Raw genomic sequence first — 117,334 nt, 5'->3', positions numbered from 1 at the left:
TTAGTTGAAAGCTTTAGCTAAGGTTCTCTAAATACCATCAAATTTTTATTCAAATGTTAGCTGAAACTTTTAGCTAAGATTCTCTAAATACCGTCAAATTGTTATTTTAATATTAGCTAAAACCTTAAGCTAATGTTCTCTTAATACCATCAAATTGTTATTTAAATGTTAGCTGAAACCTTTAGCTAATGTTCTCCAAATAATGCTGAAAGGTTAGCTATTCTACCTGTTACTTCTAACATCTGTTAAGCATTCTCTGAACACTATCCAAAGTTTACCTAAACATTAGTTGAAAACTTTAGCTAATGTTCTCTAAATACCGTCAAATTGTTATTTAAATTGTTAGCTAAAACTTTTAGCTAAGATTCTCTAAATACCGTCAAATTGTTAAAGTGTTAGCTAAAACCTTTAGCTAATATTCTCTAAATACGTCATATCGTTATTTAAATTGTTAGCTTAAACTTTTAGCTAAGGTTCTCTAAATACGTCAAATTGTTATTTAAATTGTTAGCTAAAACTTTTAGCTAAGATTCTCTAAATACCGTCAAATTGTTATTTAAATGTTAGCTAAAACATTTAGCTAATGTTCTCTAAATACGTCAAATTGTTATTTAAATTGTTAGCTAAAACCTTTAGCTAATGTTCTCCAAATACCATCAAATTGTTATTCAAATGTTAGCTGAAACTTTTAGCTAATATTCTCTAAATACCGTCAAATTGTTATTTTAATGTTAGCTAAAACCTTAAGCTAATGTTCTCTAAATACCGTCAAATTGTTATTTAAATGTTAGCTGAAACCTTTAGCTAATATTCTCTAAATATGTCGTATCGTTATTTAAATTGTTAGCTTAAACTTTTAGCTAAGGTTCTCTAAATACGTCAAATTGTTATTTAAATTGTTAGCTAAAACTTTTAGCTAAGATTCTCTAAATACCTTCAAATTGTTATTTAAATTGTTAGCTTGAACTTTAAGCTAAGGTTCTCTAAATACCATCAAATTGTTATTCAAATGTTAGCTGAAACTTTTAGCTAATGTTCTCTAAACACCATCATATTGTTATTTAAATTGTTAGCTTAAACTTTAAGCTAAGTTTCTCTAAATACCGTCAAATTGTTATTTTAATATTAGCTAAAACCTTAAGCTAATGTTCTCTTAATACCATCAAATTGTTATTTAAATGTTAGCTGAAACTTTTAGCTAATGTTCTCTAAATACCGTCACATTATTAATTAAATTGTTAGCTAAAACTTTTAGCTCAGGTTTTCTAAATACCGTCAAATTTTTATTTAAATATTAGCTGAAACCTTTAGCTAATCTTCTCCAAATAATGCTGAAAGGTTAGCTATTCTACCTGTTACTTCTAACATCTGTTAAGCATTCTCTGAACACTAGCCAAAGTTTACCTAAACATTAGTTGAAAGCTTTAGCTAAGGTTCTCTAAATACCGTCAAATTGTTATTTAAATTGTTAGCTAAAACTTTTAGCTAATGTTCTCTAAATACCGTCAAATTGTTATTGAAAGTGTTAGCTAAAAACTTTAGCTAATGTTCTCTAAATACCGTCAAATTGTTATTTAAATTGTTAGCTAAAACTTTTAGCTACGATTCTCTAAATACCGTCAAATTGTTAAAGTGTTAGCTAAAACCTTTAGCTAATATTTTCTAAATACGTCATATCGTTATTTAAATTGTTAGCTTAAACTTTTAGCTAAGGTTCTCTAAATACGTCAAATTGTTATTTAAATTGTTAGCTAAAACTTTTAGCTAAGATTCTCTAAATACCGTCAAATTGTTATTTAAATGTTAGCTAAAACATTTAGCTAATGTTCTCTAAATACGTCAAATTGTTATTTAAATTGTTAGCTAAAACCTTTAGCTAATGTTCTCCAAATACCATCAAATTGTTATTCAAATGTTAGCTGAAACTTTTAGCTAATATTCTCTAAATACCGTCAAATTGTTATTTTAATGTTAGCTAAAACCTTAAGCTAATGTTCTCTAAATACCGTCAAATTGTTATTTAAATTGTTAGCTTGAACTTTAAGCTAAGGTTCTCTAAATACCATCAAATTGTTATCCAAATGTTAGCTGAAACTTTTAGCTAATGTTCTCTAAACACCATCAAATTGTTATTTAAATTGTTAGCTTAAACTTTAAGCTAAGTTTCTCTAAATACCATCAAATTATTTAAATGTTAGCCAAAACATTTAGCTAATGTTCTCTAAATACGTCAAATTGTTATTTAAATTGTTAGCTAAAACCTTTAGCTAATGTCCTCCAAATACCATGAAATTGTTATTTAAATTGTTAGCTTAAACTTTAAGCTAAGTTTCTCTAAATACCATCAAATTATTTAAATGTTAGCCAAAACATTTAGCTAATGTTCTCTAAATACGTCAAATTGTTATTTAAATGTTAGCTAAAACATTTAGCTAATGTTCTCCAAATACCATCAAATTGTTATTTAAATTGTTAGCTTAAAGTTTAAGCTAAGATTCTCTAAATACCGTCAAATTGTTATTTAAATGTTAGCTAAAACATTTAGCTAATGTTCTCTAAATACGTCAAATTGTTATTTAAATTGTTAGCTAAAACCTTTAGCTAATGTTCTCCAAATACCATCAAATTGTTATTCAAATGTTAGCTGAAACTTTTAGCTAATATTCTCTAAATACCGTCAAATTGTTATTTTAATGTTAGCTAAAACCTTAAGCTAATGTTCTCTAAATACCGTCAAATTGTTATTTAAATGTTAGCTGAAACCTTTAGCTAATATTCTCTAAATACGTCGTATCGTTATTTAAATTGTTAGCTTAAACTTTTAGCTAAGGTTCTCTAAATACGTCAAATTGTTATTTAAATTGTTAGCTAAAACTTTTAGCTAAGATTCTCTAAATACCTTCAAATTGTTATTTAAATTGTTAGCTTGAACTTTAAGCTAAGGTTCTCTAAATACCATCAAATTGTTATCCAAATGTTAGCTGAAACTTTTAGCTAATGTTCTCTAAACACCATCAAATTGTTATTTAAATTGTTAGCTTAAACTTTAAGCTAAGTTTCTCTAAATACCATCAAATTATTTAAATGTTAGCCAAAACATTTAGCTAATGTTCTCTAAATACGTCAAATTGTTATTTAAATTGTTAGCTAAAACCTTTAGCTAATGTCCTCCAAATACCATGAAATTGTTATTTAAATTGTTAGCTTAAACTTTAAGCTAAGTTTCTCTAAATACCATCAAATTATTTAAATGTTAGCCAAAACATTTAGCTAATGTTCTCTAAATACGTCAAATTGTTATTTAAATGTTAGCTAAAACATTTAGCTAATGTTCTCCAAATACCATCAAATTGTTATTTAAATTGTTAGCTTAAAGTTTAAGCTAAGGTTCTCTAAATACCATCAAATTGTTATTCAAATGTTAGCTGAAACTTTTAGCTAAGATTCTCTAAATACCGTCAAATTGTTATTTTAATATTAGCTAAAACCTTAAGCTAATGTTCTCTAAATACCGTCAAATTGTTATTTAAATGTTAGCTGAAACCTTTAGCTAATGTTCTCTAAATACCATCAAATTGTTATTTAAATTGTTAGCTTAAACTTTAAGCTAAGTTTCTCTAAATACCATCAAATTATTTAAATGTTAGCTAAAACATTTAGCTAATGTTCTCTAAATACGTCAAATTGTTATTTAAATGTTAGCTAAAACATTTAGCTAATGTTCTCTAAATACGTCAAATTGTTATTTAAATTGTTAGCTAAAACCTTTAGCTAATGTTCTCGAAATACCATCAAATTGTTATTCAAATGTTAGCTGAAACTTTTAGCTAATATTCTCTAAATACCGTCAAATTGTTATTTTAATGTTAGCTAAAACCTTAAGCTAATGTTCTCTAAATACCGTCAAATTGTTATTTAAATGTTAGCTGAAACCTTTAGCTAATGTTCTCTAAATACCATCAAATTGTTATTTAAATTGTTAGCTTAAACTTTAAGCTAAGTTTCTCTAAATACCATCAAATTATTTAAATGTTAGCTAAAACATTTAGCTAATGTTCTCTAAATACGTCAAATTGTTATTTAAATGTTAGCTAAAACATTTAGCTAATGTTCTCTAAATACGTCAAATTGTTATTTAAATTGTTAGCTAAAACCTTTAGCTAATGTTCTCGAAATACCATCAAATTGTTATTCAAATGTTAGCTGAAACTTTTAGCTAATATTCTCTAAATACCGTCAAATTGTTATTTTAATGTTAGCTAAAACCTTAAGCTAATGTTCTCTAAATACCGTCAAATTGTTATTTAAATGTTAGCTGAAACCTTTAGCTAATATTCTCTAAATACGTCATATCGTTATTTAAATTGTTAGCTTAAACTTTTAGCTAAGGTTCTCTAAATACGTCAAATTGTTATTTAAATTGTTAGCTAAAACTTTTAGCTAAGATTCTCTAAATACCGTCAAATTGTTATTTAAAGTGTTAGCTAAAACCTTTAGCTAATATTCTCTAAATACGTCCTATCGTTATTTAAATTGTTAGCTTAAACTTTTAGCTAAGGTTCTCTAAATACGTCAAATTGTTATTTAAATTGTTAGCTAAAACTTTTAGCTAAGATTCTCTAAATACCTTCAAATTGTTATTTAAATTGTTAGCTTGAACTTTAAGCTAAGGTTCTCTAAATACCATCAAATCATTATTTAAATGTTAGCTAAAACATTTAGCTAATGTTCTCTAAATACGTCAAATTGTCATTTAAATTGTTAGCTAAACCTTTAGCTAATGTTATCTAAATACTGTCAAATTATTTAAATTGTTAGCTAAAACTTTTAGCTAAGTTTTTCTAAATACTGTCAAATTTTTTATTTAAATATTAGCTGAAACCTTTAGCTAATCTTCTCCAAATAATGCTGAAAGGTTAGCTATTCTACCTGTTACTTCTAACATCTGGTTAGCATTCCTTGAACACTAGCCAAAGTTTACCTAAACATTAGTTGAAAGCTTTAGCTAATGTTCTCTAAATACGTCAAATTGTTATTTAAATTGTTAGCTAAAACCTTTAGCTAAGATTCTCTAAATACCGTCAAATTGTTATTTAAATGTTAGCAAAAACATTTAGCTAAGGTTCTCTAAATACGTCAAATTGTTATTTAAATTGTTAGCTAAAACCTTTAGTTTAGATTCTCTAAATACCGTCAAATTGATATTTAAATGTTAGCTAAAACCTTTAGCTAAGGTTCTCTAAATACGTCAAATTGTTATTTAAATTGTTAGCTAAAACTTTTACCTAAGGTTTTATAAATAACGTCAAATTGTTATTTAAACGTTAGCTGAGACCTTTAGCTAACGTTCTCGAAATACCGTAAAATTGTTATTTAAATGTTAGCTAAAACCTTTAGCTAATGTTCTCTAAATACGTCAAATTGTTATTTAAATTGTTAGCTAAAACCTTTAGCTAAGGTTCTCGAAATACCGTCAAATTGTTATTTAAATGTTAGCTAAAACCTTTAGCTAATGTTATCTAAATACCGTCAAATTATTTAAATTGTTAGCTAAAACTTTTACCTAAGGTTTTATAAATAACGTCAAATTGTTATTTAAACAGCTGGAACCTTTAGCTAATGTTCTCCAAATACCATCAAATTGTTATTTAAATTGTTAGCTTAAAGTTTAAGCTAAGGTTCTCTAAATACCATCAAATTGTTATTCAAATGTTAGCTGAAACTTTTAGCTAAGATTCTCTAAATACCGTCAAATTGTTATTTTAATATTAGCTAAAACCTTAAGCTAATGTTCTCTAAATACCGTCAAATTGTTATTTAAATTGTTAGCTTAAACTTTAAGCTAAGTTTCTCTAAATACCATCAAATTATTTAAATGTTAGCTAAAACATTTAGCTAATGTTCTCTAAATACGTCAAATTGTTATTTAAATGTTAGCTAAAACATTTAGCTAATGTTCTCTAAATACGTCAAATTGTTATTTAAATTGTTAGCTAAAACCTTTAGCTAATGTTCTCGAAATACCATCAAATTGTTATTCAAATGTTAGCTGAAACTTTTAGCTAATATTCTCTAAATACCGTCAAATTGTTATTTTAATGTTAGCTAAAACCTTAAGCTAATGTTCTCTAAATACCGTCAAATTGTTATTTAAATGTTAGCTGAAACCTTTAGCTAATATTCTCTAAATACGTCATATCGTTATTTAAATTGTTAGCTTAAACTTTTAGCTAAGGTTCTCTAAATACGTCAAATTGTTATTTAAATTGTTAGCTAAAACTTTTAGCTAAGATTCTCTAAATACCGTCAAATTGTTATTTAAAGTGTTAGCTAAAACCTTTAGCTAATATTCTCTAAATACGTCGTATCGTTATTTAAATTGTTAGCTTAAACTTTTAGCTAAGGTTCTCTAAATACGTCAAATTGTTATTTAAATTGTTAGCTAAAACTTTTAGCTAAGATTCTCTAAATACCTTCAAATTGTTATTTAAATTGTTAGCTTGAACTTTAAGCTAAGGTTCTCTAAATACCATCAAATCATTATTTAAATGTTAGCTAAAACATTTAGCTAATGTTCTCTAAATACGTCAAATTGTCATTTAAATTGTTAGCTAAACCTTTAGCTAATGTTATCTAAATACTGTCAAATTATTTAAATTGTTAGCTAAAACTTTTAGCTAAGTTTTTCTAAATACTGTCAAATTTTTTATTTAAATATTAGCTGAAACCTTTAGCTAATCTTCTCCAAATAATGCTGAAAGGTTAGCTATTCTACCTGTTACTTCTAACATCTGGTTAGCATTCCTTGAACACTAGCCAAAGTTTACCTAAACATTAGTTGAAAGCTTTAGCTAATGTTCTCTAAATACGTCAAATTGTTATTTAAATTGTTAGCTAAAACCTTTAGCTAAGATTCTCTAAATACCGTCAAATTGTTATTTAAATGTTAGCAAAAACATTTAGCTAAGGTTCTCTAAATACGTCAAATTGTTATTTAAATTGTTAGCTAAAACTTTTACCTAAGGTTTTATAAATAACGTCAAATTGTTATTTAAACGTTAGCTGAGACCTTTAGCTAACGTTCTCGAAATACCGTAAAATTGTTATTTAAATGGTAGCTAAAACCTTTAGCTAATGTTCTCTAAATACGTCAAATTGTTATTTAAATTGTTAGCTAAAACCTTTAGCTAAGGTTCTCGAAATACCGTCAAATTGTTATTTAAATGTTAGCTAAAACCTTTAGCTAATGTTATCTAAATACCGTCAAATTATTTAAATTGTTAGCTAAAACTTTTACCTAAGGTTTTATAAATAACGTCAAATTGTTATTTAAACAGCTGGAACCTTTAGCTAATGTTCTCTAAATACCGTCACATTATTATTTAAATTGTTAGCTAAAACTTTTAGCTAAGGTTTTCTAAATACCGTCAAATTGTTATTTTAATGTTAGCTAAAACCTTTAGCTAAGATTCTCTAAATACCGTCAAATTGTTATTTAAATTTTTAGCTTAAAATTTAAGCTAAGGTTCTCTAAATACCATCAAATTATTTAAATGTTAGCTAAAACCTTTAGCTAATGTTCTCTAAATAACATCAAATTGTTATTTAAATTGTTAGCTTAAACTTTAAGCTAAGGTTCCCTAAATACCATCAAATTGTTATTTAAATGTTAGCTAAAACTTTTACCTAAGATTCTCTAAATACCGTCAAATTGTTATTTTAATATTAGCTAAAACCTTAAGCTAATGTTCTCTAAATACCGTCAAATTGTTATTTAAATGTTAGCTGAAACATTTAGCTAATGTTCTCCAAATACCATCAAATTGTTATTTAAATTGTTAGCTTAAACTTTAAGCTAAGGTTCTCTATATACCGTCAAATTGTTATTTAAATGTTAGCTAAAACATTTAGCTAATGTTCTCTAAATACGTCAAATTGTTATTTAAATTGTTAGCTAAAACATTTAGCTAAGGTTCTCGAAATACCATCAAATTGTTATTTAAATGTTAGCTAAAACCTTTAGCTAATGTTATCTAAATACCGTCAAATTATTTAAATTGTTAGCTAAAACTTTTAGCTAAGGTTTTATAAATAACGTCAAATTGTTATTTAAACAGCTGAAACCTTTAGCTAATGTTCTCTAAATACCGTCACATTATTATTTAAATTGTTAGCTAAAACTTTTAGCTAAGGTTTTCTAAATACCGTCAAATTGTTATTTTAATGTTAGCTAAAACCTTTAGCTAAGATTCTCTAAATACCATCAAATTGTTATTCAAATGTTAGCTGAAACTTTTAGCTAAGATTCTCTAAATACCGTCAAATTGTTATTTTAATATTAGCTAAAACCTTAAGCTAATGTTCTCTAAATACCGTCAAATTGTTATTTAACTGTTAGCTGAAACCTTTAGCTAATGTTCTCTAAACACCATCAAATTGTTATTTAAATTGTTAGCTTAAACTTTAAGCTAAGTTTCTCTAAATACCATCAAATTATTTAAATGTTAGCTAAAACATTTAGCTAATATTCTCTAAATACGTCAAATTGTTATTTAAATGTTAGCTAAAACATTTAGCTAATGTTCTCTAAATACGTCAAATTGTTATTTAAATTGTTAGCTAAAACCTTTAGCTAATGTCCTCCAAATACCATCAAATTGTTATTTAAATTGTTAGCTTAAACTTTTAGCTAAGATTCTCTAAATACCGTCAAATTGTTATTTTAATATTAGCTAAAACCTTAAGCTAATGTTCTCTAAATACCGTCAAATTGTTATTTAAATGTTAGCTGAAACCTTTAGCTAATGTTCTCTAAATACCATCAAATTGTTATTTAAATTGTTAGCTTAAACTTTAAGCTAAGTTTCTCTAAATACCATCAAATTATTTAAATGTTAGCTAAAACATTTAGCTAATGTTCTCTAAATACGTCAAATTGTTATTTAAATTGTTAGCTAAAACCTTTAGCTAATGTTCTCGAAATACCATCAAATTGTTATTCAAATGTTAGCTGAAACTTTTAGCTAATATTCTCTAAATACCGTCAAATTGTTATTTTAATGTTAGCTAAAACCTTAAGCTAATGTTCTCTAAATACCGTCAAATTGTTATTTAAATGTTAGCTGAAACCTTTAGCTAATATTCTCTAAATACGTCATATCGTTATTTAAATTGTTAGCTTAAACTTTTAGCTAAGGTTCTCTAAATACGTCAAATTGTTATTTAAATTGTTAGCTAAAACTTTTAGCTAAGATTCTCTAAATACCGTCAAATTGTTATTTAAAGTGTTAGCTAAAACCTTTAGCTAATATTCTCTAAATACGTCGTATCGTTATTTAAATTGTTAGCTTAAACTTTTAGCTAAGGTTCTCTAAATACGTCAAATTGTTATTTAAATTGTTAGCTAAAACTTTTAGCTAAGATTCTCTAAATACCTTCAAATTGTTATTTAAATTGTTAGCTTGAACTTTAAGCTAAGGTTCTCTAAATACCATCAAATCATTATTTAAATGTTAGCTAAAACATTTAGCTAATGTTCTCTAAATACGTCAAATTGTCATTTAAATTGTTAGCTAAAACCTTTAGCTAATATTATCTAAATACTGTCAAATTATTTAAATTGTTAGCTAAAACTTTTAGCTAAGTTTTTCTAAATACTGTCAAATTTTTTATTTAAATATTAGCTGAAACCTTTAGCTAATCTTCTCCAAATAATGCTGAAAGGTTAGCTATTCTACCTGTTACTTCTAATATCTGGTTAGCATTCCTTGAACACTAGCCAAAGTTTACCTAAACATTAGTTGAAAGCTTTAGCTAATGTTCTCTAAATACGTCAAATTGTTATTTAAATTGTTAGCTAAAACCTTTAGCTAAGACACTCTAAATACCGTCAAATTGTTATTTAAATGTTAGCAAAAACATTTAGCTAAGGTTCTCTAAATACGTCAAATTGTTATTTAAATTGTTAGCTAAAACCTTTAGTTTAGATTCTCTAAATACCGTCAAATTGATATTTAAATGTTAGCTAAAACCTTTAGCTAAGGTTCTCTAAATACGTCAAATTGTTATTTAAATTGTTAGCTAAAACTTTTACCTAAGGTTTTATAAATAACGTCAAATTGTTATTTAAACGTTAGCTGAGACCTTTAGCTAACGTTCTCGAAATACCGTAAAATTGTTATTTATTTAAATGTTAGCTAAAACCTTTAGCTAATGTTCTCTAAATACGTCAAATTGTTATTTAAATTGTTAGCTAAAACCTTTAGCTAAGGTTCTCGAAATACCGTCAAATTGTTATTTAAATGTTAGCTAAAACCTTTAGCTAATGTTATCTAAATACCGTCAAATTATTTAAATTGTTAGCTAAAACTTTTACCTAAGGTTTTATAAATAACGTCAAATTGTTATTTAAACAGCTGGAACCTTTAGCTAATGTTCTCTAAATACCGTCACATTATTATTTAAATTGTTAGCTAAAACTTTTAGCTAAGGTTTTCTAAATACCGTCAAATTGTTATTTTAATGTTAGCTAAAACCTTTAGCTAAGATTCTCTAAATACCGTCAAATTGTTATTTAAATTTTTAGCTTAAAATTTAAGCTAAGGTTCTCTAAATACCATCAAATTATTTAAATGTTAGCTAAAACCTTTAGCTAATGTTCTCTAAATAACATCAAATTGTTATTTAAATTGTTAGCTTAAACTTTAAGCTAAGGTTCCCTAAATACCATCAAATTGTTATTTAAATGTTAGCTAAAACTTTTACCTAAGATTCTCTAAATACCGTCAAATTGTTATTTTAATATTAGCTAAAACCTTAAGCTAATGTTCTCTAAATACCGTCAAATTGTTATTTAAATGTTAGCTGAAACATTTAGCTAATGTTCTCCAAATACCATCAAATTGTTATTTAAATTGTTAGCTTAAACTTTAAGCTAAGGTTCTCTATATACCGTCAAATTGTTATTTAAATGTTAGCTAAAACATTTAGCTAATGTTCTCTAAATACGTCAAATTGTTATTTAAATTGTTAGCTAAAACATTTAGCTAAGGTTCTCGAAATACCATCAAATTGTTATTTAAATGTTAGCTAAAACCTTTAGCTAATGTTATCTAAATACCGTCAAATTATTTAAATTGTTAGCTAAAACTTTTAGCTAAGATTTTATAAATAACGTCAAATTGTTATTTAAACAGCTGAAACCTTTAGCTAATGTTCTCTAAATACCGTCACATTATTATTTAAATTGTTAGCTAAAACTTTTAGCTAAGGTTTTCTAAATACCGTCAAATTGTTATTTTAATGTTAGCTTAAACTTTAAGCTAAGTTTCTCTAAATACCATCAAATTATTTAAATGTTAGCTAAAACATTTAGCTAATATTCTCTAAATACGTCAAATTGTTATTTAAATGTTAGCTAAAACATTTAGCTAATGTTCTCTAAATACGTCAAATTGTTATTTAAATTGTTAGCTAAAACCTTTAGCTAATGTCCTCCAAATACCATCAAATTGTTATTTAAATTGTTAGCTTAAACTTTAAGCTAAGGTTCTCTAAATACCATCAAATTGTTATTCAAATGTTAGCTGAAACTTTTAGCTAAGATTCTCTAAATACCGTCAAATTGTTATTTTAATATTAGCTAAAACCTTAAGCTAATGTTCTCTAAATACCGTCAAATTGTTATTTAAATGTTAGCTGAAACCTCTAGCTAATGTTCTCTAAACACCATCAAATTGTTAGTTAAATTGTTAGCTTAAACTTTAAGCTAAGTTTCTCTAAATACCATCAAATTATTTAAATGTTAGCCAAAACATTTAGCTAATGTTCTCTAAATACGTCAAATTGTTATTTAAATGTTAGCTAAAACATTTAGCTAATGTTCTCTATATACGTCAAATTGTTATTTAAATTGTTAGCTAAAACCTTTAGCTAATGTTCTCCAAATACCATCAAATTGTTATTTAAATTGTTAGCTTAAAGTTTAAGCTAAGATTCTCTAAATACCATCAAATTGTTATTCAAATGTTAGCTGAAACTTTTAGCTAAGATTCTCTAAATACCGTCAAATTGTTATTTTAATATTAGCTAAAACCTTAAGCTAATGTTCTCTAAATACCGTCAAATTGTTATTTAAATGTTAGCTGAAACCTTTAGCTAATGTTCTCTAAATACCATCAAATTGTTATTTAAATTGTTAGCTTAAACTTTAAGCTAAGTTTCTCTAAATACCATCAAATTATTTAAATGTTAGCTAAAACATTTAGCTAATGTTCTCTAAATACGTCAAATTGTTATTTAGATGTTAGCTAAAACATTTAGCTAATGTTCTCTAAATACGTCAAATTGTTATTTAAATTGTTAGCTAAAACCTTTAGCTAATGTTCTCCAAATACCATCAAATTGTTATTCAAATGTTAGCTGAAACTTTTAGCTAATATTCTCTAAATACCGTCAAATTGTTATTTTAATGTTAGCTAAAACCTTAAGCTAATGTTCTCTAAATACCGTCAAATTGTTATTTAAATGTTAGCTGAAACCTTTAGCTAATGTTCTCTAAATACCATCAAATTGTTATTTAAATTGTTAGCTTAAACTTTAAGCTAAGTTTCTCTAAATACCATCAAATTATTTAAATGTTAGCTAAAACATTTAGCTAATGTTCTCTAAATACGTCAAATTGTTATTTAGATGTTAGCTAAAACATTTAGCTAATGTTCTCTAAATACGTCAAATTGTTATTTAAATTGTTAGCTAAAACCTTTAGCTAATGTTCTCCAAATACCATCAAATTGTTATTCAAATGTTAGCTGAAACTTTTAGCTAATATTCTCTAAATACCGTCAAATTGTTATTTTAATGTTAGCTAAAACCTTAAGCTAATGTTCTCTAAATACCGTCAAATTGTTATTTAAATGTTAGCTGAAACCTTCAGCTAATGTTCTCTAAATACCATCAAATTGTTATTTAAATTGTTAGCTTAAACTTTAAGCTAAGTTTCTCTAAATACCATCAAATTATTTAAATGTTAGCTAAAACATTTAGCTAATGTTCTCTAAATACGTCAAATTGTTATTTAAATGTTAGCTAAAATATTTAGCTAATGTTCTCTAAATACGTCAAATTGTTATTTAAATGTTAGCTGAAACCTTTAGCTAATGTTCTCTAAATTCCATCATATCGTTATTTAAATTGTTAGCTTAAACCTTTAGCTAAGATTCTCTAAATACGTCAAGTTATTTAAATTGTTTGCTAAAACCTTTAGCTAAGATTCTCTAAATACGTCAAATTGTTATTTAAATTGTTAGCTAAAATTTTTACCTAAGGTTTTATAAATAATGTCAAATTGTTATTTAAACAGCTGAAACCTTTATCTAATGTTATCTAAATACCGTCACATTATTATTTAAATTGTTAGCTAAAACTTTTAGCTAAGGTTTTCTAAATACCGTCAAATTGTTATTTTAATGTTAGCTAAAACCTTTAGCTAAGATTCTCTAAATACCGTCAAATTGTTATTTAAATTGTTAGCTTAAACTTTAAGCTAAGGTTCTCTAAATACCATCAAATTATTTAAATGTTAGCTAAACCATTTAGCTAATGTTCTCTAAATACATCAAATTGTTATTTAAATTGTTAGCTTAAACTTTTAGCTAAAGTTCTCTAAATACGTCATATCGTTATTTAAATTGTTAGCTTAAGCTTTTAGCTAAGGTTCTCTAAATACGTCAAATTGTTATTTAAATGTTAGCTAAAACATTTAGCTAATGTTCTCTAAATATTATCAAACTGTTATTTAAATTGTTAGCTTAAACTTTAAGCTAAGGTTCTCTAAATACCATCAAATTGTTATTTAAATGTTAGCTAAAACATTTAGCTAATGTTCTCTAAATACGTCAAATTGTTATTTAAATTGTTAGCTAAAACCTTTGGCTAAGGTTCTGTTAATATGTCAAATTGTTATTTAAATTGTTAGCTTAAACTTTAAGCTAAGGTTCTCTAAATACCATCAAATTATTTAAATGTTAGCTAAACCATTTAGCTAATGTTCTCTAAATACATCAAATTGTTATTTAAATTGTTAGCTTAAACTTTTAGCTAAAGTTCTCTAAATACGTCATATCTTTATTTAAATTGTTAGCTTAAGCTTTTAGCTAAGATTCTCTAAATACGTCAAATTGTTATTTAAATGTTAGCTAAAACATTTAGCTAATGTTCTCTAAATATTATCAAACTGTTATTTAAATTGTTAGCTTAAACTTTAAGCTAAGGTTCTCTAAATACCATCAAATTGTTATTTAAATGTTAGCTAAAACATTTAGCTAATGTTCTCTAAATACGTCAAATTGTTATTTAAATTGTTAGCTAAAACCTTTGGCTAAGGTTCTGTTAATATGTCAAATTGTTATTTAAATTGTTAGCTTAAACTTTAAGCTAAGGTTCTCTAAATACCATCAATTTATTTAAATGTTAGCTAAACCATTTAGCTAATGTTTTCTAAATATGTCAAATTGTTATTTAAATTGTTAGCTTAAACTTTTAGCTAAGGTTCTCTAAATACGACATATCGTTATTTAAATTGTTAGCTTAAACTTTTAGCTAAGGTTCTCTAAATACGTCAAATTGTTATTTAAAGTGTTAGCTGAAACTTTTAGCTAAGATTCTCTAAATACCGTCAAGTTGTTATTTAAATGTTAGCTAAAACATTTAGCTAATGTTCTCTAAATACTATCAAATTATTATTTAAATTGTTAGCTTAAACTTTTAGCTAAGGTTCTCTAAATACCATCAAATTGTTATTTAAATGTTAGCTAAAACATTTAGCTAATGTTCTCTAAACACGTCAAATTGTTATTTAAATTGTTAGCTAAAACCTTTAGCTAATGTTATCTAAATACCGTCAAATTATTTAAATTGTTAGCTAAAACTTTTACCTAAGGTTTTCTAAATACCGTCAAATTTTTTATTTAAATATTAGCTGAAACCTTTAGCTAATCTTCTCCAAATAATGCTGAAAGGTTAGCTATTCTACCTGTTACTTCTAACATCTGGTTAGCATTCTCTGAACACTAGCCAAAGTTTACCTAAACATTAGTTGAAAGCTTTAGCTAATGTTCTCTAAATACCATCACATTATTGTTTAAATTGTTAGCTAAAACTTTTAGCTAAGGTTTTCTAAATACCGTCAAATTTTTTATTTAAATATTAGCTGAAACCTTTAGCTAATCTTCTCCAAATAATGCTGAAAGGTTAGCTATTCTACCTGTTACTTCTAACACCTGGTTAGCATTCTCTGAACACTAGCCAAAGTTTACCTAAACATTAGTTGAAAGCTTTAGCTAATGTTCTCTAAATACCGTCAAATTATTTAAATTGTTAGCTAAAACCTTTAGCTAATGTTCTCTAAATACGTCAAATTGTTATTTAAAATGTTAGCTAAAACATTTAGCTAATGTTCTCGAAATACGTCAAATTGTTATTTAAATTGTTAGCTAAAACCTTTGGCTAAGGTTCTGTAAATATGTCAAATTGTTATTTAAATTGTTAGCTTAAACTTTAAGCTAAGGTTCTCTAAATACCATCAAATTATTTAAATGTTAGCTAAACCATTTAGGTAATGTTGTCTAAATACGTCAAATTGTTATTTAAAGTGTTAGCTAAAACCTTTGGCTAAGGTTCTTGTTAAGGAAGAAATAATATCTAAAATAGTTAACTTTGGAAAAAAGTTTGGCTCTCTCTTCCTCTGGATCCCAGGTCCTCTCGGCGGGCCACGTGTAGGCACAAGGAAACAACAATGCGTGTTGACATCACAGAATTACAGAGTTTAATCCAATATAAGACAATGCATAAACTTAGAAGTAAGACCATGCACAAACTTACACCAGAAACTGCAGAACAACGGAGACATACATTCATTTACCTAACATAAATGGAAAGAAAGACGTCCAAAGACATCTTTGGAGAATTGCAAGAGCAAATCTAATGTGTTACTTCTGTGTAGAAAGTTTTATCCTCTTGTATTTAATTTATTCAAATAAGGCGTACCTTTGCTCCTCCAACCAGGAGCTATCTCTGACCCTCTATCTGAAGCCTAAACCCCTGCCGTGTTTACGGCCTTTCACAGATGAGTGTGAAAAGCTACAACTTCCACTGTATTGTTTTCCACAGACAAAAGGCAGTTCAAATGATCCTAGGAAACCATCTGCTGTAACTACAGGCAAAATAAAGGTCAATAGGCCAGAATAAGTCACTGATTTAAAACCACAATTTAGGCCATTTCAATCAAGACATGTTTAGTTTTAAAACTAGCATATTTTAAATTTATTTTCTCAACATTCTCTAAATACGACATATCGTTATTTAAATTGTTAGCTTAAGCTTTTAGCTAAGGTTCTCTAAATACGTCAAATTGTTATTTAAAGTGTTAGCTGAAACTTTTAGCTAAGATTCTCTAAATACCGTCAAATTGTTATTTAAATGTTAGCTAAAACATTTAGCTAATGTTCTCTAAATACTATCAAATTATTATTTAAATTGTTAGCTTAAACTTTAAGCTAAGGTTCTCTAAATACCATCAAATTATTTAAATGTTAGCTAAAACATTTAGCTAATGTTCTCTAAACACGTCAAATTGTTATTTAAATTGTTAGCTAAAACCTTTAGCTAAGGTTCTCTAAATACGACATATCGTTATTTAAATTGTTAGCTTAAACTTTTAGCTAAGGTTCTCTAAATACGTCAAATTGTTATTTAAAGTGTTAGCTGAAACTTTTAGCTAAGATTCTCTAAGTACGTCAAATTGTTATTTAAATGTTAGCTAAAACATTTAGCTAATGTTCTCTAAATACGTCATATTTTTATTTAAATTGTTAGCTAAAACCTTTAGCTAAGGTTCTCGAAATACCGTCAAATTGTTATTTAAATGTTAGCTAAAACCTTTAGCTAATGTTATCAAAATACCGTGAAATTATTTAAATTGTTAGCTAAAACTTTTACCTAAGGTTTTATAAATAACGTCAAATTGTTATTTAAACGTTAGCTGAAACTTTTAGCTAATGTTCTCTAAATACCGTCACATTATTATTTAAATTGTTAGCTAAAACTTTTAGCCAAGGTTTTCTAAATACCGTCAAATTGTTATTTTAATGTTAGCTAAAACCTTTAGCTAAGATTCTCTAAATACCGTCAAATTGTTATTTAAATTGTTAGCTTAAACTTTAAGCTAAGGTTTTCTAAATACCATCAAATTATTTAAATGTTAGCTAAACCATTTAGCTAATGTTCTCTAAATACTATCAAATTGTTATTTAAATTGTTAGCTAAAACTTTTAGCTAAGATTCTCTAAATACCGTGAAATTGTTATTAAATGTTAGCTAAAACATTTAGCTAATGTTCTCTAAATACTATCAAATTGTTATTTAAATTGTTAGCTTAAACTTTAAGCTAAGGTTCTCTAAATACCATCAAATTGTTATTTAAATGTTAGCTAAAACCTTTAGCTAATGTTCTCTAAATACCATCAAATTATTTAAATTGTTAGCTAAAACCTTTAGCTAATGTTCTCTAAATACCGTCAAATTGTTATTTTAATGTTAGCTAAAACCTTTAGCTAATGTTCTCTAAATACCGTCAAATTATTTAAATTGTTAGCTAAAACCTTTAGCTAATGTTCTCTAAATACCGTCAAATTGTTATTTTAATGTTAGCTAAAACCTTTAGCTAATGTTCTCTAAATACCGTCAAATTATTTAAATTGTTAGCTAAAACCTTTAGCTAATGTTCTCTAAATACGTCAAATTGTTATTTTAATGTTAGCTAAAACCTTTAGCTAAGATTCTCTAAATACCGTCAAATTGTTATTTAAATTGTTAGCTTAAACTTTAAGCTAAGGTTTTCTAAATACCATCAAATTATTTAAATGTTAGCTAAACCATTTAGCTAATGTTCTCTAAATACGTCAAATTGTTATTTAAATTGTTAGCTTAAACTTTTAACGAAGGTTCTCTAAATACATCATATCGTTATTTAAATTGTTAGCTTAAACTTTTAGCTAAGATTCTCTAAATACCGTGAAATTGTTATTAAATGTTAGCTAAAACATTTAGCTAATGTTCTCTAAATACTATCAAATTGTTATTTAAATTGTTAGCTTAAACTTTAAGCTAAGGTTCTCTAAATACCATCAAATTGTTATTTAAATGTTAGCTAAAACCTTTAGCTAATGTTCTCTAAATACCATCAAATTATTTAAATTGTTAGCTAAAACCTTTAGCTAATGTTCTCTAAATACCGTCAAATTGTTATTTTAATGTTAGCTAAAACCTTTAGCTAATGTTCTCTAAATACCGTCAAATTATTTAAATTGTTAGCTAAAACCTCTAGCTAATGTTCTCTAAATACCGTCAAATTATTTAAATTGTTAGCTAAAACCTTTAGCTAATGTTCTCTAAATACCGTCAAATTGTTATTTTAATGTTAGCTAAAACCTTTAGCTAATGTTCTCTAATGTTCTCTTTAACAGGACACGAGAAAAAACTTAGAGCATGGCAGACAGGTGTGACCTCTGACATCACAGCCTGTGATGTCCTCAACTATGGGAAGTCCTAGATAGAACTGATCTTTGGTCCTACAGCCTCTGATGTCGTAAAGTATGCGAAATCCCTAGAATATGTGAGACATTCCTTCTGACAATAGCTTACACTGCATTATTTGGTGTTTGACAACAGACTTATAGCTAGTTAAGAGGGGCTGACCTCTGACCCTGCAACCGTTGATGACTGTCTCAGGCAATTGTTCTGAAGGAAAACAACAGTTTAACTGTTTTACTGCAATATTTATGTGTAACACCTGCTAGTGTGATATATTTCAGTAAAAGTTCCTCATCTGTAACTATTTCTTAAGGATATGTGTCAGGTACTAACAGGCCTACATGAGGCTACTCAAATTTTACTTTTAGCTTTCTGCAGTTAAAGTGAAAGACAAACTAACATCGATCCCTTTCCAGAATTTGTCCTCACATCATTGTGAATGCTACTTTGCTTCAGTCTTTTTTTTCTGTTGTTGAATCAACACTGATCTTCTCAGTGCTTCATGGTTTCTCCAAAATAGTAAAGGTTGGTACATTTGAAACTCACAGATTTTTTTTATGCAACACTTGCTAGTGTGATACATTTCAGTAAAAGTTCCTCATCTGTAAATGTATTTCTTAAGAATATGTGACAGCGACTAAACAGGCCCAGGTGAGGCTGCTGCTCATATTTATCTTTCAGTTTTCCCCAAAGTTTAAAGTTTTTTTTACACTGTACAACCAAACTCCAAGAGTTGCTCCAACATGGTAAATTGTTTTGCTACCTTTAAAATTATCTACAGCTTTTGTCTCTGACTTATACGCTGTTTGCTTTTTTTGGCCCTAATGATTCTTTTACTCCATCCGTTATCTAACATGCTTAAGTGCTCTAACAAAATATAGTTCACCTGTAGTTGTTAAGGTTCCATTACTAAAAAATTATAAATGATCAATGTGAACCGTCAGTCTTAAAATATTTAGTAACATTTCTATTTATTTAGATTTGATGTTTTGATGTGAGCACTTGGATTTCTATCGATTTATTGAATGATGCTCTATGTAAATATTTATCAAACTGAATGATCATTCAGGATTTATATAGTTTTTTGCTTTTCATTCAATGTTTGTTGCAGAAATTCAAACATATGCTGGCTATCGACCAACAATTCAATCAGTGAATCTTTGCTTTTTTCTCCAGTAGCCCCTCTCACGGAGACTTACTTACATCTTCTGACACCTGGCCCAACTTATAATAACATTAACCAACTTAGCTGTTGGTACACTTACCTAAAGAGTAAAACCTGCTCGCTACACAACCAGGCTCCATGAGTTGGTCACAACGTGGTAAATTGTTTTGTTACCTTTAAAATGATCTACAGCTTTATTTTTCCCTTGGTCCTAATGATGCTACCTGTTCATTAATGTTCACTAACAGACAGGTCACCTCTTGTAACTGATAAGTATATAAATGTGAAGCATCAGTCTGCGTTCAAGAAGATCACATCAGTCAGATTTCGTAAAATATCATGAAACTCCAAGGAATCAAAATTATAGTTCACAGAAAGGTAATCTATCCCTTTTAGGGAGCTTTGACTGTGAAAAGAATGAATGAAATATACTATGAAAAATTTCAATTTGCAGAATCCTGATAATAAAACTTCAATTGTGAACTGAATGATCACATTGTATCTAGACACAAAAGAATCGACTGTTAATTAGTAACAATACTATGGAAATGACCACCAAGATCTGAACAAACAAGAAACTTGACTACCTCAAGAGATTTCACTCGTTGGAGAATGAACCGTCTGACTTTCTTTAGTCGACTAAATTTAATCTTACCACATTTTAGCTGTAGAGCAAACAGGTACTGAGTTTGAAGTGGATCAGATGCCTCCAGCCGTCTGCTAAAGCTAGACTCCGGCCTTCCTCACTGTAAAATAAAACATTCTGCTTAATAAAAGAGTTCAAGTGAACATCACTTCATTCTCAACAACTTGTTTGTACTCATCTTAAACAAGCGGCAGGAACTTTTGGATTTAGAAAAGAAAAAAAGATGCTTTATAAGTTAATCCATTTAAGTTGAGTCTGCAACAACTAGAATAAAATAAAAAGTGAACTATTTGAAAGTAGTGAGGATTTTGGGTGGTAAATGTTTAACATTTTAACATACACAGACATTACTCCATTTCTACTCAAGCAAACCAAAAGGTTTGGAACAGAACCGCTATGTCAAGTAACGACATGCAGTAAATACATTGCTGCAGCTGCTGCAGCTGCTGCTGCTGCCGCTGCCGCTGCCGCTGCCGCCGCCGCCGCCGCCGCCGCCGCCGCCGCCGCCGCTGCTGCCGCTGCTGCAGCTGCTGCTGCTGCTGGCAGAAAGTAAAATACATTTTGCATTGAATAATATTTTGGATGAGTTTAAGAATATTATTTGCCAAAATCACACAATGTACCTACACTTGTCTTTTACATGTTGCAGTAATTGAATCTTTTGAGACAATTGGTTTGCATAAATTTAAGTAACTACAACCCATTTTCCTGCTCCACATACTTGGCTAGCAATTTTCCAGTTAGCTTCCCAGTCTGAACTTCTGCACAACGTCTCGATTCAGTCAAATCTTCTACCCTGTGTCTCCTGTACTTTGATATTCTACTACATCCACTCTGTGAAAGCTTTGCTTGCTGGTCTTCTTCATGCTTTGAATGCAGTATCTGGTTTCTCTTACTTTAACCCGCCCAACATGCAGCTGATTGGCTTGTTAGCCTTTCCATTCCCTCCCAGTGAGGCGGTGCTTCACAAAGCAAACTGTTTGTCAAACTGTTGATGTCCCTCAGAAGACATGGTGACTGAGTTTTAGACACTAGCAGCCAGGTCATACGGCTTTTTTACTAAACGGCAGTCCTAAAAGTATATATCTTTAAATTATGAATAAATACGTACAATTTCATAATTATTCGATCCAGCGGTTATAGAAGTTTGGTAATATTGTTGTTTCTTAATGTCAGTGTTTCTGCTACTAGACAGTAAGAAGACAAGGAACAGGGTTAAACGAGGATTTAGAAATAAAACTACAAAGATGATAGTTGTATTTACTGGGAGAAAGGCTATGACTAGTTATCAGGACAGAATGAGACCCGTAAAACTGTTGGGTCCATATGATCCAACTGGTCATCTGCTCCAACAATTTATTACCCTTTAGGAACCATGTCTGGACACAAGGAGCAGGAACATCACAACATCCTTATATCAAACACTTTTCATCCTTATATCAGTGATTTAAAACTATTTCTAATTTCTGATACCATACGGCAGGCTGCAAAGTTGTGCATGAATGTAAAAGTCAATTATTTTCTTCACCAATAGAAAAGTGCAATGTGTTTATTACGAGTAGGATTAACCGAGCTGAAGGAAAACAAAGGAGAAATATTCAACGATACAGAACCGAATCAGCAAATATGAACTTATGAAACTATTGAAAACCTTCAAGAATCTTATGTTGTGTAAGAAAATAATTCTGAAACCGCACACATGAATTTCTTCATTTGACTGTTATCTCTAAAATATGTTACTTTTCATGTTGAACACCAGACATCTCACCTCTTTCCCACAGTTTTTCATTTAGTTCTGCGACTGCAGTGGATGTTATAGTCAATGTTTAAAGCAGCACAGAGTCTGAACCGATGGAGGAAATTTACGTCAACATGGAACCTGTTGGACAAACTGCATCTAATCACACAGGTAAGAATAAAGTTACAGATAAATCTAGTATGTATCTAATTACATTTTGGTAAAGTTCAGGTTTTCGTTAAGGTTCAAACGGCTCCAAAGAGAGGCTCTGCCTCTGTGTGGCTTTGGGATTCCTGAATGTTTTACTTTTGGCTGAACTCATCGCCATCAGTGAACGCAGTGAGTCTTCTTCTAGTCACCTGAAAGATGAGTACATTTTAATACAGTAAATTTCATGTTTCTGTAATAAAAAATGTCATCGGCTCTTCTGAAATCAAACTGACCAAATAACAAGGGTTTGAAAAGCATAAAGCTTGGTGACTCAAAGTGCTGCAGAGGTGAATCATTACACTGTGTTACGTGAGTTTGATTCATTTTGAGCATTGGATGCATTTGCAGCCATTTAGGTTAGCATGTCTTTAATATCTCCTCTTTTTCACACTATTTACCCAACAATTTATTGTTCAGTGTTGCCTCAGTTTAAGTTCTACAGCCATAACCAAAATCATAAAACAATTTTATAAGTCTTAAGTGAAAATTCGATGTGACTTCTATTTTTGCAAACATGCTTGTTGATTTTTTTTCCAGCTCATGACATGACAGCAGATTTTTCTGACATTAGTAACTTTCTGACTGAGCAGAGCAGCGACAGCAAGTTTCCCTCCACAAACGCTAACTTCACTGAAACGACTCCACGAGCTGAAGAGACTTCAAGGTTTGTCAAAACTTTAAAATAATGTGGATCTCATTAAAATGTCTAAAACCTTTTCCCCTCTGAATTGTAGAGCATAACTAATAACTTTCCTTTTGTGGCTAAATGAATATAATGTAAATGAACAACATTTATTTTAATTTATTAAGTACTGTATAATTTGTGTGCTCTAAAAACAACAATGTAAAAGAAGCAAAACTTTTTTTTTCTTACAGAACGAACAAACATCAATTGCTCCTTTTAATCCAGGGACTGCAGAAGAAGAAGAGAGGAGCAGATCCAGTAGAGATTTATGATTAGGATTTGTGTTCGGTGTGATATTATTTACCAACAATCATGTAGCTTATTAGTATGGTGATACATAAAACCTAGAGATAAAATGTACACTTGTTGTGACTTATAAAGCAACAATTTTACCGGTTGTACTCTTTCTTGTTAAAACTCTGACTTGATAAACAAACGTTGGAGGATGGCTGGTTGTGGGGAGAATCGGTTCAGCATGAGGCTTTCTGATTGTGTCTTAATGTGACTTTTACTACGAGACTTTATGGAACTCCATTGGTGCCCAGTAATAAAGAAACAAAGAAAGAAGGTAGCATACGTACATGTTGGTTCCCCTGAAGAAATGGATAAAATCAGTCATTACAGGGTAAAAGTAATTTGAAGAGGGGGAAGCATATAAACAAGTCAAGTCAATAACAAGTCAATGACATGATGCAATCCACATTTTTAACTCGGATAACTTAACTTTTTTTTTACTGTCTTAAATAATACATTTAAATTGCTGCACTGTTAAGTAGAATGGAAATGACTTTTTTGTAAATTGTCTTAAGATTACCTATTGTAAATTAGTGTTATGTAAATCAAATTAATTGTATTATGAAAGGTTTCAATTTGCCCAACGGACTGGACTGAAGAAAAATGATGAGCAATGTTTTATAGGATGATGAAAGCAAAAATTGGTATTTTTTTGGTAACATGAAAAGTTCATTTTTGAGGTCAAACTAAAAATATGTACATTTCTTTCCAATACATTTTTCCACATACCATGGCCTGGTGTCTGAGCAGATGAAGGTCATCCCTATTGTCAGAAACCGTGATGTTAAGTTTGACTTACGAACCAATTTTCAAACACACTAGTCATAATATCCTGTTCGGCATAATTCACAGTACTCAAAGTCTAAACAGTCTAAAAACAAGCATAAGAATCACCATAAAGTCATGACCTAAAAACGCTTGTGAAAACATTCTTGCTCCTGAATCTGGCTCAGGAAAATAAAGCTAGAGGAGCAAACTCTTCCTTAATTTAAATTTACATTTTAATAAATAAAACAATGTACACATAACCATTGTATTTCATTTGCCTGGTGTTCTTTGTTGGATCATTTTTGTAGCTTGATGTACTAGTACTAGTAATATCATGTAGTGCGATAGTGACAGAGAGCAACATCAAAGTTTGCAATAAGTTTTGCATTAAATCAATGGCAGGAAACTGAGTTGTCATTATGGTACTTTTATTTGAAGAACTTTTATTCCTTAGATAATAGTGCTGCAGGAGGAGGTTCTATATTTAGAACCTTGTAAATATATAATGTTGTATTTACCCCCATATTCCACCCTCATGTGTTTATTTTACATCAATGGGATGTTAAATGGGCAGGCTGTACACCGTGATGGAGATATTTGTGTCTTTAAAGACTTGTTCCAGGATCTTTGTAAAGTAAACATCTGATTTTCACTTTTGAGACGATGACATCAAGCTGTACGCCAAGAGCGAGCGAGACATCGACTCACTGATCCACACCACCAGGATCTACAGCACTGACATCGGGATGTCATTCGGACTAGAGAAGTGTGGCCGGATGGTTACAAAGAGAGGGAAGGTCGTCCACACAGAAGGGTCTCATTCCCAGAAGGAACAATAGCAGACATAGAGCCAGTGGTGGGAAGTAACGAAGTACAAGTACTTCGTTACTGTACTTAAGTACAATTTTCATGTATCTGTACTTTACTTAAGTAGATTTAATAATGGGTACTTTCTACTTTTACTCCACTACATTTTACAGTAAGTATCTGTACTTTCTACTTCACTACATTTCTACAAAACTGTCGCGTTACTCGTTACATCCAAGTCGCGTTGCGCTTTTTGTCCGTTAAAATGTGAAGTTCAGGGTCTTAAGGTGGCGCCGTAAAATCCAAGCAATAATGTGACTTAGTGTCTGTTGTCACCCATCGCCTCCACCTTTACTCGCACGCGGAGCTCCAGACATGCGCAGTGGTTTCCTCTGAGCGGGAGAAGATGTCTAACTAATCGATAATAACTGCATAAATCATAAGATATGGCGACATGTAAAACCAGCAGCAGCGCTTCGCTTTCACAGACGGTGGGGACTTTGTCCAACTTTTAGCGTCACTTCAAAGGATAGCTTAAAGAAAGGTAAGATCTGTGGACGTGATGCTAGCAAAACTAGCTGTACAGAGACACATATGTTGCATCTGCGATGAAAAAAAGTTGTCACTCATGCGCTGAATTATTGTGTGGAGGTGTTGACTGAGGTGTCGCAAATATGGGACAACGCTGTGACCAAAGTGCAATATAGTGATATGACATTCAGGAACGATCCGATTCTTCTGGACGGATCTTTACTAAGGTTGATGGGACTGAAGCCTCACTGAGAGCCGTTCTTTGTTCTTGTGTACACTGCAATAGCTCGCTATTGCACAATGTATGTATATACAGTATATGTATATATATATATATATATATATATATATATATATATATATATATATATATATATATATATATGCACACACACATTTATTTAATTGCCGAATAAGTAAAAGTTGAACGAACACAGAGCATGCTCATTGATTTCGTCTCCTGTCATGGTGGCAAACATGCAGTGGGAGGGAGGATGAGAACAGTCATGATGCTCCTTCTGCTTGTTGCACCATTGGACAGTGTTCATAGTGTTGTTTACCGTTAATTGCTATGTTTCATGGTTTAATGGTGCAGACAGTTGTGGTTTCTGACATGGGCAATATGGACAACCGCCCAGGGCGTTATTTTTATAGGGATGGCAGGAGACCTCTGCGGATTGTAGCACAGCGATGAAAGCAAAACAGAATGAAATGAGTTTTAATTGATACTGGTTAAATATATTTCATCTCTAAGTATTTAATATCTAGGTGTTTTTATGGAAATGTGGATCTTTCAGATCAATCTGAGAACCAATTTTGATAGGTGCACTTCATTTTATTGTGTCATGTAGCACAGGGCTCTGGTCTTGGTCTCGGGTTCGGTGGTCTTGACTACAACTCTGCTACGTGGCTCCTGGGTTGCATGTCTTCCCCCCACACCTTCGTTCCATCCCCTTTCAGTTGGATTTCTTTCTAAATAAATGTCACTAATGAAGTTCATGCTATGTTAGGACAGGAAACAAGATTTTTCCATCCCTGATATTATGATGCATAGAATCACATATCTAAGTCTAAACTCTTACAGAGAATAAACACAATAAGAACATGTTTAATCTGTGACATTGTTTATTAAAATGGCACATTTATGATGTATTCAAATTAAATACTATTGGCACACTTAATGATATTAGCGATTAGGTTATGTATTCAGCAAGTACTTTTACTTTTAATACTTAAGTATTTTTAAAAGTCAGTACTTTTTTACTTTCACTTAAGTAAAATGTTAATGTGGTACTTTGACTTTTACTTGAGTACATTTTTGCCTGTGTATTTGTACTTTTACTTAAGTACATTTTTTGAGTACTTTCTCCACCACTGCATAGAGCACAGCTACAAGTACCTGGGAATACCACAAGCAAATGGCAACCTGGATGAGGTCACAAGGAAAGGAGCCACAGCCAAATACCTCCAACGAATAAGGCAAGTCCTGAGAAGCCAGCTCAATGGCAAGAACAAGATCTCTGTGATAAACAGCTATGCCTTACCAGTAATCAGACACCCTGCAGGAATAACTAGCTGGCCAAAGGAGGAGACAAACACCACGGATGTTAAGACTCGGAAGCTACTAACCATGCATGGAGGGTTCCACCCCAAATCCAGCACCCTGAGACTGTACACGAGCCGTAAGGAAGGTCAATAAGGCAGGTGGTTCCTTGAGTTTTGGTTTTCTAAATTGAGGGAACCAAACCTTTAGACAATCCTAAAGACCTTTATTGGAAATAAAAGCCCCTCTTAGAGGATTAAGAGGCAGAGCGACCACAAAGCTGATTTGTTGGATTCTGTGAAGACGTTTGCAGTCTACAGAGGAAATCCCACCCAGTTCTAGAAGAACGAGTCTAAGTGGTTCCAGCACACAACCTCCTCCTCTGGGTGAATTGATTGGAATAAAATGCTGAACATAAATCTCTTGTTGATAAATTACAGGCCTTAATATGTTTAATTTTTCTTTTGTGTGTTTGAATAAATAAAAAAATATTTCTTAAAAGGATCAATCAATTAATGAATTTTATTTATAAGGGACCCTTTCATACTAAAAGCAGCTCTAAGAGCTGTTCCAACAATGAGCCCTCAGGTTTCTCTGACAAACTTTTCCAAAAACAGGAGCCATAATACTGGATGGATAATAAATGACTAAAACTATATGATCACGTAAAAGGTTAAAATAAGATTCATAAGTATAAATGTATATGTATGGAAAACAACAAGGAAAATGACAAGACAAACCGTCATCGATTTTCTATTTGCTTTTTCTCTTCCCTTCTGTCTGAGCCTCACACGGTGCATCTGACCTCTGACCTCAACGCCTCCCATCTGTCCCTCCTACAAAACCAGCCAATGAAAATGATGGAGAAGATCTGGAGGATCAAGAAGACAAAAAAGACCTCCATCACCTGCAGGGGACAACTGTCGGTCTCCTGTTGGGCATTTGGACTGAAAACCTCCGCTGGTCTGCTGTCCAGTATCAGCGAAGAGGAAGAAAAGCTCTTCTCTCACAGGAGCTGTGAGAGAAAAAGACTCTGAACTGTTGACTCTTGTTTCATCTGTGGACAACATGGACATTTCCTGAGGGACGATCTGGATAACCCAAAGAACCAACACCAGAACCAGTTGGACTGACAGGAAGCTGGAGGAGAGAGACGGGGCAGGATTTGGCTGCAGCAGCACCGAGACCGACTGGGGCAGAGGGGCGAGAAGGAAGGAACAACCTGGATCCACATCAACCACTGTGAAGGACGACCTGTCTGTAACGTCCATCTAGATCACGACTTTAAATCTGAAGCAGCAGCAAAACTTCCCTCTACCAAGTATCAAGAACTTCAACTGTTGACACCAAAGAGGACAACGTCCAGAGCAACAGCGACTTTAGATGTTTCTGAAAGGATCTCCACTCAAAGGACTATTGCTGGTCCACTGGCGAGTGACCGAAGCGGAGAGTGAAGATTTAGACTTTTCTGACAGGAGGGAACAAATCCTCCTGAGCAGACAGATGATCCGTGTTCCTGCTTCTACGCTTTACCTACAGATGGAAAATCTGCGCTTTCTTGTTGGGTTTTGAACAGAAACTTATCTGTACCTTCACTGCACTAATGTCATTTTTTTGTGGGGTTTCCTAGAAAACACATGAAATTTGGTAGCTTAATTATAATCTTTCTTAGTTGTTTGACTCCTCAGGATGTTTAAGAGTTTAGAAATTCATTCTTCTAGACATAAGAGAAGTCAACTTAAAATTAACTTTAATGTGTGTAAAATTAAAACTGATAAGTTTAAAACTTTGGACTTATTTAATTACGTATCAGGAATGCACAAATTTATGTTCTGTTACCACATTAAAATAAGACATTAAGGTTTAGATTAAACAAATGAACTAAATGACTTAATATGTACATTTAGGCTGTAACACCAAAATTAAACTGTGCATAGATCAAAAGTGAATGGGGTTAACATAAAAGCATGTAATGCATGTGTAGAAATGTAAAATTAAATTATTCACAGGGAGGTCTAAGGATTGAAATAGATGCACTTATTTTGCACGGAAGAATTTGGGATTAAAATAATGACTTATTTAAGCAATTGGACATATTACTTTGAAAACGGTTTGGTATTCTGCTGGTCCAAATGCATTACTTCAAATTTCTCCTTTTAAAGTTTTGTGAAAGATGACAAAAGATATAGATGACCGTCTCCCTGGCAAGGAGAAACAATAAAGGGATGAATGGATGAATGCCGGTAGGTTTTTTGTATCCTGCCTATATGTTTTTGTTTCATCTTACAGAATAATGTTTCAGTGACTGAATGAATATGTAATGTCTTCAAATGTATGGGATAATTTCTCACTTCTCACCATAAAAATTGTACAAATGTCCTTTTATATAATCAGTGGGGATGGAATAAAATTTGACGTGTGATTAATAGTAAATATTACATATTTACTAATAATCAAAAGGAGGGAAAAGTGGTGGAAAATTACTACAAGTTAACATCTGCTGATCATATTATATGAAATGCTTGTGAGCTCATTAAAAGAGCTATTTGGGTCACATGTAGAAGGCTGGGAGTCGTTTTCTACAGCTGCATCAGAACCAGACTGTGTGGCAGAGCTTTTCACCGAGATCTGCTTCATGATTGGTTGTCCTACCAGCTCTGAGTTGTGCACAATTCATAAATAAACCTGATTGAGTAATTTTACCCGAACAGTGCTTGTCCCCCCCCACCCCCCCACAACAATGGATACAGACAAATACAGATCACCGCAACTCTTTTTTTGCGCATTAATACGTTGCATGACAGACTTTATTCAATGCAGCGCAGCCGCAATGTGTCCACCGAACTGCGCAGGTCACTGTGCACCTGAAATGACAGGATATGATTCACGTACACTGATATTACACAGCTTCAGTGTCGCTGCCAACATCTATTTAGCAAAGTTTTGTAATAACGAGTACGGTGATATTTTAAAGTATAGGCACAAAAAAAGTCCACAAGACAACGTATTTTGTCCTGATTTGACCAAACAATAATTTGTATAACGACATTGCCAGGTGCGGAGCTATGGAGGGGGCTGGGGGTGCGGCTGCCCCCGGCCCGGGATGCGGTTTCAAGTCGTTTATAGACAGAGAAAGTGGGTCCACGCCTGTTGAGAAAGGTATATTTAATGTTAAAGTCCCTCAATGGAATATATATCAGTCCCATTGACCGTTTCACTCACGGTTTTGCCGAAGTGCTTCCTGGGTAAAAATCAAACGAAAAAACGCTTCTGTGATAATTTGGTCACTTTGTCTTTTTCTGTCAAGTCAGTGTTTGTAAAAACAAAAATGCAAATATTCTAACAGTTTATAAAATGTATATTTATATTACCAAAAAAAAAAATTACATACAATCTTAACTAAAGGGGCTATAAATAGAAATATATAAAATTATAAAGAATACATTAAAATACAGTAGGTAATAAGGCCTGTTCGTAATCTGTACCTGATTGGCTCAGCTGGTCATTGGTGACGTGATCCTCGGATACTCAAACCCCGAATCACACGTCACAGATTGACGTCAATGACCGCCTGAGGAGAGTCATTGAATGTAGGCCTTCATCGATCATTTGGTCACTAATCATTTTCTTTGTCTTGCAGGTAAATACTTGTAATAAAAAAAAGCCATTAAACATAGTTTATCCTTTCTTAATGGTCGAGCATCACAATGCAGGATAAAAAGAGAATCTTTAGTCCAGGTCTTTATTTAAAGGCCTGCATGAAAAGGAGGATGTGTGGACTGTCATTGGCTCAGAGTCCAATCAGAGGCTGGTTTTAAACGGGCTGGTCTCAAGTACAACAAACAGCTGGCTTCCCTAAAACTAACACACTGCGCTCCCCACAACAACCGGACACTTTTCTAGCTCTTCTTCCTCCCATCGCCTACATGTTGCTCTCTGCTGCCCCCTAGGGAAGAGAGGGGGCACCAGCTACACAACACTGCACACTTTAATTAATATTTTAAAATGTATTAATATGCACTGATGCGCTCGTGGATCCAACAGTAAAACTAAATAAGAAAGCGTAAAATATTCTCGCAAGACTAAGTTGCTGGGGTTTTAAAGAACCTTTATAATAATCGGGAGATTGAATAATTTTTAATATTATGTTAATGATAATTATTGGTAAGTTACTAAATAATATTTTTAAATGTGTAAATAACATTACAACATTATTAAGTAATATTTATATTATATACTGAGACAAATTTAAAGACAAATAAGACACTTCCGGTTTGTGTTTTTCAAAACAATCAGTATGATGTCTATGGTGATAAGAAACTACAGCTATGCCATTAAGCTAGAGAATTTACACATCACTTCCACTTCTTTTGAATACTTTCACATTAAGAGCTATGGAAATGAGTTCATATCCTCTGTTAGCTTTATATTAAATAATGCATTTTACTTTTCTTGTTTCCACCCTTAAACTTTTATTTAGAAGCATGAAATTAAATTCTGCCGAGGTTTTCCACCACCACCATATAACTTTCCTGTTCCTAGTCATTTAAAACAGATTAAAGTATTTAAATACTATTAGCAGTTGCACCTTGATGTTGTTGTACATGTAATACATTTATTCACAGATTAATTCAGTTATACAACATGTAGTGGCAATTGTTTGTCAAACCAAACATCCAACAAAAGTTCCAATAAGCCACTGAGACACTGGGGTCAAGTATTTCAACGCAGGCAAAGAAGGTTCAGGATCCAAACTTGTAACTTGTTCTTCATGATTTATTTTGATATCTTTGCAAAACAAACAATTACAGAGTTCAAACTTCCTTTGTTTTCTCTGCTACCTCCTTGCACTGGTAAAAACCATAGGCCCCTAACCCAAATGCCTGCTGGTCCTTTACCAGGCCCCTACATTTATAGAAAGTGGACCAACCCACCTCACTTCCTGTTTACTTAAAAAATATCAATAAGAAAAATAATAAAACAAAAAATATACATTTAAGAGCAAACTAACAAAATTCAAATGGATAAAGAATATAAACAATAAATAGCTCCAACACAACAGATTGCAGTTAAATAAGTAATATTAACTAGTCACATTTTAAACTTTAACTTTTATATTAAGTTTTTTTCCCATTAGGAAAAAAATGCATTGAGCAGCATTTTCATTAAATCAGCTTAAATTTCATTAATTTAAGCTGATTTTATTTGACCTGGTAAAGGTGAAAATGAGAACAAATGAAGTTAAACAAATTACCTGGTTAGCATGTAGCGGAATATCTGTAGTTACAATAGTTGACCACCAGAGGGCAGTGAGCGCTCATAATCCACAATCAAAAACCTGTTAAACTCGTTTGTTCTGCTGGTTTTCTGCAGAATGTTGAGAAAATAAATTTAAAATGAGCTAGTTTTAAAACTTAACATGTCTTGATTCAAATGGTCTAAATTGTGGTTTTAAATCAGTAACTTATTCTGGCTCTTTGACCTTTATTTTACCTGTAGTTACAGCAGATGGTTTGCTAGGATCGTTTGAACTGCCTTTTGTCTGTGGGAAAACAATACAGTGGAAGTTGTAGCTTTTCACACTCATCTGTGAAAGGCCGTAAACACGGCAGGGGTTTCTGGCTTCAGATAGAGGGTCAGAGATAGCTCCTGGTTGGATGAGCAAAGATACGCCTTATTTGAATAAATTAAATACAAGAGGATAAAACTTTCTACACAGAAGTAACAAATTAGATTTTGCCTTTGCAACTCTCCAAAGATGTCTTTGCACGTCTTTGCTTTCTTTTCCAAGTCTGTGAGGTAAATGAATGTATGTCTCCGTTGTTCTGCAGTTTCTGGTGTAAGTTTGTGCATTGTCTTACTTCTAAGTTTATGCATTGTCTTATATTGGATTAAACTCTGTAATTCTGTGACGTCAACACGCATTGTTGTTTTCCTTGTGGCTACACGTGGCCCGCCGAGAGGACCTGGGATCTAGAGTAAGAGAGAGAGCAAACTTTTTTCCAAAGTTAACTATTTTAGATTTTCTTCCTTAACAAGAACAAAAAACTGCTCAGCTCAAAATCTTCTTCAATAACAGCAAAACAGAAATACCGAAAGTTTTATATCTTTATTCTAGTTTTATTTCACTTTGTAAACTGAAACTGAAGAATCAAACTTTGATTCTGGACGCAGAAGGAAACACAAGTCACCTGACTTTCTGTGAAAAAGAAACTGAAACTAACTGATATTTTTCTTCAAGTCAGCCTCCATTTTGAGCGGAGGGTGGAAATAACATGTTGACTTGTTAACAGAGGTAAGTGTTGCCGCTCCGGGTCCCTCCGAGTCTCTCTCGGCTCTCTGGAGCCTTTCTGACCGATAAACCCTCCGAGGCTTCCCGGGGCCTCGACCACCTCGGTCTGGGTCCCTCGTCTCTCATAGGGTGTGGTCCCCCACAGCAGTGCTCTGATCTGGAAAGGAATTAGATTCAATGAAATGTTTTATTGTGAGACGTTGCTACTTATAAAGTGATTCTAAGTGAGGACACATTATGAGAGAAATAACACAAACCATAAACACACAGCTCAGTAACAGTGTTGTAGTACTCGAGATCGGTCTTGGTCTCTAGACCATTTTTTGATGGTATTTGGTCTCGGGCGCTGAGGACTCGGCATTTTATTGCAAGATCAGTCGAGACCGCAACTGTGAAAATATCACTAAGCGTACAGCATACTGTCCAGTTTCTTTGTTAACATCTTTGTTTTCCGTGGATGCCAAACGCACCGACTAAAATCCAGGCAATAACGTGTTTCTGTTACTCCCCCTCCCCACCCTCCAGTCCGGTTCTTCTGAACGGCTCTTTACTTAGAAAATAGGACTGGAGGGTCACTGAGAGCCGTTCTTTGTTCTTGTAATGCTTTGGGTACACTGCAGTAGCTATCATTATTTAATCATATGCATTGATATTTTTTAATTAACGAATAAATAAAACACAAGAATGAAAAAGCATGCACATTGCTCTATGATCGTTTTTGTTCACAGTGGCAGCTGTCATGTCTGCCATGGTGTCAGACTACCTGGCCTCATGTAGCAGGAGAGAGGGTGAAAACAGTCACAGTGAGCACCTTGTGCTTGGTTACTTCTTTGTTGCTCCCTGGTCAGTGTTCATAGTTGAGCGTTGTTTACCGTCAGAGCATTGCCTCAATTGCTATGTTTAAAGGTGCAGACAGTGATGGTTTCTGACATGACTAATATGGGCGTTATCTTTTTAGGGATGGCACGAGACCACAGCGGATTGTAGCACTTCACTTTAATATTGGTAAAATTTATTAAGTATTTAATATCTAGGTGTTTTTATGGGAATATGGATCTTTCAGATCAATTTGAGAAGCAATTTTGATAATATTTCAAATTTTATCGTGTCATTTAGCGCAGGCCGCTGGTCTTGGTCTTGACTCGGTCTCGACTTCCCTCGGTCTTGGTCTCGACTTGGTCTCGGACCCTAAAAGTCTTGGTCTTGTCTTGGTCTCGGGTTAGGTGGTCTTGACCACAACACAGCTCAGTAACTGTGGAGTTAACCTGGTGAATGATCAACTCTATGATACAACTTTTAAAAACTCACTTAAAACCCATTTATTTCTCTGGGTTTTAACCCTGAGTGAGCTATAGGGTTAAAACCCTTGTCTCCTCCCTTGTATGTCGAAATGGGGTCCAATCGACCCCACACACGTAAAACCTGCATCATTTTCCATAGACCTCTACGTTTGCCTCAGTCCTCGCACGCACAAGGGTTAATGCTGCACTGCTACTTGTATTTCTGATGTTTGATTTCTATTTTTCTTATATTTTATCATTTGTTTTCATTTTCCTGCAACCCTTTGGTCAGCTGCTGTTTTATTTTAAGTGCTTTAGAGATAAAGTGGTCCACCATGACAGCTGCATCTAAATCTGATCTGTTTGAGTGGAGTGTGCAGCAACGACCTTCTCAATCTAACCTAAATAAACTAAACTAAAAAAGTTAACCTCATGTAACTTTTTACATCAGTGTTCTTGTTGTAGGGACTCTCTGTGAATCTTTTTAACCTAAAAATCAGAACAAAAACAGTTTTAAACTAGTTTCTTTGCTTGTTGAAGTCAGCAGAAAGTGAAACACATCACTCCGTCCCTCATCAGTCTGGGTTCATCACAAACTGATGTTTCTCTTGTCTGGATCAGAACCGGCTTTAACCAGTCCACAGATTTCCTCTCTTCCTCTTCACTGACTTTGGTCTTTTTTAATTTTTACCTCTTGTTGCTTCTTGCAGCAGAAAGAATCGGGCCTCGCTGAGTGTTTGGGGGCTTCATCCCCTCATTGAAGCAGCTGATTACCCATGATTCCTTGCAGTGGGTCCAGCTGGTACCTCAGCTGGATGCTGTGGTCCCTGAAAGCAGCTTTAGCTGAGAGGAAATCCTGCTGAGCTGCTCACATGACCACAGAGGCTGACATGTTGCTGAGATCCCAGCTGGACCCGGTTCTGTCTGGAGGAGAGCTGTGGACCCGACCTGAGCTGCTGCTCCCTCAGAACCTTCTGCACACTGACTCCCTCCATACGGAGCTACAATAGAGTCACGATGCGTTCAGGTCCACTGTGGGAGCTAAACAAGTTCACTAGTTCATAGGAAATGTTCACTTGTTCATTCATCTGATTCACTCTGATCCTCTGAACTCCTGATGGGAACCAGCTTTCTGCATCACAGGACACTTACTGGACCTGGACCACTGGTCTGACTGGTTCTGGTTTCTTTCTCAGGCTGACTGAAGTCCAGAAGATGGAAGATCTGGATCTAAAGAAGGACAGAGCAAAACCTCCAGGACCCATCAGTCCGTCTGTGAGGAGTGACTGGTCCAGAGATAATCCTCCACTCTTCAGTACTGAACCTGGACCCTCAGGCAGAAAGTAAGAAACCAGTTTCTATCTGGTTCATGTGAATCTATAGAGATAAAATATAGATGATATTAACTGGTTGATCTTCAGTGTTTGATCAAAAGTAACTTAAATTTCTTACATATTAATTTAAAGTTAAACATGAAGGATGTTGGTCAGTAAATCAGTTTGAATGAAAAATGATGAAAATGAAAACAAAAACCAGCAACAATGTGAGGAGCAACGACTCAGATTGTCTCTGAACTGGATGTTGCAGCAACTAGTTGACTCTTTACTCTGTAGTAACTTTTCCATCACTAGTCTCTCGTCTCAATTAGGGCTGTTGTAAACGAATATTTTAGTAATCGAGTAATCTATCGATTATTCTTACGATTAATCGAGTAATCGGATAAAAAAAAATTATAAAATGAAATATTGGTAAGTCTGGCATAATACCGGTGTTACTATCAGATATCAATATCAGTCCAATTTTTCATATTTGAGCATCCCTAACAGTTGCTTTTTTGTAGTTTAGAAAACTAACCTGTAACAATAATAGCTCACTTTCTAAGTTAACCAGAAGAAAAGTTATAGAAAAATCTGAAATTATATTGAATTTAATAACAAAGAGGCAGGCTCACAAATATGCTTATAAAAAATGTCTACAATCCAGCTTTTAGTTTATATATTCATCTTCAGTGAGTTTAATAGATTAATTAAACTCACCTTGCCACCTAACCTGTCACGCTTTGGGTTTGAAAATACGGGAAATGCCGCCTGGAGTGGGAGGAGAGGGCGAATGAACGAACGTAAGATGGGGTGGAGGGGAGGAAATAGACCAGCGGACTGACGAACCGTTAGACCGGGGGACGAACACGGGGGAAGCAATACGGGATATTTACGACACCTTCACTGGTCACACTCAGAAACTCATCTACCAGCCATGTACGATGCGCTCCGCCACCCGTTTCTTCAGACCGGGATATGAAATGTATTGTGCGGTTCGTCGGTAAAGCTACATTTACACTGTAAGCATCAGCTACTCAGCCGCCCGCCCTGTTCAGGCTATCCGCTCACCTCAGCGCTCTTCCCGCCGTTCGCTTTCAACCAGCAGCCCCGGAGGAGAAATGCTGCCGTACTCCAGGCATTCCCCCAGTCATTTTAAGGATGCTTATTGGTTCCCCAAAAACGATAAAAAGTCGGGCATTATCATCAATCAATAAAATCCCCACGGGCCAATCTTGAAGATTGGACTTTATGCCGCTGAGACTTAGCTTTGTCAACAACTCAGAGGCGGAAGTGAGAGCTCCGCGCAACGCAAATGAAGTCCCGGCCGGAACACGGTGCGCTAACTAATAAAACATAAATTAACGAAGCTTCGAGGCAGGTAAATTTTCCTCGAGGAATTTTAGTAATCGAGGTACTCGAATCATTCGAGGAATCGTTTCAGCCCTAGTCTCAATCACGTCACTAAACTGATTTTTACAAGAAGATGAACCAGGTGAGTTTGTCAAAGTTTAAATTGTATAAACTTCCAGAAAACTGTACAAGAGTCGAAACACTGAATTTCTTTAACTCCAGACTAAAAAACATCTGATTTTAGTGGCTTTGATTATAAATGAAACAGTGACCAACATATTTGATGGTTATGATTTTGGTGATGCTCTCATCAAATATAATGTCTGTTCAGTTGTTGAATGCCTGGTGTTTTCTTTATAGCTTTCTGTCTTTATTATGCAAAGCGCCTTGAACTGCCTTGCTGCTGAAATGAACTGAACTAATAAAGTTGAATGAAGGTTCAGTTTGACCAACAGATCAGTCTGAATGTTTCACTCTGGAGCTTCAGACCTGCAGCAGTTTGTGTTCAGAGCTTCTTCTCTGGTTTTTATCTCAGTTTCTCACTGATTGATCTGAATAACAACATGTTTGTGTTTCAGAGGTCAGAACCACAGAGGGAGAGCAGAACCTCCAGGATCCAGCTGTCCCTCCATGAGGAGTGACTGGTCCAAAGATCAACCTCCATTCTTCAGAACTGAACCTGGACCCTCAGAACCAGAGTAAGAAACCAGTTTCTAACTGGTTCATGTGACTCTGCAGAGCAGGACTGGTTCTAGGCATGGATACATGAGGAGACAGGCAGAAAGTAAAGGAGGCTTTATTATGCGTCCATTTTCTGCTCCATGATATTTATTAACATTGATGACTAGTGATTGATTGATGGGATAAACTTTGTCCAACTCCACAACAAAACTCAACCCTAAAACCTTGAAATGAAAAAGTTTCTTCATAAACTTTTTATTTTCTTGTTAAATCCAAGATTTAACCAACAACATAACATTTATCTACTTGGATTGTGATCATGCAGTTTTGCATCTTAAGCTGATTTGAACCTAAATGAAGATAAAAAACACATTTCTTTCAAACAGTAATAACAGACAGACTAAAGCAGAAGGTTTTTAAACTCAAAGCTTCAAAAGTCTTTCTTCCTGCTCCTGTTTTCTACTGTCTCTTTGCTTCAGTGCTCAGTGAGACATCAGGCAGGATGAATGATCTTAAAGATTCACTGAATGTTGGCTGTGGTTGGTTACCCAGCATTGGCTCAGGTGATGCACAGCAGCTTTATTACAGGAGACACACCTGATGGAGAACCAACACAGAAAATGAGAAGGGAGAGGGCAGGTCAGACATTTTCTGTTTCATTTGGAAAAGGCAGCAATTTGACTCAAAATAGGGATTTTGTTTGAAGTTGCAAAAGAGGAAAAGGATAAAGAAGGAAGATATGTAATGATTGTAGGACGAATCGGAGAAATGACAATTTCAGTAATAAATGTTTATGAGGAGAAGGACAGTTTCCTGAAACAAACAGTCAGAATAATAACTGATGATGGAAAAGGAATGAAACTGATGGGGGGAGACTTTAATACGGTTTAAAATAATATATTAGTTAGATACTCTTCTGATTATGGGCCACAGACAACGACATCCAGAATGCTAAATAATATTATAAAGAGCTGGTCTGATTGATGCTTGGAGAAATATCAACCCCAAGAAGAGAGACGACACATTTTACTCAGATCCACACAAAAGCTACTCTGGAATAGATTATCTATACAAATCTGAGCCACATATACATAAGGTATTAAAATGTAACATAGAAAATCTAACTATAAGTGGCCATGCACCTATAATGTTGTCTCTGTGTGGACAGACAGATTCTGGTTCATTTGTCCTGGTTCCTCCACAGAGAGGATCTGCAGAGCTCAGAGGTTCCCACTGATCCCTCTGTCCAGCAGCACCAAACACAGCTGGACTCCATATTTATGGTCTGTACATCGGTTCTGTTCAGTCTGTAGACCAGAGGACTGTCAGTCTGTCCAACATGGACCTGATGTTCAGATCTAGTCTGATATCTTCTCATTCTGTTCCAGCTGCTGGAGGAAAACATTGTCACATTCGTGAAGAACGAGCTGAAGAAGATCCAAAAGGTTCTGAGTCCAGATGACCCAGAACGCTCAGAGGGTCAGAGTGAGGATGAGGAGCAGAGGAGCAGCAGAGAGGCGGTGATGAAGATCACCCTGAACTTCCTGAGGAAGATGAAGCAGGAGGAGCTGGCTGACCGTCTGCAGAGCAGTAAGAGGATTTCTACAACAATTCTGCTGTTATGTTGAATAATTAAAACATGATTACATGAGAAAATGAATTCAACTGAAATCAAACAAGAGAAACGAACAAATACAGAAAATCTTAATCAAACAGTCACATGAGCTCAATGACGTTCTGGATTCAGCAGCTTTTTTATTTAAACATCACCTGTGGTGACTGATGTGCTGCTCATGAAATATAAACTTTGGGAACTTTATATTTACCGTAAAATACTGTAAAAAACAAACATGGCAGCAATGCACAAGATAAAAACCCATTTTAGTTTTAATTCCTGCACCCAGTACATAAAAATGTTCCATTCAGCTGCAGATGAAGAACCTTCAGAAACACACAGACAGCTACCAAATTCACCCTGTGATGCAGCAGCGCCAACATTGAGGGCCAGTAAATGATAAACTGCTGCTGATCTGCATGACATGAACTCTCCGACTGTCTACCGTCCATCTACATGCATCCAGACAGAAGAGGTGGCTAGAAGGTCTCCTTGTTGAACTGAGCTGCAGGCATTTGATGCAGATCAAGTTCAAAAAGTTCTTGCCAAGGTTTTTATACAGTTTTTCCTGTTTATCCCTAAACAACCAACTATCAAAGTGTCTCTGAATCCTTCTGCTTAGGGCAGAACCTGGATTTCTACTGGAAGTCGGTTTGTAAAGAGTAAACAGGACAGTGGAGAGAACAGTTCCCTGGCTTGACCCAGTGCTGCGTAATATTGTGTCCCAGTTTGCTGTTTTCATTGGTCACTCTCCCCAGCTGCAGTGGCCTGTCCAGACCTTACAGTGTGTTGTCTCCATGCAGGGACTCGAGCTGGAAAATGTCAACGGAAACTCAAGTTAAACTTGAAGAAGAAGTTCCAGAGTCTCTCTGAAGGCGTCGCTGAACCTGGAAATCAAACCTTTCTGGACCAGATCTACACAGAGCTCCACATCACAGAGGGGTTAACTAGAGAGGTCAACCAGGAACATGAGGTCAGACGGATTGAAACAGCATCCAGGAGACAAGAAACAATCAGGAGAGAAGACATCTTTAAACCTGGAAGTGATCAACCAATCAGAACAATGATGACCATGGGAGTGGCTGGCATTGGGAAAACACTGTTAACACAGAAGTTCACTCTGGACTGGGCTGAGGGCAGAACCAACCAGAACATCCAGTTCATATTTCCATTGACTTTCAGAGAGCTGAATGTACTGAAAGAAGAAAAGTTCAGCTTGGTGGAACTGATTCATCACTTCTTTGAAGATATTAAAGACGCAGGAATCCGCAGCTTTAAAAAGTTCCAGGTTCTGTTCATCTTTGACGGTCTGGATGAGAGTCGACTTCCTCTGGACTTTGATGATAATCTGATCCTGTCTGATGCTACAGAGTCCAGCTCAGTGGATGTTCTGCTGACAAACCTCATCAGGGGGAAACTGCTTCCCTCTGCTCTCCTCTGGATAACCACACGACCTGCAGCAGCCAATCAGATCCCTGCTGAGTGCGTTGGCATGGTAATAGAGGTCAGAGGGTTCACTGACCCCCAGAAGGAGGAGTACTTCAGGAAGAGATTCAGAGGTGATGAAGAGAAGGCCAGCAGGATCATCTCCCACATCCAGAAATCCAAAAGTCTCCACATCATGTGTCACATCCCAGTTTTCTGCTGGATCACTGCTAAAGTTCTGGAGGATGTGATGAAGACCAGAGAGGGAGGAGAGCTGCCCAAGACCCTGACTGAGATGTACATAGAGTTCCTGCTGGTTCAGCTCAAAATCAAGGAGGAAAAGTTTGATGGACGACGAAAGACAAGAAATATCTGGAGTCCAGAGAACAGGAAGCTGATTGAGTCTCTAGGAAGACTGGCTCTAGATCAGCTGCTGGAGGGAAACCTGGTCTTCTATGACAAAGATCTTGATAAATGTGGCATCAACATCGAAGATGCTGCGTTGTTCTCAGGAGTTTTCACTGAGATGTTTAAAACGGAGAGAGGAACGCGCAACATCTCCGTCTACTCCTTTGTTCATCTGAGCATCCAGGAGTTTCTGGCTGCCGTCTACATGCTCCACTGCTTCACCAGCAGGAGGTCAGAGGTCATCAAGACGTTCCTGGTAGAAGAATACAATGAAACATCTCTGGATGAGTTCATGAAGAAAGTCATGTATAAATCCCTCAGCAGTGAAAATGGCCACCTGGACCTGTTTGTCCGCTTCCTTCATGGTCTCACTGTGGAGTCCAATCAGAGACTCTTAGAGGATCTGCTGGGTCAGACAGAGAACCGTCCAGAAACCATCCAGAGAATCATCACCAACCTGAAGAAGAAGAACACTGATTACATCTCTCCTGACAGAAGCATCAACATCTTCTACTGTCTGGTGGAGATGAACGACGTCTCATTTTATCAGGAGATCCAACGGCTGCTGGATTCAGGGAAGTATCTCTCAGTGACTGACTGTTCAGCTCTGGCCTTCATGCTGCAGATGTCAGAGGTTCTGGATGAGTTGGACCTGAAGAAGTACAATACATCACCAGATGGACGACTGAGACTGGTTCCAGCTGTGAGGAACTGCAGAAAGGCTCGGTGAGTCCAGATGTTTTCATTGTGTGAATGCTGATTCAGCACTATTGTCCTCCTGTTTCTTCTTCTTTCTTCAAGTTGATTCTGGATGTTTTTGGCCTTTAACTACTTCCTTCATCCTCTGGATGATTTCAGCCATTCAAACATCTAAACATTCAGTTCATCCAGGACAGCTGCAGCTTCTAGTTTTTACACATTTTGATCTTTAAAAATATTTAACTTTTTATCAGTTTTCAGGTTGAAATGAATAGAAAACCCTGAACTCTAGAAAATGTCTATTTCCTCTCAGATCCAATCAGCCAGAGAGACTTTTTAAACTTTAAACTCTCTTCACTCATTGAGCTGCTGCTCCATAATTCACCTTTTAGGATCTTTGACTGTTTTTATAAAATAATTGTTTAGGTTTGATGGAAAGTTGAACCATTAAAATAAACCGTTGCATTAATTATAAACTTTGTGAACGGTGTTGATCTTCTTCATCCCGTCATCATCCTCTCCTCTTCCTCCTCCACTAGTTTCCTCTGAGTTTGTAACTGAGACCAAAATGTGGTGATTGTTGTCTGGTTCCAGAAAAAGTCCTAGTTTCTGTCAGATCCTCCCAAAGCTCTGAGAACTCTGCTTCCAGAGCTGGAACCATTTTCCTCATCAACTCTTCATCTGCAGCCTTTGTTGAAGCTGTTAGCTGTCCTCCATGAAGACCTGCAGAGACATGAGCTTCAGCTCTTTAGACATCCCAGCCTCTTTAGTTCTGGAGAACTTTCACTGCTTCACCATGAAGATGCTGCTGGACCCAAACGCTCCGTCTCCTCCAGGGGTTTTGCTCTTCAGCTCTTTAGGAGTTTAGCAACAATTTCTTCTGACATCCAAACCTTTGTTCCTCTGAGACGATGGACAGACCACTGCAGAGACACGTGTCCCTCGTCCAGCCAGTTTGTCCCAGTTCCTCTCAGACCAACAGAGGACGGTCCAGACCTGAAGGAGCAGCAGGACCGGTTCTGCTGCTGCTCTGCAGGACGACCAGAACAATCTGCAGCTTTTAGCTGAAGGAGGTTGACGACTGTCCACTTTCTACTTTGTTACAGCATCAAATCCAGCAGATGAACGGAGACACAACTGGGAGCATCATGTGTCTGGTCTGCTCCCAGTTTCCTCTGTGGCAGCATTTAATAATCTGCTGCTGGGAGCCACGTTTCTATAGAATATACTACTATTATTAATGATGAGGAGGATTCTAGATGCTGCAGCAGCAGATATGGGCTAAACAAACCCAGAGATGCCAGAGGTCCACAGCAGGCTGGACTTCCTGCTCTGCTCACTTCATTTATAACTCACTTCCTGCTTGGTGGAAGATCTCAAGGAGCCAAACGGTCTAGTCCAAGTCAGTGTGACTTGTCAGAGCTGTGAGCAGTTCCTCCTCCTCTCCATCATCTCCAGTAGTTTCCTTCATTCAGCTCAGTCAGCCTCTTCATCAGCTGCTGCAGCTCCTTTGAGGCTCTGATGCTGCAGAGAAACTGAACTTTCCTTCACAGATGATAGAAGGTCTTCAACATCTGACTGAGCTGAAGGTCTGAGGACATGAAGCCTGGACCAGAACCAGAACCAGAACCTGGACTTTAGTCAGGAGCTGCACAGACTCTCTGTCGGCTCAAACTCAGTAAACTGAAGATCAGATGTTGATCAGATGATGACATCATGATGACATCACTGTTATCATATTTTATCTGTTTATGATCCATATTGATTTCATTAGAACTGAATTCATTTCTTCTCTCATCACAGACTTGGTGGCTGTTTGCTCCAAAAGGCTGAATGTGAAGTTTTGGCTTCAGCTCTGAAGTCCAACCCAGATCTGACTGAACTGGAAATAAGTCGGATCAACATAGATGGAGGTGGAGACTCTGATATGAAGAATGTGTCTGAGATCCTGCAGAGTTCAGTCAGTAAAGTGAAGAAACTGGGGTTTGTTTTCTCTATTTATACAATAAAATCATTCATTGATACTTTAATCCTTAGTTTAATTAATAATTTAGTTGTAATATTTAAAAACAATATTTTTAAATGTCAGATTCAAATTTCAAACAATTTTACCTTATAAATAAATGATTTTCTTATTTCAGACTTTGAGATCATTGAACTTTGTTTTTCAGTTTTTAAAATGTTTCTGACTGATGAACAAAATGAGTAAAATAATTCAAATGAAGTTAATTAACGATGGAGATGTTTCAGTTTGGTTGGTAAAGATTCAGATTGTTTTATTTCTGATTCTCATCTTTACATCCAGAATGAAATGTTTTCCTCCAGTCGAGCCACAAACACTGACCAGTTCAAATCATCATTAATGAAACATCTAAGAAGTGACTGATTGTAGAAAAGCAAATCTAGATGAGCTGAATGACAGTGAGGTTTGCAGCAGCAGCAGGTTCCTCACTTTGTCCTGAAGCTGTGGTTCTGTTGGGCCGGGTCAGAGAGGAACCGTCCTCTTCAGTCTGACAGCTGTCAGTCGGTTGGAGCCTCGTCTCTGTGATGAAGCTTCATCAGGTCACGTCTCCTTAGGAAATAATGGCCTCCATTGGCTTTCAGCAGCTTTAAGAAGAACCCAAGGCCATTCATGAATAAACTGAGTGGTTCTGATCCGGTTACCAAGTCGGGTCTCCAGCTGATGATCAGAACCAGCAGAAATAGCTCACCTCATCCAGGCTGCTGCTCATAGAAAACTTTGAGTTTCTTTGTTGATCAAATGTTCTGGTTCTGCTGGTTTGGACTCTTTAAACCAGTTTGACTGGATCAGATGTTAGAATCAGTTCATCATGTTTCTTTTACATTCAGGGAAATTAATTTTCTACATTTTATTATTTATTTGTTCATATTTCAGTTTTAACTGCATCCTGTTGGCTTCAGCTCATCTTTTATTCTTTATTCAGATTGTGGGACTGCAGGTTGTCAGAGACCAGCTGGACGTCTCTGTTCTCAGCTCTGAAGTCCAACCCGACCCATCTGACAGAACTGGACCTGAACGGATCCAACCTGAAAGGTTCTGGACTGAAGGAGCTCTGTGGCTTTCTACAGACTGAAGGCTGCAGACTGGAAACATTGGGGTTTGTAATTATATAATTATCAATATTTCAGTGAATAATTATCTATAATTGATCATAAATCAAAGTTCATATCTTCTGTTCTAATAAATATTTTCTGAGTTTGTTCCTGGATCCAGAGTTTAATTTAGTCCCTCTGTGTAACTGAGTTGGACCTGCTGACCTGAGGTCAGAACAGGACAGCATTCGGACCCCCAGTGTGTAGAAATCCCCCTCATGTCAAGCAGGTCAAAGGTCATTCAACCCAGTCTAGAAAAGAGAATTCCTGGAATCTGACAGGAACAAATCAATAATCAATGATTGATGCTTCAACACTTTGATCAGAACCTGGAATGATTTTACTGACTAAAATCCTCCAACACAACATGACCCAGTACCAGGTTCTGGTTCTGGTTCTGAAGTCAGCAGGTCTTTATTGAAGCAGCAGCTTGTTGGCTTTAATATTCATGAGAATCTTTAACTGGTTCTGTTGGACTGGTTCACCTGCATCCTGTTGGCTTCAGCTCATCTTTAATTCTTTATTCAGGTTGATGGACTGCATGTGGTCAAAGTTCAGCTGTGATTTTCTGGCCTCAGCTCTGATGTCCAACAGCCTCCATCTGACAGAACTGGACCTGGAAGAAAACAACCTGGGGGATTCAGATGTTCAGCAGCTGAAGTGTTTTGTAGAGACTTTACAGTAAGTAAATGTTTGTAGTGAGTCCAGCTGCTGTCAGCATATTGAACTAAACCCAGTTAGCATCAAAGCAAAGCTCCAGTGTTCCCAGTAAAGCTGCAGCTTCTCAGTGGGAGGAGAATGGTTCAGGCTTCCTGATTGGACACAGAGACAGCAATCAGCCAATCAGAGGAGCAGCAGCTTGCTGTGTTCCTGTGTTTGTGTTGGTGTGAAGATGAGTGTTGTTGCTGTGTCCATGTCTCCAGGACGTCCAGCTGGACTCCAGAGTCCAGCCGTCCAACATGTCTAGAGACAGTGGTCCTCATTCATCAAACTGTGGCAGCAGCAGATCTGATCTCAGATCTGCTTGTTCTCTCAGTTCAACAGGAAACAACTGATCAGGTTCATCTTGGTCACAGCTCTGAGATCAGTCTGACTGCAGCCTGGAAACCATCTACTGGATGTGCTGCGTCACTGACTGCTGCTGGAGAGGCTGGAAACACTCACTGATCTGATCTCTCCTTCCTTCTTCTCTCTGCAGGCGATGATCTCTGTAAAGTAGAGAACGGTCTCTGTGTCCTGCTGATCCTCAGAGGTTGAAGCTGCAGCAGTTTGAGTCTAAAGAGACTGACTGGATCATGATGATGACCTCTGACCTCCAAGATTTTCCTCCCGTTTATTTTCTCATGTCTGTCATTTAGTGTCTGATATTGTTTGTCTCTTTGGATCAATAAAGATCCGATTCAAACTGGGCTCCATTTAGAGGCTTCATGGAGTTTTGATCTGAACTGGATTAACTGGAAAGTTGATCTTTTTTCTCTCTGATTCATTTTCATCCTGGAACCAGAAATGGTCTGAGATGGAAACATGGGAATCATTTCAGTTCAGCTTTGAATCATAAAGACACTTCAAACCTCTTTTCTCTGCTGCTTCTTCTTCTGTTGACAGGAAAATGTTCCTCAAAGCTCCACAGATAAAAAGATGCTTTACTGGAAACTGCAGAGAAACTTCAGCTTCCATCACAGAAACCAGTTGAACCAGTTTAGAACTGGATGTCCCACAGGAACTCTGATCTTAGAGCAGTTTTCAGGAACATCCAGCATTTATCTGGACATTATTTTAATATACTGTATATATTGTTATTTTGTTATAGTCATTCTAAAAATCTTTAAATAATGAAGTTTTGCATCACATTCATTGATCCTCAGCTTTAATATTCCTCAGCCTGTTTTGGTTTTTACTTTTTTAACTCCATGTTTCATGTTTTGAGTTTTCTAGAGAACTTTAGGACTCGATGTGTCACATCAGGCTCTTTACTGAGATTCACTGATTTATTCAGACCTCAGAGAATCACTGGGATAATGTGCTGATTGGTTCATGTTTTTATATTTCTCCTAACCTAATATGGGTTATTTGGTTAATAAATATTTTAATAATGCTCTTTGTACAAATATAATAACTGCACCTTTTATTTTAATCCTTCATGCTGTCTAGCTTTTTGTATTAGGATCAACAAAGAATTGAAAATATATTTAAGTTTTCATTTTGACTTTATTTGGGTTTACTAAATAATTTAGGTTTATTTAGTAACAACAGAAACATCCTGTTCAGTTGATCTGAGCTTTTGAACTGATTTTGTGGTGAACCTTTTCCATGAACTGCTGAGATTCATGATTGGAAGACATTAATGCAATAAAGTCATTAAGTCTCAGTTAATAAATATTGAGGCAATTTATTTTTACAGAACGTGTTGCATCAACCATTTTATTTAATCGTTTGGATAATGTGCTGATTGGTTCATGTTTGATTTTACATTTTTTCTAATGTAATGTGGGTTGCTGTCTGTTTAATGAGCAATAAAGTTTTTAATAACATTCTTTGTGTTTTCTGTTCAGCAAATTGTTTACAAAACTACAGGTCAAAAAATTAGAACATCACAAAAAGTTCATTGAAGTCATTGTTTCCATTCAAAGAGTGAAATTTGTATATTTTATTCATTCGATAAATTCAGACTGATATATTCTCCCGCAGGAGCTTCTGGTTCTGGTTCTGTTCTGGTTCCACCCAGCAGAACCAGTCACAGTTTGACCTCTGACCTCTGGAACCAAAGCAGATGCCCAGATGATTGTTGAATTTCTGGAAGGTTCTGGTTCTGACAGAGAGGAAAACTCCCAGCATGCATCAGGATTCTTGGTCTTCTTTAGAGTCAAAGTTCTGGTTCTGGTCCAGATGGATCTGAAGTCTGTTTCTGAGCAGTTAGATTTACTCAGTTACTTTTACTCCAGTAATCTTTTGTAAAAATGAGCCTTTAGGAGTATTTTTACTACGCTGTACTTTTCCTGATTTCTTTTATTTTGAAGTATTTTTACTCTGACTTCAGTAAATTTTCTGGCTCCTCGACTCGCTGAGAGGAACTTCACTGAACGAAGAACAAACTAGTTTTAGACTAAAATTCACCAGACACACATCTACAGTTTCTGTTACAATTTATACGTTTTATTTAGAGATAAACTGATTTATAAATACATTTACCTTATTTCATTATTCTGACAGTATTATTTATATTAATTAATTTCATTTACTCTTTATAATACCAACATTTCCTCCAAACTTTTATATTTAAAGTTACAAATTTTGGAAATATTTGTTGCCAGGTTTGATAGATTTGTTCATAAACACCAACAACTCACTGAGAGTCGGTTTGGATTTAGGTCACAAAGATCCACAGCAATGGAAGTTCTTCAATAACAGAAGGAGCTACCTGTTCACTAGATACAAAGAAACCTGCTGTTAGGGTATTTATTGACTTAAAAAAGCATTTATACAATTTATCATGAAATACTCATCAAGAAACTCGAGAGCTATGGTTTAAGAGGAGGAGTTTTGCAATGGATGAAAAGTTTTCTCAGCAACAGGCAACAATTTGTCCAAATGGGTGATTTCCATTCCTCATGCTTTGGTAATGGTTGTGGTGTTCCTCAGGGCCCAGTACTGGAACTGAAGATGTACAAAGCTAGAAACAAACTATTAAAATATTCCAAAATTGTTACGGATAGAGTGGGTGGATATGACTATAGAGAAAACCTCAACTTCAGAACTTCACCTGTTGGAACAACGATGAAAATAATGTGCGTCTCAGTAATTGGTGTGAAGATTTGGATCAAACTCAGTGTTGAAGCAAAGTCCAAGCATGACGCATTTTAAGAAAAGCCTCAAAATGGTTATTATTCAAAGGTTCAGGGACAAACAGGGGTGACGAATTTGTCTGGGAGGTGAAATGTTTGTGAAATAAAAATTACTATCATCATCTTGTAATTTATAAATATGAATTGATGTTTTGATCAGTGACTCAGAACATGAGAAGCTTTTTCACCAAATCCTTTTTTCCTCTAGTAATTTTTCAGACGCTCCTTTTTCCTTGTCCTTCAGTGAACCAGGCTGAGGTTCTGCTGCTCTGGACCACATTTGGTCTCAGTTTTATCCTCCGTTGTCTCTGCAGCTGGAAGGACTCAGTAGTTTTTCCTTCCAGAAGAGTTGAACCCTGAATCGTCTCCTGCTATGAAGTCGCTGCACAGCCAGTTAAAATGCTGCTTCTGATGGCGTCCAGGATGAGTCGAACCCGTTTGATTGGGCCCAGAGGAGGAGCAGAGCGGCCGATGCTGCAGCACCTGGTGTCTGATCGGCTGTGGGAGATCGCTCCATCGTTTGCTCTCACTTTCTCTGCCGTTGGTTGGATTCAGCAGATGGTTGAAGAGAGTTTCCAGCATCAGTTCTGCTCTCATTGCTGCTGGATGGATTTATTTCCTGAACCCTGTGATGGTACCAGGTGAGGCTGAAGGCGTTTGGTCCCATTGGACCCTCTGGTTCCCAGCAGGTTCCTTCTTCTGGTTTTCCGACTCCACAGTGACGACGGTAAACTCGGTCCTGTGGCGACTCAGTTGCTCAGCAGCTGAACATCATCATTTTGAATCATCCATGTTTAAAAGTCAAAGAGCTGAGCTCTGATTGGATCAGAACCGCTCTTCATTCAGAACCAGGCTGTGGAAAGATGGCGGCAGCAGAAATACTTTGTTGCTGTCGTTGACAGCATCTGCTGATCTGAACTCCAGACTGACTTTGTGTTTAAAAGCTCAGCAGCTTTTATCCACATGTTTTATTCTGCTTTTAGAGAATCTTTCCTTTTTCTCTCTCCTGCTGGTTCGGGTCACTAATGCCTCGTTTCCACTGAGCGCTGCAGCGCATCTCGACCCGGTTCACTCTTTAGTCTGGTTCCATCCTGAAAACGTCCTAATCAAAGGTTAGTAGCTTTCCTTGTCATTTTTACTGAGTATTTTAGTTGAATGTTAACAGCTTTGTTAAAAAGTTTGAAGTATTTTTCTCTCCATGTGGATCAATAATACCAAGCCTCACAGCTGATATTCATAAACAGTAAGAGAGGCTGAGAGCTGATTGGATATTGATTCCTGATAATCAGGTGGAGCCCAGACTTGATGATCAAAATGATCAACTTTTATCATAATTGCCCTTCAGGCTCTTATTGATAGTTATTGATTACCAAACTAAACCTGTTGCTGTCAACAGTTTGAACCAGAAGAGCCTTTAGAGAGTCGTAAAGATTTATGGTTCAGTATCTTTTCTGACCGTAGTGAACTGTTCTGATGGATCCGAGTCGTCCAATCAGGACGGACCTTGTTTCCCTCCTTCAGCTGCAGATTCACCATCAGAACCAGCTGCTTCAGTCTCTCACACCATCAGCTGCACTTTGTAACCTGTGGAGCTGTTTGGATGTTGAGAGTTTGGTTTGTTCCTGTTTTTACTGCCTGCTGTAAAATGAATTGCCACCAGGATAATGAAGAGGAATCGACCTTTGACCCTTGCAGTAGGGTTGGCGGCATGAAGGTTAATGTTCAAGGAAGTGGAAGCAGTCAGAAAACGATCCGTCTAGAAATGGAGCCGAATGTTTTCCAGACTAGAAACAAAGACAGAAATATTAAAGCTGAACTAAAGCGATCAGATCTCCTCCCAGGATTTCTGCTGATCACTTCCTGTTTTACTGAACTACTTCCTGTATTGATAAGTTGACAGGAAATGAACTAAATATTAGGGAAAAAAACCCTGAAAAAGTTTAAGTTTAGAGTTTTCCAGCTCAGCTCAGTGTTGGTTCAAAGGCAAGAAGACAGTAAAGGTGTTTAAAGTCACCTGGGCAGGGGGCGGAGCCTCAGGTGGAGTCAGGGATCAGATCAGGAGACATGGGGTCAAAGTTCATGTAGCAGCAGAGCAGAGTCTGGATCAGGGTGAGTGTTCACTTCTTCTTGTTTTCCTCCCTCTGGGTTTTCTCTCTGTGGAGGAACCAGAACCAGAACTCGGCCCGGTTCTCCTTCAGCTCTTCATATCTTCACAGGAAACAGACGAAGCTTTGATTTTCTGACATTTGGACTCAAACTAACAGAGAAGCAGGAAGTTCAAACCTTCGTTCTCTCAGTGGGAATCTTGGACCGACCCGTTTATCCTGGTTCTTTAGAGTCAAAGTCTCTTTAATCGTCTCTCTGGGAGAAATTGGACTTTAGTTTGGTTCTGCTGCTTGTGTTGTTCTCTTCCATATCATCACCAAAATAATCAATACTTTCATAGACTGATATGTAAATAGATTAAAACCAAACAGCTGCTCCGACCTCTAAATCAGGTCACTTATTTTTCCCATGGAGCCGCATAAGAAACAGTAAACATAGTGGAGGGCCGGGCCGATTTATGTTTTCGCATCCACCTGAATAATGTGTAGTTGCGCCACTGGTGACTCCTTACAAGGTTCGGATCCGTCCCGTCCTTCCAACCAGCGCTTGGTGCCCAGAGGAGAAAACCTCCTGCTGCTCCTTCCCTCCTGCCTCACCTGGAGATCCAGGCCGCCGCTGCTGGGACCTCCGTCCGTGGAGCGTCGGCTCCTTCGTCCATGGAGGGTCAGGCGATTCTTCTTAGTGGCTGTGTCCTTGGCGCCACCTGCAGCTCTGATCATTTCCCTTCTTGCTGCCGCCATTCGGATCACAGCCACGGGGGGCATCTGCCTGCTCCTGCTTACCAGCAAGTTTCTGGAGGTCCATATGGAGTCTTTGATGGTGGCTAGGGATGAGCCACATCTCTGCGAAGTCCTTCTTCACCATTTTCCGGTGGCTCACCCCGTACAGCACTAGCTGTGTGTCGAGGACCTCCCTTGCTGGCAAGTATGGGAATTGCAATAAGCCCTGTGGCCTTTGCCCACAGGTCCCTGGCAGCGCTGCTCTCCCACAGCAGGTGTCTCACCGACTCCGGCGCCACAACCGGGTCGGGGGCAGATGGACGTCGCTGACATGCCGCGGGAGTCCATAACGGCTCTGACCAGGAGGATCTCATGAGCCACCATCCATGACAGGTCCTGGAGTCTGTTCGGAAGGACGGGACGGCTCACGTTGCGCCAAACCGTGGCGGCGTCTCCGAACAGGAGGCCGCGCACTGGAGTCACTGGTTCCCGGTCCTGCACAACAGAAATAATAAAACGATTTTTTTGAAATTTGAAATTTATTCGAACATGATACAAATAAAAAAATAAAATAGTGCACAATAACAAGAAGTGAATAAAAAAAAGAAAATACAGATATCTGTTTCCCTTAACATATGCTCAAAAAGGGGTAGGAAGAAGAATAAAACTTATTAACTCCTACCCCCTAAACACTTGAAAACTTACAGTACTACTGTTATTTAAAAGAAAATCAAAGTCAAGTGAAAATCAAAGTGGCAGTCAGCAATTACTGACATTTACCTATACATTATCCCTTTTTATACTGGTTTATACTAGTTATACTGGTTACTATTGCTTTGTTTTAAATCTTCATCTAATTTGCTCCATAACTTTACACCTTTAATTGAGATACAGAAACTTTTTCTTGTTGTTCTAAAATTGCGGATCTGTAAGTTTGAGTGACCCCTTAAATTATACCCCCCTTCTCTTTCAGAAAACATACTCTGTATGTGCTCAGGTAGCAACTTTTTAGATACTTTGAACATAAATTGAGCCATTTTAAATTCTACAAGCTCGTCAAATTTGAGAATTCTGGATTTTATGAAGAGCGGGTTTGTATGCTCATAATAACCAACATTATGGATGACTCTAATGGCTCGTTTCTGTAGGACGGTTACCGGATGTAAAGAGCTCTTGTAATTGACTCCCCACACTTCACAGCAATATGATAGATATGGTAAAATCAGAGAGTTATATAGAATATGAAGTGATTTATTGTATCAAAAGCTTTCTTTAGATCTATAAATATCCCTACTGCCAGTTTCTTACTATCTGTTGCGTTGGTTATTTCTTCTATTAAGTCAGTTACAGCCAGCGATGTTGACCGATTTGCTCTGAATCCATATTGACTGCTGCTAAGTAACGAATGTTTTTCTATGAATTGTTCCAGTCTTTTCTTAAAGAGTTTTTCCAGGATTTTAGAAAATTGTGGGAGAAGAGAGACAGGCCTGTAATTAGTGAAGAGGTGATTATTGCCAGTTTTATACATTGGTTTGACCTTAGCTATTTTCATTTTGTTGGGAAATGATCCTGTTTGAAATGATAAATTGCAGATATAAGTTAATGGTTTAGAGATTCCTTTAATTACTATTTTAATAGTTTTCATGTCCAGATCATCACAGTCAGTGGATGTTTTATTTTTACATTTATTCACAATGTTTATGATTTCTTCTTCTAAAACTGGGTTGAGATAGAAGGAGCTGGGATTATTCTCAATTTGATATTGCTGAGTTGCAGTATTTATAGTCGTTATTTTTTCTGCTAATTGAGGTCCTATATTAATAAAAAACTATTGAATTTATTGACTACACTTTTCAAATCAGTAATATTCTGTTCATTATCTATAAAATAGTGTGGATAGTTATTATTGTTAGAAAATTTTCTAATAACTCTATTTAAAATCTTCCATGTTTCCTTAATGTTGTTTTTATTACTATCCAGTAATTTGTGATAATAGTCCTTTTTACATGTTTTTATAATATTAGTTAACTTATTTTTATATTTCTTATATTTATTTTCTAATTCAAACGTTCTATATTTTAGAAATTCTCTATAAAGTTTGTTTTTCTTTTTACATGCCTTTTGTATTCCTTTTGTGATCCACTGTTCATTTTTTTTGATTGCTTTTCCTCTTATATTGTTTGATTGGACAATGCTTGTTATACAGTGTTTTAAATGTTTTTAAAAATTCTTCATATGCTGAATTCACATCATTCATTTTATATATTAATCTCCAATCGTAGGCCAACAACTCAGCTTCTAGAGCTTTTAATGTCTCTTCAGACGTAACCCGTCTGTAATGCGTCTCTATTTTTTGATCGTCTGTTTTGCACTTACAGTCGTAGACTATGAACACTGGTAAGTGATCAGTTATATCATTAATTAATATTCCACTAATTAAATTATTTTCCAGCACATTTGTGAAAATATTATCAATTAAGGTAGCGCAGTGCGATGTAATGCGACTGGGTCTGGTAATTTTAGGATACAGACTTAGACTGAACATGGTGTTAATAAATTCTTCAGTCATTCTATGTTTATTTGGATTAAGAAGGTCAATGTTGAAATCCCCACAAAAAAATGTTATTTTTTGATTAATTGTTATAAATTTTTCTTCTATCCAGTTGTTGAGTACTTCAATGTTTGATCCAGGGGCTCTATAAATGCAACTCACTAAAACATTTTTCTTTTGTTCCACGAATATTTCTATAGTCACACATTCAAACATGTTGTCCATGACAGTTGACATTGTTTCGATCAACTTATAATTAATCTTCTTGTCAACATATAAAGCTACCCCCCCCTCCATTTTTTCTCTGTTCTTACAAACCATTTCATAACCATTGATTTTCAAAGTCTATGCCCTTATCACTATTGAGCCAAGTTTCTGATAAGGCAATAACATTGAAGGTCTGTGAAAGTTGTTGGATGTATTGTTTGATGCTGTCAAAGTTTGCATAAAGGCTTCTACTATTAAAGTGAATTATTGACAGCTTTTGTTCCGTTTTAATCCTATTGTTGAACTGATCATCGCTGTAATAGTGACAACTATCATTGATGACATTATAGAAATTGTTATCAGGATCAATGTCAGTTTCAATATCTTGCTGATGATAGTTTCTTTGTTGGAATACAGTTAGCTCTATATCCTCATAGGCCGCGATCTGTTGCATGTTTCTCTTTCAGTAGTGACCGTCATCTATATCTGGCTGTCTATCATACATTATTGGATAATTTAGGGGTACTAGTACGTGGATGGGTGATCAACTTATCATAACGTAGGTAAGCAATGTCTCCTCTTTGACGTGCTGCTTTTAAGTCCGGCATTAGTTCCGCCCTCCTTTTCCTTACCGCATCCGTGAAGTCTTCGTTGATGAAAATCTTAGATCCTTTAAGTGCCTTGGTGCGCTGCAGAATAGTTGATCTGTCCTTGTATCGTAGAAATTTCACAACAATGGGCCTGGGTCTGTCTCCTCTAGGTTTACCGGTGCGGTGAGCTCTCTCCATCTCAATCTTATGTTGAAAGTTTAGCTTTTCATTTAAAATAATTTTCATTTTCTCCTCAGTCTCAGTCCAAGTCTCATTTGGTGATTCAGTAATTCCATCAAAAACCAGATTGTTTCTCCTTGATTGCCCCTCGAGGTACTCCATTTTATCAGTGATAGTCATCATGCCCTCACATACTTTAAATATGTCTGACTGCAACGTGTCACTTCGGTCCTTGTTAAAATCCTGCTCTCCTCTCCTTCCAGTTTAAAATGCTCTAATTATTTCTGTATAAAAGCGTATGCTGGTGGGGGGTGAAAAGCTCCAGGGGTTCAGTTTCAGTTTCCTCAGGTATGATCCAAACCAGAATCTATTCATTGCGTTTGTTTTTGGGTCGTTAAAAATGTTCATGGCTTGTTTGAGGTGAGTGCTGGTGTAGTGGCTGCCTAAAAACAGGTACAGGTCTGGGACTCCTTTCCCTCCTTTCTCTTTGGGTTTGGTCATAATGTCTCGTTTCAATCTCTCCCATTTGGAGTCCCAGATGAAATAAAAAATGTCCCGTTGCAGCTCTAAAATCTCTCTAGGGGAATGAAAACAGAACTGGTTAGTAAAGACGCTGGTAAAATCACTGCTTTGATTATTAAAATCTTTCCCTCTATTGTTTGGTTTCTCATTGTCCTAAATCCTAGTCTTTGTTGAACTCTTCATGTTATTTCTGTCCAGTTTGTTTTTCCTTCTCCATTTTTATCAAATTTAACCCCCAATATGTTTTGCTCTTCTTGAGTTACCTGAAACTGAAGTCCTATTTTTTTCACTATTTTTCCACGGTCCGTAAAATTGTGGTTTTGTTTTTTCTTTATTTATTTTTGAGCCTGATGCTTCACCGAACCAGTCTGTTAATTATGAAAATCTCTGTCTACTGATAAAAGATGTGTACATAAAATGCTAAAATCATCCATATATAGAAGACATGTCGCCGCCTGCCCTCCACTCCCCGGTATAGTTACACCTGAGATCTGTGGGTCTTTTCTCCAGATCTGCGCCAGCGGCTCGATGCAGGTCAAGTAGAGAAGGCAGATAACGGACAACCCTGATGGACACCGCAGGTCACTTTCACTGCTTTTGTCAGAAACCCGTTAACCATGAATCTGCTGGAGATGTCTCGGTACAGCAGTCCCACCCAGGCTATGAACCTCCCAGGAAAACCCTTTTTTATTTATTTTTTATTTTATTTTTTGCAGTACCTGGAGGAGGTACTGGTGCGAGACCCGATCGAAAGCTTTCTGAAAGTCTAGATTTAGGACCATCAGCCGATTGTTTCTGTCTCTCGTAGAACAGATGGAGTCTCGGATCAGTGAGGCTGTCCGTGATCCTCCTGCCCGGCACCGCGCAGGCCTGATCCGGGTGGATTAGATCCCAACACTCGGCGCATCCTGGCTGCTAAAAGTTTACTAAAAAGTTTACAACGTTTAAAAGGGTCGCCAGTTTTTTAGATCTCTTTTGTCTTTGTCCTTATATAAAAGTGTAACTATTCCTGTTCTAAAACTATCTGGAAGTGTGTCGAGTTTATTAAAATCAGTAAAAACAACAATTAAATCAGGCGCTAAAATGTCCCAAAATGTTAAATAAAATTCTAAAGGGAGTCCGTCTGAGCCAGGAGATTTTCCTCTTTTAAAACTCTTCAGTGATTTAAAAAGCTCTAAAAGAGTAAAATCCTGCTCTAGAAAACTAGTTTCTTTTAAACTTTTTTCAAGAAAATCCAAAGTTTGGTTTATATTTTCTTCGTTGACTGGATTTCCTGTATATAGTTCGTCATAGAACTTTTCAATCACTTTTTTTCTTTTCTATGTTTGACACTGTTTTCATTTTCTGACTTTAGTTCAGACATAAAACTCGGATTATTATTTTCTTCAAAAAGTATCTCGTACATTTTCCTCCTTTCTATTTCTCTCTCTCTACTTCTTAAAATAACTTGCTTGCTTTTTATTTCTGCCAAAATTCTCATTTCTTTCTTTACTTCTCTTATTTCTTTATTAAATTCATTCCCTGTTGGTTTAAAATCTCTGTAAACGTTTCTGCAGCCCCATCATGTGTCTCTGTTCCTTCTTCTTTTTATTTCTCCTGCTTGTCTGAAGAAAGTCTGGGTCCTACCTTTCACCATCTCCCACCTCTGTGCTCGTGTTTCGTGCAGGTCTTGGAGGGTCTGCCACTCCCGGTACCGGCTGACCAGAGCCTGGTCCTCCAGCAGGGAGTGGTTGAGCTTCCACAGACCTCTCCCAGTAGTCGCACCTGAAGGTGCCTCCTTCTGTCCTGCACACTTTCACTTACACTTTCATTTGGTCTCATGTAGACAGAATCAGTGGTTGTCACTCAGATATGAGGCAGAAACACAATAGCAGGTTTAGACCTGAGGATCAACAGACTCTGAATCTCTGGATGGAGCAACATGGATAGCTCAGAAGTTCTCCAGATGTTTGTGAGGAGAAGAGCCAGCAGAGATCAAAGGTCATGAAGGAGTGAAGGAGTCGATTCAAACCAGATGTTACTGCTGGAAACATCTGGACTCATGAGGGGAACCAGCTTTCTGCTTCACAGGACACTTACTGGACCTGGACCACTGGACTGACTGGTTCTGGTTTCTCTCTGCAGAAGTCCAGAAGATGGAAGATCTGGATCTGAAGAAGAACAGAGCAGAACCTCCAGACTTCAGTAATGAACCTGGACCATCAGACAGAAAGTAAGAAACCAGTTTCTAACTGGTTCATGTGATTCTATAGAGATAAAATATAAATGATATCAACTGGTTGGTCTCAATGCTTAAATAAAAAGTAAGAATTTAGATTTTAAATTAACTTAAAGCTAAATAAATATGAAGGATGTTGGTCAGTGAATCAGAGTTTGAATGAATCGATGATAAAAATGTTGCATGAAAACAAAACAACTAAGAATGTGAGGAGCAACGACTCAGATTATATACTGGGAACACTGAGTCCAGTTTATTAACTGGGAACACTGGGTCCAGTTTATTAACTGGGAACACTGAGTCCAGTTTATTAACTGGGAACACTGGGTCCAGTTTATTTACTGGGAACACTGGGTCCAGTTTATTTACTGGGAACACTGGGTCCAGTTGACCCAGGTAGGCTTATGACCTGGCCACGCCCACTGAACCAAGCAGCTCCAAACAGAAAGGTCAAAGGTCAGAGCAGCTGTAGAGGACTGGGCTGGTCTCCTGGTTCTGAGGTTCTGCTTCCTGCTCGGTTCTTGGGTTCTGGTCTTTAATGACCCACATCGGCTCTTCAGACCAGATGAACAGCTTTAGTTCTGATATCAGGGACCAGATCTTCTGTTCTCCACCTTCTACCACTAGATGGCAGCAGTGAGACGTTGTGCAGTGCATTCTGGGCTTTGGAGTTCTAATAGTGGACACTATAGAAATACTTTGTGGACTAATCCCTAGAAATACGATCTGATCATCTCCATCAAACTGGGACATGAGCCTGTTGTCCTGCAGGTTCTGCTTTGACCCATGTGACCCAGACCAGTAGAACCAGTTCTGGAGAAAACGTTGAGTTTGACCAACAGATCAGTCTGAATGTTTCACTCTGGAGCTTCAGACCTGCAGCAGTTTGTGTTCAGAGCTTCTTCTCTGGTTTTTATCTCAGTTTCTCACTGATTGATCTGAATAACAACATGTTTGTGTTTCAGAGGTCAGAACCACAGAGGGAGAGCAGAACCTCCAGGATCCAGCTGTCCCTCCATGAGGAGTGACCGGTCCAAAGGAATCAATCCAGACTTCAGGACTGAACCTGGACCATCAGAACCAGAGTAAGAAACCAGTTTCTAACTGGTTCATGTGACTCTGCAGAGCAGGACTGGTTCTAGGCATGGATACACGAGGAGACAGGCAGAAAGTAAAGGAGGCTTTATTATGCGTCCATTTTCTGCTCCATGATATTTATTAACATTGATGACTAGTGATTGATTGATGGGATAAACTTTGTCCAACTCCACAACAAAACTCAACCCTAAAACCTTGAAATGAAAAAGTTTCTTCATAAACTTTTTATTTTCTTGTTAAATCCAAGATTTAACCAACAACATAACATTTATCTACTTGGATTGTGATCATGCAGTTTTGCATCTTAAGCTGATTTGAACCTAAATGAAGATAAAAACACATTTCTTTCAAACAGTAATAACAGACAGACTAAAGCAGAAGGTTTTTAAACTCAAAGCTTCAAAAGTCTTTCTTCCTGCTCCTGTTTTCTACTGTCTCTTTGCTTCAGTGCTCAGTGAGACATCAGGCAGGATGAATGATCTTAAAGATTCACTGAATGTTGGCTGTGGTTGGTTACCCAGCATTGGCTCAGGTGATGCACAGCAGCTTTATTACAGGAGACACACCTGATGGAGAACCAACACAGAAAATGAGAAGGGAGAGGACAGGTCAGACATTTTCTGCTTCATTTGGAAAAGGCAGCAATTTGACTCAAAATAGGGATTTTGTTTGAAGTTGAAAAAGAGGAAAAGGATAAAGAAGGAAGATATGTAATGATTGTAGGACGAATCGGAGAAATGACAACTTGAGTAATAAATGTTTATGAGGAGAAGGACAGTTTCCTGAAACAACCAGTCAGAATAATAACTGATGATGGAAAAGGAATGAAACTGATGGGGGGAGACTTTAATACGGTTTAAAATAATATATTAGTTAGATACTCTTCTGATTGTGGGCCACAGACAACGACATCCAGAATGCTAAATAATATTATAAAGAGCTGGTCTGATTGATGCTTGGAGAAATATCAACCCCAAGAAGAGAGACGACACATTTTACTCAGATCCACACAAAAGCTACTCTGGAATAGATTATCTATACAAATCTGAGCCACATATACATAAGGTATTAAAATGTAACATAGAAAATCTAACTAGAAGTGGCCATGCAGCTATAATGTTGTCTCTGTGTGGACAGACAGATTCTGGTTCATTTGTCCTGGTTCCTCCACAGAGAGGATCTGCAGAGCTCAGAGGTTCCCACTGATCCGTCTGTCCAGCAGCACCAAACACAGCTGGACTCCATATTTATGGTCTGTACATCAGTTCTGTTCAGTCTGTAGACCAGAGGACTGTCAGTCTGTCCAACATGGACCTGATGTTCAGATCTAGTCTGATATCTTCTCATTCTGTTCCAGCTGCTGGAGGAAAACATTGTCACATTCGTGAAGAACGAGCTGAAGAAGATCCAAAAGGTTCTGAGTCCAGATGACCCAGAATGCTCAGAGGGTCAGAGTGAGGATGAGGAGGTGATGAGGAGGAGCAGAGAGGCGGTGATGAAGATCACCCTGAACTTCCTGAGGAAGATGAAGCAGGAGGAGCTGGCTGACCGTCTGCAGAGCAGTAAGAGGATTTCTACAACAATTCTGCTGTTATGTTGAATAATTAAAACATGATTACATGAGAAAATGAATTCAACTGAAATCAAACAAGAGAAACGAACAAATACAGAAAATCTTAATCAAACAGTCACATGAGCTCAATGACGTTCTGGATTCAGCAGCTTTTTTATTTAAACATCACCTGTGGTGACTGATGTGCTGCTCATGAAATATAAACTTTGGGAACTTTATATTTACCGTAAAATACTGTAAAAAACAAACATGGCAGCAATGCACAAGATAAAAACCCATTTTAGTTTTAATTCCTGCACCCAGTGCATAAAAATGTTCCATTCAGCTGCAGATGAAGAACCTTCAGAAACACACAGACAGCTACCAAATTCACCCTGTGATGCAGCAGCGCCAACATTGAGGCCAGTAAATGATAAACTGCTGCTGATCTGCATGACATGAACTCTCCGACTGTCTACCGTCCATCTACATGCATCCAGACAGAAGAGGTGGCTAGAAGGTCTCCTTGTTGAACTGAGCTGCAGGCATTTGATGCAGATCAAGTTCAAAAAGTTCTTGCCAAGGTTTTTATACAGTTTTTCCTGTTTATCCCTAAACAACCAACTATCAAAGTGTCTCTGAATCCTTCTGCTTAGGGCAGAACCTGGATTTCTACTGGAAGTGGGTTTGTAAAGAGTAAACAGGACAGTGGAGAGAACAGTTCCCTGGCTTGACCCAGTGCTGCGTAATATTGTGTCCCAGTTTGCTGTTTTCATTGGTCACTCTCCCCAGCTACAGTGGCCTGTCCAGACCTTACAGTGTGTTGTCTCCATGCAGGGACTGGAGCTGGAAAATGTCAACGGAAACTCAAGTTAAACTTGAAGAAGAAGTTCCAGAGTCTCTCTGAAGGCGTCGCTGAACCTGGAAATCAAACCTTTCTGGACCAGATCTACACAGAGCTCCACATCACAGAGGGGTTAACTAGAGAGGTCAACCAGGAACATGAGGTCAGACGGATTGAAACAGCATCCAGGAGACAAGAAACAATCAGGAGAGAAGACATCTTTAAACCTGGAAGTGATCAACCAATCAGAACAGTGATGACCATGGGAGTGGCTGGCATTGGGAAAACACTGTTAACACAGAAGTTCACTCTGGACTGGGCTGAGGGCAGAACCAACCAGAACATCCAGTTCATATTTCCATTGACTTTCAGAGAGCTGAATGTACTGAAAGAAGAAAAGTTCAGCTTGGTGGAACTGATTCATCACTTCTTTGAAGATATTAAAGACGCAGGAATCCGCAGCTTTAAAAACTTCCAGGTTCTGTTCATCTTTGACGGTCTGGATGAGAGTCGACTTCTTCTGGACTTTGATGATAATCTGATCCTGACTGATGCTACAGAGTCCAGCTCAGTGGATGTTCTGCTGACAAACCTCATCAGGGGGAAACTGCTTCCCTCTGCTCTCCTCTGGATAACCACACGACCTGCAGCAGCCAATCAGATCCCTGCTGAGTGCGTTGGCATGGTAACAGAGGTCAGAGGGTTCACTGACCCCCAGAAGGAGGAGTACTTCAGGAAGAGATTCAGAGGTGATGAAGAGAAGGCCAGCAGGATCATCTCCCACATCCAGAAATCAAAAAGTCTCCACATCATGTGTCACATCCCAGTTTTCTGCTGGATCACTGCTAAAGTTCTGGAGGATGTGATGAAGACCAGAGAGGAAGAAGAGCTGCCCAAGACCCTGACTGAGATGTACATAGAGTTCCTGCTGGTTCAGCTCAAAATCAAGGAGGAAAAGTTTGATGGACGACGAAAGACAAAAAATATCTGGAGTCCAGAGAACAGGAAGCTGATTGAGTCTCTAGGAAGACTGGCTCTAGATCAGCTGCTGGAGGGAAACCTGGTCTTCTATGACAAAGATCTTGATAAATGTGGCATCAACATCAAAGATGCTGCGTTGTTCTCAGGAGTTTTCACTGAGATGTTTAAAACGGAGAGAGGAACGCGCAACATCTCCGTCTACTCCTTTGTTCATCTGAGCATCCAGGAGTTTCTGGCTGCCGTCTACATGCTCCACTGCTTCACCAGCAGGAGGTCAGAGGTCATCAAGACGTTCCTGGGACAAAAATACAATGAAACATCTCTAGATGACTTCATGAAGAAAGTCATGGAGAAATCCCTCAGCAGTAAAAATGGCCACCTGGACCTGTTTGTCCGCTTCCTTCATGGTCTCACTGTGGAGTCCAACCAGAGACTCTTAGAGGATCTGCTGGGTCAGACAGAGAACCGTCCAGAAACCATCCAGAGAATCATCACCAACCTGAAGGAGATGAACACTGATAGATTCTCTCCTGCCAGAAGCATCAACATCTTCTACTGTCTGGTGGAGATGAACGACGTCTCATTTTATCAGGAGATCCAACGGCTGCTGGATTCAGGGAAGCAGCTCTCAGTGACTGACTGTTCAGCTCTGGCCTTCATGCTGCAGATGTCAGAGGTTCTGGATGAGTTGGACCTGGAGAAGTACAACACATCAGAATATGGACGACTGAGACTGGTTCCAGCTGTGAGGAACTGCAGAAAGGCTCGGTGAGTCCAGATGTTTTCATTGTGTGATGCTGATTCAGCACTATTGTCCTCCTGTTTCTTCTTCTTTCTTCAAGTTGATTCTGGATGTTTTTGGCCTTTAACTACTTCCTTCATCCTCTGGATGATTTCAGCCATTCAAACATCTAAACATTCAGTTCATCCAGGACAGCTGCAGCTTCTGGTTTTTACACATTTTGATCATTTAAAAATATTTAACTTTTTATCAGTTTTCAGGTTGAAATGAATAGAAAACCCTGAACTCTAGAAAATGTCTATTTCCTCTCAGATCCAATCAGCCAGAGAGACTTTTTAACCTTTAAACTCTCTTCACTCGTTGAGCTGCTGCTCCATAATTCACCTTTTAGGATCTTTGACTGTTTTTATAAAATAATTGTTTAGGTTTGATGGAAAGTTGAACCATTAAAATAAACCGTTGCATTAATTATAAACTTTGTGAACAGTGTTGATCTTCTTCATCCCGTCATCATCCTCACCTCTTCCTCCACCACTAGTTTCCTCTGAGTTTGTAACTGAGACCAAAATGTGGTGATTGTTGTCTGGTTCCAGAAAAAGTCCTAGTTTCTGTCAGATCCTCCCAAAGCTCTGAGAACTCTGCTTCCAGAGCTGGAACCATTTTCCTCATCAACTCTTCATCTGCAGCCTTTGTTGAAGCTGTTAGCTGTCCTCCATGAAGACCTGCAGAGACATGAGCTTCAGCTCTTTAGACATCCCAGCCTCTTTAGTTCTGGAGAACTTTCACTGCTTCACCATGAAGATGCTGCTGGACCCAAACGCTCCGTCTCCTCCAGGGGTTTTGCTCTTCAGCTCTTTAGGAGTTTAGCAACAATTTCTTCTGACATCCAAACCTTTGTTCCTCTGAGACGATGGACAGACCACTGCAGAGACACGTGTCCCTCTTCCAACCAGTTTGTCCAGCTCCTCTCAGGTCAACAGAGGACGGTCCAGACCTGAAGGAGCAGCAGGACCGGTTCTGCTGCTGCTCTGCAGGACGACCAGAACAATCTGCAGCTTTTAGCTGAAGCAGGTTGACGACTGTCCACTTTCTACTTTGTTACAGCATCAAATCCAGCAGATGAACGGAGACACAACTGGGAGCATCATGTGTCTGGTCTGCTCCCAGTTTCCTCTGTGGCAGCATTTAATAATCTGCTGCTGGGAGCCACGTTTCTATAGAATATACTACTATTATTAATGATGAGGAGGATTCTAGATGCTGCAGCAGCAGATATGGGCTAAACAAACCCAGAGATGCCAGAGGTCCACAGCAGGCTGGACTTCCTGCTCTGCTCACTTCATTTATAACTCACTTCCTGCTTGGTGGAAGATCTCAAGGAGCCAAACGGTCTAGTCCAAGTCAGTGTGACTTGTCAGAGCTGTGAGCAGTTCCTCCTCCTCTCCATCATCTCCAGTAGTTTCCTTCATTCAGCTCAGTCAGCCTCTTCATCAGCTGCTGCAGCTCCTTTGAGGCTCTGATGCTGCAGAGAAACTGAACTTTCCTTCACAGATGATAGAAGATCTTCAACATCTGACTGAGCTGAAGGTCTGAGGACATGAAGCCTGGACCAGAACCAGAACCAGAACCTGGACTTTAGTCAGGAACTGCACAGACTCTCTGTCGGGTCAAACTCAGTAAACTGAAGATCAGATGTTGATCAGATGATGACATCATGATGACATCACTGTTATCATATTTTATCTGTTTATGATCCAGATTGATTTCATTACAACTGAATTTATTTCTTCTCTCATCACAGACTTGGAGGCTGTTCGATCCTAAAGGCTGAATGTGAAGTTTTGGCTTCAGCTCTGAAGTCCAACCCAGATCTGACTGAACTGGAAATAAGTGAGATCAACATATATGGAGCTGGAGACTCTGATATGAAGAATGTGTCTGAGATCCTGCAGAGTTCAGTCAGTAAAGTGAAGATTCTGAGGTTTGTTTTCTCTATTTATACAATAAAATCATTCATTGATACTTTAATCCTTAGTTTAATTAATAATTTAGTTGTAATATTTAAAAACAATATTTTTAAATGTCAGATTCAATTTCAAACAATTTTACCTTATAAATAAATGATTTTCTTATTTCAGACTTTGAGATCATTGAACTTTGTTTTTCAGTTTTTAAAATGTTTTTGTCTGATGAACAAAATGAGTAAAATAATTCAAATGAAGTTAATTAACGATGGAGATGTTTCAGTTTGGTTGGTAAAGATTCAGATTGTTTTATTTCTGATTCTCATCTTTACATCCAGAATGAAATGTTTTCCTCCAGTCGTGCCACAAACACTGACCAGTTCAAATCATCATTAATGAAACATCTAAGAAGTGACTGATTGTAGAAAAGCAAATCTAGATGAACTGAATGACAGTGAGGTTTGCAGCAGCAGCAGGTTCCTCACTTTGTCCTGAAGCTGTGGTTCTGTTGGGCCGGGTCAGAGAGGAACCGTCCTCTTCAGTCTGACAGCCGTCAGTCGGTTGGAGCCTCGTCTCTGTGATGAAGCTTCATCACGTCTCCTTAGGAAATAATGGCCTCCATTGGCTTTCAGCAGCTTTTAAACCAGTTTGACTGGATCAGATGTTAGAATCAGTTCATCATGTTTCTTTTACATTCAGGGAAATTAATTTTCTACATTTTATTATTTATTTGTTCATATTTCAGTTTTAACTGCATCCTGTTGGCTTCAGCTCATCTTTTATTCTTTATTCAGATTGTGGATCTGCAGTTTGTCAGAGACCAGCTGGACGTCTCTGTTCTCAGCTCTGAAGTCCAACCCGACCCATCTGACAGAACTGATCCTGTACAGAACCAACCTGGGAGATTCTGGCCTGAAGGAGCTCTGTGGTTTTCTACAGACTAAAGGCTGCCGACTGGAATCTTTGAGGTTTGTAATTATATAATTATCAATATTTCAGTGAATGATTATCTATAATTGATCATAAATCAAAGTTCATATCTTCTGTTCTAATAAATATTTTCTGAGTTTGTTCCTGGATCCAGAGTTTAATTTAGTCCCTCTGTGTAACTGAGTTGGACCTGCTGACCTGAGGTCAGAACAGGACAGCATTCGGACCCCCAGTGTGTAGAAATCCCCCTCATGTCAAGCAGGTCAAAGGTCATTCAACCCAGTCTAGAAAAGTGAATTCCTTAAATCTGACAGGAACAAATCAATAATCAATGATTGATGCTTCAACACTTTGATCAGAACCTGGAATGATTTTACTGACTAAAATCCTCCAACACAACATGACCCAGTACCAGGTTCTGGTTCTGGTTCTGAAGTCAGCAGGTCTTTATTGAAGCAGCAGCTTGTTGGCTTTAATATTCATGAGAATCTTTAACTGGTTCTGTTGGACTGGTTCACCTGCATCCTGTTGGCTTCAGCTCATCTTTTATTCTTTATTCAGGTTGATGAGCTGCAGGTTGTCAAAGATCAGCTGTGATTTTCTGGCCTCAGCTCTGAAGTCCAACAGCCTCCATCTGACAGATCTGGACCTGAGAGGAAACAACCTGAAGGATTCAGATGTTCAGCAGCTGAGGGATCTTGTAGATGATCTGAAGTAAGTAAATGTTTGTAGTGAGTCCAGCTGCTGTCAGCATGTTGAACTAAACCCAGTTAGCATCAAAGCAAAGCTCCAGTGTTCCCAGTAAAGCTGCAGCTTCTCAGTGGGAGGAGAATGGTTCAGGCTTCCTGATTGGACACAGAGACAGCAATCAGCCAATCAGAGGAGCAGCAGCTTGCTGTGTTCCTGTGTTTGTGTTGGTGTGAAGATGAGTGTTGTTGCTGTGTCCATGTCTCCAGGACGTCCAGCTGGACTCCAGCGTCCAGCCGTCCAACATGTCTAGAGACAGTGGTCCTCATTCATCAAACTGTGGCAGCAGCAGATCTGATCTCAGATCTGCTTGTTCTCTCAGTTCAACAGGAAACAACTGATCAGGTTAATCTTGGTCACAGCTCTGAGATCAGTCTGACTGCAGCCTGGAAACCATCTACTGGATGTGCTGCGTCACTGACTGCTGCTGGAGAGGCTGGAAACACTCACTGATCTGATCTCTCCTTCCTTCTTCTCTCTGCAGGCTCTGATCTCTGTAAAGTAGAGAACGGTCTCTGTGTCCTGCTGATCCTCAGAGGTTGAAGCTGCAGCAGTTTGAGTCTAAAGAGACTCTGACTGGATCATGATGATGACCTCTGACCTCCAAGACTTTCCTCCCGTTTATTTTCTCATGTCTGTCATTTAGTGTCTGATATTGTTTGTCTCTTTGGATCAATAAAGATCCGATTCAAACTGGGCTCCATTTAGAGGCTTCATGGAGTTTTGATCTGAACTGGATTAACTGGAAAGTTGATCTTTTTTCTCTCTGATTCATTTTCATCCTGGAACCAGAAATGGTCTGAGATGGAAACATGGGAATCATTTTCAGTTCAGCTTTGAATCATAAAGACACTTCAAACCTCTTTTCTCTGCTGCTTCTTCTTCTGTTGACAGGAAAATGTTCCTCAAAGCTCCACAGATAAAAAGATGCTTTACCGGAAACTGCAGAGAAACTTCAGCTTCCATCACAGAAACCAGTTGAACCAGTTTAGAACTGGATGTCCCACAGGAACTCTGATCTTTTTTATTTTGTTATCGTCATTCTAAAAATCTTTAAATAATGAAGTTTTGCATCATATTCATTGATCCTCAGCTTTAATATTCCTCAACCTGTTTTGGTTTTTACTTTTTTAACTCCATGTTTCATGTTTTGAGTTTTCTAGAGAACTTTAGGACTCGATGTGTCACATCAGGCTCTTTACTGAGATTCACTGATTTATTCAGACCTCAGAGAATCACTGGGATAATGTGCTGATTGGTTCATGTTTTTATATTTCTTCTAACCTAATATGGGTTATTTGGTTAATAAATATTTTAATAATGTTCTTTGTACAAATATAATAACTGCACCTTTTATTTTAATCCTTCATGCTGTCTAGCTTTTTGTATTAGGATCAACAAAGAAATTAAAATATATTTAAGTTTTCATTTTGACTTTGTTTATTTAGGTTTACTAAATAATTTAGGTTTATTTAGTAACAACAGAAACATCCTGTTCAGTTGATCTGAGCTTTTGAACTGATTTTGTGGTGAACCTTTTCCATGAACTGCTGAGATTCATGATTGGAAGACATTAATGCAATAAAGTCATTAAGTCTCAGTTAATAAATATTGAGGCAATTTATTTTTACAGAACGTGTTGCATCAACCATTTTAAAACCTTTAGCTAATGTTCTCTAAATACCGTCTAATTGTTAGACGCAGCATTATGCTGTCGCTACCATGTTTCACAGAGTGGATAATGTTCAGAGTCGTGTGCAGTGTTAGTTGATCCTTGCCGGCTGTGATTCTCTGCATGGCTTATAGCAACTTCAAACTGGATTTCTTCCTTTCCTGCCCTTCACAGCTCAGTGCTGCGTTGTTTTTACCTGTAACTTAAATTTCCAGTACAAATATACATTTTTGTTGTAATGTGACAAAACATGTAAAAGTTCAGAGCACTGTATCTCTTCAGTGTGCAAACACACAATGACACATCTGGTTTGGAAAAAATGATAATAAATAAACACAAACGTAAAGCAGTTAGCCTCTTAGGTTTGCTGTGTGCAGTTTATTGCTTTTTTTTGGCCTGCAAAAAGACCATGACATTTTTAAATTTTCCTTTCCCACATCCTGAACATCTTCCAAAGCAAATATGTAAATATGGAGAGAAATTCGAGAAGAGAAGAAGTTCAGCTTAACTTTTTGGTGGAGCATGTCAGCATAAAAACCCAAATATGTGTTTATTTTCCACTCTGCTTGTCATCATAATGCTCATCTGATAAGATGAGTGGGCACTTATGAAGCTAGTGTGGATTAAATTGATTTAGCTTTGCTCTAGATTAGCACTCTTTAAATATAAATAAAAATAAGCCCATCTTTAAACGTCACATCTCCATAAGTAGCTTTGCAGATGCTGGGTTGTTATTGTGTGTAAATGGTTTTCAGTGAGTTAAGTCAGTTTCTGATTTCTGCATTATTATAATCTCATCACTCTTTAAAATAGTTCAATTATACAAAAGAAGGAACCATAAATAGCCTAATTTACATAAACTTTTTGTTGTGGTTATTTTACTTGTGTGTTTCATAACAAATGGCTCTCAGAGACGATCAGTCAGTGAGATAAATTATTAGTTTAAGGGTCAATCCAAGTAAAGGTTAAAAAAAAATTAACTCAGACTGTGGTGATTTTCAGAAGCTGTTTATATTTACTCTATGAATAAAATTAATTGTGTGTGTATAGAAAAGGCTGGGTGTTCTGAAATAATAGGTCTATATTTTGTTTCACCTATTGGTTACGTATTATAGTTTAATCACTGCAGCCTGATATTTTATTGGAGAATCAAAATAATCTTATCATTTTACTTTTTTTTTTTTAATTGAAAAATCTGGGGTGCATTTGAGTACAGTCTTTATGACTCAGATACCCCAAAATAAAATCGAGTGAAATCAAGCACTTTAAGAAGTAACCTGTAATAAACAAAGTCCATCTTTGTCATAGCATAAACACCAATGTTTACACTGTTTTTCAATGCTTCCATGCAATGCATGTAAGGCACATGTTACTCTACACCTAAAAAAACACAGAATAATTAATTTGCTGTTAAGAGATGAGCGTTTTCTACTGGTAACAAACTGCCACGAAGTATAAATCGGATTTTTACTTTTGTGTTGAAAGTCTGTTTTACAATATATTTACCACTAATGACAATCGAAAAAAAAAAAAAAAAACTTTTCTGCAAAACTCACCAACTGCACAATTCTTGTTAAAGAGTGTAAGATATGTAGTATTTCAAAAGAGCAGAAGAAATCTTATGTTTTTTGAACAATAATAATTTTTGTTGCTAATCTGTTGCTAAGAGATGAGCGTGTTTACTGGTAACCACAAAGTAAACATCTGATTTTCACTTTTGAGACGATGGCATCAAGCTGTACGCCAAGAGCGAGCGAGACATCGACTCACTGATCCACACCACCAGGATCTACAGCACTGACATCGGGATGTCATTCGGACTAGAGAAGTGTGGCCGGATGGTCACAAAGAGAGGGAAGGTCGTCCGCACAGAGGGGTCTCATTCCCAGAAGGAACAATAGCAGACATAGAGCACAGCTACAAGTACCTGGGAATACCACAAGCAAATGGCAACCTGGATGAGGTCACAAGGAAAGGAGCCACAGCCAAATACCTCCAACGAATAAGGCAAGTCCTGAGAAGCCAGCTCAATGGCAAGAACAAGATCTGTGTGATAAACAGCTATGCCTTACCAGTAATCAGACACCCTGCAGGAATAACTAGCTGGCCAAAGGAGGAGACAAACACCACGGATGTTAAGACTCGGAAGCTACTAACCATGCATGGAGGGTTCCACCCCAAATCCAGCACCCTGAGACTGAACACGAGCCGTAAGGAAGGTCAATAAGGCAGGTGGTTCCTTGAGTTTTGGTTTTCTAAATTGAGGGAACCAAACCTTTAGAGAATCCTAAAGACCTTTATTGGAAATAAAGGCCCCTCTTAGAGGATTAAGAGGCAGAGCGACCACAAAGCTGATTTGTTGGATTCTGTGAAGACGTTTGCAGTCTACAGAGGAAATCCCACCCAGTTCTAGAAGAACGGGTCTAAGTGGTTCCAGCACACAACCTCCTCCTCTGGGTGAATTGATTGGAATAAAATGCTGAACATAAATCTGTTGTTGATAAATTACAGGCCTTAATATGTTTAATTTTTCTTTTGTGTGTTTGAATAAATAAAAAAATATTTCTTAAAAGGATCAATCAATTAATGAATTTTATTTATAAGGGACCCTTTCATACTAAAAGCAGCTCTAAGAGCTGTTCCAACAATGAGCCCTCAGGTTTCTCTGACAAACTTTTCCAAAAACAGGAGCCATAATACTGGATGGATAATAAATGACTAAAACTATATGATCACGTAAAAGGTTAAAATAAGATTCATAAGTATAAATGTATATGTATGGAAAACAACAAGGAAAATGACAAGACAAACCCTCATCGATTTTCTATTTGCTTTTTCTCTTCCCTTCTGTCTGAGCCTCACACGGTGCATCTGACCTCTGACCTCAACGCCTCCCATCTGTCCCTCCTACAAAACCAGCCAATGAAAATGATGGAGAAGATCTGGAGGATCAAGAAGACAAAAAAGACCTCCATCACCTGCAGGGGACAACTGTCGGTCTCCTGTTGGGCATTTGGACTGAAAACCTCCGCTGGTCTGCTGTCCAGTATCAGCGAAGAGGAAGAAAAGCTCTTCTCTCACAGGAGCTGTGAGAGAAAAAGACTCTGAACTGTTGACTCTTGTTTCATCTGTGGACAACATGGACATTTCCTGAGGGACGATCTGGATAACCCAAAGAACCAACACCAGAACCAGTTGGACTGACAGGAAGCTGGAGGAGAGAGACGGGGCAGGATTTGGCTGCAGCAGCACCGAGACCGACTGGGGCAGAGGGGCGAGAAGGAAGGAACAACCTGGATCCACATCAACCACTGTGAAGGACGACCTGTCTGTAACGTCCATCTAGATCACGACTTTAAATCTGAAGCAGCAGCAAAACTTCCCTCTACCAAGTATCAAGAACTTCAACTGTTGACACCAAAGAGGACAACGTCCAGAGCAACAGCGACTTTAGATGTTTCTGAAAGGATCTCCACTCAAAGGACTATTGCTGGTCCACTGGCGAGTGACCGAAGCGGAGAGTGAAGATTTAGACTTTTCTGACAGGAGGGAACAAATCCTCCTGAGCAGACAGATGATCCGTGTTCCTGCTTCTACGCTTTACCTACAGATGGAAAATCTGTGCTTTCTTGTTGGGTTTTGAACAGAAACTTATCTGTACCTTCACTGCACTAATGTCATTTTTTTGTGGGGTTTCCTAGAAAACACATGAAATTTGGTAGCTTAATTATAATCTTTCTTAGTTGTTTGACTCCTCAGGATGTTTAAGAGTTTAGAAATTCATTCTTCTAGACATAAGAGAAGTCAACTTAAAATTAACTTTAATGTGTGTAAAATTAAAACTGATAAGTTTAAAACTTTGGACTTATTTAATTACGCATCAGGAATGCACAAATTTATGTTCTGTTACCACATTAAAATAAGACATTAAGGTTTAGATTAAACAAATGAACTAAATGACTTAATATGTACATTTAGGCTGTAACACCAAAATTAAACTGTGCATAGATCAAAAGTGAATGGGGTTAACATAAAAGCATGTAATGCATGTGTAGAAATGTAAAATTAAATTATTCACAGGGAGGTCTAAGGATTGAAATAGATGCACTTATTTTGCACGGAAGAATTTGGGATTAAAATAATGACTTATTTAAGCAATTGGACATATTACTTTGAAAACGGTTTGGTATTCTGCTGGTCCAAATACATTACTTCAAATTTCTCCTTTTAAAGTTTTGTGAAAGATGACAAAAGATATAGATGACAAAAGATATAGATGACCGTCTCCCTGGCAAGGAGAAACAATAAAGGGATAAATGGATGAATGCCGGTAGGTTTTTTGTATCCTGCCTATATGTTTTTGTTTCATCTTACAGAATAATGTTTCAGTGACTGAATGAATATGTAATGTCTTCAAATGTATGGGATAATTTCTCACTTCTCACCATAAAAATTGTACAAATGTCCTTTTATATAATCAGTGGGGATGGAATAAAATTTGACGTGTGATTAATAGTAAATATTACATATTTACTAATAATCAAAAGGAGGGAAAAGTGGTGGAAAATTACTACAAGTTAACATCTGCTGATCATGTTATATGAAATGCTTGTGAGCTCTCATTAAAAGAGCTATTTGGGTCACATGTAGAAGGCTGGGAGTCGTTTGCTACAGCTGCATCAGAACCAGACTGTGTGGCAGAGCTTTTCACCGAGATCTGCTTCATGATTGGTTGTCCTACCAGCTCTGAGTTGTGCACAATTCATAAATAAACCTGACTGAGTAATTTTACCCGAACAGTGCTTGTCCCCCCGCCACACAACAATGGATACAGACAAATACAGATCACCGCAACTCTTTTTTTTTGCGCATTAATATGTTGCATGACAGACTTTATTCAATGCAGCGCAGCCGCAATGTGTCCACCGAACTGCGCAGGTCACTGTGCACCTGAAATGACAGGATATGATTCACGTACACTGATATTACACAGCTTCAGTGTCGCTGCCAACATCTATTTAGCAAAGTTTTGTAATAACGAGTACGGTGATATTTTAAAGTATAGGCACAAAAAAAGTCCACAAGACAACGTATTTTGTCCTGATTAACGACCAAACAATAATTTGTATAACGACATTGCCAGGTGCGGAGCTATGGGGGGGCCTGGGGGTGCGGCTGCCCCCCGGCCCGGGATGCGGTTTCAAATCGCTTATAGACAGAGAAAGTGGGTCCACGCCTGTTGAGAAAGGTATATTTAATATTAAAGTCCCTCAATGGAATATATATCAGTCCCATTGACCGTTTCACTCACGGTTTTGCCGAAGTGCTTCCTGGGTAAAAATCAAACGAAAAACGCTTCTGTGATAATTTGGTCACTTTGTCTTTTTTTGTCAAGTCAGTGTTTGTAAAAACAAAAACGCAAATATTCTAACAGTTTATAAAATGTATATTTATATTACCAAAAAAAAAAATTACATAAAATCTTAACTAAAGGGGCTATAAATAGAAATATATAAAATTATAAAGAATACGTTGAAATACTGTAGGTAATAAGGCCTGTTCGTAATCTGCACCTGATTGGCTCAGCTGGTCATTGGTGACGTGATCCTCGGATACTCAAACCCCGAATCACACGTCACAGATTGACGTCAATGACCGCCTGAGGAGAGTCATTCAATGTAGGCCTTCATCGATCATTTGGTCACTAATCATTTTCTTTGTCTTGCAGGTAAAAACTTGTAAAAAAAAAAAAAAAAAAAAGCCATTAAACATAGGTTATCCTTTCTTAATGGTCGAGCATCACAATGCAGGATAAAAAGAGAATCTTTAGTCCAGGTCTTTATTTAAAGGCCTGCATGAAAAGGAGGATGTGTGGACTGTCATTGGCTCAGAGTCCAATCAGAGGCTGGTTTTAAACGGGCTGGTCTCAAGTACAACAAACAGCTGACTTCCCTAAAACTAACACACTGCGCTCCCCACAACAACCGGACACTTTTCTAGCTCTTCTTCCTCCCATCGCCTACATGTTGCTCTCTGCTGCCCCCTAGGGAAGAGAGGGGGCACCAGCGACACAACACTGCACACTTTAATTAATATTTTAAAATGTATTAATATGCACTGATGCGCTCGTGGATCAAACAGTAAAACAAAATAAGAAAGCGTAAAATATTCTCGCAAGACTAAGTTGCTGGGGTTTTAAAGAACCTTTATAATAATCGGGAGATTGAATAATTTTTAATATTATGTTGATAATTATTGGTAAGTTACTAAATAATATTTTTAAATGTGTAAATAACATTACAACATTATTAAGTAATATTTATATTATATACTGAGACAAATTTAAAGACAAATAAGACACTTCCGGTTTGTGTTTTTCAAAACAATCAGTATGATGTCTATGGTGATAAGAAACTACAGCTATGCCATTAAGCTAGAGAATTTACACATCACTTCCACTTCTTTTGAATACTTTCACATTAAGAGCTATGGAAATGAGTTCATATCCTCTGTTAGCTTTAAATTAAATAATGCATTTTACTTTTCTTGTTTCCACCCTTAAACTTTTATTTAGAAGCATGAAATTAAATTCTGCCGAGGTTTTCCACCACCACCATATAACTTTCCTGTTCCTAGTCATTTAAAACAGATTAAAGTATTTAAATAATATTAGCAGTTGCACCTTGATGTTGTTGTACATGTAATACATTTATTCACAGATGAATTCAGTTATGCAACAGATTGCAGTTAAATAAGTAATATTAACTAGTCACATTTTAAACTTTAACTTTTATATCAAGTTTTTTTCCCATTAGGAAAAAAAATGCATTGAGCAGCATTTTCATCCTGCTCAATGTTCTGATCTCAGCAGGTTGGATTTAATTACGCATTTTTATAGTTTATATATTTTTTCAGGCTTGATTCTTAAAGTTACAGACATCCTCTTTTTGTGAGGATTTTTAACTAAGTAAGTTTAATTTTCTTTTCCATTTATTAACCCTGCAGTGGCTCTTTAAAAACATTAATTTAAGCTGATTTTATTTGACCTGGTAAAGGTGAAAATGAGAACAAATGAAGTTAAACAAATTACCTGGTTAGTATGTAGCGGAATATCTGTAGTTACAATAGTTGACCACCAGAGGGCAGTGAGCGCTCATAATCCACAATCAAAAACCTGTTAAACTCGTTTGTTCTGCTGGTTTTCTGCAGAACAAAAAGCTGCTCAGCTCCAAATCTTCTTCAATAACAGCAAAACAGAAATACCGAAAGTTTTCTATCTTTATACTAGTTTTATTTCACTTTGTAAACTGAAACTGAAGAATCAAACTTTGATTCTGGACGCAGAAGGAAACACAAGTCACCTGACTTTCTGTGAAAAAGAAACTGAAACTAACTTTGTTATTTTTCTTCAAGTCAGCCTCCATTTTGAGCGGAGGGTGGAAATAACATGTTGACTTGTTAACAGAGGTAAGTGTTGCCGCTCCGGGTCCCTCCGAGTCTCTCTCGGCTCTCTGGAGCCTTTCTGACCGATAAACCCTCCGAGGCTTCCCGGGGCCTCGGCCACCTCGGTCTGGGGGGCCTCGTCTCTCATAGGGTGTGGTCCCCCACAGCAGTGCTCTGATCTGGAAAGGAATTAGATTCAATGAAATGTTTTATTGTGAGACGTTGCTGCTTATAAAGTGATTCTAAGTGAGGATACATTATGAGAGAAATAACACAAACCATAAACACACAGCTCAGCAACAGTGTTGTAGTACTCGAGATCGGTCTTGGTCTCTAGACCATTTTTTGATGGCATTTGGTCTCGGGCGCTGAGGACTCGGCATTTTATTGCAAGATCAGTCGAGACCGCAACTGTGAAAATATCACTAAGCGTACAGCATACTGTCCAGTTTCTTTGTTAACATCTTTGTTTTCCGTGGATGCCAAACGCACCGACTAAAATCCAGGCAATAACGTGTTTCTGTTACTCCCCCTCCCCACCCTTCACTCGCAACGCGGCGCTCCAGGACATGCGCAGTGGTTTCCTCTGAGTGACAGAAGATGTCTGTCTAATCGTCAGTAATATAATAGCGCTGCATAAATCATAAGAAATCCGATGGGCACTGCTAACTCAGCAGCGCTTCATTTTCACAGCCAGTGGGGAAAACGTCTAACTTTGTTCGTCACTTAGAAAAGTAGCTCAAAGAAAGGTAAGCTCCGTTGACGTGATGTTAGCGAAGCTAGCTGTATAGAGACACTAAGCATTTGTGATGGAAAAAAAGTCACTCACTGCACTTAATTATTGTGCGGAGGTGTTGACTGACTTGTCCCAGATATGGGACAACGCTGTGTCCAAAAGTCTGCAATATAATGATGTGATATTCAGGAACAGTCCGGTTCTTCTGAACGGCTCTTTACTTAGAAAATAGGACTGGAGGGTCACTGAGAGCCGTTCTTTGTTCTTGTAATGCTTTGGGTACACTGCAGTAGCTATCATTATTTAATCATATGCATTGATATTTTTTTAATTAACGAATAAATAAAACACAAGAATGAAAAAGCATGCACATTGCTCTATGATCGTTTTCGTTCAAAGTGGCAGCTGTCATGTCTGCCATGGTGTCAGACTACCTGGCCTCATGTAGCGGGAGAGAGGGTGAAAACAGTCACAGTGAGCACCTTGTGCTTGGTTACTTCTTTGTTGCTCCCTGGTCAGTGTTCATAGTTGAGCGTTATTTACCGTCAGAGCATTGCCTCAATTGCTATGTTTAAAGGTGCAGACAGTGATGGTTTCTGACATGACTAATATGGGCGTTATCTTTTTAGGGATGGCACGAGACCACAGCGGATTGTAGCACTTCACTTTAATATTGGTAAAATTTATTAAGTATTTAATATCTAGGTGTTTTTATGGGAATATGGATCTTTCAGATCAATTTGAGAAGCAATTTTGATAATATTTCAAATTTTATCGTGTCATTTAACGCAGGCCGCTGGTCTTGGTCTTGACTCGGTCTCGACTTCCCTCGGTCTTGGTCTCGACTTGGTCTCGGCCCCTAAAAGTCTTGGTCTTGTCTTGGTCTCGGGTTAGGTGGTCTTGACCACAACACAGCTCAGTAACTGCAGAGTTAACCTGGTGAATGATCAACTCTATGATACAACTTTTAAGAACTCACTTAAAACCCATTTATTTCTCTGGGTTTTAACCCTGAGTGAGCTATAGGGTTAAAACCCTTGTCTTCACCTTGTATGTTGAAATGGGGTCCAATCGACCCCACACACGTAAAACCTGGATCATTTTCCATAGACCTCTACGTTTACCTCAGTCCTCGCACACACAAGGGTTAATGCTGCACTGCTACTTGTATTTCTGATGTTTGATTTCTATTTTTCTTATATTTTATCATTTGTTTTCATTTTCCTGCAACCCTTTGGTCAGCTGCTGTTTTATTTTAAGTGCTTTAGAGATAAAGTGGTCCACCATGACAGCTGCATCTAAATCTGATCTGTTTGAGTGGAGTGTGCAGCAACGACCTTCTCAAATCTAACCTAAATAAATTAAACTAAAAAAGTTAACCTCATGTAACTTTTTTACATCAGTGTTCTTGTTGTAGGGACTCTCTGTGAATCTTTTTAACCAAAAAATCAGAACAAAAACAGTTTTAAACTAGTTTCTTTGCTTGTTGAAGTCAGCAGAAAGTGAAACACATCACTCCGTCCCTCATCAGTCTGGGTTCATCACAAACTGATGTTTCTCTTGTCTGGATCAGAACCGGCTTTAACCAGTCCACAGATTTCCTCTCTTCCTCTTCACTGACTTTGGTCTTTTTTTATTTTTACCTCTTGTTGCTCCTTGCAGCAGAAAGAATCGGGCCTCGCTGAGTGTTTGGGGGCTTCATCCCCTCATTGAAGCAGCTGATTACCCATGATTCCTTGCAGTGGGTCCAGCTGGTACCTCAGCTGGATGCTGTGGTCCCTGAAAGCAGCTTTAGCTGAGAGGAAATCCTGCTGAGCTGCTCACATGACCACAGAGGCTGACATGTTGCTGAGATCCCAGCTGGACCCGGTTCTGTCTGGAGGAGAGCTGTGGACCCGACCTGAGCTGCTGCTCCCTCAGAACCTTCTGCACACTGACTCCCTCCATACGGAGCTACAATAGAGTCATGATGCGTTCAGGTCCACTGTGGGAGCTAAACAAGTTCACTAGTTCATAGGAAATGTTCACTTGTTCATTCATCTGATTCACTCTGATCCTCTGAACTCCTGATGGGAACCAGCTTTCTGCTTCACAGGACACTTACTGGACCTGGACCACTGGTCTGACTGGTTCTGGTTTCTTTCTCAGGCTGACTGAAGTCCAGAAGATGGAAGATCTGGATCTAAAGAAGGACAGAGCAAAACCTCCAGGACCCATCAGTCCGTCTGTGAGGAGTGACTGGTCCAAACATGAAGATCCATTCTTCAGTACTGAACCTGGACCCTCAGACAGAAAGTAAGAAACCAGTTTCTATCTGGTTCATGTGAATCTATAGAGATAAAATATAGATGATATTAACTGGTTGATCTTCAGTGTTTGATCAAAAGTAACTTAAATTTCTTCCATATTAATTTAAAGTTAAACATGAAGGATGTTGGTCAGTAAATCAGTTTGAATGAAAAATGATGAAAATGAAAACAAAAACCAGCAACAATGTGAGGAGCAACGACTCAGATTGTCTCTGAACTGGATGTTGCAGCAACTAGTTGACTCTTTACTCTGTAGTAACTTTTCCATCACTAGTCTCTCGTCTCAATCACGTCACTAAACTGATTTTTACAAGAAGATGAACCAGGTGAGTTTGTCAAAGTTTAAATTGTATAAACTTCCAGAAAACTGTACAAGAGTCGAAACACTGAATTTCTTTAACTCCAGACTAAAAACCATCTGATTTTAGTGGCTTTGATTATAAATGAAACAGTGACCAACATATTTGATGGTTATGATTTTGGTGATGCTCTCATCAAATATAATGTCTGTTCAGTTGTTGAATGCCTGGTGTTTTCTTTATAGCTTTCTGTCTTTATTATGCAAAGCGCCTTGAACTGCCTTGCTGCTGAAATGAACTGAACTAATAAAGTTGAATGAAGGTTCAGTTTGACCAACAGATCAGTCTGAATGTTTCACTCTGGAGCTTCAGACCTGCAGCAGTTTGTGTTCAGAGCTTCTTCTCTGGTTTTTATCTCAGTTTCTCACTGATTGATCTGAATAACAACATGTTTATGTTTCAGACGTCAGAAGCTTAAACGGAAAGCAGAACCTCCAGGATCCAGCTGTCCCTCCATGAGGAGTGACCGGTCCAAACGACACAATCCATTCTTCAGAACTGAACCTGGACCATCAGAACCAGAGTAAGAAACCAGTTTCTAACTGGTTCATGTGACTCTGCAGAGCAGGACTGGTTCTAGGCTTGGATACACGAGGAGACAGGCAGAAAGTAAAGGAGGCTTTATTATGCGTCCATTTTCTGCTCCATGATATTTATTAACATTGATGACTAGTGATTGATTGATGGGATAAACTTTGTCCAACTCCACAACAAAACTCAACCCTAAAACCTTGAAATTAAAGTTTCTTCATCAACTTTTTATTTTCTTGTTAAATCCAAGATTTAACCAACAACATAACATTTATCTACTTGGATTGTGATCATGCAGTTTTGCATCTTAAGCTGATTTGAACCTAAATGAAGATAAAAACACATTTCTTTCAAACAGTAATAACAGACAGACTAAAGCAGAAGGTTTTTAAACTCAAAGCTTCAAAAGTCTTTCTTCCTGCTCCTGTTTTCTACTGTCTCTCTGCTTCAGTGCTCAGTGAGACATCAGGCAGGATGAATGATCTTAAAGATTCACTGAATGTTGGCTGTGGTTGGTTACCCAGCATTGGCTCAGGTGATGCACAGCAGCTTTATTACAGGAGACACACCTGATGGAGAACCAACACAGAAAATGAGAAGGGAGAGGGCAGGTCAGACATTTTCTGTTTCATTTGGAAAAGGCAGCAATTTGACTCAAAATAGGGATTTTGTTTGAAGTTGAAAAAGAGGAAAAGGATAAAGAAGGAAGATATGTAATGATTGTAGGACGAATCGGAGAAATGACAATTTGAGTAATAAATGTATATGAGGAGAAGGACAGTTTCCTGAAACAAACAGTCAGAATAATAACTGATGATGGAAAAGGAATGAAACTGATGGGGGGAGACTTTAATACGGTTTAAAATAATATATTAGTTAGATACTCTTCTGATTATGGGCCACAGACAACGACATCCAGAATGCTAAATAATATTATAAAGAGCTGGTCTGATTGATGCTTGGAGAAATATCAACCCCAAGAAGAGAGACGACACATTTTACTCAGATCCACACAAAAGCTACTCTGGAATAGATTATCTATAAAAATCTGAGCCACATATACATCAGGTATTAAAATGTAACATAGAAAATAGAACTATAAGTGGCCATGCAGCTATAATGTTGTCTCTGTGTGGACAGACAGATCCTTTTTCATTTGTCCTGGTTCCTCCACAGAGAGGATCTGCAGAGCTCAGAGGTTCCCACTGATCCGTCTGTCCAGCAGCACCAAACACAGCTGGACTCCATATTTATGGTCTGTACATCGGTTCTGTTCAGTCTGTAGACCAGAGGACTGTCAGTCTGTCCAACATGGACCTGATGTTCAGATCTAGTCTGATATCTTCTCATTCTGTTCCAGCTGCTGGAGGAAAACATTGTCACATTCGTGAAGAACGAGCTGAAGAAGATCCAAAAGGTTCTGAGTCCAGATGACCCAGAATGCTCAGAGGGTCAGAGTGAGGATGAGGAGCAGAGGAGGAGCAGAAAGGCGGTGATGAAGATCACCCTGAACTTCCTGAGGAAGATGAAGCAGGAGGAGCTGGCTGACCGTCTGCAGAGCAGTAAGAGGATTTCTACAACAATTCTGCTGTTATGTTGAATAATTAAAACATGATTACATGAGAAAATGAATTCAACTGAAATCAAACAAGAGAAACGAACAAACACAGAAAATCTTAATCAAACAGTCACATGAGCTCAATGACGTTCTGGATTCAGCAGCTTTTTTATTTAAACATCACCTGTGGTGACTGATGTGCTGCTCATGAAATATAAACTTTGGGAACTTTATATTTACCGTAAAATACTGTAAAAAACCAACATGGCAGCAATGCACAAGATAAAAACCCATTTTAGTATTAATTCCTGCACCCAGTACATAAAAATGTTCCATTCAGCTGCAGATGAAGAACCTTCAGAAACACACAGACAGCTACCAAATTCACCCTGTGATGCAGCAGCGCCAACATTGAGGGCCAGTAAATGATAAACTGCTGCTGATCTGCATGACATGAACTCTCCGACTGTCTACCGTCCATCTACATGCATCCAGACAGAAGAGGTGGCTAGAAGGTCTCCTTGTTGAACTGAGCTGCAGGCATTTGTTAATACTCAGCCACGCCCCTAACTCCTCCTAACCTCCAGCGGACTGAATACTGACCAGCTCTCCATCTCACGGGTCCGAAAAGCCTCTAATTCCTGGGTATTACCGCAAATAAGAATGTAGAGAACTTTTGTTTAAGCTGGACATGGGAAAGACTCATCTAAGTTCTAACTACCTTCATCCAAGACGTTATGACCTGCTTCAGTCTGTGATTCAGACATCGGAGTAGCCCCGCCGGTGTCCGAGCTCATAAACCACATCTGTTCACGGTAGCTCTTTCTCTATTCATTAACGTGCACTTGTTACAACTTAGATAATTTTAGAGAAGAGGAATAAGTCCCAGGGTCATTATTTATCTGAACTAAAGAACGTACGAAGCCACCCTAATTTACTAGGACCATTACATTGATTTCACATTAATCAGAAGAATTAAATCTAGTTGACTCAATTAATTTAACTGTCCACAATATCAAATTAGACTTTAGTATTTTTATTAGCAAGCTTTAGCAGGGGAGAAAGACTTACAGCATTTCAACAAAAGGTTAAGTAATCAATAGGTTTAAGAAAATTTAGAAACCTCACCTAATTCTAAACCCTACACTGTGTCTAAATCTAAATAGAGGCTTTGAGGGAGGCAGTTTTACTCAAACCCAGATCCAGAGACGTTCCTTGGCAGCAGAAAACTTTAACGTCCATGGATGGAGTCCTGTCTTTGTCTTGGCAGAATCCTTTTAGAATAAATCCAAAGTTGAACTGGTGAGAATCCTCATAAACCCAGTCCTTAATCCATATGAGATCTTTGTCTATTCCCCATGTCCACTGCAGCATCGTTGGAATCCTTTGGGTTGAGTGTAGGGCCGCAGTCGAATCAGAATCCCGGGTTGTGGGTAAACGGATCTTGTTCCTTCCTTGTGCAGCGAGCAGTCGTCCCGGGGTATCAGCAAGCAGCCCTCCGTTGATTCTGCATCTCCATGTGTGCTCGACTCTAACGCTGCGGAACGAAGAACCTCGATCCTCCTGTCTGGTGTCTTTTTATTCTTATCAGCAGCCACACACTTTCTTTCCTCACGTGCGTTTTTACTTGACGTCAACTGTTCTTTAGTTAGCCTCAGACTGCAGATGAACTTTATTTCTCCTGAGCTGCACTTTCAGTTCCCTGTCTGAATTCTGCACCTGTTTCCTCCGTACTGACTGCTTGGACAGATGATCTCATATCCATCACCATCTTGGAGACATGATGTCTATTCTAATGACCTAATGTCTTGGTCACCTCTGCTCTCCTTGACCCTTCACCTACCATCTACCTCCAAAACAACATCAGTGACCTTTGGTTACAGTTACACATTTTACACCATTTCAAGTTCAATGTCAAAATCACATTTATAACATTTAGTTTCTCTGATTTAGCATTCACTTATAATTTTATAATAACCATAACTTATTGGTTACTCTTATTATAATCATGATGTGAGTTATTACAGACATTTCTGAAAAGAAACCAAGAATAATCCATTATTCTAATTATTTGATACCAAAGTTGGTTACTTGTTTCACCTGTAAGTTCTTCCATAAGTTTAAGAGTAAGTGTAAATATTCTTATAATCAAACCAACATCAACCACTGGTTAAACCAATATTGATTATTGGTTTAATCATAAGTTATCATTATTAATTTAAGTATTTTACTCTAGATTTTATCCAATTACTCAAATGTTTAGATTTTATTCCTTAAACCTTTAATGCCCCGAAATTTGCACTCTGAACAATTTTTATTCACTGCAGGCTGGAAACTTCCTCTTTCTTCAGGAAACCTGCTCTTCCTGTTCCATGACTCTCTTTCTGCTAACTATGATTTTTTTATGATTAAATAGAAAAAAGTAGAATTAAAGCAATGTTTGCAGGACACAATAACAACCTGATTAATTTTATTACCGTCTGACTCTACTGTTGGGTCTTGATGTCACCTGTGTGATTAGTTTTAAAGATAACTTTATTTATTGTTATTATTAAACTAAAATCTCCAGCATGGGGAAATGGGATGAGCTCGACAGTGTGTTGTCTCCATGCAGGGACTCGAGCTGGAAAATGTCAACGGAAACTCAAGTTAAACTTGAAGAAGAAGTTCCAGAGTCTCTCTGAAGGCGTCGCTGAACCTGGAAATCAAACCTTTCTGAACCAGATCTACACAGAGCTCCACATCACAGAGGGGTTAACTAGAGAGGTCAACCAGGAACATGAGGTCAGACGGATTGAAACAGCATCCAGGAAACAAGAAACAATCAGGAGAGAAGACATCTTTAAACCTGGAAGTGATCAACCAATCAGAACAGTGATGACCATGGGAGTGGCTGGCATTGGGAAAACACTGTTAACACAGAAGTTCACTCTGGACTGGGCTGAGGGCAGAACCAACCAGAACATCCAGTTCATATTTCCATTGACTTTCAGAGAGCTGAATGTACTGAAAGAAGAAAAGTTCAGCTTGGTGGAACTGATTCATCACTTCTTTGAAGATATTAAAGACGCAGGAATCCGCAGCTTTAAAAAGTTCCAGGTTCTGTTCATCTTTGACGGTCTGGATGAGAGTCGACTTCCTCTGGACTTTGGTGATAATCTGATCCTGACTGATGCTACAGAGTCCAGCTCAGTGGATGTTCTGCTGACAAACCTCATCAGGGGGAAACTGCTTCCCTCTGCTCTCCTCTGGATAACCACACGACCTGCAGCAGCCAATCAGATCCCTGCTGAGTGCGTTGGCATGGTAACAGAGGTCAGAGGGTTCACTGACCCCCAGAAGGAGGAGTACTTCAGGAAGAGATTCAGAGATGATGAAGAGAAGGCCAGCAGGATCATCTCCCACATCCAGAAATCCAAAAGTCTCCACATCATGTGTCACATCCCAGTTTTCTGCTGGATCACTGCTAAAGTTCTGGAGGATGTGATGAAGACCAGAGAGGGAGGAGAGCTGCCCAAGACCCTGACTGAGATGTACATAGAGTTCCTGCTGGTTCAGCTCAAAATCAAGAAGCAAAAGTTTGATGGACGACGAAAGACAAAAAATATCTGGAGTCCAGAGAACAGGAAGCTGATTGAGTCTCTAGGAAGACTGGCTCTAGATCAGCTGCTGGAGGGAAACCTGGTCTTCTATGACAAAGATCTTGATAAATGTGGCATCAACATCAAAGATGCTGCGTTGTTCTCAGGAGTTTTCACTGAGATGTTTAAAACGGAGAGAGGAACGCGCAACATCTCCGTCTACTCCTTTGTTCATCTGAGCGTCCAGGAGTTTCTGGCTGCCGTCTACATGCTCCACTGCTTCACCAGCAGGAGGTCAGAGGTCATCAAGACGTTCCTGGGAGAAAAATACAATGAAACATCTCTAGATGGGTTCATGAAGAAAGTCATGAAGAAATCCCTCAGCAGTAAAAATGGCCACCTGGACCTGTTTGTCCGCTTCCTTCATGGTCTCACTGTGGAGTCCAACCAGAGACTCTTAGAGGATCTGCTGGGTCAGACAGAGAACCGTCCAGAAACCATCCAGAGAATCATCACCAACCTGAAGAAGATGAACACTAATAGAATCTCTCCTGACAGAAGCATCAACATCTTCTACTGTCTGGTGGAGATGAACGACGTCTCATTTTATCAGGAGATCCAACGGCTGCTGGATTCAGGGAAGCAGCTCTCAGTGACTGACTGTTCAGCTCTGGCCTTCATGCTGCAGATGTCAGAGGTTCTGGATGAGTTGGACCTGGAGAAGTACAACACATCAGATGATGGACGACAGAGACTGTTTCCAGCTGTGAGGAACTGCAGAAAGGCTCGGTGAGTCCAGATGTTTTCATTGTGTGAATGCTGATTCAGCACTATTGTCCTCCTGTTTCTTCTTCTTTCTTCAAGTTGATTCTGGATGTTTTTGGCCTTTAACTACTTCCTTCATCCTCTGGATGATTTCAGCCATTCAAACATCTAAACATTCAGTTCATCCAGGACAGCTGCAGCTTCTGGTTTTTACACATTTTGATCTTTTAAAAATATTTAACTTTTTATCAGTTTTCAGGTTGAAATGAATAGAAAACCCTGAACTCTAGAAAATGTCTATTTCCTCTCAGATCCAATCAGCCAGAGAGACTTTTTAAACTTTAAACTCTCTTCACTCGTTGAGCTGCTGCTCCATAATTCACCTTTTAGGATCTTTGACTGTTTTTATAAAATAATTGTTTAGGTTTGATGGAAAGTTGAACCATTAAAATAAAGCGTTGCATTAATTATAAACTTTGTGAACAGTGTTGATCTTCTTCATCCCGTCATCATCCTCTCCTCTTCCTCCTCCACTAGTTTCCTCTGAGTTTGTAACTGAGACCAAAATGTGGTGATTGTTGTCTGGTTCCAGAAAAAGTCCTAGTTTCTGTCAGATCCTCCCAAAGCTCTGAGAACTCTGCTTCCAGAGCTGGAACCATTTTCCTCATCAACTCTTCATCTGCAGCCTTTGTTGAAGCTGTTAGCTGTCCTCCAGGAAGACTTGCAGAGACATGAGCTTCAGCTCTTTAGACATCCAGCCTCTTTAGTTCTGGAGAACTTTCACTGCTTCACCATGAAGATGCTGCTGGACCCAAACGCTCCGTCTCCTCCAGGGGTTTTGCTCTTCAGCTCTTTAGGAGTTTAGCAACAATTTCTTCTGACATCCAAACCTTTGTTCCTCTGAGACGATGGACAGACCACTGCAGAGACACGTGTCCCTCTTCCAGCCAGTTTGTCCCAGTTCCTCTCAGGTCAACAGAGGACGGTCCAGACCTGAAGGAGCAGCAGGACCGGTTCTGCTGCTGCTCTGCAGGACGACCAGAACAATCTGCAGCTTTTAGCTGAAGCAGGTTGACGACTGTCCACTTTCTACTTTGTTACAGCATCAAATCCAGCAGATGAACGGAGACACAACTGGGAGCATCATGTGTCTGGTCTGCTCCCAGTTTCCTCTGTGGCAGCATTTAATAATCTGCTGCTGGGAGCCACGTTTCTATAGAATATACTACTATTATTAATGATGAGGAGGATTCTAGATGCTGCAGCAGCAGATATGGGCTAAACAAACCCAGAGATGCCAGAGGTCCACAGCAGGCTGGACTTCCTGCTCTGCTCACTTCATTTATAACTCACTTCCTGCTTGGTGGAAGATCTCAAGGAGCCAAACGGTCTAGTCCAAGTCAGTGTGACTTGTCAGAGCTGTGAGCAGTTCCTCCTCCTCTCCATCATCTCCAGTAGTTTCCTTCATTCAGCTCAGTCAGCCTCTTCATCAGCTGCTGCAGCTCCTTTGAGGCTCTGATGCTGCAGAGAAACTGAACTTTCCTTCACAGATGATAGAAGATCTTCAACATCTGACTGAGCTGAAGGTCTGAGGACATGAAGCCTGGACCAGAACCAGAACCAGAACCTGGACTTTAGTCAGGAGCTGCACAGACTCTCTGTCGGGTCAAACTCAGTAAACTGAAGATCAGATGTTGATCAGATGATGACATCATGATGACATCACTGTTATCATATTTTATCTGTTTATGATCCAGATTGATTTCATTAGAACTGAATTTATTTCTTCTCTCATCACAGACTTGGTGGCTGTTTGATCCAACAGGCTGAATGTGAAGTTTTGGCTTCAGCTCTGAAGTCCAACCCAGATCTGACTGAACTGGAAATAAGTCAGATCTACATAGATGGAGCTGGAGACTCTGATATGAAGAATGTGTCTGAGATCCTGCAGAGTTCAGTCAGTAAAGTGAAGGAACTGAGGTTTGTTTTCTCTATTTATACAATAAAATCATTCATTGATACTTTAATCCTTAGTTTAATTAATAATTTAGTTGTAATATTTAAAAACAATATTTTTAAATGTCAGATTCAAATTTCAAACAATTTTTACCTTATAAATAAATGATTTTCTTATTTCAGGCTTTGAGATCATTGAACTTTGTTTTTCAGTTTTTAAAATGTTTCTGACTGATGAACAAAATGAGTAAAATAATTCAAATGAAGTTAATTAACGATGGAGATGTTTCAGTTTGGTTGGTAAAGATTCAGATTGTTTTATTTCTGATTCTCATCTTTACATCCAGAATGAAATGTTTTCCTCCAGTCGAGCCACAAACACTGACCAGTTCAAATCATCATTAATGAAACATCTAAGAAGTGACTGATTGTAGAAAAGCAAATCTAGATGAACTGAATGACAGTGAGGTTTGCAGCAGCAGCAGGTTCCTCACTTTGTCCTGAAGCTGTGGTTCTGTTGGGCCGGGTCAGAGAGGAACCGTCCTCTTCAGTCTGACAGCTGTCAGTCGGTTGGAGCCTCGTCTCTGTGATGAAGCTTCATCAGGTCACGTCTCCTTAGGAAATAATGGCCTCCATTGGCTTTCAGCAGCTTTAAGAAGAACCTAAGGCCATTGATGAAGAAACTGAGTGGTTCTGATCCGGTTACCAAGTCGGGTCTCCAGCTGATGATCAGGAACCAGCAGAAATAGCTCACCTCATCCAGGCTGCTGCTCATAGAAAACTTTGAGTTTCTTTGTTGATCAAATGTTCTGGTTCTGCTGGTTTGGACTCTTTAAACCAGTTTGACTGGATCAGATGTTAGAATCAGTTCATCATGTTTCTTTTACATTCAGGGAAATTAATTTTCTACATTTTATTATTTATTTGTTCATATTTCAGTTTTAACTGCATCCTGTTGGCTTCAGCTCATCTTTTATGCTTTATTCAGATTGTTGAGCTGCAGGTTGTCAGAGACCAGCTGGACGTCTCTGATCTCAGCTCTGAAGTCCAACCCGACCCATCTGACAGGACTGGACCTGTACAGAACCAACCTGGAAGTTTCTGGACTGAAGGATCTCTGTGGTTTTCTACAGACTGAAGGCTGCAGACTGAAAACATTGGGGTTTGTAATTATATAATAATCAATAATTCAGTGAATAATTATATATAATTGATCATAAATCAAAGTTCATATCTTCTGTTCTAATAAATATTTTCTGAGTTTGTTCCTGGATCCAGAGTTTAATTTAGTCCCTCTGTGTAACTGAGTTGGACCTGCTGACCTGAGGTCAGAACAGGACAGCATTCGGACCCCCAGTGTGTAGAAATCCCCCTCATGTCAAGCAGGTCAAAGGTCATTCAACCCAGTCTAGAAAAGTGAATTCCTGGAATCTGACAGGAACAAATCAATAATCAATGATTGATGCTTCAACACTTTGATCAGATCCTGGAATGATTTTACTGACTAAAATCCTCCAACACAACATGACCCAGTACCAGGTTCTGGTTCTGGTTCTGAAGTCAGCAGGTCTTTATTGAAGCAGCAGCTTGTTGGCTTTAATATTCATGAGAATCTTTAACTGGTTCTGTTGGACTGGTTCACCTGCATCCTGTTGGCTTCAGCTCATCTTTTATTCTTTATTCAGGTTGTTCAGCTGCAGTTTGTCAAAGATCAGCTGTGATTTTCTGGCCTCAGCTCTGAAGTCCAACAGCCTCCATCTGACAGATCTGGACCTGAGAGAAAACAACCTGAAGGATTCAGATGTTCAGCAGCTGAAGCGTTTTGTAAAGACTTTATGGTAAGTAAATGTTTGTAGTGAGTCCAGCTGCTGTCAGCATATTGAACTAAACCCAGTTAGCATCAAAGCAAAGCTCCAGTGTTCCCAGTAAAGCTGCAGCTTCTCAGTGGGAGGAGAATGGTTCAGGCTTCCTGATTGGACACAGAGACAGCAATCAGCCAATCAGAGGAGCAGCAGCTTGCTGTGTTCCTGTGTTTGTGTTGGTGTGAAGATGAGTGTTGTTGCTGTGTCCATGTCTCCAGGACGTCCAGCTGGACTCCAGCGTCCAGCCGTCCAACATGTCTAGAGACAGTGGTCCTCATTCATCAAACTGTGGCAGCAGCAGATCTGATCTCAGATCTGCTTGTTCTCTCAGTTCAACAGGAAACAAGTGATCAGGTTCATCTTGGTCACAGCTCTGAGATCAGTCTGACTGCAGCCTGGAAACCATCTACTGGATGTGCTGCGTCACTGACTGCTGCTGGAGAGGCTGGAAACACTCACTGATCTGATCTCTCCTTCCTTCTTCTCTCTGCAGGTTCTGGTCTCTGTAAAGTAGAGAACGATCTCTGTGTCCTGCTGATCCTCAGAGGTTGAAGCTGCAGCAGTTTGAGTCTAAAGAGACTCTGACTGGATCATGATGATGACCTCTGACCCCCAAGATTTTCCTCCCGTTTATTTTCTCATGTCTGTCATTTAGTGTCTGATATTGTTTGTCTCTTTGGATCAATAAAGATCCGATTCAAACTGGGCTCCATTTAGAGGCTTCATGGAGTTTTGATCTGAACTGGATAAACTGGAAAGTTGATCTTTTTTCTCTCTGATTCATTTTCATCCTGGAACCAGAAATGGTCTGAGATGGAAACATGGGAATCATTTTCAGTTCAGCTTTGAATCATAAAGACACTTCAAACCTCTTTTCTCTGCTGCTTCTTCTTCTGTTGACAGGAAAATGTTCCTCAAAGCTCCACAGATAAAAAGATGCTTTACTGGAAACTGCAGAGAAACTTCAGCTTCCATCACAGAAACCAGTTGAACCAGTTTAGAACTGGATGTCCCACAGGAACTCTGATCTTAGAGCAGTTTTCAGGAACATCCAGCATTTATCTGGACATTATTTTAATATACTGTATATATTGTTATTTTGTTATAGTCATTCTAAAAATCTTTAAATAATGAAGTTTTGCATCATATTCATTGATCCTCAGCTTTAATATTCCTCAGCCTGTTTTGGTTTTTACTTTTTTAACTCCATGTTTCATGTTTTGAGTTTTCTAGAGAACTTTAGGACTCGATGCGTCACATCAGGCTCTTTACTGAGATTCACTGATTTATTCAGACCTCAGAGAATCACTGAGATAATGTGCTGATTGGTTCATGTTTTTATATTTCTTCTAACCTAATATGGGTTATTTGGTTAATAAATATTTTAATAATGCTCTTTGTACAAATATAATAACTGCACCTTTTATTTTAATCCTTCATGCTGTCTAGCTTTTTGTATTAGGATCAACAAAGAATTGAAAATATATTTAAGTTTTCATTTTGACTTTGTTTATTTAGGTTTACTAAATAATTTCGGTTTATTTAGTAACAACAGAAACTTCCTGTTCAGTTGATCTGAGCTTTTGAACTGATTTTGTGGTGAACCTTTTCCATGAACTGCTGAGATTCATGATTGAAGACATTAATGCAATAAAGTCATTAAGTCTCAGTTAATAAATATTGAGGCAGTTTATTTTTACAGAACGTGTTGCATCAACCATTTTAAAACCTTTAGCTAATGTCAAATTATTTCTCAGTTACTTTTACTCCAGTAATCTTTTGTAAAAATGAGCCTTTAGGAGTATTTTTACTACGCTGTACTTTTCCTGATTTCTTTTATTTTGAAGTATTTTTACTCTGACTTCAGTCAATTTTCTGGCTCCTCGACTCGCTGAGAGGAACTTCACTGAACGAAGAACAAACTTGTTTTAGACTAAAATTCACCAGACACACATCTACAGTTTCTGTTACAATTTATACATTTTATTTAGAGAGAAACTGATTTATAAATACATTTACCTTATTTTATTATTCTGACAGTAGGTTATTTATATTAATTAATTTCATTTACTCTTTATAATACCAACATTTCCTCCAAACTTTTATATTTAAAGTTACAAATTTTGGAAATAATATTTGTTGCCAGGTTTGATAGATTTGTTCATAAACACCAACAACTCACTGAGAGTCGGTTTGGATTTAGGTCACAAAGATCCACAGCAATGGAAGTTCTTCAATAATAGAAGGAGCTACCTTTTCACTAGATACAAAGAAACCTGCTGTTAGGGTATTTATTGACTTAAAAAAGCATTTATACAATTTATCATGAAATACTCATCAAGAAACTCGAGAGCTATGGTTTAAGAGGAGGAGTTTTGCAATGGATGAAAAGTTTTCTCAGCAACAGGCAACAATTTGTGCAAATGGGTGATTTCCATTCCTCATGCTTTGGTAATGGTTGTGGTGTTCCTCAGGGCCCAGTACTGAAACTGGAGATGTACAAGCTAGAAACAAACTATTAAAATATTCCAAAATTGTTACGGATAGAGTGGATGGATATGACTATAGAGAAAGAATCAACTTCAGAACTTCACCTGTTGGAACAACGATGAAAATAATGTGCGTCTCAGTAATTGGTGTGAAGATTTGGATCAAACTCAGAGTTGAAGCAAAGTCCAAGCATGACGTATTTTAAGAAAAGCCTCAAAATGGTTATTATTCAAAGGTTCAGGGACAAACAGGGTGACGAATTTGTCTGGGAGGTGAAATGTTTGTGAAATAAAAATTACTATCATCATCATGTAATTTATAAATATGAATTGATGTTTTGATCAGTGACTCAGAACATGAGAAGCTTTTTCACCAAATCCTTTTTTCCTCTAGTAATTTTTCAGACGCTCCTTTTTCCTTGTCCTTCAGTGAACCAGGCTGAGGTTCTGCTGCTCTGGACCACATTTGGTCTCAGTTTTATCCTCCGTTGTCTCTGCAGCTGGAAGGACTCAGTAGTTTTTCCTTCCACAAGAGTTGAACCCTGAATCGTCTCCTGCTATGAAGTCGCTGCACAGCCAGTTAAAATGCTGCTTCTGATGGCGTCCAGGATGAGTCGGACCCGTTTGATTGGGCCCAGAGGAGGAGCAGAGCGGCCGATGCTGCAGGACCTGGTGTCTGATCGGCTGTGGGAGATCGCTCCATCGTTTGCTCTCACTTTCTCTGCCGTTGGTTGGATTCAGCAGATGGTTGAAGAGAGTTTCCAGCATCAGTTCTGCTCTCATTCCTGCTGGATGGATTTATTTCCTGAACCCTGTGATGGTACCAGGTGAGGCTGAAGGCGTTTGGTCCCATTGGACCTTCTGGTTCCCAGCAGGTTCCTTCTTCTGGTTTTCTGACTCCACAGTGACGACGGTAAACTCGGTCCTGTGGCGACTCAGTTGCTCAGCAGCTGAACATCATCATTTTGAATCATTCATGTTTAAAAGTCAAAGAGCTGAGCTCCGATTGGATCAGAACCGCTCTTCATTCAGAACCAGGCTGTGGAAAGATGGCGGCAGCAGAAATACTTTGTTGCTGTCATTGACAGCATCTGCTGATCTGAACTCCAGACTGACTTTGTGTTTAAAAGCTCAGCAGCTTTTATCCACGTTTTATTCTGCTTTTAGAGAATCTTTCCTTTTTCTCTCTCCTGCTGGTTCGGGTCACTAATGCCTCGTTTCCACTGAGCGCTGCGGCGCATCTCGACCCGGTTCACTCTTTAGTCCGGTTCCATCCTGAAAACGTCCTAATCAAAGGTTAGTAGCTTTCCTTGTCATTTTTACTGAGTATTTTAGTTGAATGTTAACAGCTTTGTTAAAAAGTTTGAAGTATTTTTCTCTCCATGTGGATCAATAATACCAAGCCTCACAGCTGATATTCATAAACAATAACAGAGGCTGAGAGCTGATTGGATATTGATTCCTGATAATCAGCTGGAGCCCAGACTTGATGATCAAAATGATAAACTTTTATCATAATTGCCCTTCAGGCTCTTATTGATAGTTATTGATTACCAAACTAAACCTGTTGCTGCCAACAGTTTGAACCAGAAGAGCCTTTAGAGAGTCGTAAAGATTTATGGTTCAATATCTTTTCTGACTGTAGTGAACTGTTCTGATGGATCCGAGTCGTCCAATCAGGACGGACCTTGTTTCCCTCCTTCAGCTGCAGATTCACCATCAGAACCAGCTGCTTCAGTCTCTCACACCATCAGCTGCACTTTGTAACCTGTGGAGCTGTTTGGATGTTGAGAGTTTGGTTTGTTCCTGTTTTTACTGCCTGCTGTAAAATGAATTGCCACCAGGATAAGAAAGAGGAATCGACCTTTGACCCTTGCAGTAGGGTTGGCGGCATGAAGGTTAATGTTCAAAGAAGTGGAAGCAGTCAGAAAACGATCCGTCTAGAAATGGAGTCGAATGTTTTCCAGACTAGAAACAAAGACAGAAATATTAAAGCTGAACTAAAGCGATCAGATCTCCTCCCAGGATTTCTGCTGATCACTTCCTGTTTTACTGAACTACTTCCTGTATTGATAAGTTGACAGGAAATGAACTAAATATTAGGAAAAAACCCTGAAAAAGTTTAAGCTTAGAGTTTTCCAGCTCAGCTCAGTGTTGATTCAAAGGCAAGAAGACAGTAAAGGTGTTTAAAGTCACCTGGGCAGGGGGCGGAGCCTCAGGTGGAGTCAGGGATCAGATCAGGAGACATGGGGTCAAAGTTCATGTAGCAGCAGAGCAGAGTCTGGATCAGGGTGAGTGTTCACTTCTTCTTGTTTTCCTCTCTCTGGGTTTTCTCTCTGTGGAGGAACCAGAACCAGAACTCGGCCCGGTTCTCCTTCAGCTCTTCATATCTTCACAGGAAACAGACGAAGCTTTGATTTTCTGACATTTGGACTCAAACTAACAGAGAAGCAGGAAGTTCAAACCTTTGTTCTCTCAGTGGGAATCTTGGACCGACCCGTTTATCCTGGTTCTTTAGAGTCAAAGTCTCTTTAATCGTCTCTCTGGGAGAAATTGGACTTTAGTTTGGTTTTGCTGCTTGTGTTGTTCTCTTCCATATCATCACCAAAATAATCAATACTTTCATACATATTTTGCAGTTTTGAACTCCAAGCTTTTGAACTAAAATTAACTGAACCAATTTTGTGTGTGGTGATCTATCGTCCGCCAAAATTCAACAAGGACTTTATTCATGAATTCTCTGAACTTTTGGCAGGGATTGCCCTAGAGCATGATCGTATTTTAATTATAGGTGATTTTAATATACACATATGTTGCCCAGATAAACCTCTGGTGAAGGACTTTTTGGACTTGATTGACTCATTTGATTTTACACAACCTGTGGTTGGACCAACACATTCAAAGGGCCATACTCTGGATTTGGTGTTATCACTCGGGCTTTGTTTGGATGTCATTGCAATCTTTCAGACTTGTATTTCAGATCATTTCCCTGTATTATTCTCTATTAAGATTTCACCTCCTGTGGTTACAAGCAATGCTAAACCTTTACTTTGTTGTACCATTAACTCTGATACTGCTCTTCAACTGAATGCAATCTTAGCTCCTACTACATTCCCTACTGATAACCTTGATATTGAAGCTCTTGTTACAAATTTTAACAACGTCTGCTCTAATGCTCTAAATACTGTAGCTCCTTTGAAAATTAAATCAACTACAAGAAAGAAAGTTTTGGAGCCGTGGCTTAATGAAACCACTCGTGCGCTTAGACGAGAATGTAGGCGCGCTGAGAGGAGGTGGAAAAAAGATAAACTGCAGGTTTCCTTTCAAATTTTGAGAGACAGTTTAATTAATTATCAGAATGCTGTCAAATTAGCAAAATCGAAATATTTTATTACTTTTGTAGCTTCAAATAGGCATAGGCCGCAAGTCCTTTTTCATGTCCTGGATAGGATTGTCAATCCCTCGATTATATCAAGTCCTTTAGACTCTGTTGAACGTTGTGAGGCTTTCTCTATGTTCTTTATAGGAAAGATTGAAGCTCTTAGAGGCTTGAATAAGCTGGTAGACTTAGATTCCCTTGGAATGCCACAATGCCCAGCAACTCTAGAGCACTTTCAGCCAGTTTCTATGGATGAACTGACGTTGGTTATAAACCATCTGCGGCCTTCAAATTATCCACTGGACTGTCTTCCTACTCGTCTGATAAAAGACATTTTTCTGATTTTTGGCAGCTACATTCTTACGGTGATAAATACCTCATTGCAGTCAGGTTGTGTCCCATCTACTCTTAAACATGCTGTGGTCAAACCTCTTCTTAAAAAATCCAATCTAGACCCCAGTGACCTAGCAAACTTCAGGCCCATTTCTAAATTGCCTTTCTTATCTAAAATTCTTGAGAAATTAGTTTTTATTCAGCTTGAAATGTTTTTAAAAGACAATAATATAACTGAGAAGTTTCAGTCTGGGTTTAAAGTTGCTCATAGCACTGAATCTGCCTTGCTCCGAGTGTATAATGATCTCCTCTTAACAGTTGATTCAGGCAACATTGCAGTTTTATTACTTCTAGATTTGAGCTCTGCATTTGATACTGTAGATCATCAAATTCTCTTACATAGATTATGTAAGGCCTCGCAGGCCAACACTGTGTTGGCCTGCGAGGCTCAGTATTCGAATGGTTCAAATCTTACTTAGAAAACAGAACCTTTTCTGTTCATCTTGACCAATCCTGTTCTGGGGCCAGACCATTAAAGTATGGTGTTCCCCAAGGGTCAATTTTAGGGCCCATTTTGTTTATCTTGTATTTACTGCCTCTTGGTAAAATTTTCCAAAAATTTAATATTTCCTTTCATTGTTTTGCAGATGACATCCAGATTTATTTGCCCCTTAAATTGCAAAATGGTACAAATGATTCTCTTCAGCTGTTGCTAAACTGTTTAGCTGAAGTTAAATTATGGATGGAGAAAAACTTTCTTCACCTCAATGAAAGCAAAACTCAAGTTCTATTATTTGGTCAGAAACTTCAGACTACAAATCCAGATCAGATTCTTGGTTCTTTAGCTCGCTCTTATCAGACCTCTGCTAGGAATCTTGGTTTCATATTTGACAGCTCTTTAAAGCTAGAGAAACAAGTTAGTTCTGTTGTTAAATCGAGTTTTTACCACCTTCGGCTTTTAGCAAAAGTTAAATCTTACTTCGGTTTTAAGGACTTTGAAAGACTTATCCATGCCTTCATAACAACTCGACTGGATTACTGCAACTCTTTATATAGAGGGATGGAAAAATCAGATTCAGCGACTTCAAATGATCCATAACGCAGCAGCACGGCTTCTCACAGGAACCAGGAAGCATGACCACAAAAGGCCAACTCTGGCATCTTTACACTGGCTGCCTGTCTTTTATCGAATAGATTTTAAGATTCTTTTGTTAACTTTTAAAGATTTAAATGGGTTAGCCCCCCCTTATCTTCGGGACCTTTTAAATTTCCAGTCTGTGTCCAGAACGCTACGATCAAATAATCAGTTATTACTGACAGTTCCTCGAACTCGACTTAAGAGGAAAGGAGATCGAGCTTTTTCTGTTGCTGCTCCTGTTTTATGGAATAACTTACCTTTCCAGATTAGATCTGCCCACAGCCTGGATCATTTTAAATCGCTTCTTAAAACTCATTTTTACTCTTTGGCATTTAAATGATGTGTGTTCTGTTTTGTCATTTGTGTTGTTGTTTTTGTGTTGTTGTTTTTGTACAGCACTTTGGTGCAGTCTTATACCTGTTGTAAGGTGCTATATAAATAAATTTGACATTGACATTGACATTTCATACATTGATATTTAAATAGATTAAAACCAAACAGCTGCTCCGACCTCTAAATCAGGTCACTTATTTTTCCCATGGAGCCGCATAAGAAACAGTAAATATAGTGGAGGGCCGGGCCGATTTATGTTTTCGCATCCACCTGAATAATGTGTAGTTGCGCCACTGGTGACTCCTTACAAGGTTCGGATCCGTCCCGTCCTTCCAACCAGCGCTTGGTGCCCAGAGGAGAAAACCTCCTGCTGCTCCTTCCCTCCTGCCTCACCTGGAGATCCAGGCCGCCGCTGCTGGGACCTCCGTCCGTGGAGCGTCGGCTCCTTCGTCCATGGAGGGTCAGGCGATTCTTCTTAGTGGCTGTGTCCTTGGCGCCACCTGCAGCTCTGATCGTTTCCCTTCTTGCTGCCGCCATTCGGATCACAGCCACGGGGGGCATCTGCCTGCTCCTGCTTACCAGCAAGTTTCTGGAGGTCCATATGGAGTCTTTGATGGTGGCTAGGGATGAGCCACATCTCTGCGAAGTACTTCTTCACCATTTTCCGGTGGCTCACCCCGTACAGCACTAGCTGTGTGTCGAGGACCTCCCTTGCTGGCAAGTATGGGAATTGCAATAAGCCCTGTGGCCTTTGCCCACAGGTCCCTGGCAGCGCTGCTCTCCCACAGCAGGTGTCTCACCGACTCCGGCGCCACAACCGGGTCGGGGGCAGATGGACGTCGCTGACATGCCGCGGGAGTCCATAACGGCTCTGACCAGGAGGATCTCATGAGCCACCATCCATGACAGGTCCTGGAGTCTGTTCGGAAGGACGGGACGGCTCATGTTGCGCCAAACCGTGGCGGCGTCTCCGAACAGGAGGCCGCGCACTGGAGTCACTGGTTCCCGGTCCTGCACAACAGAAATAATAAAACGATTTTTTTGAAATTTGAAATTTATTCAAACATGATACAAATAAAAAAATAAAATAGTGCACAATAACAAGAAGTGAATAAAAAAAAGAAAATACAGATATCTGTTTCCCTTAACATATCATGCTCAAAATGGGGTAGGAAGAAGAAAAAAACTTCTTACCCCCTAAACACTTGAAAACTTACAGTACTACTGTTATTTAAAAGAAAATCAAAGTCAAGTGAAAATCAAAGTGGCAGTCAGCAATTACTGATATTTACCTATACATTATCCCTTTTTATACTGGTTAGTCTTTCCAAACCCTTACACCAAGTTGTTATCTTCAATACACACATTATTGCTTTCTCTCACTCATGTCTATCTCTATTGAAAATGACCTCCTTATATTTTCTTTTGAATTGTATTAAACTATTGCTTTGTTTTAAATCTTCATCTAATTTGTTCCATAACTTTACACCTTTAATTGAGATACAGAAACTTTTTCTTGTTGTTCTAAAATTGCGGATCTTTAAGTTTGAGTGACCCCTTAAATTATACCCCCCTTCTCTTTCAGAAAACATACTCTGTATGTGCTCAGGTAGCAACTTTTTAGATACTTTGAACATAAATTGAGCCATTTTAAATTCTACAAGCTCGTCAAATTTGAGAATTCTGGATTTTATGAAGAGCGGGTTTGTATGCTCATAATAACCAACATTATGGATGATTCTAATGGCTCGTTTCTGTAGGACGGTTACCGGATGTAAAGAGCTCTTGTAATTGACTCCCCTCACTTCACAGCAATATGATAGATATGGTAAAATCAGAGAGTTATATAGAATATGAAGTGATTCAGCATTCAATACATGTCTAGCTCTAGCCAATATATATATGCTTCTACTGAGTTTACCCTGTAAATGTTTAATATGAGGTTTCCAACTGATTTTGTCATCTATTATTACGCCGAGGAACTTATTAGCAAAAACCCTTTCTAGAGTTACGTCCTCTATTTGAACTTGGATTTCAGTATTTTTCTAACAGTTCCCAAAGACCATGATTTTCGTCTTGTCCAAATTTAATGATAATTTATTATGGTCAAACCATATCTTTAACTTACTAATCTCTGAGGTGACTATTGAGAGAAGATGTTCTAAATTGTCACCAGAGGCTAGAATATTTGTGCCATCAGCGAATAAGATAAATTTTAATACATTGGACACTTTACTGATATCATTTATGTAAAGATTAAATAAAACTGGTCCCAATACTGATCCTTGTGGTACTCCACAGACAGTCTCCTGCCAGTCAGATTCCACATCTCCCAATTTCACAAATTGTTTTCGGCTCTTTAGATAACTCCTCATCCAGTCCAAAACTACTCCCCTAATTCCATAACGTTCTAATTTTTTAAGTAGGATTTCATGATTTATTGTATCAAAAGCTTTCTTTAGATCTATAAATATCCCTACTGCCAGTTTCTTACTATCTGTTGCGTTGGTTATTTCTTCTATTAAGTCAGTTACGGCCAGCGATGTTGACCGGTTTGCTCTGAATCCATATTGACTGCTAATAAGTAACGAATGTTTTTCTATGAATTGTTCCACTCTTTTCTTAAAGAGTTTTTCCAGGATTTTGGAAAATTGTGGGAGAAGAGAGACAGGCCTGTAATTAGTGAAGAGGTGATTATTGCCAGTTTTATACATTGGTTTGACCTTAGCTATTTTCATTTTGTTGGGAAATGATCCTGTTTGAAATGATAAATTGCAGATATAAGTTAATGGTTTAGAGATTCCTTTAATTACTATTTTAATAGTTTTCATGTCCAGATCATCACAGTCAGTGGATGTTTTATTTTTACATTTATTCACAATGTTTATGATTTCTTCTTCTAAAACTGGGTTGAGATAGAAGGAGCTGGGATTATTCTCAATTTGATATTGCTGAGTTGCAGTATTTATAGTCGTTATTTTTCCTGCTAATTGAGGTCGTATATTAACAAAAAACTATTGAATTTATTGACTACACTTTTCAAATCAGTAATATTCCGTTCATTATCTATAAAATAGTGTGGATAGTTATTATTGTTAGAAAATTTTCTAATAACTCTATTTAAAATCTTCCATGTTTCCTTAATGTTGTTTTTATTAGTATCCAGTAATTTGTGATAATAGTCCTTTTTACATGTTTTTATAATATTAGTCAACTTATTTTTATATTTCTTATATTTATTTTCTAATTCAGACGTTCTATATTTTAGAAATTCTCTATAAAGTTTGTTTTTCTTTTTACATGCCTTTTGTATTCCTTTTGTGATCCACTGTTCATTTTTTGATTGCTTTTCCTCTTATATTGTTTGATTGGGCAATGCTTGTTATACAGTGTTTTAAATGTTTTTAAAAATTCTTCATATGCTGAATTCACATCATTTATTTTATATATTAATCTCCAATCGTAGGCCAACAACTCAGCTTCTAGAGCTTTTAATGTCTCTTCAGACGTAACCCGTCTGTAATGCGTCTCTATTTTTTGATCGTCTGTTTTGCACTTACAGTCGTAGACTATGAACACTGGTAAGTGATCAGTTATATCATTAATTAATATTCCACTAATTAAATTATTTTCCAGCACATTTGTGAAAATATTATCAATTAAGGTAGCGCAGTGCGATGTAATGCGACTGGGTCTGGTGATTTTAGGATACAGACTTAGACTGAACATGGTGTTAATAAATTCTTCAGTCATTCTATGTTTATTTGGATTAAGAAGGTCAATGTTGAAATCCCCACAAAAAAATATTATTTTTTGATTAATTGTTATAAATTTTTCTTCTATCCAGTTGTTGAGTACTTCAATGTTTGATCCAAGGGCTCTATAAATGCAACTCACTAAAACATTTTTCTTTTTTTCCACGAATATTTCTATAGTCACACATTCAAACATGTTGTCCATGACAGTTGACATTGTTTCGATCAACTTATAATTAATCTTCTTGTCAACATATAAAGCTACCCCCCCCCCTCCATTTTTTCTCTGTTCTTACAAACCATTTCATAACCATTGATTTTCAAAGTCTATGCCCTTATCACTATTGAGCCAAGTTTCTGATAAGGCAATAACATTGAAGGTCTGTGAAAGTTGTTGGATGTATTGTTTGATGCTGTCAAAGTTTGCATAAAGGCTTCTGCTATTAAAGTGAATTATTGACAGCTTTTGTTCCGTTTTAATCCTATTGTTGAACTGATCATCGCTGTAATAGTGACAACTATCATTGATGACATTATAGAAATTGTTATCAGGATCAATGTCAGTTTCAATATCTTGCTGATGATAGTTTCTTTGTTGGAATACAGTTAGCTCTATATCCTCATAGGCCGCGATCTGTTGCATGTTTCTCTTTCAGTAGTGACCGTCATCTATATCTGGCTGTCTATCATACATTATTGGATAATTTAGGGGTACTAGTACGTGGATGGGTGATCAACTTATCATAACGTAGGTAAGCAATGTCTCCTCTTTGACGTGCTGCTTTTAAGTCTGGCATTAGTTCCGCCCTCCTTTTCCTTACCGCATCCGTGAAGTCTTCGTTGATGAAAATCTTAGATCCTTTAAGTGCCTTGGTGCGCTGCAGAATAGTTGATCTGTCCTTGTATCGTAGAAATTTCACAACAATGGGCCTGGGTCTGTCTCCTCTAGGTTTACCGGTGCGGTGAGCTCTCTCCATCTCGATCTTATGTTGAAAGTTTAGCTTTTCATTTAAAATAATTTTCATTTTCTCCTCAGTCTCAGTCCAAGTCTCATTTGGTGATTCAGTAATTCCATCAAAAACCAGATTGTTTCTCCTTGATTGCCCCTCGAGGTACTCCATTTTATCAGTGATAGTCATCATGCCCTCACATACTTTAAATATGTCTGACTGCACCGTGTCACTTCGGTCCTTGTGCTTAACACTTTCTACTTTAATATCGTCAACGTCTTTCTGTGTAAATTGCAGACTGGTTTTAATGTCCTGTAGTTCTCGTGTCATTGCGTCCATTCTGGTGTTAGTAGTGTCCACAATGATTTTAACAAAACCTTTAAAATTGTCCTGTTGTTGTTGGAGTAACTCCATATACATTTCCTTTTGCTGGCTCAGCAACTCTTTGACTTGCGTGAGTGATACGCAGTCCTCATCTTGTCTCCCGTCGGTCTTGGATCCTTTTGGAGGCTTTATTTCGCTTGTTTTTGCCGGTCGCTTCCTTAAGGCTCCTGCTCAGCAGTTGCTTGATTGCAGCGGCTGAAACGACTCTCGGTTTCTCTGATTCCGTCCTTTCCTTCTTATAGTTTCTCGCTCCCTTCAAGGCTTCGGAGAATGAAAAGACGCCAACCCGGGGTCTGCACTCCGCTCCGCAGCAGCATTTGCTAGCTGGTAGCTAATGACCCGCTGTTTGTTTGGCCACAGAGCGTCTCAGATCTCAGGATTCTTTGTAGGTGAGATCCTTCTTGTCGAAACGTCCTCCATGCAGAACGAGGCGTCTCTGGCGGTGTCGACCTCGGTGCTGCCCGTCAATGATGCTTAGTTAAAATCCTGCTCTCCTCTCCTTCCAGTTTAAAATGCTCTAATTATTTCTGTATAATAGCGTATGCTGGGGTGAAAAGCTGTTCAGTTTCCTCAGGTATGATCCAAACCAGAATCTATTCATTGGTTTGTTTTTGGGTCGTTAAAAATGTTCATGGCTTGTTTGAGGTGAGTGCTGGTGTAGTGGCTGCCTAAAAACAGGTACAGGTCTGGGACTCCTTTCCCTCCTTTCTCTTTGGGTTTGGTCATAATGTTTCGTTTCAATCTCTCCCATTTGGAGTCCCAGATGAAATAAAAAATGTCCCGTTGCAGTTCTAAAATCTCTCCTAGGGGAATGAAAACAGAACTGGTTAGTAAAGACGCTGGTAAAATCACTGCTTTGATTATTAAAATCTTTCCCTCTATTGTTTGGTTTCTCATTGTCCTAAATCCTAGTCTTTGTTTAACTCTTCATGTTATTTCTGTCCAGTTTGTTTTTCCTTCTCCATTTTTATCAAATTTAACCCCCAATATGTTTTGCTCTTCTTGAGTTACCTGAAACTGAAGTCCTATTTTTTCACTATTTTTCCACGGTCCGTAAAATTGTGGTTTTGTTTTTTCTTTATTTATTTTTGAGCCTGATGCTTCACCGAACCAGTCTGTTAATTATGAAAATCTCTGTCTACTGATAAAAGATGTGTACATAAAATGCTAAAATCATCCATATATAGAAGACATGTCGCCGCCTGCCCTCCACTCCCCGGTATAGTTACACCTGAGATCTGTGGGTCTTTTCTCCAGATCTGCGCCAGCGGCTCGATGCAGGTCAAGTAGAGAAGGCAGATAACGGACAACCCTGATGGACACCGCAGGTCACTTTCACTGCTTTTGTCAGAAACCCGTTAACCATGAATCTACTGGAGATGTCTCGGTACAGGAGTCCCACCCAGGCTATGAACCTCCCAGGAAAACCCTTTTTTATTTATTTTTTATTTTATTTTTTGCAGTACCTGGAGGAGGTACTGGTGCGAGACCCGATCGAAAGCTTTCTGAAAGTCTAGATTTAGGACCATCAGCTGAATGTTTCTGTCTCTCGTAGAACAGATGGAGTCTCGGATCAGTGAGGCTGTCCGTGATCCTCCTGCCCGGCACCGCGCAGGCCTGATCCGGGTGGATTAGATCCCAACACTCGGCGCATCCTGGCTGCTAAAAGTTTACTAAAAAGTTTACAACGTTTAAAAGGGTCGCCAGTTTTTTAGATCTCTTTTGTCCTTGTCCTTATATAAAAGTGTAACTATTCCTGTTCTAAAACTATCTGGAAGTGTGTCGAGTTTATTAAAATCAGTAAAAACAACAATTAAATCAGGCGCTAAAATGTCCCAAAATGTTAAATAAAATTCTAAAGGGAGTCCGTCTGAGCCAGGACATTTTCCTCTTTTAAAACTCTTCAGTGATTTAAAAAGCTCTAAAAGAGTAAAATCCTGCTCTAGAAAACTAGTTTCTTTTAAACTTTTTTCAAGATAATCCAAAGTTTGGTTTATATTTTCTTCGTTGACTGGATTTCCTGTATATAGTTCGTCATAGAACTTTTCAATCACTTTTTTTCTTTTCTATGTTTGACACTGTTTTCATTTTCTGACTTTAGTTCAGACATAAAACTCGGATTATTTTCTTCAAAAAGTATCTCGTACATTTTCCTCCTTTCTATTTCTCTCTCTCTACTTCTTAAAATAACTCGCTTGCCAAAATGCTCATTTCTTTCTTTACTTCTCTTATTTCTTTATTAAATTCATTCCCTGTTGGTTTAAAATCTCTGTAACGTTTCTGCAGCCCCGTCATGTGTCTCTGTTCCTTCTTCTTTTTATTTCTCCTGCTTGTCTGAAGAAAGTCTGGGTCCTACCTTTCACCATCTCCCACCTCTGTGCTCGTGTTTCGTGCAGGTCTTGGAGGGTCTGCCACTCCCGGTACCGGCTGACCAGAGCCTGGTCCTCCAGCAGGGAGTGGTTGAGCTTCCACAGACCTCTCCCGGTCGTCGCACCTGAAGGTTCCTCCTTCTGTCCTGCACACTTTCACTTACACTTTCATTTGGTCTCATGTAGACAGAATCAGTGGTCGTCACTCAGATATGAGGCAGAAACACAATAGCAGGTTTAGACCTGAGGATCAACAGACTCTGAATCTCTGGATGGAGCAACATGGATAGCTCAGAAGTTCTCCAGATGTTTGTGAGGAGACGAGCCAGCAGAGATCAAAGGTCATGAAGGAGTGAAGGAGTCGATTCAAACCAGATGTTACTGCTGGAAACATCTGGACTCATGAGGGGAACCAGCTTCTGCTTCACAGGACACTTACTGGACCTGGACCACTGGACTGACTGGTTCTGGTTTCTCTCTGCAGAAGTCCAGAAGATGGAAAATCTGGATCTGAAGAAGAACAGAGCAGAACCTCCAGGACCCATCAGTCCATCTGTGAGGAGTGACCAGTCCAGAGGTGATCCTCCAGACTTCAGTAATGAACCTGGACCATCAGACAGAAAGTAAGAAACCAGTTTCTAACTGGTTCATGTGATTCTATAGAGATAAAATATAAATGATATCAACTGGTTGGTCTCAATGCTTAAATAAAAAGTAAGAATTTAGATTTTAAATTAACTTAAAGCTAAATAAATATGAAGGATGTTGGTCAGTGAATCAGAGTTTGAATGAATCGATGATAAAAATGTTGCAAGAAAACAAAACAACTAAGAATGTGAGGAGCAACGACTCAGATTATATACTGGGAACACTGGGTCCAGTTTATTAACTGGGAACACTGGGTCCAGTTTATTTACTGGGAATACTGGGTCCAGTTTATTTACTGGGAACACTGGGTCCAGTTTATTTACTGGGAACACTGGGTCCAGTTTATTTACTGGGAACACTGGGTCCAGTTGACCCAGGTAGGCTGATAACCTGGCCACGCCCACTGAACCTAAGCAGCTCTAAACAGAAAGGTCAAAGGTCAGAGCAGCTGAAGAGGACTGGGCTGGTCTCCTGGTTCTGAGGTTCTGCTTCCTGCTCGGTTCTTGGGTTCTGGTCTTTAATGACCCACATCGGCTCTTCAGACCAGATGAACAGCTTTAGTTCTGATATCCGGGACCAGATATTCTGTTCTCCACCTTCTACCACTAGATGGCAGCAGTGAGACGTTGTGCAGTGCATTCTGGGCTTTGGAGTTCTAATAGTGGACACTATAGAAATACTTTGTGGACTAATCCCTAGAAATACGATCTGATCATCTCCATCAAACTGGGACATGAGCCTGTTGTCCTGCAGGTTCTGCTTTGACCCATGTGACCCAGACCAGTAGAACCAGTTCTGGAGAAAACGTTGAGTTTGACCAACAGATCAGTCTGAATGTTTCACTCTGGAGCTTCAGACCTGCAGCAGTTTGTGTTCAGAGCTTCTTCTCTGGTTTTTATCTCAGTTTCTCACTGATTGATCTGAATAACAACATGTTTGTGTTTCAGACGTCAGAACCTTAAACGGAAAGCAGAACCTCCAGGATCCATCAGTCCCTCCATGAGGAGTGACCGGTCCAAAGGAAAACCTCCAGTCTTCAGAACTGAACCTGGACCATCAGAACCAGAGTAAGAAACCAGTTTCTAACTGGTTCATGTGACTCTGCAGAGCAGGACTGGTTCTAGGCATGGATACACGAGGAGACAGGCAGAAAGTAAAGGAGGCTTTATTATGCGTCCATTTTCTGCTCCATGATATTTATTAACATTGATGACTAGTGATTGATTCATGGGATAAACTTTGTCCAACTCCACAACAAAACTCAACCCTAAAACCTTGAAATGAAAAAGTTTCTTCATAAACTTTTTATTTTCTTGTTAAATCCAAGATTTAACCAACAACATAACATTTATCTACTTGGATTGTGATCATGCAGTTTTGCATCTTAAGCTGATTTGAACCTAAGTGAAGATAAAAACACATTTCTTTCAAACAGTAATAACAGACAGACTAAAGCAGAAGGTTTTTAAACTCAAAGCTTCAAAAGTCTTTCTTCCTGCTCCTGTTTTCTACTGTCTCTTTGCTTCAGTGCTCAGTGAGACATCAGGCAGGATGAATGATCTTAAAGATTCACTGAATGTTGGCTGTGGTTGGTTACCCAGCATTGGCTCAGGTGATGCACAGCAGCTTTATTACAGGAGACACACCTGATGGAGAACCAACACAGAAAATGAGAAGGGAGAGGGCAGGTCAGACATTTTCTGTTTCATTTGGAAAAGGCAGCAATTTGACTCAAAATAGGGATTTTGTTTGAAGTTGAAAAAGAGGAAAAGGATAAAGAAGGAAGATATGTAATGATTGTAGGACGAATCGGAGAAATGACAATTTGAGTAATAAATGTTTATGAGGAGAAGGACAGTTTCCTGAAACAAACAGTCAGAATAATAACTGATGATGGAAAAGGAATGAAACTGATGGGGGGAGACTTTAATACGGTTTAAAATAATATATTAGTTAGATACTCTTCTGATTATGGGCCACAGACAACGACATCCAGAATGCTAAATAATATTATAAAGAGCTGGTCTGATTGATGCTTGGAGAAATATCAACCCCAAGAAGAGAGACGACACATTTTACTCAGATCCACACAAAAGCTACTCTGGAATAGATTATCTATACAAATCTGAGCCACATATACATAAGGTATTAAAATGTAACATAGAAAATATAACTATAAGTGGCCATGCAGCTATAATGTTGTCTCTGTGTGGACAGACAGATTCTGGTTCATTTGTCCTGGTTCCTCCACAGAGAGGATCTGCAGAGCTCAGAGGTTCCCACTGATCCGTCTGTCCAGCAGCACCAAACACAGCTGGACTCCATATTTATGGTCTGTACATCGGTTCTGTTCAGTCTGTAGACCAGAGGACTGTCAGTCTGTCCAACATGGACCTGATGTTCAGATCTAGTCTGATATCTTCTCATTCTGTTCCAGCTGCTGGAGGAAAACATTGTCACATTTGTGAAGAACGAGCTGAAGAAGATCCAAAAGGTTCTGAGTCCAGATGACCCAGAATGCTCAGAGGGTCAGAGTGAGGATGAGGAGCAGAGGAGGAGCAGCAGAGAGGCGGTGATGAAGATCACCCTGAACTTCCTGAGGAAGATGAAGCAGGAGGAGCTGGCTGACCGTCTGGAGAGCAGTAAGAGGATTTCTACAACAATTCTGCTGTTATGTTGAATAATTAAAACATGATTACATGAGAAAATGAATTCAACTGAAATCAAACAAGAGAAACGAACAAACACAGAAAATCTTAATCAAACAGTCACATGAGCTCAATGACGTTCTGGATTCAGCAGCTTTTTTATTTAAACATCACCTGTGGTGACTGATGTGCTGCTCATGAAATATAAACTTTGGGAACTTTATATTTACCGTAAAATACTGTAAAAAACAAACATGGCAGCAATGCACAAGATAAAAACCCATTTTAGTTTTAATTCCTGCACCCAGTACATAAAAATGTTCCATTCAGCTGCAGATGAAGAACCTTCAGAAACACACAGACAGCTACCAAATTCACCCTGTGATGCAGCAGCGCCAACATTGAGGGCCAGTAAATGATAAACTGCTGCTGATCTGCATGACATGAACTCTCCGACTGTCTAGCGTCCATCTACATGCATCCAGACAGAAGAGGTGGCTAGAAGGTCTCCTTGTTGAACTGAGCTGCAGGCATTTGATGCAGATCAAGTTCAAAAGGTTCTTGCCAAGGTTTTTATACAGTTTTTCCTGTTTATCCCTAAACAACCAACTATCAAAGTGTCTCTGAATCCTTCTGCTTAGGGCAGAACCTGGATTTCTACTGGAAGTCGGTTTGTAAAGAGTAAACAGGACAGTGGAGAGAACAGTTCCCTGGCTTGACCCAGTGCTGCGTAATATTGTGTCCCAGTTTGCTGTTTTCATTGGTCACTCTCCCCAGCTACAGTGGCCTGTCCAGACCTTACAGTGTGTTGTCTCCATGCAGGGACTCGAGCTGGAAAATGTCAACGGAAACTCAAGTTAAACTTGAAGAAGAAGTTCCAGAGTCTCTCTGAAGGCGTCGCTGAACCTGGAAATCAAACCTTTCTGAACCAGATCTACACAGAGCTCCACATCACAGAGGGGTTAACTAGAGAGGTCAACCAGGAACATGAGGTCAGACGGATTGAAACAGCATCCAGGAGACAAGAAACAATCAGGAGAGAAGACATCTTTAAACCTGGAAGTGATCAACCAATCAGAAGAGTGATGACCATGGGAGTGGCTGGCATTGGGAAAACACTGTTAACACAGAAGTTCACTCTGGACTGGGCTGAGGGCAGAACCCACCAGAACATCCAGTTCATATTTCCATTCACTTTCAGAGAGCTGAATGTACTGAAAGAAGAAAAGTTCAGCTTGGTGGAACTGATTCATCACTTCTTTGAAGATATTAAAGACGCAGGAATCCGCAGCTTTAAAAAGTTCCAGGTTCTGTTCATCTTTGACGGTCTGGATGAGAGTCGACTTCCTCTGGACTTTGATGATAATCTGATCCTGACTGATGCTACAGAGTCCAGCTCAGTGGATGTTCTGCTGACAAACCTCATCAGGGGGAAACTGCTTCCCTCTGCTCTCCTCTGGATAACCACACGACCTGCAGCAGCCAATCAGATCCCTGCTGAGTGCGTTGGCATGGTAACAGAGGTCAGAGGGTTCACTGACCCCCAGAAGGAGGAGTACTTCAGGAAGAGATTCAGAGGTGATGAAGAGAAGGCCAGCAGGATCATCTCCCACATCCAGAAATCCAAAAGTCTCCACATCATGTGTCACATCCCAGTTTTCTGCTGGATCACTGCTAAAGTTCTGGAGGATGTGATGAAGACCAGAGAGGGAGGAGAGCTGCCCAAGACCCTGACTGAGATGTACATAGAGTTCCTGCTGGTTCAGCTCAAAATCAAGGAGGAAAAGTTTGATGGACGACGAAAGACAAAAAATATCTGGAGTCCAGAGAACAGGAAGCTGATTGAGTCTCTAGGAAGACTGGCTCTAGATCAGCTGCTGGAGGGAAACCTGGTCTTCTATGACAAAGATCTTGATAAATGTGGCATCAACATCAAAGATGCTGCGTTGTTCTCAGGAGTTTTCACTGAGATGTTTAAAACGGAGAGAGGAACGCGCAACCTCTCCGTCTACTCCTTTGTTCATCTGAGCGTCCAGGAGTTTCTGGCTGCCGTCTACATGCTCCACTGCTTCACCAGCAGGAGGTCAGAGGTCATCAAGACGTTCCTGGGACAAGAATACAATGAAACATCTCTAGATGACTTCATGAAGAAAGTCATGGAGAAATCCCTCAGCAGTAAAAATGGCCACCTGGACCTGTTTGTCCGCTTCCTTCATGGTCTCACTGTGGAGTCCAACCAGAGACTCTTAGAGGATCTGCTGGGTCAGACAGAGAACCGTCCAGAAACCATCCAGAGAATCATCATCAACCTGAAGGAGATGAACACTGATAGAATCTCTCCTGCCAGAAGCATCAACATCTTCTACTGTCTGGTGGAGATGAACGACGTCTCATTTTATCAGGAGATCCAACGGCTGCTGGATTCAGGGAAGGAGCTCTCAGAGACTGACTGTTCAGCTCTGGCCTTCATGCTGCAGATGTCAGAGGTTCTGGATGAGTTGGACCTGGAGAAGTACAACACATCAGATGATGGACGACAGAGACTGTTTCCAGCTGTGAGGAACTGCAGAAAGGCTCGGTGAGTCCAGATGTTTTCATTGTGTGAATGCTGATTCAGCACTATTGTCCTCCTGTTTCTTCTTCTTTCTTCAAGTTGATTCTGGATGTTTTTGGCCTTTAGCTACTTCCTTCATCCTCTGGATGATTTCAGCCATTCAAACATCTAAACATTCAGTTCATCCAGGACAGCTGCAGCTTCTGGTTTTTACACATTTTGATCTTTTAAAAATATTTAACTTTTTATCAGTTTTCAGTTTGAAATGAATAGAAAACCCTGAACTCTAGAAAATGTCTATTTCCTCTCAGATTCAATCAGCCAGAGAGACTTTTTAAACTTTAAACTCTCTTCACTCATTGAGCTGCTGCTCCATAATTCACCTTTTAGGATCTTTGACTGTTTTTATAAAATAATTGTTTAGGTTTGATGGAAAGTTGAACCATTAAAATAAACCGTTGCATTAATTATAAACTTTGTGAACAGTGTTGATCTTCTTCATCCCGTCATCATCCTCTCCTCTTCCTCCTCCACTAGTTTCCTCTGAGTTTGTAACTGAGACCAAAATGTGGTGATTGTTGTCTGGTTCCAGAAAAAGTCCTAGTTTCTGTCAGATCCTCCCAAAGCTCTGAGAACTCTGCTTCCAGAGCTGGAACCATTTTCCTCATCAACTCTTCATCTGCAGCCTTTGTTGAAGCTGTTAGCTGTCCTCCATGAAGACCTGCAGAGACATGAGCTTCAGCTCTTTAGACATCCCAGCCTCTTTAGTTCTGGAGAACTTTCACTGCTTCACCATGAAGATGCTGCTGGACCCAAACGCTCCGTCTCCTCCAGGGGTTTTGCTCTTCAGCTCTTTAGGAGTTTAGCAACAATTTCTTCTGACATCCAAACCTTTGTTCCTCTGAGACGATGGACAGACCACTGCAGAGACACGTGTCCCTCTTCCAACCAGTTTGTCCCAGTTCCTCTCAGACCAACAGAGGACGGTCCAGACCTGAAGGAGCAGCAGGACCGGTTCTGCTGCTGCTCTGCAGGACGACCAGAACAATCTGCAGCTTTTAGCTGAAGCAGGTTGACGACTGTCCACTTTCTACTTTGTTACAGCATCAAATCCAGCAGATGAACGGAGACACAACTGGGAGCATCATGTGTCTGGTCTGCTCCCAGTTTCCTCTGTGGCAGCATTTAATAATCTGCTGCTGGGAGCCACGTTTCTATAGAATATACTACTATTATTAATGATGAGGAGGATTCTAGATGCTGCAGCAGCAGATATGGGCTAAACAAACCCAGAGATGCCAGAGGTCCACAGCAGGCTGGACTTCCTGCTCTGCTCACTTCATTTATAACTCACTTCCTGCTTGGTGGAAGACCTCAAGGAGCCAAATGGTCTAGTCCAAGTCAGTGTGACTTGTCAGAGCTGTGAGCAGTTCCTCCTCCTCTCCATCATCTCCAGTAGTTTCCTTCATTCAGCTCAGTCAGCCTCTTCATCAGCTGCTGCAGCTCCTTTGAGGCTCTGATGCTGCAGAGAAACTGAACTTTCCTTCACAGATGATAGAAGATCTTCAACATCTGACTGAGCTGAAGGTCTGAGGACATGAAGCCTGGACCAGAACCAGAACCAGAACCTGGACTTTAGTCAGGAGCTGCACAGACTCTCTGTCGGGTCAAACTCAGTAAACTGAAGATCACATGTTGATCAGATGATGACATCATGATGACATCACTGTTATCATATTTTATCTGTTCATGATCCAGATTGATTTCATTAGAACTGAATTTATTTCTTCTCTCATCTCAGACTTGGTGGCTGTTTGATCCAACAGGCTGAATGTGAAGTTTTGGCTTCAGCTCTGAAGTCCAACCCAGATCTGATTGAACTGGAAATAAGTGAGATCATCATAAATGGAGCTGGAGACTCTGATATGAAGAATGTGTCTGAGATCCTGCAGAGTTCAGTCAGTAAAGTGAAGAATCTGAGGTTTGTTTTCTCTATTTATACAATAAAATCATTCATTGATACATTAATCCTTAGTTTAATTGATAATTTAGTTGTAATATTTAAAAACATTATTTTTAAATGTCAGATTCAAATTTCAAACAATTTTACCTTATAAATGATTTTCTTATTTCAGACTTTGAGATTATTGAACTTTGTTTTTCAGTTTTTAAAATGTTTCTGACTGATGAACAAAATGAGTAAAATAATTCAAATGAAGTTCATTAACGATGGAGATGTTTCAGTTTGGTTGGTAAAGATTCAGATTGTTTTATTTCTGATTCTCATCTTTACATCCAGAATGAAATGTTTTCCTCCAGTTGAGCCTCAAACACTGACCAGTTCAAACCATCATTAATGAAACATCTAAGAAGTGACTGATTGTAGAAAAGCAAATCTAGATGAGCTGAATGACAGTGAGGTTTGCAGCAGCAGCAGGTTCCTCACTTTGTCCTGAAGCTGTGGTTCTGTTGGGCCGGGTCAGAGAGGAACCGTCCTCTTCAGTCTGACAGCTGTCAGTCGGTTGGAGCCTCGTCTCTGTGATGAAGCTTCATCAGGTCACGTCTCCTTAGGAAATAATGGCCTCCATTGGCTTTCAGCAGCTTTAAGAAGAACCTAAGGCCATTGATGAAGAAACTGAGTGGTTCTGATCCGGTTACCAAGTCGGGTCTCCAGCTGATGATCAGGAACCAGCAGAAATAGCTCACCTCATCCAGGCTGCTGCTCATAGAAAACTTTGAGTTTCTTTGTTGATCAAATGTTCTGGTTCTGCTGGTTTGGACTCTTTAAACCAGTTTGACTGGATCAGATGTTAGAATCAGTTCATCATGTTTCTTTTACATTCAGGGAAATTAATTTTCTACATTTTATTATTTATTTGTTCATATTTCAGTTTTAACTGTATCCTGTTGGCTTCAGCTCATCTTTTATTCTTTATTCAGATTGTGGATCTGCAGTTTGTCAGAGACCAGCTGGACGTCTCTGTTCTCAGCTCTGAAGTCCAACCCGACCCATCTGACAGAACTGATCCTGTACAGAACCAACCTGGGAGATTCTGGACTGAAGGAGCTCTGTGGTTTTCTACAGACTGAAGGCTGCAGACTGGAATCTTTGAGGTTTGTAATTATATAATAATCAATATTTCAGTGATTAATTATCTATAATTGATCATAAATCAAAGTTCATATCTTCTGTTCTAATAAATATTTTCTGAGTTTGTTCCTGGATCCAGAGTTTAATTTATTCCCTCTGTGTAACTGAGTTGGACCTGCTGACCTGACGTCAGAACAGGACAGCATTCGGACCCCCAGTGTGTAGAAATCCCCCTCATGTCAAGCAGGTCAAAGGTCATTCAACCCAGTCTAGAAAAGTGAATTCCTGGAATCTGAATTCCAGGAATTCAGATTCCTGGAATTATGATTGATAATCAATAATCAATCATTGATTATTGAACAAATCAATAATCAATGATTGATGCTTCAACACTTTGATCAGAACCTGGAATGATTTTACTGACTAAAATCCTCCAACACAACATGACCCAGTACCAGGTTCTGGTTCTGGTTCTGAAGTCAGCAGGTCTTTATTGAAGCAGCAGCTTGTTGGCTTTAATATTCATGAGAATCTTTAACTGGTTCTGTTGGACTGGTTCACCTGCATCCTGTTGGCTTCAGCTCATCTTTTATTCTTTATTCAGGTTGTGGAGCTGCAGATTGTCAAAGATCAGCTGTGATTTTCTGGCCTCAGCTCTGAAGTCCAACAGCCTCCATCTGACAGAACTGAACCTGAGAAACAACAACCTGAAGGATTCAGATGTTCAGCAGCTGAAGCGTTTTGTAAAGACTTTACAGTAAGTAAATGTTTGTAGTGAGTCCAGCTGCTGTCAGCATATTGAACTAAACCCAGTTAGCATCAAAGCAAAGCTCCAGTGTTCCCAGTAAAGCTGCAGCTTCTCAGTGGGAGGAGAATGGTTCAGGCTTCCTGATTGGACACAGAGACAGCAATCAGCCAATCAGAGGAGCAGCAGCTTGCTGTGTTCCTGTGTTTGTGTTGGTGTGAATATGAGTGTTGTTGCTGTGTCCATGTCTCCAGGACGTCCAGCTGGACTCCAGCGTCCAGCCGTCCAACATGTCTAGAGACAGTGGTCCTCATTCATCAAACTGTGGCAGCAGCAGATCTGATCTCAGATCTGCTTGTTCTCTCAGTTCAACAGGAAACAACTGATCAGGTTCATCTTGGTCACAGCTCTGAGATCAGTCTGACTGCAGCCTGGAAACCATCTACTGGATGTGCTGCGTCACTGACTGCTGCTGGAGAGGCTGGAAACACTCACTGATCTGATCTCTCCTTCCTTCTTCTCTCTGCAGGTTCAGATCTCTGTAAAGTAGAGAACGGTCTCTGTGTCCTGCTGATCCTCAGAGGTTGAAGCTGCAGCAGTTTGAGTCTAAAGAGACTCTGACTGGATCATGATGATGACCTCTGACCCCCAAGATTTTCCTCCCGTTTATTTTCTCATGTCTGTCATTTAGTGTCTGATATTGTTTGTCTCTTTGGATCAATAAAGATCCGATTCAAACTGGACTCCATTTAGAGGCTGCTTCTTCTTCTGTTGACAGGAAAATGTTCCTCAAAGCTCCACAGATAAAAAGATGCTTTACTGGAAACTGCAGAGAAACTTCAGCTTCCATCACAGAAACCAGTTGAACCAGTTTAGAACTGGATGTCCCACAGGAACTCTGATCTTAGAGCAGTTTTCAGGAACATCCAGCATTTATCTGGACATTATTTTAATATTCTGTATATATTGTTATTTTGTTATCGTCATTCTAAAAATCTTTAAATAATGAAGTTTTGCATCACATTCATTGATCCTCAGCTTTAATATTCCTCAGCCTGTTTTGGTTTTACTTTTTTAACTCCATGTTTCATGTTTTGAGTTTTCTAGAGAACTTTAGGACTCGATGCGTCACATCAGGCTCTTTACTGAGATTCACTGATTTATTCAGACCTCAGAGAATCACTGGGATAATGTGCTGATTGGTTCATGTTTTTATATTTCTTCTAACCTAATATGGGTTATTTGGTTAATAAATATTTTAATAATGCTCTTTGTACAAATATAATAACTGCACCTTTTATTTTAATCCTTCATGCTGTCTAGCTTTTTGTATTTGGATCAACAAAGAATTGAAAATATATTTAAGTTTTCATTTTGACTTTATTTGGGTTTACTAAATAATTTAGGTTTATTTAGTAAGAACAGAAACATCTTGTTCAGTTGATCTGAGCTTTTGAACTGATTTTGTGGTGAACCTTTTCCATGAACTGCTGAGATTCATGATTGAAGACATTAATGCAATAACGTCATTAAGTCTCAGTTAATAAATATTGAGGCAGTTTGTTTTTACTAAACGTGTTGCATCAACCATTTTATTTAATTGTTTGGATAATGTGCTGATTGGTTCATGTTTGATTTTACATTTATTCTTATGTAATGTGGGTTGCTGTCTGTTTAATGAGCAATAAAGTTTTTAATAACATTCTTTGTGTTTTCTGTTCAGCAAATTGTTTACAAAACTACAGGTCAAAAAATTAGAACATCACAAAAAGTTCATTGAAGTCATTGTTTCCATTCAAAGAGTGAAATTTGTATATTTTATTCATTCAATACATTCAGACTGATATATTCTCCCGCAGGAGCTTCTGGTTCTGGTTCTGTTCTGGTTCCACCCAGCAGAACCAGTCACAGTTTGACCTCTGACCTCTGGAGCCAAAGCATATGCCCAGATGATTGTTGAGTTTCTGGAAGGTTCTGGTTCTGACAGACAGGAAAACTCCCAGCATGCATCAGGATTCTTGGTCTTCTTTAGAGTCAAAGTTCTGGTTCTGGTCCAGATGGATCTGAAGTCAGTTTCTGAGCAGTTAGATTTACTCAGTTACTTTTACTCCAGGAATCTTTTGTAAAAATGAGCCTTTAGGAGTATTTTTACTACGCTGTACTTTTCCTGAGTACTTTTATTTTGAAGTATTTTTACTCTGACTTCAGTAAATTTTCTGGCTCCTCGACTCGCTGAGAGGAACTTCACTGAACGAAGAACAAACTAGTTTTAGACTAAAATTCACCAGACACACATCTACAGTTTCTTTTACAATTTATATGTTTTATTTAGAGAGAAACTGATTTATAAATACATTTACCTTATTTTATTATTCTGACAGTAGGTTATTTATATTAATTAATTTCATTTACTCTTTATAATACCAACATTTCCTCCAAACTTTTATATTTAAAGTTACAAATTTTGGAAATATTTGTTGCCAGGTTTGATAGATTTGTTCATAAACACCAACAACTCACTGAGAGTCGGTTTGGATTTAGGTCACAAAGATCCACAGCAATGGAAGTTCTTCAATAACAGAAGGAGCTACCTGTTCACTAGATACAAAGAAACCTGCTGTTTATTTATTGACTTAAAAAAGCATTTAGACAATTGATCATTAAATACTCATCAAGAAACTCGAGCGCTGTGGTTTAAGAGGAGGAGTTTTGCAATGGATGAAAGGTTTTCTCAGCAACAGGCAACAATTTGTGCAAATGGGTGATTTCCATTCCTCATGCTTTGGTAATGGTTG

At 37.9% G+C, this 117,334-nt stretch overlaps 3 protein-coding genes, 2 long non-coding RNA genes and 1 pseudogene across 5 annotated transcripts; 4 read left to right on the top strand and 2 right to left on the bottom strand.

Annotated features, from left to right (window-relative positions):
• Nucleotides 1-22,391: 22,391 nt before the first annotated feature.
• Nucleotides 22,392-23,710, top strand: LOC148160429 (uncharacterized). The gene is made up of 3 exons (XR_015764856.1): nucleotides 22,392-22,476; nucleotides 22,885-23,011; nucleotides 23,224-23,710. It is a non-coding gene; the product is annotated as an uncharacterized LOC148160429 (long non-coding RNA).
• An 8,740-nt stretch (nucleotides 23,711-32,450) lies between these two features.
• Nucleotides 32,451-66,922, top strand: LOC148160428 (uncharacterized). Its single transcript, XM_088003692.1, has 22 exons — nucleotides 32,451-33,270; nucleotides 35,744-35,890; nucleotides 37,795-37,914; nucleotides 39,102-39,180; nucleotides 39,286-39,487; nucleotides 40,316-42,071; nucleotides 43,848-44,027; nucleotides 44,990-45,163; nucleotides 45,687-45,839; nucleotides 51,621-51,769; nucleotides 51,816-51,988; nucleotides 52,071-52,130; nucleotides 52,219-52,317; nucleotides 57,542-57,629; nucleotides 57,946-58,087; nucleotides 59,059-59,178; nucleotides 60,365-60,443; nucleotides 60,549-60,753; nucleotides 61,581-63,336; nucleotides 65,112-65,291; nucleotides 66,069-66,242; nucleotides 66,766-66,922. The coding sequence occupies exons 2-22, from the start codon at nucleotides 35,763-35,765 to the stop codon at nucleotides 66,920-66,922; spliced, it is 6,174 nt and encodes a 2,057-aa protein (XP_087859818.1). The 5' UTR covers nucleotides 32,451-33,270; nucleotides 35,744-35,762.
• An 8,810-nt stretch (nucleotides 66,923-75,732) lies between these two features.
• LOC148160426 (NLR family CARD domain-containing protein 3-like) lies at nucleotides 75,733-91,116 on the top strand. The gene is made up of 10 exons (XM_088010791.1): nucleotides 75,733-76,090; nucleotides 78,951-79,097; nucleotides 79,874-79,993; nucleotides 81,178-81,256; nucleotides 81,362-81,563; nucleotides 84,174-85,929; nucleotides 87,706-87,885; nucleotides 88,850-89,023; nucleotides 89,547-89,699; nucleotides 90,217-91,116. The coding sequence occupies exons 2-10, from the start codon at nucleotides 78,970-78,972 to the stop codon at nucleotides 90,230-90,232; spliced, it is 2,808 nt and encodes a 935-aa protein (XP_087866917.1). The 5' UTR covers nucleotides 75,733-76,090; nucleotides 78,951-78,969; the 3' UTR covers nucleotides 90,233-91,116.
• Nucleotides 76,018-76,605, bottom strand: LOC148160427 (uncharacterized). The gene is made up of 2 exons (XR_015764861.1): nucleotides 76,346-76,605; nucleotides 76,018-76,245 (listed from the first exon to the last, which is right to left on the bottom strand). It is a non-coding gene; the product is annotated as an uncharacterized LOC148160427 (long non-coding RNA).
• Nucleotides 91,117-97,724: 6,608 nt separating the features above from the next.
• LOC148160425 (uncharacterized) lies at nucleotides 97,725-102,127 on the bottom strand (annotated as a pseudogene).
• Nucleotides 102,128-106,478: 4,351 nt separating this feature from the next.
• LOC148160424 (NLR family CARD domain-containing protein 3-like) lies at nucleotides 106,479-116,241 on the top strand. Its single transcript, XM_088010844.1, has 8 exons — nucleotides 106,479-106,568; nucleotides 107,755-107,833; nucleotides 107,939-108,143; nucleotides 108,972-110,727; nucleotides 112,505-112,684; nucleotides 113,644-113,817; nucleotides 114,399-114,551; nucleotides 115,069-116,241. Exons 1-8 carry the CDS (start codon nucleotides 106,501-106,503, stop codon nucleotides 115,082-115,084), a joined length of 2,631 nt encoding a protein of 876 aa, XP_087866970.1. The 5' UTR covers nucleotides 106,479-106,500; the 3' UTR covers nucleotides 115,085-116,241.
• Nucleotides 116,242-117,334: the final 1,093 nt, after the last annotated feature.

This window comes from Poecilia mexicana, unplaced genomic scaffold, assembly GCF_051168715.1.
Source record: "Poecilia mexicana isolate PSO_F unplaced genomic scaffold, ASM5116871v1 scaffold_2, whole genome shotgun sequence".
Taxonomy (NCBI): domain Eukaryota; kingdom Metazoa; phylum Chordata; class Actinopteri; order Cyprinodontiformes; family Poeciliidae; genus Poecilia; species Poecilia mexicana.
This window is presented reverse-complemented; position numbering and strand designations above follow the sequence as displayed.

Bases quoted from the DNA above. Each gene is read 5' to 3' on its own strand.
- LOC148160428 (XM_088003692.1), top strand. From the start codon at position 35,763: ATGGAAGATCTGGATCTAAAGAAGGACAGAGCAAAACCTCCAGGACCC. The intron at 52,131-52,218 runs GTCGGGGGCAGA...CATCCATGACAG, and splicing joins GACTCCGGCGCCACAACCGG to GTCCTGGAGTCTGTTCGGAA. The intron at 60,754-61,580 runs GTAAGAGGATTT...GTCTCCATGCAG, and splicing joins GGCTGACCGTCTGCAGAGCA to GGACTGGAGCTGGAAAATGT.
- LOC148160426 (XM_088010791.1), top strand. From the start codon at position 78,970: ATGGAAGATCTGGATCTAAAGAAGGACAGAGCAAAACCTCCAGGACCC. The intron at 79,098-79,873 runs GTAAGAAACCAG...TTTATGTTTCAG, and splicing joins CCTGGACCCTCAGACAGAAA to ACGTCAGAAGCTTAAACGGA. The intron at 81,564-84,173 runs GTAAGAGGATTT...GTCTCCATGCAG, and splicing joins GGCTGACCGTCTGCAGAGCA to GGACTCGAGCTGGAAAATGT.
- LOC148160424 (XM_088010844.1), top strand. From the start codon at position 106,501: ATGAGGAGTGACCGGTCCAAAGGAAAACCTCCAGTCTTCAGAACTGAA. The intron at 107,834-107,938 runs GTCTGTACATCG...ATTCTGTTCCAG, and splicing joins AGCTGGACTCCATATTTATG to CTGCTGGAGGAAAACATTGT. The intron at 110,728-112,504 runs GTGAGTCCAGAT...CTCTCATCTCAG, and splicing joins AGGAACTGCAGAAAGGCTCG to ACTTGGTGGCTGTTTGATCC.